The 144179-nt window shown below is 37.0% G+C and overlaps 1 protein-coding gene across 2 annotated transcripts; it reads left to right on the top strand.

Moving 5' to 3' along the window:
* The first annotated feature begins 26131 nt into the window (after positions 1–26131).
* SHPRH (SNF2 histone linker PHD RING helicase) lies at positions 26132–143638 on the top strand. 2 transcript variants are annotated; one of them, XM_044002820.1, is made up of 30 exons: positions 26132–26380; positions 42501–43171; positions 47086–47215; positions 52439–52657; positions 54830–54908; positions 55637–55787; positions 59989–60094; positions 61119–61375; positions 62605–63285; positions 68927–69178; positions 70348–70426; positions 76743–76906; positions 77024–77280; positions 78693–78814; positions 84063–84151; positions 85333–85425; positions 86464–86571; positions 91588–91730; positions 94971–95144; positions 95496–95558; positions 96919–97144; positions 99882–100025; positions 100799–100900; positions 108364–108435; positions 111174–111362; positions 135780–135872; positions 136593–136679; positions 138676–138854; positions 140282–140362; positions 141675–143638. In XM_044002820.1, the coding sequence occupies exons 2-30, from the start codon at positions 42533–42535 to the stop codon at positions 141769–141771; spliced, it is 5076 nt and encodes a 1691-aa protein (XP_043858755.1). In that variant the 5' UTR covers positions 26132–26380; positions 42501–42532; the 3' UTR covers positions 141772–143638. The 2 variants fall into 2 exon arrangements, with proteins under 2 accessions (XP_043858755.1, XP_043858756.1); XM_044002821.1 differs by lacking the exons at positions 26132–26380; positions 47086–47215 and having other exon boundaries at positions 43091–43171.
* Positions 143639–144179: the final 541 nt, after the last annotated feature.

Raw genomic sequence — 144179 nt, 5'->3', positions numbered from 1 at the left:
ATCACATTACTAATTCTCTGTCTACACTCCTTACTTCACCAAACTAAGGCAAGTTTCCAAACTCTATGAACCACAGGATCCCTAAGGCTCCCTCCAGATGCTCTTGAGTAAGTCCAGAGAAAAGCTTGGCAATAATGTTCATTTTCATACCTCTCCAGCCTCAGGGGTAAAGTCAATCCTTCCTGGAATCTTCTATTTCTGACTCTTATAGTATTTCTAGATTTCAGCAAAGCATTTTACAAAGTTTCCCTTAATTTCTTTGTGAATAAGACAGAAATTAGCTAGAATGTAGTAGTTCAGTGAATTCAAAACTTTTGGAATAACAGAGCCCAAAGAATATTCATTAATAGTACAATATCTACTTGAAGGGTAGTGTGCTTCAGGCATCTGGACCAATTTTTTTTAATCCAAGACTTATTGGAATGCACAGTTGCATGTTTATCAAATTTGCAGAGAACACAAAGCAGAGAGCAAGGGATAGTTAACATATTGGGTAATGATGATTCAAAAGGATCTTAACAAGCTAAAAAGGAAGACAAATATGAAATTTATGAAATTTTATATATGATTTTATTAACATGTAAATATATTGTTTATAAATACAATGTTATGTTATATGTTATGCATATTACATTATTTTATTTTATATTGTTTTATATATATGTATGTAAAACCATACTATACATACTTCTATTTATCAGTTCTTCCTCTAGAGGCAGAGAGAATCTTTCTTCATTGGTCCTTTGTAGTTAACTTGGGTATTTATAAAACTCAAAATTACTTAGTTGTTCAAAGTTATTCTTAAAACAATATTGCTGTCACCGTATACAATGTTCTCTTGGTTTTGATCATTTTGCTCTTCATTACTTCATACAAGTCTTTCCATGTTTTTTTCTCTAAAATCAATGAGCTCATAATTTCTTATAGCACAGTAGTATTCCATCACGAACATATATCACAATTTGTTTAGCCATTTCCCAATTGATGGGCATCCCCAAAATTTCCAGGTCTTTGCCATCACAAAGAGAACTGGTTGACAATTTTAAGCATCATTAAGAGAAGCATAAGATCCAGAATGAGAGAGGAGATAGTCCTATTGTGTTCTGTACATGTTTGGTCAGAACATGTTTAGAGTATTGAATTCAGTTCTAATAGACACATTTTAGGAAGGACACGAATAAGCTGTAGCATGCCCAAAAGAAAGTAATTCTGGGGAACAGGAAACCCTGCCATATGAGGACTAGGTGAAAGAACTGGAAATCTTTAGCTCAGAGAAGAGTGAGTGGGAACATGCTGTATGTCTTCCAGTATCTGTCATGTGGAACAGGGAATAGAGTTGTTCTGTTTGGCTTCCAAAAGGTGGAAGCAGAAGCAATATTTGGAAAGTGTAATGATTTAGACATTAGGTAAGGAAAGATTTCCTAACAAACAGAACTGTCCTCAAGTAGAATAGGCTGCTTTAGGAAAGAGTAGGTTCCTCATTACTGAGGAGGATGAAATTCAAATTAATTCAGAGGTTAGATGACAACTTGTCAGCTATATTGGGGAAGTTATAGAAGGCTAATATTTAAACTTTTTTTTTGTTTCAATGGACTAATCTTTACCCCAAACTATATCCGTGTCTACATAAATATACATTAATACATACATGTTTATGTAGATATACATGTGAGAGAGAATGTATGTGTGAGTGTAATTTATAAGGATTAGAGACTTGAAAAAAAGGGCACAGGGACCTGGCTCTATCATCCATGCAACAGCGTTATAGAGAACTTCCACCAAGATCACCTAATCTAATTATGGCCTAGAATTACAGTGAGGTACTCCAAGGAAAGGGATAATGCCTGAAACCATAACAGCATTAATTTAGGAGAGAAAAATCAGAGGTAAGGCTGGCAGTCCATTACCGTACAAAGACCCCAATTTGGTGAAAAGGTTTCATAAGACAAATTTCATCTGTTAGATGCATACCATTCCACTTCCTAGGAATATTCATTCCAGTTCTTTGTTGACTTGTCACATTTTAAACTGCTAAGTAGAACCCCTCTATGTAACTCCCACCTAAATCTCAGTTTGACTACCCCATGAATTCCAGTCTGACTCTATATTCCACTGTTTACCCCACCAGGTCATAATTTGCATCCTGCCTTCCTTTTCCCCAACAAGATTCTTTCTCTCAAGCCCTATTAAATGGTCTTTAATCACTAGAACACTTTAAACTCACCCCTTTCAGAGAGGGAAGAAAATGGACACCAAGCCATTTGTCTCATATCCATAATACTTGCTTATGTGTCTCATATAAGCAATATGAGAGTGGAGGAATGAGAGACTAATTGCAAGATGTGCTGGTAAATGCTTAACAACCAGTTCTCCCCCACCAATCCCCCCAAAATGCACATGACACACTTTCTTAAGTCTAGACAATCAGCAAAGTAATAAATCAAGCCCTAATTTGTAGCATTTGCTGATTTCCAAGATATAAATGCTCATTCTGAAAATTTAACAATTGATCATCTTGGGAGTCAGTAAACCAGCTATAGTACACCACTGATTAGGACAAATCAACAATAGACATAGAATTCTGATTTTAATGATTCATTAATCACAAGGCTTCATTAATACTTATTACTAATGCCCTATTTTCACATAAAGCCATGCTCAGTCTTTACCTCACCTCCCTGGTAAGCATTAATTTATTACAATCAATACAAGAAACTAACAATTATATTTTATCTGAGGCAGGATTCTAAAAGGTAGAAGTGAGAAAGGAATGCATTTTGCATATGAAGAAAAGTCCGCACAAAGGCATAGAAACTGGAGATGGAATATCATGTGTGAGGAACAGCAGGCAGTCCAGTTTGACCAGACCAATACATGAAGAAGATGCAGTAAGTCAAAAGGTAAGTTGGAGCCAGATTATGGTGGGCTTTAAAGGCCAAACAGAGCAGTATGTATTTGGTTCTAGAGCCAATAGGGAATCACCAGAGTCTTTTGAGCAGGTCAGGGTCAACTCTATGCTTTATCAGTTTGGCAGCCCTGTCAAGGATGGCTTGGAGGGTCCTCTTCCCTTTTGACCATCAGGGTCCCATGACCTCTGACACAGGTACATATGAGAGAAGAGGGGATGACTCAGAAGGCATAAGCAAGCAGATAGTGGTCACTAATGTTGTAACACAGATTCATCACCACCAAACCCTTCAGGTTATGCTTTGGTTTTTTTACAACTATGGTTATAGGCAGCTTGGCAGAGCATTTTGGGACATAAGTAGGAAAGTCACAGAGCAACATCTGACCACAGTTGGTGTTTGAATTGATCTAGCCTGAAGGGTCATCTTTCTCACTCTTTCCATTTTCAAGGATAACCAACTGTACAACAGCACCATAATGGGCCAGTGTATAAAACTTGGGAAGAAGCCCTAGTTCTTATTTTTATCTCCTTCAAGCAGCATCAGCATGGGAAAGGGCATGGTCAACCCCTTTTAAGGAAAACTGAGATGGTGTGGAGGCCAGAGAAGAGAAGTGAAACTATGACACAATGTAAAGCCCCATCCAGAATGAGGGACACTGTGTTCAAGAAGAGAATTGGAGAGTAAAAAAGGAAGAGGTCCACATCAGCCACAGTGGCTAAAACATGCCACAAGAGAAAAAATTAGTCTGTAATCAGCATTCTATTCTGAATAACAAGAGTAAGAGATAAAGACCTGAGAAAACTTGGATGAACTTTTGACTCTTCTCTATATCTCAAGTGTAAATTTTCTGGGAACCCAGTTAAGGAGTCCCTACCCCTGAGGACCTTTTAATAATTCATAAACAATATGGAGAAATAGGCTTTTTTACCTAGAAAAGGAAATGCAGAACATTTGATGAAGATTGGAGCCTGAGAATCTGCCAAGCCAAGCTCACAATTAATAATAGCTAGCATTGGGGCAGCTAGGTGGCACAGTGGATAAAGCACCAGCCCTGGATTCAGGAGGACCTGAGTTCAGATCTGGCCTCAGACACTTTATACTTACTAGCTGTGTGACCCTGGCCAAGTCACTTAACCCTCATTGCCCCTCTAATAATAGTAATAATAATAATAATTAGTTATCATTTATATAGTGCCTACTATGTGACAGGTATTGTACTAAGAACTTAAATTTGTTATCTCATTTGATACTCACAACAGCCTAGGGAGGTGGGTGCTATTATTATCCCTATCTTACATATGAAGAAACTCAGGCAAACAGAGCTGAAATGACTTGCCCAGCGTCACATAGCTAGCATGTGCCTGATACTGGATTTGAACTCAGATCTTCCTAATTCCAGGCCCAACACTCTATTTACTGGACCATCTAGCTACAATTGATTTTCTCATTGTTAGTAACCAGGCAATCTTTCCCATCCACTCTACAAACTACAAAAGAAGCTACTTACTTTCCATTTCATCCTTGCCAAGCTTGCACTGCTCAGAGTAGCAATAAAGTTACAGAAACATGTATTACCTAATCCCTCTCTGTCTAGTTTCTTTGTCCTCTCAAGGATCTTTTGTATGTGAGTTGGCATGAGGGATTACTCAAATGCTATGGCCTGAACTTTCTGAAATGGCAAAACAAAACTGCTTTACTCCCTTGGGAAGGCTGGCATAGTTCAATTCTGACCTATCTACAACAGGATTGCAAGGGCTCTTCTGAAAAACTGCATTTCTCTGAACTCCTTGGTTACATACATAGTCCATAAAGTCACCCTATCTAAATTATGATTGCCTTACAGTGACTTTGTGTTAGCAGGTCAGGAGGGCCTCCCTGTTTCTAGGTTCCCTCCTGTCCTCCCCTTTCAGGTTACCTGCATTTCTCCTATGTATACTTTCTATGTACCTAGACATTTACATGCTGTTTCTTGTAGTAGAATGTACATCCTCGGAGAGCAAGAATTGGTTTTTGCCTTTCTTAGTATCTTAGGCACTTAGCCTACTCTGACACATAGTAAGTGTTTAATAGATGCTTATCGATTGGTTGATTGACTGGCAACAGATCAAATGAGAATCCCCTAGCCATGACTGAACGAGCATTATAATTGTCTGCCTTCTCAGGTCAACTGATCTGTGGTCGTGATCATGGGAACACATTGGTATAAAGGAAGCAAAATAGCATGGGAAAAGTTGGAATCAGAAAAATGAGTTTCCAAACCTAGCTCATACTTTTGCACATGATCTTGGTTAAATCACTAAATCTCTCTGAAACTTAGTTCCTCATCTATAAAAAAAAAATCAAAAGAATAATATTGGCATTAGCTACCTCACAGAACTGTAGTATCAAACAAGATAACATGGAAAGTTCTTTGTAACCATAAAGAGTGAGAAGCATACACGTTACTATTGTTTAGACAGCAAGGACAGTCATTTTGATGACTACAACTAGTTTTTGTTTCATTTCTCATTTTCAATATGATAAAATGAAATTACATGAAGATAATTTTATATCAGGGATGCTTTGGATTTTTTTATCCTCTCAGAGAGCCAGTATGTATTGGATGGACTTGAACCCAGATCTCCCAGACTTGGAAACCAGCTGTCTATCCATGTGGCCACAAAAGGATGAGAATGGCTGTACTGTAAAATGCTTAACTCCTGGTTCATCACAGGGGCAACTCAACACATTTGCTTCAGGTGCACAGTCATTCTTTTCTTATGTAAATTGCTTAACTCCAGCTATCTTTTCCCAACCATTCATGCTGCTCAAAACCCAAGCCCTAGTAGCTAAAACTCCTTAGTACCTGAACCTGTCATGTTGTCATCACTTACGCCCATTTGCCAGAGCCAGAATAAACATAGCGTAAAGCTCAGCCCCAGATGCCAATAACCCAAAGGGACACATTTCCTGACCCAGTGACCTGCCCCTCAGCTCTTACCTGGCTCCTAAACTGCCATCCTCCAAGGTCCTGTCACCATTAAGCCCCTCTGTTCAGCTGCCTTTCCACCCCACAAAGGAAGAGCTAGGTAAATTATCTTCCTGATCCCCCTCTTCCAACTGCGTCTGCCTGACCTGGGGACCTGATCCTTCTGGGATGCCAGGAATCAGCTTGAGGGGCTACATGGTAAGTAAACTTAGCATCATCCTCCATAAATCCCTATCCTCTTCTGCTTTTATTTTTTCCCCTCTCAGTCCATCCTCTAATGAAGTGCAGTGGAAAGATCATTGGCTTAACAGATCTGAGTTCAAATAGTGCCTCTGCCTCTTACTAGTTGTAACTTTAGGCAAGTGATTTCATCTTTATGTCTGCTTTATCCATAATTTTCCAACCAGGCCCTCTTGTAACTAACATCATTTGAATATTAAAATCCACGTTTAAAAGAAAGTATACAAGAATGGAATCTATGACCTTGGTCTAATGAGCAGTTTGCTTTAACTAAATGATCTAAGCAGCCGTAAATGTATAATATAAAGAAGAAATAGATCCTATCTTCAAGGATGCTGGAGAAATTGTTGTTAAGAAGTTTTATGTCAGTTAGCTTACATTTGCCATGGAACGAGACCAAATCATTTTGTCTTTCTTACCCATCTAATAGGACTGACAAACTCAGTATAGTTACTAGTAGACAGACAGGTGTCTCACAGTTGGATTTTGCAATAGAGCCAAGAAGCAAATGTGAACTGTGTTTACTAAAATATATTTTGGTCACTGTTCCTCTAAGGTTCATTATACCATGGGATAAATTCTAAAAGATGATACAGATAACCTAGACACATTAAAAACATGACTGAAAACACCATATGAAATTCAAATGGCATGATATTATTTCTATGTTATAAATTAAATTTCCAGTGTAAGAGAATGTCATCTGCTTAGGGTTTTCATACTCATTTAGTCTTTAAATGGTATTGTTATCATTCTCTCTAGAGTACTGAATCAATGAAGAAGAGCAAAGACAAAATGATATACTACACATTTCTTAATATTTCTATAAGTCATCAGCCATATTCAATAGTATTGAGTTCAGTTTGCTGGTCCAAATGAACATTGTTAACAAACCTGTCAGATTGAAATTGTTTGGGGTTTTTTTTTTGCAGGCAATGGGGGTTAAATGACTTGCCCAGGGTCACACAGCTAGTAAGTGTCAAGTGTCTGAGGCCAGATTTGAACTCAGGTACTCCTGAATCCAGGGCCGGTGCTTTAACCACTGCGCCATCAGATTGCAATTCTTTATGTAGTAGCATAGGTCTACATTTTGAGTTCTAAAACAAAAATTGCCAAAAGATACCATTATCTTTTGCTAATTGAAAAAAGAAACAGTTATGTCACTGAGAAAGTCCTCATTTGTAGAATGACCTCTAAGGCCCCTCCCAGCTCAAAATCTATGATCCTGTGATCCTTTGTGCCACTTCCCTCACTCATAATCCCCACCCATATACCTACATTACAACCAATCCCCACCCATACACCTATACACCTACATTACAACCTAAAGATAGTTAATGTAGATACTATGTATGCCTTGCAGGAGGAAAAAAACATGGGCAAGAGTTACACTGAATGTGTAGGAAAGGATGGGTATAAATGAAGGGTAACTCCTAGATTTATGACAACACAGATCCATTTGAGAGAGAGACAGAGATCTTCAGCAAAATCCTCCTCCGACATTTCATCATGGCATGGAGATGACTCTGAGTTCTAGATGGCTAGACCAGCAAATTTGTAGATTATGTAAGGTCCTTATAAATTTTAAAGGTCTTGTGGTAGTACCTACAAATGGATTGTGAGTCCATCATCTAAGGACCAATATGGCTAAGCATGGTGAGGCTCATGACCAGAAGGCTGGCCAGCAGGTGCTGATGCTTTTGGACACAGCAGGTTGTGAAACTGTCCAGGGAGCGTGTGGAGGTATTGAGGACTGTAGTGTAAAGGTAATGGTACAAATGAAATTTTGATTCTTAGCAAGCAACAGAGAAAAAGACAATGGTGAGCAGTGGTTTTTTTCCAGTGTACTTTTCAACTTTTCCTTTAACAAGCTCATTGCTTTTAGCAAGCCAAAAAGTTCAGTTGAACTGGGTCTTATATGTGGATGCTATGTTTTATTCAGTCTTGACATTCTTCCATGTCAATAGATCTGTGATATTAGCAGTATATATACTCACTTCACTAGTGTAGACAGCAATTCACCTGTTTAATTATTTGCTTTCTAATTTTCCCTGAAATTAAAATCCAATTCACTCACCTATAGCTTACAGACTCTTCTCTTCCTATTTTGGAAAAATCAGTAAAACATTTGCCTTTCTCCAATCTTGTGGTATTTCTTTCATTTTCCATGATCTTTCAAATATCACGGAAAGTGGCTCAGCAATCACATCTGACGATTCTTTCCATACTTGAAGCATTGGGCCAGCTAACTTTCATTCATCAAGGGCATCTACGTGCTCTCTTTCTATCTCCTTGGGTACCAACTCCCTGTGAACCATTTTCCAGTGCAAAGGTCACTATCTTTGTCAGAAAAATAGAAGCAAAATTAAAGTTGAGTAGCTATACCTTGTTTGTATTGTCATTTATCATCCTCTCTCTGTTCTTTATCTTTTTCCCAATGTAGATTTTTTTAAATCTGTACCTTTTTTGTTCTTTACTTTCCTTGTTAGTCTCAGGTTACTCAGCTTCAGCACTCCTGATGGGAATTGTACAAGGTTATTTCATGCTCTCTCTGTCTACCTTTTTTTCTCTCTACATATACATGCAAATATCTACACGCACATATTTATATTTACATATACATATATACTTATATATAAGGATTGTCATCTACCCTTATTGTTGTCTTCTGTACATATTTTTTAAACATCTAAACTGGTTTAAATCTAAGTGAGTTCCTTGTGCATTTATAGCAACCTCTTCAGACAATTTCCAGCTTTCTTTGTATTACTATTGCTTCTGTGTATTTAGAATTTCAGTCTTGAAAATTTCCCATCCCTCTTGAGATAACTTCCTCTGTATAATATTAGTTTATGGGATACTACTTCTGATGAAGACATTGAAGTTTTATTTCCTAAAATATAAGGTACATCTCTTTTCTCTCTTCATCATTTCCCACAGGGTTCTATTATTTCCATTCCAGTTCTTTCCTATTAGAATCAGATACAGAATAGAATTTTTATTTGTTGCTTCCTTCACCTTTTAAAAAATTTGATTCAATTTTATTCAACAAGCATTTATTAAGTGCCTACTATATGACAGATAATGTGTTAGGCACAAAGACAAAATGAAAAAATGGGGGAAAAATTCTGCCCTCAAGGAACATCTGAATAATCAAAGTTTCCTATAATGTTCATACCTCTGTACCAGGCTTACAATCAGTTTTCTAAACACCTCGTTTAATTCCTCTTTCGGGCTAAGTGGTTGGTGGTATACTCCAAGTCTTCTTTCCTCCCATTGATCTTCACCCAAATGTTCTTTTCCACACTTTACCAATCAGACTCCTTGATTTCCTCAAATGAATATGTTTTGTTATTCAGTCATTTCAGTCATGTCTGACTCTTTATGACCCCATTTGGGACTTTCTTGGCAAAGATCTAGAGTGCTTTACCATTTCCTTCTCCAGCTCATTTTACAGATGATGAACTGAGGCAAACAGGGTTAAGTGACTTTCCAGGGTCACACAGCTAATAAGTGTCCAAGGCAGGATTTGAACCCAGGTTTTCCTGACTCCAGGCACAGTACTCCATCCATTGTATCATATAACCGCCCTTCAAATGAATATAACTTTTTAATATTCAATGCTACCTCTACTCTCCTGATGTTTACCTAACATGTTTCTCTTGAATAAAATATACCATAAAGACCTATATTGACTGTTTAATTCCACAAAATCCTTTTTGTGTACTTTGTTTTTTATTTAATATTTTATTTTCCCCAAGTACATGTAAAAACAATTTTAACAGTCTTTTTAAAATGTTTGAATTTCTAATTCTCTACCTACCTACCTACCCTCTCTTCTCATTGAGAAGGGAAACAATTTGATATAGGTTATACATGTACATTCATGCAAAATATATTTCTATATTAGTCATGTTATAAAAGAAAACACAGACCCCCCCACCAAAAAAAACAAGAAAAATAAAGTTTTTTTCAAAGCATGCTTTGATCTGCATTCAGACTCCATCACTTCTTTCTCTGGAGAAGGATAGGATTTTTCATCAGAAGTCCTTCAGAATCATCTTATCATTATAATGCTAAGAATAGCTAAGTCATTCACAGTTGCTGTTACTATGTATAGTGTTCTGGTTCTACTTATTTCATTTTGCATCAATTCATGTAAGTCTTTCCTTTTTTTCTCAGAGCATGCTGCTCATCATTTCTTTCCTTTTTTTTTTTTTTTTTTTTTTTTTTTGCGGGGCAATGAGGGTTAAGTGATTTGCCCAGGGTCACACAGCAAGTAAGTGTCAAATGTCTGAGGCCAGATTTGAACTCAGGTACTCCTGAATCCAGGGCCAGTATTCTATCCACTTTGCCACCTAGCTGCCCCCTCATCATTTCTTATAGCACAACAACATTCCATCACAATCATATAGCACAACTTGTTCAGCCATTTCCCAATTGATGGGCATCCCTTCAGTTTCCAATTCTTTGCCACCACAAAAAAGAGCTGCTATACATATTTTGTCATTTTCCTTTTTGTTTTTATCTCTTTGGGATACAGATCTAGTATTGGTCTTGCTGGGTCAAAAGGTATGCATGGTTTGGGGAATAGTTCCAAATCACGCTACAGAATGGTTGAATCAGTTCACAACTTCACCAACAATGAATTAGTGTTTCAATTTTCCCATATGCCTTCCAACATTTGCCATTTTCTTTTCTGTCATATTAGCCAATCTGATAGGTGTGGTGTGATTACCTCAGAGATGTTTTAATTTGTATTTCACTAATCATTAATGATTTAGAGCATTTTTATATGACTATAGAAAGTTTTGATTACTTTCTCTGAAAACTGTCTGTTCATATACTTTGGCCATTCATCAAATGGAGGAATGGCTCTTGTTTTTATAAATTTGACTTAGTTCTTTATATATTTGAGAAATGAGGCTTTTATCAGAGGAACTTGCTGTGAGAATTTTTTACCATTATGTTTACTGTGTATTTCCCTCTATCCTATTCCCCATCCCTGTTTATCCTATTCTCTCTCCTTTCACCCTATCCATCTTCAAAAGTGTCATGCTTCTATCACCTCCCTCACTTCTCCTCCTTCATGTATATCCAAGTGAGTGTGTATGTTATTTCTTCTTTAAGCCAATTCTGATGAGAGTAAGGTTCACATACTCCTTCCTCACTATCCCTCATATTCCCCTCCACTGTACGAGCTCTTTCATGCTTCTTTTATCTGAAATAGTTTACCCCATTCTACTTTTTTCCTTTTCCCTTCTCCTAGTGTATTCCTCTTTCTCATCTCATTTAATTTTGTTTAAATAGTCATCCCATCACATGCAACTTATACCCATGCCTTCTATGTATATGCCTTTTAATTGCCCTAATAATGATAAAAGTTCTGAGGAATTACAAGTAGGAATGTAAACAGTTTAATCTCATTCAATCCCTTACAGTTTCTCTTTCCTGTTTACATTCTTATGTTTTCATCTTGTATTTGAAAATAAAAATTTCTATTTAGCTCTTGTCTTTTCATCAAGAATGCTTAAAAGTTCTCTTTTTGTTGAATATCCATTTTTTTCTCCTGAAGGATTATATTCAGTTTTGCTGAGTAGGTGATTCTTGGTTGTAATCCTAGCTCATTTGCCCTCTGGAATGTTATATTTCAAGCTGTTGAAGTCTTTAATGAGAAGTTAATATATCTTGTGTTAGCTGATTGTGGCTCCATGATATTTGGATTGTTTCCTTCTGACTGCTTGCAATATTTTCTCCTTGATCTAGAGCTCTGGAATTTGGCTATAATATTCCTGGAAGTTTTCATTTTGGGATTTCTTTCAGGAAAAGATTGGCAGATTCTTTCAATTTCTATTTTACCCTCTGATTCTAGATGATAAGGGTAGTTTTCCTTCATAATTTCTTGAAAGATAATGTCTAGGCTCTTTTTTTGATCATGGCTTCCATGTAATCTAATAATTCTTAAACTATCTCTCAGGATGTATTTTCCAGGGCAATTGTTTTTCCAATGTGATATTTCATATTTCTTCTATTCTTTCATTCTTTTGGTATGATTGTATTATTTCTTGATGTCTCATGAATTGATTAGCTTCCACTTGCCCATTCTAATTTTTAAGGAATTATATTCCTCAGTGATTTTTGTGCATCTTTTTCCATTTGGCCAATTCTGCTTTTTAAGGCATTTTTCTGTTTAATGGATTTTTGTCCCTCTTTTACCATTTGGTCTATCCTGATTTTTAAGGTATTTTCTTCAGTATTTTTGTGTGCTTCTTTTACTAAACTGTTTACTCCTTTTTCATGATTTTCTTGCATCACTATCATATCTTTTCCTTATTTATCCTCTACCTCTCTTATTTGATTTTTTTAAATCCATTTTGAGATTTTTCCATTAGTTCTTTTTGGGCCTGAGACCAGTTCACATTTTTCTTTTAGGCTTTTGATGTAGCAGTTTTGATTTTGTTATCTTCTTCTGAGTTTGTGTGACCCAGATCTTTGTATGAGCAATGCAACATAATCCTGCCCCCCCCCCAGTACCAGCAAAGGGGCACCTATAATCTCCTTCTGACCAGTTGCCCAACCTATTGTCTGTGGGCTGAATCCTTGAGAAGCCTCTGATTCAGTCATCCCCACAGCCTATTGCTGTTTTGCTGGGGTGTAGCCTGAAGTGGACTATGCTGTTCTCTCACCCCATTGAGACAGACCTTTCCTGACAACCTTCTAAGTTGTTTTGGCCTAGAAAATTGTTCCACCCTGTCATTTTGTGGGTTCTGCCACTCCAGAATTTGTTTTGAGGCATTAAAATTGTTTGGGAATTTGGAAGATCTCAGGTAGTCCCTGCCTTTTCTCTGCCATCCTGGCTCTACCTTTCACCTATCAAGTTTTGATGATATCTACATCAACATTTTCTCCTTGTATTATGACATATAATTCTTCCTGCTTGTTGTCCAAGCTATGATATTTGTTTATGGACTCTTGACACTATGTTTGATGACTGGCTCCTTTACTACACATTTTTTTTCTGCTGTGAACTTCTAAGTGTCCCAGTTGCTATTCTTCCTTCATTGTAGCTACTCTCTTTGCAATCTAGCTTGGTAGATATGCATAGATTAATTTTTTTCCATTTCCTATCCTTTTAAGTTTAAAAAAATTTTTAACGAATTTGCAAGAAACCAGGCAATTACCTTCTTTCTAACCTTTGTTAAGTGCACTCCATCATTGGCCAGGAGTTTATCATCCCCATATTTTAAGCCATAAACCCACATTCCACTTTCAGATGTTATCTTGCTGACCAGCTGTTCATTTGCCAAATCCATTTTTCTTTTCTATGTATTTTGCTCTCAACAATCAAGAATGAGGAAAATACAAGTTGTGCCCCTATAGTCTTCAGTTTCTCGTACAATGCTTTATAATCATTGGCAATAGTTTCTAAGTTCCTTATGGAAGCATTATTTGGGCCCATATGAATCACCAGAAGTGAATAATAGTCATAGTTTTTACAAGTCTTAGGAAGTTCTCTGTTTTGTTTGGATACTTATTCCAAGAAGATAATATATCTATTATTGTTGTCAAGTTGACAAAAATCTGGTTCAATACCACCTAAGCAATCACCAACCACCAGTACTCTTGTCTTTTTCCTTTGATTCTTACTGAATGATCTCTCACCAATGTCTGTGGTTCTACTTTATCATTCCTTAGAGAAGCAACTGCTTCTTTATCACAGCATTCAGTTCCATTTCCTTCAGAAAGAAGCTCATATTTGCATTTCTTCTCCAAGTGTATAATTATCTTTTTCTTTCTCCTTCTACTCTTTGTGACATTCTTCCATTCTTCAGCCTCCTGACAGGAATACAGCTATTCCTTCAATATTGCAACTTTCCCCATTGCAGTTTTGATATACTGTGAGTTGGCATAAGAAATTAGAGAATTTGGGGGGAGTTTTGTGGAAGCCACAGATGACACGTAAAAGCCAGCAAACACAGAAAAAATTTAGAAATTCAGAAATGCTTAAAATTTATTTCTATTATTATTCTATATCAACCCAAATTTTATACTAAGGTACTATAAGCACCCCATAAAAGAAAAAGGAAAAATTCAGACTTCTCTGGTACAAAGGGAGGGACAAAATTTACATGGATTTTCCAGATTACAAGATGCCCCAAACACCCATGATGTGGAAGGGATAACTGTAGTTTCTCTTAGGTTACTTTGTCTTTTTTTTGTGGGGGGGGGGCAATGGGGGTTAAGTGAGTTGCCCAGGGTCACACAGCTAGTAAGTGTCAAGTGTCTGAGGCCGGATTTGAACTCAGGTACTCCTGAATCCAGGGCCAGTGCTTTATCCACTGTACCACCTAGCTGCCCTCTTAGGCTACTTTGAATCCTTCTTCCCTACCTCCCCGCAACCCCTTCTATTTTTTATTTTTTCTCTTTTAGGAAAACTCCACTGTCCTTGATTTCCTTGAGTGTTTGAGGACTTCCTCTAGTTCCTTCACCTTCTCTTCTAGGAGGGGGACCAGCTTACACTGAAACATAGCCAGGGTTCATTTCACTATAGTAGAAATACAACCATTCCACACTCAATGCAAGTTATTGCAAATTCTTCCTTCTTTCCATACTTACTGAAGTTCTTACCTCCTAGGCACCTCCTGAAGACATTTGCATTTTATTACCTCTTAATGACTTCTATGGTAGAAGTAATATCCTGACTTCTGACTCCACTAAAATTAGAATCATTTTTCCTTAAAAAGCTATTAAGACGGGGGCAGCTAGGTGGCGCAGTGGATAAAGCACCGGCCCTGGATTCAGGAGTACCTGAGTTCAAATCCAGCCTCAGACACTTGACACTTACTAGCTGTGTGACCCTGGGCAAGTCACTTAAACCCCACTGCCCTGCAAAAAAAGAAAGAAAGAAAGAAAGAAAGAAAGAAAGAAAGAAAGAAAGAAAGAAAGAAAGAAAGAAAGAAAGAAAGAAAAGAAAGAAAGCTATTAAGACCATCCTGATTTGGTTGGCTCAAGGAACTAAAGATTCAGACTGTTGACATCACTTCCTGGTGGACTGAGGACAAAAGCAGCCACAGGAAGCTCCAGGCAATTTTCAATGCTTAGGTAGTGGGAAAGGATGAGCAACTCAAGCAAGGAAGCTTCACTTTCAGTGGACTCAATGCCTAGCCTTATTGAATATCCTTCTACTGTGTCTAAGTAAATCTCTTTTTGTTAATTGTGAAGTGATCTACATGAGCCTCAATTTGTTTCAATATCCTACCCAAACCACTCCAGGGGACTAGCTTGAGTCAGACCCAGTCCAAACCAATCTCACAGCCAATACTCAACTTCTTCTCCTTTGTCTCACTGAAAGCTTAACTACCACATCTTTCCCTTTAGCCAGGACCTCTTATTTGTTTTACATATTTGATTGGTTATTTGTTTTGCACATTTCTTTTATGCATGTATTTTTTTTACATTCTGTTGTTGGTTATTTTTCTAATTTTTTTATTCATTAATTTATTTTTCTTACTGAACTTCCCTTGACAACTGCTTTCTCCTTTTCCTTCTTGAGTCTTCCTTGAGATGTCACTTCAAGCTCTTATTCCTTAATCTTCCTTAAACCTGTTTAAGGCTGTTCCTTTCCCCTTGAATCTTTTCTGGTAGAAATCAGATGCAGAATCTGGTCCCAGACATCATCTTTCAAATTTTCCTCAGATTTTCATAAATTTCTCTGACTTTCTCCTTCCTATATTCAATTTATGGTCATCTTCATAAGTCTAAACCCCAAAGAGCCTTCACAATTTTTTCTTATTCAACTTAAGTCTTCTTTCTCTTGCTCCACACAGAGAAGCAGTAAGTATCCTAAATTTCATTGCAAATCAATGACCACAACAAGGAAACAAACAAAAAGAGGCTAGAATCTACTTTGCCTACTAAACACTTGATTTTTCCAAGTGGCAAGATATGTCAATTGTTAGCAAGTTGCTTAATGGAATGCTTTTTTAAACCACAAAAGTTGTTATGTTCATATCTGAATATTGACTCTACCCCAAGAAGACACGTGGAAATAGTATAGTAGGAAGGATTGGAAAAGTAGTCCCATGAAGGCACTGGTAGAAACTTTCTGAAGACTGTATTGCTTTCCAATGTTTGAAAGTGGTAATATCGGGGCAGCTAGGTGGCGCAGTGGATAGAGCACCGGCCCTGGATTCAGGAGTACCTGAGTTCAAATCCAGCCTCAGACACTTGACACTTACTAGCTGTGTGACCCTGGGCAAGTCACTTAACCCCAATTGCCTCACTAAAAAAAAAAAAAAAAAAAAAAGAAAGTGGTAATATCCTAACCTAGATGATCATAGTCCTGACTGTTATACCACTTAGATTGTATGAGGACAAAGTTCATGCATGAATTGCCAGTTCTAGATTCAAACTTTGCCCAAAATTAAAACTATATTCAAAGAAACAAGCTTAGACCAACTATACAAGATCAGTCTATAATATCAAAATGAAAACTTGCCAGGTCCCATCACTCTTCACAATGAGATGAATGAAAGCCCAAGAGACAATTTCTGGGTAATGAATAATCAATGTATTAATTAGTCTAGCTGATAATCAATAAATTGATGGCCAATGGTTTCTCTTCATAACCAAAGATAAAAACATGAAGATGTCTGAATGCTTAAATACCTTTGGAAAAGGACGTAACCGTGACAGGTGATAATCAACCCCACTATTAATGGTCTAAAAGTCTTCAGCTCCTCCTGCTAAGAACATTACTTGATCTTGAGACTCGGGCCACCTTCAACACTCTGGACAAAGGAATTCATCTTTACCCAGACCACTATCATTGATTTTTCTCCTTCATGAGCTGAGTTCTCCTAGACTGCAATGGAGGGGTGCAAAGGCATGGACTCAAAGCTTTGGGACTGGAATGCACCTAGATTAGATTCTGTAGATCATTCTAAAAAGAAGTAGGTTCAGGGAAGTTGGGTGGCACAGTGGATAAAGCACTGGCCCTGCATTCAGGAGGACCTGAGTTCAAATCCGACCTCAGACACTTGACACTTACTAGCTGTGTGACCCTTGACAAGTCACTTAACCTTCATTGCCCTGTCACCCCCCCAAAAGTAGGTTCTTCTGGCCTGGTGGGGTCCCACTCGAGAATGAAGAGCATGTACCCAAAGGATTTAACCAATCTCATCTATCAGCCTTATCCTTCAGAGACTGGCTAAATGACCTACAAGTGCTTGTCCCCGAATGAGGAAATAGAAAAGGTTCAATCCTAATTTAATGATTAGTTATTAATATAATAGAAAAATAATAACTTCTCTCAGCAATAGATTAGGTTGGTCCTTGAAGAAGATAACCGAGTACTCAATGTTTTGTGCTGCTTTTTAATTCGGCTATATAGAGAAGAAACAAATGTTTACAAGGTCAAGATAAACTGAAATAAAAAGAGATATGTAAAACAAAGAATGTTTCTATATACCGTCCTGTCATGGGAAAGTAAGGGGTACTCTGAAAACTGAAGTGTGTGTGTGTGTGTGTGTGTGTGTGTGTGTGTGTGTGCTAAAAATTGAGGCAATATTTTTCCTCTATCATTTGCCCTTTCTCTTTTTGGTGCTGCTTTTATGAGAAAAGTTATTTAACAGAATATTTTTATTGTTGTTTCTTTCTCTGTTGTGATAAAAACACACTGTCTTGATACTGTTGCTTCTTTTTTGTCCTTTTCTCTCTCTGGTTTGTAGAAGAGTAAAAGGTACTCCCTAATCCCCTCATTTGGCTGAGCCCACCCCGTTTTTCTTAGAATATTTTCTCAGAACTGAGAGGCTAAAAAAAATCCTCTTCCTTTTTTTTTTTTGACCAACCAGAGACTTTAATGTACTCAAACAAGCACAGTCCAGTGTGAACATCTATTCAATCTTCTTAAGTGTACTTTCCCAATCAGTTATTCTTTCTTTTGTTTCTTTGGTAAGATTTACTACTAGAGATTTAAGTGGATTCATTTTTTTCTATTCTACTGATTATCTCTGCAGACCATAAATTCTACTTTCACAATTCTTGTTTCTCTTTTAAACTATTCAGGAACATCTCTCTGTGTTTCTAAGTTCTCTTGGGAACCCACAGGGATCTATACTTCATCAGGTATCTATTCATTTTCATTTGTCTTACAAAATTTATTCATAGAAGTCTGGACCCTTTTAGCTCATCTGGTGAAAATATTCCTTTCTGTTATTAATATTTTCCCTGTTGATTTACTTTGTTTATGCTTAAGATCTTTAATTGAGATGATTTTGTGTGTGTGTGTGTGTGTTTTCCTTCTGAGATCTTTGGTCATTTCAGGGGGTTTTCCCTTTATATTACCTTATTCTCACTTTCTGACTTTTCCCTCTTTGAAAAAGGTTTCCCTGGGACCTGGACCTCAAAGCTATCTCAGCCTTTGCCCACACTACGCAATTTCACATTTCACGGGCCACAATCTCTATTTCAGTGACAACTAGGGATATAGAACTGGCTTTGATTGGATGCTGGACCCCTTCCCTCAGGTTTAGTGGAATTTAAAGTCCTTCATATCCTGTCTCCTCCCAGCCCAACAAGCATGCCTTTTCAGAATTCTTACATCTGATGTCACCTCTCCTCATCACGGACTCTGTGACCCCATGACACTAGCCTTCTTGATAGTCCTTAAACAAAAAACTCCATCTCGCAATTCTGAGCATTTTTGCTGGCTATACCCCATTCCTGGAATGCTCTCATGCCTCATTTCTGCCTCCTTGATTCCCTGACTTCCTGCACGTCTCACCTAAAGTCTATCTTCTATGGGAAGCTTTTCCCAGTCCCTCTTAATTCTAATGTCTTCTCTCTGTTGATTTTTTCAAATTTATCCCATATATAACTTGATTTTACATAGTTGTTGCATGTTGCCCGCCCCACCTTAGACTTTGAGTTTTTTCAAAGCAAAGAATTTTTTTTCTTTACATCCCTAGCATATAGCACAGTGATTGACACATAGTAGACAATAAATATTTATTGACTAACTCTTATATGATCTAACTTGAGTTTGTCCCCACTTAAGGCATACTGGGACAGCTAGGTGGCACAGTGGATAGCATGCTAGGCCTGGACATAGGAAAACTCACCTTCATGAAGTAAAATCCAGCCTCAGACACTTACTAGCTGTGTGACCCTGGGCAAATCATTTCATCCTGTTTGCCTCAGTTTCTCAGCTGTAAAATGAGTTAGAAAAAGAAATGACAACTTACTCTGGTATCTTTGCTAAGAAAAACTCAACTGGGGTGTCACAAAGAATTGAACACAGCTAAAACAACCAAACAATAAAAGCCATTATGGTTAGTTAAATTATTTGAAAATAAATTTTTTAATAATAAAAATCTGCCTTCTCTCACTTCCATATTTTCCTCCCTTCCCCCATCATCAATTGAGAAAGAAAAACAATACTGATATAACAAATGTGCATAGGCAAGCAAAACAAATTCTAGCATTAGCCGTGTGCTAAATATATGTGTGTGTACATGTGTGTGTGTGTGACTGTGCTGAATCCATCACCTTGTGATAACATAATGGGTTTTCGCAGATATTCAAAGGCCCACCTGGAGATTAATCTAAACAGATTGAATTAAGTGAGAGTGATTGACTGCTGATTCACCTACTTCAAGTTAACTAGATTGTAATCACACCTGGCTAGCCCTTAAGAAGGTATTATTCTCCACAATTGATTCTCAGAAGCTAAGGACTTTGAACTTAACTTGAGACCAGCTTCATGTCCAGTGAACCAATGGATTTAGATGACACTAACCAATCCAGCTTGAAGCAGTGTGTAAGGACAACCCATGCTCTGGACCTATAAAAAGCTTCCACACTCAGTTTGAGGAGAGATCGTGGTTGAAGCAGATTCCTGGTAGAGGACTTGAGGAAGAACCAGACCAGACTGGAACTCTAGGCTAGATAGGCCTTTTCTTAACTTTCTGAACTCCACTGGAATACCTGGTATGCTTTAATAAATGCCAAAGAGTGGTGCTAAAGCTTCTAATTTAAGGCAACCACACATTTAGATTTTAAACAACACAACCTCTTAGTCCCATTCATTACTTTTTTTTTTTTACAGCTAGTAAGTGTCAAGTGTCTGAGGCCACATTTGAACTCAGGTCCTCCTGAATCCAGGATCCAGGGTCAGTACTTTATCCACTGCATGACCTAGCTGCCCCCAATTCATTACTTCTTAAAACACAACAGTATTCTATTGCCAAAATTTGTTCATCTATCCCCCAATTGATAGGTCTTCCCTTTGATTCTAGTTCTTTGCCACCACAAAAAGAGCTGCTAATAAATAGTTTTGTACATACTGCCTTTTTCCTCCATCTCTCATTTTTTTGAGGTATAGTCCTAGTAGTGGTATTCTCTAATCAAAGGGTATGCACAGTTTAATAATTTGGAAGATAAGGTTCAAATTTGCTTTCCAGAATGGCTGGACACAGCTCTAACAATAGTGCATTAATGTATCTACATTCCAATTGTCCCTCTAGCATTTGTATTTTTCTTTTTTTTTCTTCTTTTTTATTAATTTTGTCAATTTGATGGTTGTAAGGTGGAACTTCAGAAATAATTTAATCTGCATTTCTCTAATTATTAGTGATTTGAAGGATTTTTTTCCACATGATTATTGATAGCTTGGATTTTGTCCTCTGACAACTTCCTATTAATATTCTTTGATCATTTATTGATTGAGACATGGCTTTAATTCTTATAAAATTTAATAAGTTCCCTATATATCTTGGAAACAAAACATTTATAACAGACTATTGCAACAAAGATTTTTCCCAGTTACCTACTTTCCTTCTAATTTTAGCTGTATTTGGTTTTGTTTGTGCAGAACCTTTCTAATTTCATATGGTCAAAATCATCTATTTTATCTTTGGTAATCCTCTCTTATTTATTTGATAATGAACTCCCTCCACTAATCTTCTCCCCTTCTCCCATTGGTGAGTTTCTCCTGGAACTTTTATTTTAAAAGAGCGCCCAGACTAGTCATGATTCACTCTCTAGACTTGATACCATGTTTTAGTTGTCTTCTCTCTTCATCCCAGAAAACCCCTTGTCCCACTGGTGAGTTTCTTCTGCAAACTTCATTTTGAAGAAGAGCTCAGGCCAGCCATCCTTCATTCATTCTCTGAACTTTGCTATCACATGCTTCCATGGATACCTTCTCTCCCTCTCAACTTTTCGGCTCACCTTGATGTGTTATATTCACCCAACAAAATTTAACTTCCTTGAGGACAAGGACCATATTTCTTTTTAACTAATGTTTGTATTCCCAGAACTTAGTAAATTGTTTGCTAAATATTAACTACTTAATAAATGCTTTTTGATTTAGATTGACTTGACTTGAAATCTTTCCCTGGTCATAGCTCTGAAAGGTAATTTATTCATGTACCCATTTGGAGCTTCTCTTGGTATATTGTGTGAATGTTGGTCTATACCTAGTTTCTACCAGGATGATTTCTGATTTTCCTAACAGTTTTTGATCCCAGGATCTTTGAGTTTATCAAACATAAGGTTATTGTGATCATTTGCAGCTATATATTTAGTATTTATTCTGTTTCATGGATTGATTTCTCTATATCTTAAACTTCAGATGAGCTATAAATTCTATTTCCAATTCTTTCTTCCATACTTCCCATTTCTCTTCTAATTCTTTCCTCTAGCACTCATTTCATTTGTAATATTTTTAGCTCTTTAAAAACAAAACAAAAAAAGTTTTTACTAATTTCTTCCAGAATTTCTAGTTTAACAAATGTGTTGGTTTTGTTCACTGCCCTAATTGTTCTGATGCAGGCTACAGACTGGGCTCAGTACTGGATCTGATACCCTACTCTTCTCTCAGGACCAGAGCTGTATAGTTGCTATTTGCTTCTATTCTTGCTCTTTGCCTAGTACACAGCCTCAACCTATGACCACTCCTTGCCATGGAATATCACCTCTACATCTTGGTACCCTCCTCAGTCTGCACTGGATCTGTTATCCAGCTCTCGGTTATGAACAACAGAACTATCATTTGGTTCTTGTCCCTGCTCCCTACACAGCATCAGACCCCTCTGTTCAATCTATGATCTCTTCTTGTTCTAATACATAGATATAGGTCCTAGTTCAGCCCTGCTTCAGCTCCCTCAGCTTAAAGGCCCCATGCAGTACATTCCTTGGTAGTTTCCATTGCCAGTGCCCATATTTACCTGTCTCATACTGACCTGGGCTAGAAAAATCATTGTGATTTTTCTTGGATTTCCCATTCAGAACTGATCCTGGTACATTTTCTAGATCTTTATGGAGAAGTTGCAAGAGGAAGGTGAGCTGTACTGCTTCCTCCTATTCCTCCATCTTGGTTAATTAACTGATTAGTTAAATATTTATTCATGATTGGTCACACTAAAATATTTAATCTTTACTGGACCATTTTTCACACTATAAACTTGTTGATGTGAAGCATGTATTTCTTGCTGGTTCCTATTTGAAATACTACAAAAAATAGCTACCCATAATGACCTCCTTAAATCACTTTAGCCTGGATTGGAGATTTGGGACTATGCCAGGCACTTTGTTCTTCTAATCACTATAATACCAGACTACTATAGCACTGGTCATATTGATGTAACCCTGGGACTATTTCTGATTCATGGGCAAATTTGCTTTATACTACTCCGTAACCTGGAAAGGTTTGCTCCCATTCTAGCATTACTGTTTGGCTCTTATGATACCTTTTAGCTATGTATAGTCAGGAAATGTGGTGCCCAGAGATGACTAGAACCTGAACCATATATGCACCTGCCTTGTATCTTTCACTAGTGAGTGGCTTGATTCAATAAGTGGTGAGCTTTTGCTAGACTCAAAATCCAACTCTGGTGTGACATAGAGGATAATGCCTGTTACACTAATTAAGTGTCCAGTTCTTTCAAAAAAACCTCAAACAAACCCCCAAACTAACGTGGCCTTAGGTCTCATTAATAGAGGCAGAATATTCAGAACATGGGGATTATCTTAATATATTATTTTCTTCGTCCATATGCTGCCTGTAGAGATCTTTATATACAGTTTAGGAGCTCCAGATTCTATTTGAGTTTGACACTGCTTGTCTAGATCACCTCTATGGTTACTTCTAGCTGTGATTTTATAACTATTCATGTAATAGCCATAAGTACCTTTCCACAGATTTATGAGAAATTACTTTTTCCACTATGCCTACACATCCTGAACTCCACCAATGGAGGGAAGGGAATGTGTGTGCTAAGTCAAATCCCCTCCCCCCCCCAAATGGACAAGTCAGTGGTTGAGGCAGCTCTTTATATAACAACTCAGACTTATTAGTGCTTTGAGGTTTAAAAATTGGATTCTCGGGGCAGCTAGATGGCACAGTGGATAGAGCACCAGCCCTGGAGTCAGAAGTACCTGAGTTCAAATCCGGCCTCAGACACTTGACACTTAACTAGCTGTGTGACCATGGGCAAGTCACTTAACCCCAATTGCCTCACTAAAAAAAAAAAAAAAAATTGGATTCTCCATAACATTACTGTGAGGTAGATTGTGCAAACTTATTTCTTGTGTCTTAAGAAATCATGGTCCTGGATATACTTTGGATGATTTTCTCACTCTCTTGGTTCGTGGTCTCCATACAATAAATTTGGAAACTCTAAGCAGACTCTCACCTAGCCAAAAAAAAAAAAAAGTTGAGGAGAATCTAGAACTGAATTCAATGTTCTCACCAAGATCTACCTAAATTTCCAGTTAGTTGCAGTCCCAAATCTTTTCCCTTAGCCATCGCCTGCTGCAGCCAGCACAGTAATCCATCATGGCTTATTTTGTAGTTCTTCACATCAGGGACTCCAATGTGTGTTTCTTTCTTTGTCATAAATCATCTTTGGGGGGTGGGGGGCAATAAGGTTTGGGACTTGCCCGGGTTCACACAGCTAGTGTCAAGTGTTTGTGTCCGGATTTGAACTCAGGTCCTCCTGAGTTCAGGGCCACCTAGCTGCCTCCCCCTCCCCCACACACACACATTATCTTTTGACCAGGAAAGCTCAAAACCCTCTGAAAGACAAAATTTCTATGGTTTAGGTGTATTTGTCACTACATATTGGGAGATGAGGTGAAGCAATGTAAACGTTCAGTTTTTCCTCTCTAATAAGAGACACAATTCTCCCTGAAACAACTCTAATGAGCTTTACAGGCCCCTCAAGAAGTTTGCTACAAGAACAATCTTTTCTAACAACTAGAATTAACCAAAAGAGAAATGGGGATGTGTTGGTGACATCATCCTCAGTAGATTGTCTAACAAAGGTCAGAAGACCATGTGTTGAGGTCTTTTAGAGGCAGTTCTCAGTGAAGTATACACTGGTCTCTAATCTCCCAAGTTCCTTCTTGTCATGTGAGTCTATGAGTATTCATGCAATAGCTATGAATACCCTTCCTCAGATTTATGAGAAACTACCATCCCACCATGAGTTCTACCAATGGCCAATGGCGATGCAGGTTGGGGGGGGGGGTCTCTAAGGTTCCTTCCAGCACTAAATCTATGATCCTAAGATTCTATGAGAGGACCAGAGACTTTCCCTCACACATAGGTACTAACTTTGAATAAGTACCTATTTCCCCTCTCAGTACTTGTTTACTTCATCTGTAAAATACCCAAATCCTTGCAAATTAGCCAATTTCACAGAGCTATTGTTATAAAGGTAAATACTTTGTAAATTTTAAAACATTATAGAAATGGGATTGGTAATTATCATTTCTCAAGCCATTCTTTTTTTAAGTAATAAATATTTTTATTTATAGTTTTGAGTTCCAATTTTTATCCCTCCTTCCTTCCCTGCCCTACCCCCTCCCTTAGGAGATAAGCAATCAGATATGGATTATACAATACAATTATGTAAAACATTACCATATTAGCCATTTCATAGAAGAAAATGTGAAGAAAAGGGGAAAAAATGAAAGAAAGTGAAAAATAGCATGCTTCAAGGGGGCAGCTAGGTAGTGCAGTGTATAAAGCCCAGTCCTGGATTCAGGAGGACCTCAGACACCTGACACTTACTAGCTGCGTGACCCTGGGCAAGTCACTTAACCCTCATAGTCCCAAAAATAATAATAATAAATAGCATGCTTCAGTCTGTGTTCCATCAATATCAGTTCTTTCTTTGGAGCTGGATAGTGTTTCATCATTAGTCCTTTGAAATTGTCTTGGATCATTGTATTGTTGAGAATAGTCAAGTCATTCACAGTTCTTCATCAAACAATATTGCTGTTTCTGCACAGTGTTCTCTTGGTTCTGCTCATTTCACTATACATGTCTTTACAGCAAGCCATTCTTTCAAACGACTAGATCAGGGGAAATTTTTCCTTGCCCTACCTAGCTAATCTTAACAACAGCTAATCTATATATAGTACTCTGTGCCAGGAACTGTATTAAGCACTTTTACAATTATTATTTCAATTGATCCTCACAACAACCCTGGGGCATAGGTGCTACTATGACTCCCATTTTACAGATGAGGAAACAGGCAAAGAGGTTAAGTGACTTGGGCAAGACACAGCTAGTGTCTGAGGTCACATCTGAACTCAAGCCTTCCTGAATTCAGACTGGTGGTCACAGAGCTATTGAACCAAAATAAACACTTTATAAACTTTAAAACACTATATAAACGAGAATGGTTATTATTTCCAAAGACTTTCTTTTAAAAGACTAGATCAAGGGGAAACTTCCATCAGCATCTAACAATTGCTCCTGATAACGAAAGACGGACCAACATCTTTCTAACTCTGTGAGCTCCTAATATACACAAGTAGGGTCAGTCTCTGAGAAGCCCCGCCCCCTCACGGCTTTCCCCATCCCATCTTCCCTCCTGGGACCAACGTCATCTCGCGAGACTAGCGCTCTTTTCACCCCCGCCCCTTTACCCCTAGCTCCTCAGTTCGCCCTTGCGCAGAAGACCGAGGAGAAGCCGAGAGGGGGCGGGATACAGGAAGGTAGGCGGTCCAAGTGATGGAAGGTGGAGCCGCCGCGGGTTCTCCCTGACGCGAGCTCTCCGCGACCTCCCGACCCCACGCGCCCCGCGGAATTCCATGGGGCGCGAGCCCAGCGGCCCCGACAACCTACCCGGGCGGACTCAGAGATCGCCAGAGCCGCCAGTTCCTCCCCACAGCCCCGGTGCCGGAAGCGGCCCAGAGCGGCCGGGGAGCCTGGGAGAGAAGAGCAGCGCCGCGCCGCTGACACTTTTAGGTAGGGTACCTAGTGATGGCGGCCCGGGGGTCCAGGGGGAGGGGAAGCATCTCTCTCGGACCGAGAACGGCGAGGGCTGCTGGTGCCCGGAGCGGCCGCGAGGGCGCGGAGTGTGGGGTGGGTCGGGGAGGCCGGCGTCCTGCAGCCCCGCAGCTGCCCCTGCATCCATCACCCCCCTGCCTAAGCCTTTTTATCCCTGGTACCTTTTTTTCTTTAGATCTAGGTGGGGTTTGTGGGAGGAACTGCCTTGAAGGCTTTTCCGTGGGGGGCGGTGCAGGGGGGAGGCGGCGGAGAATGCTTTTGTTTTGCTTTTGCTTTTTAAACCACTCCTAGGAGAATACTGGGGCTTTAAAAAGCTTTAAAACCATTGTAAGCGATTGCATTGTTGTCAAAGAGCCTTGGCATATATTGCAATCCCTCTAGGAACTGTGAGTCTCTCCTATCTTGAGGACATACTGCTGCTTAGTCTGGACTGGAGTTTGACAGCCAAATGGCAATTATTCTGTGCTCTAGATAAAGGAGAGACTTGGGCCCCAAACACTCTTTCTTATCTGGAATCAGTTATTGGTGTCCAATTAAACTCATCTGAACTTTTGGGAATATTGCACTTTTTATATACTCCTTTGGAGTTGATGGATTTATTGAAGAGGAAAGAGTAATATGTGGGGGTTTTTTTAAACCCCTGTATTATTTACCTGATGGCTAATGTTATAGTTAAAGGATATACTACATATCAGAGTTGTGACCCCAGTACCATGGCACTTGCTGCGTTCAGCAAGATGGAAATGTTGGATTTGGTTACTTTTTTTCCCTATAGGTGCTGATTAACTTGGCTTGTTACTTTCACTGGAGGTGGTAAAAGCACCAGTATAGAATGGTGAAAGACTGGAGACTTTTTTTATGCTAATAATAATAAAAACTTTGCAGTATCAGTATAGATAACTTTGGTTACAGCCAGTGGAAGAATAAAAATAGCCAAAGTGGAAATAAAGTCGTTTAGTATTGTTTTAAATCAATGGTTGCTTCAGAAACCTCATTAAAGATCATATTTTTACATGTTACATCGAAATCTTAAATTTTAGGTGCAAGATCACTTTTCTTGGTTAATCCACTGTAATTAATACAAGCAACTGAAACATGATGTTTGTCAAACCTTTCCGAAGAATTACAAACTGCTTAGTACTTGTGCTTTTAAAAGTGATTTTTCTTCCCTCCTTTCTATTTTCTTTTGTGGGGGAAAAATGATTAACAAGTATTTTATCTTAATATAATGGCTTCCATTTAGTTTAGACTTTATTTTAGTCGTTAAAGGTGAGGTGTTTTTGAATGGAGTAGAAATAAAATACATTGTTTACACTGGCACCTCACAAATGACAATGAATTGTCACCCTATCTCAAAGGAGATTAGACCACAACTCAGAGTACTCTGCTTAGTACTCTACCTTCTATATAGTCCCTTCATCCCCCCAAAAAACTCAAAGGTCTTTTCTCTCATTTAATTTCCCAACATTTCTGAAAAGTAGAGCAAAAGTAAATATTCTTTTTTATATATGTATTGGTGTACGAGTGAATAAACAAATATTTAAATGATTGGGACAAGATTAAACAGTCAGGAAAACATATTTAGCTCATTCAGTAGTTTTGTTTTTCTGTGGATAAAGTGTTAAGTTCAGTTGATATCAGGGCTGAAGATTTACATTATTTCAAAAGAAAATCTGATGTTTCCTGACCTGAAGCTTAGATTCAAACCTCACCGTGGTTTGATTTTTCTGAGTTTCCTTCCTAAAAGTACTTCAATGGCATACATGTATTGTATTCTTTTAAGACTGACTAGTTAAAATATAATTATTTGAGAATCTGTCATTTTAAAATATATTTTGAGGCACACTGCAGCATCATATAAGTAGAATATGTAATCATTTCTCTAATCCAAAACAGATATTATGGAGGGATGAAAACTTAAATTGGTAGGATCTGTCCTTTCTATCCATGGGTTTTGTATTTGGTCTGAGGTATCTAAAAAACCTAATATGCCTCTTGGATCAGTTGTAGAATTGACTTCATGATTCAGGCCTACTTTCAGGTGATCTTCAGAATCTTCCTAAGACAATACAACCTTTCTTGAGCTAAATTGCCCAGCATTCAAACTCAGCATCACTCTGATGGGCTGGCCACTTTGTTCAAATGCCAAATGTATGTTTGCCCAGAAGACTATTTTACAGAGAACTCACATAAGGCAAGTGCTCACACAAAAGTCAGAAGTGATATAAGGACACTCTCAAGGTCTCTGTGAAAAACTTTGGAATCTATTGGGAGACACTAGCAAAGGACTACCCAGCATGGCATGCTCACATCAAAGAAGATGCTGTGCTCTCTGAGTAAAGCAGAATTGCAGTAAATCAAAAGAAATGTGAGATGTGCAAATTTAGAGACAACTCTACTCCAAGTGTTCATGTGAACTACTTGTACCCAACCTGTGGTAGAGCCTTCCAAGCTCATGTTGGTCTAATCAGCCACAGTTGCACACTGTACCATGAATCCAACATAGTGGTGTCTTTTGTTGTGTTCAAGAACAAAGGACAACAACCAGACAACCAGATATAAGATTTTCCAGGGAAAGCACCACCTGCTGGGAGAGGGGCTCTCAGGAAAGATGCTGTAGAAAGTGGTATTTGAATGGATCCTTGAAGAGAACTAGGCAGAAGAGGCAGAGGTAAGAGAGTATTCTTGCTTATTTTATTTTAGTCAGTAAGTCAACAAGCTTAAGTGCTTACTATGTTCCAGGTACTGTGCTATGTTCCAGGCACTTACTATGTTCCAGGCACTGGAGTACAGAAGAAGGCAAAAACATGGTTCTTGATTTTAAGGAACCAACCATATTTATATTCTAATGGAGGAGACAACATGCAAACATGTTGTTATATTTAAGATATAAATAGTGTAAATGAGAGGTAATCTAAGGGAATGGGATGGAGGTAGAGGAGGGGAATTGATCAGGAGAGCATTCCAGGTATGGGGTACCACAAGTGAAAAGGCAAGAGGTAAGGAGATAGAGTGCTATGTACAAGGGAAAGTGAGGAGAATAATGTCAACAACATCTCATTTTATATGGAGGGAAGTAAAGTGTAAAAAAGCCAGAAAGGTAGGAAGGATTCATATTGTGAAGGGCTATATAGGCCAAACAGGATTTGATACTTGATCAGGGTGGGAAGGAGGCAATCATAGGAAGCCTTGGAGTTTATTGATTAGGTCAGTCTTGCACTTTAGGAAGATTACTTTGACAGCTGAGTGTATAATGAAGGTGAAATCCAGACTGTATAAGATCTAGAAGAGAATGAGATGAGAGGAATTAGAGGCATCAATTGTAGGGCTTTCTCAAGGTGTTTACCTAAAAAAGGAAGGAGAGAAATAGAATGAAAGCTAACAGGGATGGTAGGATCAAGTGACGGTTTTTGTTGTTGTTGTTTTTGTTCTTTTATACAATAAAGGAGACATAGGCATGTTGTAAACAGCAGGGAAGCGGCCAGTACTTAAGGAGAAATTGAAGATGTTAGTGAGAGTTGTTGATTTGATGTTATGGCAGTAAGAGTGTTTGTGAAGGGGTTTGCCTTGCCAAGGATAAGGGCCATTTTATGTAGAAGCAAAGTGAAAAAGGAGATAGTAAGGGAAGATGCCAGTGATTTTTGAGATGAGGGGGTGAAAAAGAGGGAACTCATCAAGTGGTCTTAGTTTTTTCAATGAGAGTGTGAAGTTAGGTTCTCAGCTGAGAGGGTGGGGTAAGGGGTGTCACCGGAGGCTTGAGGAGGGATGAAAAGGTTTGGAATAGCTGCTGTGGTGTAGTGTTTTCATACGGGCTCCAAAGAAGGACTCCTAGTCCGGGCTATATTAAAGTTGTAGAAACACTGTGGATCATTGACGATTTCTGTACATTGATCTGTCATCTACCCTTTACTCAGTGAATGCTTGCAGACAACTTCTGAAAAGTTACTCAACTTTTTCTGATATGAAGGAGTTGGGAATCTTTAGGCTTGATAGGGGTTAAGGGGTGGGTGGGGGGTGGAATAACTGTCTTCAAATTTTTGAATGATTGTCATGTAGAAAAAGGTTCAGACTTGTTCAGTTTGACCCAAAAAAGCAGAAATAAAAACAAGAACTAATTTGCAAAGAAGCAAATATCAGCTCAACATAAGGAAAAACTTTCTAACAATTAGAACTATTCAGAAGTGGAATGAACTGTCTTAAATGGTAATGTGTTCTTCCTTGAAGATCCTCAAGTCTTGACTATAACCATTTGTCAGAAATATTGTAGGAAAAAAGAAAGTAAGACTTAACATTGCTTGATTACTGATTAAATAGGGAGATCAAGGTAAAGAGAGTCAAAACTAACTCCAGTGTCTTAAGCTAACATTTCTGAAAGAATGCTGCAGATCCTTCTTTTTGTTATATGCCCTTCACTTTTCACTGATGAGGTTTAAATGTAGATAAGTGCCCCCATATAAATGGTATATAATTTGAGGTTGCAGCTTAAAATACTTGCCTTTTGGTGACATTTTCATCCCCTTCTCTAATTTCTAGTAATTGCAAAATAATACTATATTAATTGTCATTCTTTCATATTTGAAAGTCTTTTTCCTGACTGCTATTTAAAATGGTTAAATTTACTACTACATGTATTGGAGTCTGAAGCACTGGGGTTTTTTTCTGACAGCAATATATAGTGATATATGTACGTATGAATATGTTATGTACCCTTTTCGCCCAATAGACTGTAAGATCTTGAAGTCAGTAAATATTTCAATTTTGCCTTTGTGTTCCTGAGTGGAGACATTTAATAAATGCTTGTTCATTATTTCCTGCATTATGGTATTCAGATTATTTTATTTGTCATGTTCTTCTGGGAGACCAATTAATCAATGAGTATTTCTCCCCCTTTTTTTAAATATAGGATGTCCCAAAAGTTTGAGTGCAGTTTTAAGTAAAACTTTAAAAACTGCATTAGGGGCAGCTAGGTGGTGCGATGGATAAAGCACCGGCCATGGATTCAGGAGGACCTGAGTTCAAATCCGGCCTAAGACACTAAACACTCACTAGCTGTGTGACGCTGGGCAAGTCACTTAACCCTCATTGCTCTGCCCCCAAAAAACAAAAACAAACTGTATTCAGACTTTTGGGATGCTCTGTACATTTTTGATATATTTTAAAATGTTTCAAATTTCCTAAATTTCTTCTCAATAACAGAGAACTGTCCCACATAACACAGAACATATTTTAATAGACCAAGGGTTTCCTCTTCATGGGAGATATAGTAGTCTTTGGGATGAGTACCTGTCCTGAATGGCTTCCAGGGGGACAGTGTGGGTCCCAGCTGGTTTTCTAGTCCCCTTTTTGTCAGGCTCTATCATTACGCTGCTTTAGCCCTTCACTCTAACACCTTTTTCTTTCAACCTGTATATTTCCTTTGTCCTTCATCTGTCTTTCATGTGCCTAGGCATAATCAAGAATCAGTCTCAATACCTCAGATATTGAAACTGCAGGGAGCTACACTCTCAGGCTCTACTCTCCCCCCCCACACACACACACACAGTCTCAGTCAAAATGTGCAGAGCCCTATGGCTTCCTCCTTTCCTTCTCTTTCATATGGCCACGCAGAATCTGTATATGGTCTTCTTTCAGAGTCTGGGTTGAGATGGGGTTTCGGTAGAGTCACTTTAGTTGCAAGGGATCCCTTTACTTGGGCAAGATCCTCCAGTCATAAGCCTTTGAGTTCGGTTCCACTTGTGGCAGCTGGAAAAGCGTCCTGGGGCAGGTGACCCCATAGTTGAATGAAAGCCAGAAATTCTTAGAGATATAGGCAAAGAGGTGTTGCAGTCTAGATATGGGGAAGAACCAATGCAAAGGTGTGGAGATGAGAGGAACAGCAAGTAGATCAATATGGTTGGATTATAGAGTGTGTGGAGGGAGAGCAATGTATAAAAAGTTTGGAAAAGACCGTGTTATGAAGAACTTTATATGCCAAACAATGGAGTTAACATTTTCTTAGAGGCAATATGAATCTCCTAGAGTTTTTTGAGTTGAGGAATAGACTTGTGCCTTAGGAAAATCACTATGGAAGCTAAGTAGAGAATAGATTAGAGGGTAAAGAGACTTGAGGCAGCAAGAGTAGTCAAAGGATAACACTGAGTTTAAGAACCTCAGTGACTAGAAGGATGATGGTACTCTCAAAAATAATAGGGAAATTAGGGAAAGGGTGCAGTTGGTGGAAAAGAATGCTGTTTGAGATGTGTTGTTTGATATTTCTACAGAACAGCCAATGTAAGATGTCCAACATGTAGTTGGTTATGTGGAATTGAAGTTTAGGGGAGAAATTAGGGCTGAATATATCAACTTGAGAATCATCTGCATAGGGATTATATTTGAATGTATGGAAGCTGATGAGATCACCAAGTGAGACAGTATAGAGGAAAAGAAGAAAGGGCACAGGACAGAGCCCTAGGAGATAACCCTTGATGAAGATCCAGCAAAGGAGACTGAAAAGAAATTGTCAGATATGTGTAGCAGAACCAGGAGTGAATAGTGTCATGAAAACCTAGAGAGGGAAGAGTATTCAAAATAGGATAATCAACAGTGTGAAAGGCTGTAGAGAGATCAAAGATTAACACTGTGAAAAGGCCATTAGATTTGTCATTTAAGAAATCACTGGTAACTTTAGAGAAAGCATTTTATGTTGAATGATGACTTCTGAAGCCAGATTGCAGAGGACTGAGAAACCAATTATAGGGAAAAGAAATGGTAGCGGTGTAAATGACTTTCTTAAGTTTAGCCAAGTAAGATCAAGCTAAGTTAGACTAGATAGCCCTTGAAGTCCCTTCTATCTTGACAGTAAGAGTCCTTGTGTAGTGTAAAGTGGGTAGCCACTGCACACTATGAATATTAATGACCATAACTTGAAAAAATAGAATGCATTCCATGAAAGAACATTTGAAAACCAATACATGAGGATTAAATTTAGGTTATTTGAGTGGCATTTGAAACTTTACATAAGTTACATGGTCAGATTGAAGATGTTCATTTAAAGGCTAATTGCTAGAGTTATTAAAAGTCTAAATTTAAGAGGCTAATTTACTAATTAGGAGATATCATATTTGGGAATTAGCAGAACTTTCCCAGAACAAGGAATATCTAGTGGAAATGGTGGCTAGAATCTAGTGAGAGTTTTTTAAGGATAAGGGAGAGTTAAGCATGTTTGCAGGTATCAGGGAAGGAATTCATAGGGAAAAATTTTTTTTAATAATGAGAGCGGAGTTGGCGATGGGAGTGGTTTTCTAAAGGTGACAGGAAGCTGTAGGACCAAGAGTACAAGTAGAGAAGGCTACTTCTCCATACATTGAAGTAAGCTCCTTCAGGTCAGGGATTTTGTTCACTTTTTCTATTGATCCCTGCTGTTTAGCACAGTGCCTAGCTATTGGCAGTTTGTCTCTTTGTGTTAGTATCTCCAGTTCTCCTTGTTTGTAACTCCTACTTTGTGGATTTGTATTTGAGCATCTGAGGCCATGGCTTTTATTACTAACTCCTTGCTTGAATTTTGTCTCTTATTCTTCTGAATTTGTACCTATTCTGTGATAGATATATGTAAGCAGTTTTCTCCCTCTCCCTTCCATGTTAGTTTAAAGCTCTTTTGATTAATTTGCAAGCCATTAGGCAAACATAGATACATACCTATATGACTCTCTTTCCAAATGTGTGTAGATAGATAGATAGATATAGATATATAAAGATATATGTGTGTATATAAAAAGATATATAGAGAGATGTTTATAAATAAAAATTTAGACATATTAGCTATAGACAGAAAACAAAAGCTATTTCTATAAAAAGGGAAGTAAACATCCACTCACAATGATGATAATTTTAGATCTTAAATATAATAACCATTTACTTAACAATAAGACAAAAGAAATAACACTACCACCACTGGCACTCACATATCAAACTAAATATTGTAATGATATATGCATTATAATCCATGTATAAACGTGGATTACTCTCCCACCTCTGCACCTAGTATCTTTGGGGAAGATTGAATATAGACCCACAACAACCTAGCCGTGAAGCATATGATGAAGAAAAACCAATATACTCAGGATAACTAGCTAGAGACTGCTGGCTTTGATTTCATTAGTCCATTCAAGAACACCTGCATTCTTGTTTGAAGTCTCTTCTCTGCTAACAGCTTGTCTACTAATCTTACTGTTCTTCTCTAGACAATTCTTTTCTTCTAGTCTCAAACTGATAAAGCCTTTACAAGCTCTTTCAGCTTATAGTTACCTTTAACTGAATATTAGAAAACTGTTATACTTGGTTATGGCTGAGAATTGCAAAGGTCATCAGGCTGACTCTCTCTGGCACATAAAGACAAACCCAGCTATTCACTCACCAGGATGTTGTGCTGCTGTGCAATCAAATGGTAGTAAACAGCTCACAGAAAAACAGTTCAAGTTGACTCTCAGATCAAGGCAAACAAGCCTAGCTTCTGCACTGTCTAGTTAAACCTCCTGGGGCAGCTAGGTGGTGCAGTGGATGAAGCACCGGCCCTGGATTCAGTAGGACCTGAGTTCAAATTCGGCCTCAGACACTTGACACTTACTAGCTGTGTGACCCTGGACAAGTCACTTAACCCCAATTGCCTTGCAAAAAACAAAACAAAACAAAACCTCCTGCATAACTCTTCCCTTTTCAGATTATTTATTGCAAACCAGAACAGGTAAGCAAAAAACAACAGGTCCTTACTTCTGAGAGGTATTTACCTCTTCTAAGCTCTCGGTGACATAGAAAGGAAATAACTGGAAGTTGACTGTCTTCAGCCAATCAGGAACTAAAAGCATAAGCCTCCTTGTTAGTTGACTGTTCTCCATGGTGGTTTCTTCAAACAGCTCCTACAGAATTATACTTTTTTGATCTTCTGCTGAGTCTTAGCACAATGCCAGGTTCTAGAGTCTCTTCACATCAGCTTTAGCTTTCTTTACCCTCAGTGGCTTGAATCAAAGTTTCCTGGAACTATAACTCAGCTTTAACATTTTTGCTTTTAATTTAGTTTTAATTTATGGAATAAAACAAGCATTTCCATAACATAGTACAATAAAAAAGATGATTGTACGTGGAACTGTTAATCTGCTATGTGCAACTTGCTATTCCATTCAAATATACAACAGTTATCATTTACATTCCTTTCTTTTCCTCCTCCTCCCCCACCATGGCCACCATTAGATACAAATAGGTGTGTGTATGTGTGTATGTATGTATTATCTGTGTGTGTAAAATTATTCTCTACATACTTGTATTTATCATTTCTTTCTCTGAATGTAGATAGTCTCTTCATATGTCCTTTATAGTTAATTTGGGTATTTGTAATAGAAAAAATAACTTATTCACTCAAAGTTGTTCTTAAAACAATATTGCTGTTAATACATACAGTGTTCTCTTGGTTCTCTTCATTTCATGCTTCATTATTTGGAGAGCAACCTGGAATTACGCGCAAAGAGTTATTAAACTACTTATACCCTTTGACCCAGAAATACCACTACTTGGTCTATTTCCAAAGATGATTAGGAAAAAAGGAAGAGAACTTATATGTTCTAAAATGTTTATAGTGGTGACAAAGAACTGAAAAATGCAGGGATGCCCTTTGGGCAATGGATGACGAGGTTATGGTATGTGATTGTGATAGAATACTACTGTGCTGTAAGAAATGATAACTTCAATGATTTTTAAAAAACATGGAAAGATTTGCACAAAATATTGAAGAGCAAAATGAACTGAACCTTTCACTTTTGAGGTGACATCTCATTAAATTTACCCTATGAAATCAATATTCCATATTTAACTGTCACTTGGTTTTCGAAATTGTGATGATTTCTAGTTTTTAAAATTTTACCAGCCTTAAAATAATTGCATGTAAAAGATCCAAGGGACCACAGTGTCCTGCAAATCTAGTTATTTTATTGGTTCTTAACATGGCCCAACATCTCATTTTGATTCCTTGTTGAAACTGTGCTTCTTCACAATCATATTTTTCCAGTTTTTAATAAATAATAGTTCTTTCTCTGCTCTTTTATGCAAACTGTTCATATACAAGTGAAGTGTCACCCTACATCATTTATAAGGTGACTTAAACCTTTATAGTTATGCCAGAATTAATTTTCTGGCCCAAATCCCCAAACATCCATATAAAAACTGTTTCTTTACATACATATTTTAGCAGTTTTTAATTAAACCAGAGTTTTCCTACTTCGGGCATCAAACTTTATATATGAAAGAAGCACTATTTTACATTCCTTGCCAATTGATTTAACATTGATTTTTGTCAAACGTTCTTCTTCTTCCTCCTTTAACAAGGAACTGCTTCATATAATAAAAAAGGAAAGTATCTGAAACATAGATCTGATCATATCACTCTTAAGATTTTAAAATCTTCAGTGGTTTCAAATTGCCTCCTGAATAAAATTCATATTCCTTTACCCTTGCATTCAAAACTTTCCCCAGTTACTCATCCTCCCCTTCTGGCCATATCTTATATTATTCTTCTCCACACTCCACATACACTATTCTTCTACCAAAATGGACTGCTCTCTGTTCCCTAAGCATTCCCTGCAATCTCCTTTTTCTTTGTTGTGTTTATTTTTAAATCTGGCCACCCTCCCCATCTGACTTCCCACTGGAACTCAGACTTTGCCCCTGGACTATGGGCTCTGATAAGTAAACTTTTGCCTCTTTATCAGAACCCCCCCCCCCTTCAGATGCCATAAGGCTTGCATCTTCCTCACCACCCCCACTTTTACCTCCTTTTTATTTGTTGTCTCCTCTCTTTAGACTGAGAATTGTCCTGCTTGGGGATATTTTTTGTCTCCAGCAGTTATAGTCGTCATTGTTATTGTTGTTTTTCCTTAATTTTTGAAGAGGACCAGTGACATCACTGGGCAATGTCTTGATTTCTGGATGAATTGGATTTAAGTGAAGTAGAGTTGCACGAAGCTGTCAGCCTCACTCTCTCTCCAGAATCATCCAAGGCAGGAGGAGGACTGTCGATTGCCCAGGATGCAATGGATGACCTTGACATCTTCTATGCCTGACTAAGCTTTAAGCACTCCACAGCTCCTGCTTCAGCTACCTTCATGGCCGTTAGAACAAATTGTTCTCTTCTGGCCATTCTGCTGGGGGAGATTTTTCACATGCTTGGGGTAGATACTCTACAAACTCACAGATGAGTTTGTGGCCTGTTGGTTACCCTCCACCTGGTTTAGCCTGTCTGCTGAAATGGTTTACCAGGGTATGGGCACTGTACATGCTACAGCTTCTAGAATTGAGAGTTGAGTGCCTGGTGGACACCAAAGGTGGATGAACAGTCCTGAAAAGGGCTCTGCAAGCCTTCAGGCCAGAGATGTTAGTCCTCCTTGAATACCTATATACCCAGCAGCTAGTACAGTGCTTGGCATATAACAGGCACTAATAATTGCTTTTTGATTCATTCATTTTGTTCTCTGTGCCTGTAAAATCTTCCCTCTCCCTAGACTGATTAAATTCAACCTTTAAAGTCCTATTCAGATGCCACCTTCTCTTTGTCAGTTAACTTACTTTTTTCCTCTGTGATCTCATGTTATACTTTGTTCAGATTCTGCCTCTTATACATATTGGCTGTGTGACCCTAGTCGAGTGATGATTTGCGTTAGTCTGGTAGTTCCTCATCAGTAGCATACTACTATAATGAAATTTCAGGTGTGGTTTAAAAGACAGAGACAGGGACAGAAAGAGAGTGTGAGAATATTATTAGAGAGCATGGATCCCAGCATCTGGAAGTTACCTCACAATTCATGGATTGCCTTCAAGTCATGTCAGTCAATGGACTTGAATGCTACTAGCCAATTAGCTCGGAGCTGTATGTGGATCACCCCTCTTTCTGTCCCGCAGAGAGCTTCCGCTCGAAGAGACTCAGGATTGGTCTCTTTCGTTCCAGAACAAGCTCGTGGTGGTAGAAGAAGCAGGGCAGGGTAGACAGATTTTCTCTCTCTCTCTCTCCCATGTAGATCTGGTTTAGGGCTTTTCCATTCTTTCAGAGATGTGTGCTCTCTCTTTATAAATTTTTGATATACTTTAATAAATGCTTAAAAGCCTAAACTGTTGCTGAATTTATAAGTATACCTTAGCTAGTTCTCTCCCCATATGGGGTGGGGTGGGGGTGCATATAAGGACACACACACATTAGTTTTGTTTTTTTTACTTTTTGTGGGGCAGTGAGGGTTAAGTGACTTGCCCAAGGTCACATAGCTAGTAAATGTCAAGTGTCTGAGGCTGGATTTGAACTCAGGTCCTCCTGAATCCAAGGCCAGTGCTTTATCCACTGCGCCACCTAAGCTGCCACACACATATTAGATTTTAAATCTTCACAAGAGACAGACATAGACAGACGGAAACACACCAACCCGTGTAGTCTTCTAAGGCACCTACCTGCTCCTTGCTTTATACTCTGAATTATCTGTGAATGTTTTATTCTCCGAGTTCATTGGATCATAGACTCAGAGCTAAAAGGATCCTTAGCTCTCATCTAATCTAATCTTTATTTTGTACAGATGAGCAGGCTGCAGGTGAGAGGGGTTGCCCAGATAGTAAGTGTCAGAGAAGCTTAGGTCATCTGACTCCAACACCAGGGCTCTCTCCACTGCACCTACCATACTGCTTTATTAGATTGTAAGTTAAAGGAGGAAAGATAAGTACCATCTTAATTAGGAATTTGTATGTCCCTGATACCTAATACTATGCCATGTGTGCAGTAGGTGTTAAAAGGGAAATTCCTTGTTTCAGCTTTTACCTTGATTAATTAGGCAAAATTCTGGAAAAAGAATTAGAAGAGTTTATTAAAAACACCATGTTGATGGGCAGATCACTGGAGATCAGCAAGGGTTTCAAGATGGAGCTTGCTTTTATTGCTAACATTCATAACGAAATAAAGACACTTCAGATAGGTCCATGCCAGTCAAATGGGATGAGCCACTGCATCTTCCCCAATTGCCTGTACATGATGTTTAACAGGTAGGAGATTATGCTAACAGGTAGGGTTATGTGATGGATAGCAGGTTATATAAAAGCTGCAGACTGGGTGATGCCTCCCCCAACACTGACTGACAAACAAGGCTGGGAAGAATGAGTTACAAGTCAGTATAACTTTCAATATAGGCATTGTAGGGTCAAATCTAGACACCAGAGTTTGAGGGAAACTTAAGAGGTTGAACAAATAGCCATCACCCAGAGTATGCATGCCTAAGCAGTCCACATGAGACTATGATTAAGGGAGTATAAAGGTTGTGGAAATGGCCTTTTATACACAGAAATAAAGAAACAAGGGATTGGATAGAGCACCGGCCCTGAAGTCAGAAGTACCTGAGTTCAAATCTGGCCCCAGACACTTGACACTTACTAGCTATGTGACCCTGGGCAAGTCACTTAACCTCAACTGCCTCAAAAAAAAAAAGAAGAAGAAGAAGAAGCAAGGGACTTTCCAGAGGTGGCTTCAGGCTATCTCATGGGTATCAGAAAGGCATACAATTTAAACATTCCATGGTTTTAAGGAGAAGTTGCCACATCTGTTAGTAAGAGCTTTGGCGCAGCTAGGTTGCGCAGTGGATAGAGCACCAGCCGTGGATTCAGGAGGACCTGAGTTCAAATCTAGCCTTAGACCCTTGACACTTCCTAGCTGTGTGACTCTGGGCAAGTCACTTAACCCCAATTGCCTCAACAAAAACAAACCCCCCCCCCAAAAAAGTAAGAGCTTTGGCTATTCAGAAGGGTGCAGGACTCTGAAGTAGATAAGGACCAGGGACAAGATGGAAGGATTTCACAAAATGGAGTCATTTTAGTTACTTTGATACCTATAGCACTTAAATGTTGGTTAATTTTTTTTTATCTCATTACTTCCTAATCGCTTCATTTCTTACCTAGTTATCCCTTCTAGCAAGAAGGTAAGTTTTGGGGTTTTTGTTTAGTTTTTATAAATTTAATGTTGAGTTAGGGGAAAATTTGGGATGCCTTTTTAAGACTGAAATGAAATATTTTGGGAACTGAAGTTTGGTAGTTTTTTGGTTTGTTTTTAAGTGATGGGAAAAGGAATGGCCCATTACCATAAACAAGCTTTTCATAAGTCTTTGAGAAAATTACCTTCTTTACAAGTTGTTCTTATTTGGTAAAGATTTTGTTATTTTAATCAAAAAGATTTGACTAAATTTATATATTAAAATACATTGAATGAAGAGATGATATCTTTTAAAAATGAAATTAAGGGGTGAGAGAATAATGCACTGGGAGAAGGGGAAAGGAAGAGGGAATGGGGTAAAGTATCTCACATAAAAGAAACAAGAAAAGGCTTACACAGTGGAGGGGAAGATGGGGGAGGTGCTGGGGAGTAAGTGAACCTTATTTTCATCAGAATTGGCTCAAAGAGGGTATAACATACACACTCAATTGGGTATAGAAATCTTTCTTACTTTGAGGCAGCTAGGTGGTACAGTGGATAAAGCACCAGCCCTGGATTCAGGAGGACCTGAGTTCAAATCAGGCCTCAAATACTTGATACTTACTAACCGTATGACCCTGGGCAAGTCACTTAACCCTCATTGCCCTGCAAAAACCAAAAAAAGAAGAAAAAAAGAAAAGAAATCTGTCTTGCACTGCAGGAAAGTAGATGGGAGGGGCAGTCAGAAGCAAAACACTTGAGAAGGGACAGGGTGAAAAGAGGTAGAGAATAGAGTAAATGTCATGGAGAGAGAATAGGATGGAGGGAAATACAATTAGCAATAATAACTAAAAAAATTTTGAAGCAAGTTTATCTGATAAAGGCCTCATTTCTCAAACATAGAGGAGTGAGTCAGATTTATTTATTACTCCCCAGTCGATAAATAATAAATGTTCAAAAGATATGAACAGTTTTCAGATGAAATAATCAAAGTTATCTATAGTCATATGAAAAAATGATCTGGCTCACTATTGCTTAGAAAGATGCAAGTCAAAACAATTTTGGAGTACTACCTTATACATACTATTGGATTGAATAATAGGACAGCAGAGGAAAATGACAAATGCTGTAGGGGATATGGGGAAAATGAGACATTGATGCACTGTTGGTAGAGTTGTACACTGATTCAAACATTCTGTAGAGCAATCTGGAACTGTGGACAAAGGGCTATAAAACCATGCATACTCTTTAACCTAATAATACCACTACTAGATCAGTAACCAAAAAGAGATAAAAAACAAAAAGTTAAAAGACCTATATGTACAAAAAATATGGCAACTCTTTTCTGGTGCAAAGAATTCAGAATTGAGAGGATGCCCATCAATTGAGGAATGGCTAAACAAATTGTGGGATGAGATTATGATGGAACACTATAGTACTATAAGAAATGATGAGCAATATGCTCTCAGAAAAACCTGGAAAGATTTACATGAGCTGATGCAAAGTGAAATGTACAGTATACAAATTAACAGCAATATTGCAAAATGATCAGCTGTGAATGACTTTGCTATTCTCAGCAATACAAGACAACTTTGAAGGATTTATGATGAAAAATGCAGTCCATCTCCAGAGAAAGAATTGATGGTGTCTGAATGCAGGTTGAAGCATAATTTTTTTAGTTTACTTTCCTTGAGGTTTTTTTTGTCTGTTTTGTTTCACAACCCGATATGGAAATGTTTTGCATAATTACACATGTATGACTTACATTGAATAGCTTGCCTTCTTGGGTGGGGGGAAGAAAGAAGAGGATTTGAAGCACAAAGTTTTTTAAATGAACATTAGAAAGTTGTTTTTGCATGTAATTAGGGAAAATGAAATTCTAAATAAATTTTTAAAATACATTGAAATCTTAAAAAGTATTTACTATATTTGTTACATTTTATATATTTTCTAGTAGTATTTCTGACTTTTAAAAAAAACCTCTTTCTTATATTCCAAAAGAGCCTATAGTGATTATGAGCTTGGATAACAAGTTGTTCTTGCCTTTTTTATCTGACAGCATAATCATAATCTAAATGTTTTGGTAGAACGAGACTACCATTAACTATTATGTTTGTTTTCTAGGTTTTGTGTTGCTCACCTAAGGAGGCTTCAGGATGAGCAGTCGGCGGAAGCGTGCCCCTCCAGTCAGGATGGATGAGGACAAGCAGCAACAACTCCGTTGGAATATGCACGAAGACCGAAAAAATGAAGTGATTATCCTTGATGATGATGATGATGAACCTATCCCAGGCCCAAGTTCCTCATCTATTCCTTTAATTGTTATAGATGATGATAGTCAAGAGGAAGAAGAAGAACACAACACCAAAAGAAGATGTTCAAAGTCAGTGAGTTCATTAACAGATGAAGAGGAAACTGCCTGTACTTTGCCGTCTTTATTTGTAAAATTAAATGTCGTCATTTCCCCTTATCACCCAACTAGTTCTTGGAAAGCATTTTTAGGTGAGCTTACTCTCCAGCTTCTTGCTGAGGAGGTTTTAATTGAAAGTTTTCATGAAAGAAAGTTTACTTTAATGACAGCAGATTCAAGTGATCAGTTGCAGATCTCTGTTCATCCGAACTGTAAAGAGGTGGAAGACCAACAAAAAGGACTTGAAGAACCTGACAGTGTTTCAGAAAAGAGTATTTTGGTGGAATCATCCTTCAGTAATGAGATGTTAGAAGATCTGAGGTGGCTGCAAAAGAAGAGAATAGTAGAACTTTACCACAGACCTGAAGGGATCCAAACCATTAAGGTGCTTATTAATGGTGGCTTACTTTAATTTATCTTAACTTAGCAATAAGTTTTTATGGGTCAAAAAAGGTTATGAAAATCTTGCATAAACTTCTGCATATTTCATAGCATGTTATTGCTGGAAAGGATCTTAGAGGTAATATCTAATCAAGATAAAGAAAAATGGATGAAGAAAGTGAAGCACACAAGGTTAAGAAACTTAATTACCTAAGGTCACACAGAGAAATAACAGGTCAATCAACATTTATTAAGTGACTACTATGTGGCAGGCACTGTCCTAAGCTCTGGAGATACAAAAAGAAGCCGAAGACAAGGAGCTCACACTCCAGCAGGGGAGAGAACAAGCAGACACATATGTACAAACAGGCTATGTATAATATAAATAGGAACTAATTAACAGAGGGAAGGCTTCCTGGACAATAGATGGGATTTTAGTTGGAACTTGAAGTAAACCAGAGAAGCCACAGGGGAAGTGAAGAGTAGGAGCATTCTGGGCAAAGAGAATGCAGAGCATTCAAGTCTAGAACGCAGTTCTCCTCATTTCTGATTCATTGTTCTTTCTTCTACCTTATCAAAATGTCTATACAAGCATTCACCTTCTTGAAATAGAATATAATATGTTTGGGATTTGGGGGGTAGTATTAAAGACTTATGGGATATCTTCACTAAGGTTCATATTCTCTTTGGGCTCTCCAAAACAAGAGGATTATAAAATTCCAAATAATTGTCACTAATCCTGGCCAGTGATACCTTGTTACTTCCTGTAAAGACAAGTCAAAGTCAAAACCCACTAAGTTCTTAACAAGAACAATGCACAGATATTTGGATAGATCTTATTTTTTTAAAATTAGAAAGTAGTAAAATGGTATCCACCATCCATTAATCATTATTTTGCCTCTAAAAGTAGAAGAATTTATTCCTGTAACAGGAGTTTGTCCTCTCTGGATTTGAATTTTTTAAATCTTTTTTTATGTGCTTTTAAAAGTAAAATTATTTTACTTAATGGTTTCTAAACATTTATAAGGAAAATTAGTGGTTTGTAAACACAATGATCCCTTTGGTTCTTGGCTTTGTCATTCATTTTACTGAGTTTAGTTTTTTTCCTCTGTGTCTAGTCTTCCTCATCTCTATAATAACTATATCAATTGCCTATTGTTATTACAGTGATGATCACATTCTACAACATTTTCCAGTATACAAGCACTTTGCCCACAACAACCGTGTAAGATAGATAGCACAAGTATTATCTCCATTTACAGCAGACAGATTTGAGCCTGAAAGATTATTTAACTTGCCCAAGATCATATGACTGTTGAGTATTAGAACAATACTTAAAACCTTAACTCCTCTGTTCTACTCTGCAGCCTCTTATAACTGTTGTACCGGATTTGCAAGAGTATTTTCACCTTCATATATTTCTCCACATGTACTTTGAGAAGAAAATTAAGAAAGATGTTTTCCTTGCATTAATTACCATATCTCTTACCCCATTTTTTCTTTAATGGTCAGATAGCCTTGATTTAAAGAAGCAACGAACTGCTGTGCTTCTGGCTGGGATAGAGAGGAGAAGAATTAATCAGTACTTCTGCCTCCTTTTGTTGACTTTTTCATTTTTCTTTGTGAGACTTTCTGGCATAGTTAATCAAACAGTCACTTCAAAGTGAGCAGTCCGGATCACTTTTCAGGGAAAGGTGATAAACACAGTGATGAGGTTCTAGGTTAAAGCAGAGGCAGCAAATGAGATCAGTTACATTTAAAATAATTTTTTATTTATTTAAAGTTTTTAGTTCCAAATTCTATCCCTCTCTCATTTCCTCCCTCTTCCCTCCCTGAGGTGGTAAGCAATCACATATAGGTTATACATGTGCAATTATGTAAAACATTTTAAAAATATTTTTTTATTTAAAGTTTTGATAAGTTGTACTTCATGAGAGATCTTCTAATTTAACATTGAGTCATTACTCTGAGCTTTTGAGGTATAGCCATTCAATCAGCTATGAACCTATATAATTATTTTTAAATTTTATTTTTGTAGAGCAGTGAGGGTTAAGTGACTTGCCCAGGGTCACACATCTACTAAGTGTCAAGTGTCTGAGGCCAGATTTGAACTCAGGTCCTCCTGAATCCAGGGCCAGTGTTTTATCCACTGTGCCACCTAGCTGTCCAGTTACATGAAAAATAAAGAGAAGTAGGGAGAAATTCTCTATTTCAGGTTGGGTAGATTACCAGCAGAAAATAAAATGCCCAACAGCTTTAAAAAGTAGCATCTAATGATGCTTCTCACTGCTTCTAACCCAGTCTAGATAGATTTCTGAATGGTAAGTCAATTAGCTTTCTAATATGATGATCTAACATCCATCTTTCTTTGGTCATGAAGGGTTGTTGACATCCCAGTGTACTAACATTCTGTAATAAATGTTGTCTCAGTCATGTCCAACTCTTTGTGCCCCCTCCCCCTTCCCCCTTTGGGGTTTTCTTGGCAAAGATAACTGAAGTAGTTTGCTGTTTCTTTCTCCAGTTCATTTTACACCTGAGGAAGTGAGGCAAACGGTTAAGTGACTTGCTCAAGGTCACACAGCTAGTAAGTGTCTGAAACCAGATTTGAAGTCAGGAAGATGAGTCTTCCAGACTCCAGGCCCAGCACTTTATCCACTGTGCCACCTAGCTGCCCCTCTGTAATAAATAATAACATTGAAATGAGACCATCATAGCCTCTTCTTTTAATTTCCTATTCATTTTTTGTGTATTCCTCCTGGAATTCTCAAAAACATAAAATAGTAGCCTTGATTCAAAATTGAGGAATTGCTGAAAGAAAAAAGTTAGAAAATTTAGATTATAGGGGACAGCTAGGTGGTGCAGTGGGTAGAGCACCAGCCCTGGAATCAGGAGGACCTGAGTTCAAATCTGGTCTCAGACACTTGACACTTACTAGCTGTGTGACCCTGGGTAAGTCACTTAACCCCAATTGCCTCTCCAAAAAAAAAAAAAAAGAAGAAGAAAAGAAAATTTAGATTATAATTTATCACTAATTTCTGTGTAATTCTGGATGAGTTATGCTTATTTAGTAATTGGTGTAAGAGCTTTGTTGTTGTATTGAGAGTTTTAAAGATTAATGAAAAGTTCCAAGGACCAGAGTAGATATTCACATGTTTTCCTATCACCCCATATTTCCCATGTTAGTGGGAAAATATCTACATGCATATACATTGATATTTACTACTGTGAGAATTGGAATGACACCCCCTGCTGGGAGGGACATTGTGAGCTCTGGCCTGAAAAGAAACCATGTGACTTTGACATCTGGAAGTGATGTCTGCTGCCTGTGGGTCCTGTCAATCAGTGTTACCAGCCAATTAGCATGGAGCTCTGTGTGTGTGTGTGTGTGTGTGTGTGTGTGTGTGTGTGTGTGTGTGTGTGTGTGTGTGTGTGGATGGCCGTGTTTCCTGTTTCACAGGTAGCTTCTGGGAGAAGCCGCTAGGAGTGGGCCTCTCATTTCAGGACCTCAGCTTGGTGGGAGGACAGATGCTGGGCTCTCTTAGATAGTTAGATAAGGTTTGCTTTTTATCTCTCTCTCTCTCTCTCTCTTCACTAACTTCTAGTGCACTTTAATAAATATTTAAAAGTCTAAACTCTTGCTAAAGCTTCTAATTTAAGGCAACCACTCATTAGATTTTAGACATCACAGCTAGAATTTTAGGCCCTTACACTATAAAAAGACTATATTACATATTAGTATATAAACAATAGGCATTATATCTAACATAATTGTAAAAAGCAGTGTTGAGATATCCATTGAAAAATGATTTTTTAAAAAGGTCATGTTCACCTAATACTTTTTCTTTGGTTCCCTTAATATCCTTTTAAATATTGGTATATTCCAAACTTTTTATATTATTGGTGAATATATTTCTGTAGGTTGGAATATATCTCTTGGAAACTGGCTTAGCCAAGCCTGATTTTCTCAGTGATGGAAGTGGAAGAATAAAAAAGGCCAATCAGCTGATCCAGAAACTAATGGAAAAGTTTTACAACTTTATAATTCCAGGTAATTTCTGTCTAAAAGTCCTATATTTGAAATATTACTACTTGCCAGCATTTTAGTTTTGTAAGAACTATGTCAAGCAAAACTTTAGTAATAATAGTTTAATAACTAACTATATTGAATCACTTTAGGGAAAATTAATGATAGTAAATGACCCCATCGAAATAACTTACATTATGTTTGCTAGTAATATTTGCTTACTGGAAAGTAACTTGGAAATAGGAAGAAGGGTAAAGACTCATTTGTGACCTCTTGTTTAAATATAAGCTTTAGTTTAAAGCACTTTGGGGTAATAGGCTTTTATTAAATAAAGTCTATCTTTTATCTTAATTAACAAGCACTTATTAGATATCTGCTATGAGTGAGGCATTTTAATAAGTGCTGGAGGAATATATAGAACAAATGAAATTATCCTTACTCTCAAGGAGTTTGCATTTTTATTGGGGGAAATAATAGGTACATGCATACACACACACAAACCTAAAATACATACATACATACATACATACATACAAACATACATATTTGTATGTTTGTATGTATATGTTACACACACTAAATTTCAAATAAATACAAACTAGTTAGAGATGATACTACTAAGCAGTTGAGAGGGGTTTGGGGTTAGGAAAAGTGTTGTGTAAAATTTGGTTCTTGGGCTGTCTTTGGATTCTGTGAGCAGAGATGAGGAAAGTGCATTCCGTATAGGAAGGGATGGTGGTACAAAGGCATGGAGATGGGTGATGGAAAACCATGTATGAGGAATAAGGAGAAGACCAGTTTGGCTGGCCTGTAGAGAGAAGTTGGGCCTTTATGAAGGACTTTAAAAGCCAAGGTGGATTATGTCTGATCTTCAAGGCAATAGAGTCACTAGAGTTTATCTTTGAGGCAATAGAGAGTTATTGGTGTAGAGTGACATGGTCAAATCTATATTTAAAGAAGATCATGCTGGCAGCTTGGTAGAGGATGAATTGGGGTTGGGAGAAGAGACTTTGAGGCAAGAAGATCACATTGGAGGCTATTACACAATAGTCTCCTTAGCATTTATGTAGCACATTAAAGTTTGCAAAATATTTTACATATATTAACTCATTTGATCCTCACAACATTACTGTTATCCCCATTTTATAGATTATTATTATCTACATTTTACAGATGATGGAACTGAGGCAGACAGAAATTGAGTCACTTGCCCCGGGTCACATAACTAGTGAGTGTCTGAGGTGGGATTTGAAATACGGTCCTATTCTCTATTGACTGCACCACCTGGCTGCTAAGAGGTGATGATGGCCTGAACTACAGCACTGGCTCTCAGTAGAAAAGGGGTCTGCTATGAGGGGTTGTTATGAAAGTAGAAACGGCAAGATCTGGCAACTGACTAGATTTGTGGGATGAAGGGAGAGTCAGGAGTCAAGGTTAACAGTAACAAGACAAACCTGGTAGAGTGGAAGAATGGTGGTGCCTTTAACAGAAGTATAGAAGTTTGGTATAGGGGAGGTGATATAGGGCTGGATATACAGATCTGTGAATTATCTGCATATTTGATAATAATTAAACCAGAGGAAGTTGATGAAGTCACTGACTTAAGAGGGAAGGAAAAGGACTTAGGATAGGGGCTTGGAAGACACTCAGTTCAGGGTATCAATGATCCAGCAAAGGAAACAGAAAAGGAACAGCTATACAGATAGGAGAGCTAAGAGAAAATAGTGTCATGAAAATTCTGAGAAGAGAGAGTATCTAGAACAGGGTAGTCAATAGCATTAATTGAAGCAGAAAGGTTCAGAATGGTGACTGAAAGAAAACCATCAGATTTGTCCATTGAGATTATTAGTAACTTTTGAGACATTAGGTTAAGTTGAGTGACGAGGTTTAGAAGTCAGACGTAGAAGGTTGTAGAGTGAGTGAGAGAAAAGAAAGTGGTATTGATAAGTGATAACTTTTTCTAGGAATTTTTAAGTGAGGAGAGACATAAGATGACAACTTGAGGGAAGAGTAGAGCTTAGTAAAGAACAGATTTGGGTATGTTTGAAGGCAGCAGGGAAAGAACCAGTAGAGAATGAAGATTAGAGAGAGGGAAGGAGTTAATGAGCAACCTCCTGAGGATAATTAAGGAGAGTATTGGTCTAAGAAATTACTTAGGGATGGAGGGATTGGAGGTTTTCGGTGATAGATTAAATAGAGGTGAGGCATACAAGAGGAATGTAATGATAGCAAGCTTTGGTCAGGTAGGAATATCAGTTTTTGAACAAGGGAGTAGAATATCTGTGACAAATGGTAAATTCCCAGGTGTGACCACCCCGATCATGGCCGAGATCAAATGAAGATGTAGGACATGATATTTGAGAAAATTAGGGGCAGCTAGGTGGCACAGTGGATAGAGCACCAGCCCTGGAGTCAGTAGGACCTGAGTGAGTTCAAATCCAGCCACAGACACTTAACACTTACTAGCTGTGTGACCCTAGGCAAGTCACTTAACCCCAATTGCCCCCCCAACACACACACACACACACACACACACACACACACACACACACACACACAGAAAGAAAGAAAGAAAATTGAGGAATTAGAAGATTAGGTTCTTTGAGGAAGCATCAACATGAATGTCTCACAATATAAGGCTAGAAATTGGGGATGCAAGAAAAACAATGAGCTAAGTGCTGAACTCCTTGAGAAAGGAGGGATAATGGCCTAAGAGTCAGCAGATAACAATCACCATGATCTTTATAGGGTGAAAAATTTTAATAGTAAATTCAAAAAATGTTTCTGAGTGATGTTAGAGAAAGGGGAGTCTAGAAGTGGCAGTGAGAAGCAGATTTTTTTGGCTTCTCCTCCAGGACCAGTGTGTGCTGTGGGGATTGTTTTTATTTTTTTTTTAGTGAGGCAATTGGGGTTAAGTGACTTGCCCAGGGTCACACAGCTAGTAAGTGTCTGAGCCCGGATTTGAACTCAGGTACTCCTGATTCCAGGGCCGGTGCTCTATCCACTGCGCCATCTAGCTGCCCCAATGCTGTGGGGATTGAAAGGAAGGCTAGGAAGTGCTAGAGAGAAGATCCAGGGATGTAGTGTTGTTTGGTAGAAGTCCCGATTCACTGATAGCATATCTATGGAAAGAAAAAGAGAGGAAGAGGTCAAGAATGAAGGGAATGTGCTCATTATGGAATGGGAGTTCTTTAGGGCAAAATGAAAGGGTTGGGAAGAATTGGAGGAAGAGTATGGCATAGGTGTGGAAGGATTGAAGAGAATGGGAATGAGAGAACAAGATATGGAAGCTGACATAATTTACTTCCAGGTAGCTAATAATTAAGCAATACAGTACTAGGAGTAATAATATGTAATAGGAGTTTGCTAGCAATACATATAGTCGTCAGCAGCAGATGGATTGTCATGCTCACAGTCTCCACGGAGTGGTGCTGCAGTGCAGTGCCAAGAGACAGTAGACCTTGGTCATAGCCTGCTTCTCCTGGTGGAATTAGCTGTATTGTAGGGGTAGAGAGTGCAGGCTCTAAGACACTGTCTTGTAAGATTATAAATTAGACTTCCCTGTACTATATTTCCAATTTAGGGGAGGGCCAAGGAATAATCATTGATATAATACCTACTATGTACTGAACACTGTGCTAAGTGCTTCTTACAAATATTATTTCCTTATGACCATAGCCTGTACCTGGTTTAATTTAATCCAGTAGTTGATTTCCAAACCCAGTACTGTTGCCATGCCCTGTTTCTCCTGTCATTGCTGTACACTGTATACATTTACTTCTTTCAAAAAGAATTATTAATTTTTATTATCATTTATTGTCATTCTTTCCCACTGCTTCCCACTGAACAATATTTATTAAAAAGAAAAAGAAAACCCTCGTCCAAAAATGTATCTCATTCTTCATTTAAAAATCTATCACCTCTCTGACAGGAGATGGCTAGCATGTTTCATCTTTAGTCTTTTGGACCAGAGGTGTCAAATTGGTGTGTGCATTCTGAACCAGATTAAAACATATTTGGAAATATTTAGCAAAATGAATAAAAATACACTAAAATAATGATACTGTTAATTTGTGATTTTCTAAGTAATATGCCATCTGCAGGGATCCCTTTCTCTTGGGTTTGACACCCTTGGATCTGCATTTCTGGCTTTATCATTGCATTGATCAGAGTTCTAAAGACTTTCAAAATTGTTTTTCTTTGTAATCCTGTCATATAAATTGTTCTCCTAATTCTGTTCACTTCTCTCTAATTAAAAATCTTCTCCATTTCCTACGAGACTATCCACTTCATTTTTCAAATTTGCATTTGTCCAATTATTAGTGATTTGGAGCATTTTTCATATAGTTGTTGATAACTATGATTTCTTCCCTTAAAAAGTCCTATTATAATTTATCCATTTATCTATTACTGGGGAATGGCTATTAGTCTTCCAAATTTGAATAATTATCTTATAAATCTTGCCCAGGAAATCTTGATTCGAAAAACTTGTTGCAAAGATTTTTTTCCCTAATAATCTATTTCCATACTAATCTTAGCTGTATTTATTTTATTTATTCAAAACCTTTTTAATTTTACATAACCAAAATGGTCCACTTTATCTTCTTTCATATTTTCTATTGCTTGCTTTACTTCTCTTGCTAAGAGTTGAAATTCTGTGTTAATATTTCTGCCATAATCATAAAAGTTCCAAAATAAAATTTGTCCATAGCAAGAAAAGGTTGGGAACTGGGAAGATAATCATTTATGGTTAGTACCTTTTCCCCTCTATTAGTCTGTCAGCTCTATGAAAAAAAGGATAATTTTCCATCTAAATTTTCAAACTTCCCTGCACTTAGTATAATGCTTTGAATTTAGTATATGTGCTTAAAAATATTTGTTGAATTGAAATTACCTTATATGGGGTAATGGGAGAGAAATGCTATTTATATTCTAAGGTTGTGTAGTAAGATGTAATTATGGAAAATCTCATAAGGAGATAAATATGTCAGAGGGCAGCTAGGTGGCATAGTGGATAAAGCACCAGCCCTGGATTCAGGAGTACCTGAGTTCAAATCTGGCCTCAGACACTAGACACTTAATTAGCTGTGTGACCCTGGGCAAGTCACTTAACCCTCATTGCCCTGCCAAAAAAAAAAAAAAAGAGATAAATATGTCACAAGTATACTAACAGTACTATGAATTCTTGTTCCTGTCTTTTAAAAATGAATCAGATTTTAATAAATACTTGCTTTTCAATTTTCACAGATATTTTGGAGGAGGATGAAGAAGAGTCTGACAGTGAGCTGGAGAGACAGAACATTGAGGAATTATATGACTTTGTGAGACATACACACCAGCAAGAAGCTCATCACCTACAAGAAGATGTCCAGCACCCTGCACTGATTCCTGTACTGAGGCCATACCAAAGTGAGGCTGTTAACTGGATGCTGCTACGAGAAAATTTCAGAAACTCTCCTGCCAATGGCAAGTATAAGATACTTTAAGGTGAAGGCACAGAGCACTCTTAGAACTCTAAGAGGGGATGGGGCAGAGTGGGGCGGGGTGGTTGGGATGGTTGGGAGACAGTAGAGAACTGGTCACCAAGCAGGGTATCAAAAGGGAAAATATGAAACAGAAGGGGTTATGTACAAAATGTGTTTTTAAAGGAATTCCATGTATCCTTCATGTATGATTAGCGCTTATTTATAAAATTTATTAGTGATTCTTTTTCCTGTACCAAATTAAGATTGTCTAGATTCAGTTTAAGAAGAAAGAAATCTTTTTTTTTTCTAATTTTTTAAAGTTTTGAGTTCCAAATTCTATTCCTCCCTCCCTCCTTCCCCTCTTACCCTGAAGTACTAAGTAGTCAGATATAGGTTATACATGTGCAGTTATGTAAAACATTTCCATATTAATCATTTTGTATGAGAAGATTTGAATAAAAGGAAAAAAATGAAAGAAAGTGAACAATAGCATGCTTCATTCTATATTCAAACAATATCAATTCTTTCTCTGGAGGCATATTTCATCATTAGTCCTTTGGAATTGTCTTGGATCATTGTATTGCTGAGAATAGCTAAGTCATTCACAGTTTTTCATCGAACATTATTGCTGTTACTGTGTATAACGTTCTCCTGGTTCTGTTCACTTCACTATGCATTAATTCATATAAGTCTTTCCAGGTTTTTCTGAAATCATTCTTCTTATCATTTCTTATAGAATATTTATTCTATCACAATCATATATCACAGCTTATTTAGCCATTCCTCAATTGATGGGCATCCCCTCGATTTCTACCATAAAAAAATCTGAGAAACAAGAAATCTAATTGCTAGTGGTTAGTCATCACTAGTAGTTGCCTCTGGCAATGGCTTTCAAAAACTTGATGAGAGATGGTAAAAAGTAGTATGACTTCCTTCTAAAATGAAGGAGCTTGATTATATTATTCATCTCAAAGGGCCTTTCTGGCTCCAGATCCTATGTTTTAAACAATATTTTCTTGGTGAGGTGGATTAAAGGGAAGATATGATTGGTTTTGTATGTTATTGACCAATAAATACTCTTTAATTTCCTTGGCCTTGTTCTTTTGGGCAGTTCCCCATTCATTATTCATGGAGTACTTACTCTCAAAAAGGCAGTGAATTTCCAGAGATTGCTTACTTTTTCTTCCTTACCCTGTCTCATGCCTCCAGAGACCTTGCTCCTGCTTTTATGATCATCTTAATAAAGATTGGAATAAGATCATTTAGGGCATGATTTTGAGCAGAAAACATTGACTATTTCACTGCTCCTTTTATAGATTTCTTTAGGTTGATCAATAATTTATTAATTTCCCTTTTGCTTAGCATTTAACATTTTTGAGGGAATTAAATCTTTTTAGGAAATTTTCCCCATTCATTTCCATATTCTACAACTGACCTAGTTTTAATTTTGATATTTTAATTCAAAGATTATATGTACAGAGGAACACTGGCCAGTGTATCTGTTCACTGCCTTTTAGACCTTACTCCTAAGGCCCCTATTGTCATTGTCCTTTTTCTGCTCCCCTCCTAAAAAGTCCCTTTGTAGTCTGAATCTTGAATGCCTGTAAAGGACATTTCTTCTCATTTCCATTCCTTGAAATCCTTTTTCTTTAAGGGCCAGTGCAGGTGCCACCTCTTCCATGTAGCCTATCCCTTGATCCCCTTCCTCAGTAAAAGTGTTTTTTAGCTTCTTACATTTTTTTTGAGAACTTTGTTTAAATCTCCTCTTTGCTCCTATACCTTCTCATTTCTGTTATACTTTATTTGTATTCATATTGTATTTCTCCACTAGATTATAAAATCCTTGAAGTCAAGAGATTGAGTCAATTTAAATTTTGGAATATCTAGGTTGTAGCACAGTATAATGCACATTATAGACAATAAATATTTGTTAAATTGAGTTGAATTGAATTTTAAATATATTAGAAAATAAATCACACATGGAACCAGCCCCAAGATTGTCATGTGCTACTTGGCTATTGTGTTTTTTTCTTCAGATACATTTATTTTGCTTTTAGATCAGATTAGGGACAGTAATGGTCAGTGAATAGGTATATGTTTGTAGATCTTATTGAGGGAGAGAGAGAATGAATATGACTGAATGGAATGTTCTTATGGCTTTTTTATTCTTTAGAAAATACCTTGCATTTCTTATGGAGAGAGGTCATTACAACAGAAGGGATGAAATTCTACTATAATCCATTTACAGGCTGGTAAGGCAATTTTATATTCACAAATGTTTTCTTCCCTTTCCCAGAACCCATACTCCCATGTATATATATATATATATATCTCCATACTGAAAGCCTACAGAAAAGATTTGTTGAGAACCTCACTCTTTAAAGCATTGCCTAATGATAGAATACTTAGTGAAAATCATAGCAAAGGCTTTTACACAAAGAACAAATAAATAATAAATAGCACTTGTCCCTTTTCATTTAGTGAGTGCCAGTAACAGATTCAAAATACTATAAAAAATTAGAGTGAGCGTAATCTGAAGTTAAGTGTCACTTGTTTATTGTGGTTCGATTCCTTTTTTTCCTAATTAAAGTATCCCTCTGTTCTAAAAGATTTTTGGTAGTCACTGGAAAAATTTGATATTTAATAAATGACTGCTGTTTATCTTTTCTATTTAAAGATTATTTGGAAGGTCGTGGTAAAGAGATGGGCATGTTTTCTTATTTTAACCATTGGGAAGAAAAATGATAGTTACCAACACAATTCATTATTTCCTGTTGAAAGATTAGTTGATAGAACTCAGTTGCCTTTTTTGTTCGATTACCATGGTCTTTGTCTTTAGGTTTCTAAAACCTCAGTACTTTTACATTTTACAACGTAATACAGCCTCAGAATCTTGCGTTTTCTTTAGAGTAGCTGCCAATGTGATTTTTGTTTTCATGACTCTGACATATTTTTTTGTTTTGTTTGACCTTTCCTTTAGCATCATCCGGGAATTCCCAAATGCTGGGCCGCAGTGGCCTGGTGGCATCTTAGCAGATGAGATGGGTCTGGGGAAGACAGTGGAGGTTTTGGCTCTGATTCTTTCACACACTCGACAAGATGTCAAACAGGATGTTCTAACGCTGCCTGAGGTAGGATGACCATATAAAACTTAGGGAAGCAAAGGACTTATTATGTTCAAGAAAAGTGACATGTTCTGAATCCTTGTTTTGACACAAAAGTCACAGCTTTTAATATCCTGTGGAACTGAAGATAATTAACTTGGAAGGGTGTTCCGTCAAGGAAACATTTTGTTTCTTGAGGAACAACAGGGGGGACTGTAACGATTGGAATAACGCCACCTGCTGGATACTTACTGTAGAGGAGTTCTGCCCATGAAGGGAAGGTCTTTGAGGGCAAGACCAGGAGTCAGGAAGTGACGCGGGCTAGTGGGAGGAGGAAGGAAGAGACTGGCGCTCAGTCTCGCTCTCTTTCCTGGGGACCCTGGCGGAGAAGGGAGCTAAAAATGTGCTCTCCCTTTAATAGATAGAAATCTAGGCCTTTCTCTCTCTCTTTACCAAATTCTTGTTTTCCTTAATAAATGCTTAAAAGCCTAACTCTTGCTAAAGCTTATAATTTATTGGCGACCACTCATTAGATATTTTAGACAGACTAGCTAGAATTTTAGCCCTTAACAAGGGTTAAACCTTTTTATGACTTGCCATGGGCAGTGGCCAACTGAAATGCTCCCTCTTTCTTAGCTGCCTTAGGTTAGCAATAAAAACATCTTTGACTCCATATTGAAAGTGATCTGCTACCTGCAAAAATGTTACTACTTCTTTTATTATTTCCAGAAGCCTTCCTCAAATTACAACATAAATTACTTGAGAATCAATAAGGGCACTTAATGAAGTGATGACAAACCTGAGACATGGGAGTAACAGAGTCTGAGTTGCAAGGGACCTCAGAGGTCACGTAGTCTAACCCCCATGCCTGAACCTCTTTGATTTGTCTAGAATACCTTAGTAAAGGGGTAGCTGGGTGGTGCCGTGGATAAAGCACCGGCCCTGGATTCAGGAGGACCTGAGTTCAAATCCAGCCTCAGACATTTGATACGTTACTCATGTAATGATTGGAATGATGCCACCTACTGGAGACTGCTGTGGGAAAGCTCCACCATGAGGAAAATGCCTCAGAGGCATTGTGGCTTTTCCTTGGTGTCAGGAAATGACATTTATTCATGGGTGCTGTCTATCAAGGCTACCAGCCAGTCAACTTGAGGAGCCTCCTATTTTCTGGGAGGAGACAGGAAGGAGGAAAGGGAGCCTGCACGGAGAGCTCTCGAGCTTTTGGGTTCCTGACCTGATGGTGGTGGTGGCGGCAGAGGACTTCACAGGAAATTTGAGGAAAGATAGGAATGCCAGACTGTTGGAATTCTGTTCTCAATCTTTTTCTATTTTTCAATAAACCCTTAAAAACCTAAACTCGTTTTATCAGTGATTTTAGTCAGTTTCCCCCAAAACTGGGGGAACAGATTAGAATCCACATTTAGAATCTTAAATTACATACTAGCTATGTGACCCTGGGCAAGTCACTTAACCCTCATTGCCCCAGCAAAAAAAAAAAAAAAGAATACCTTAGTAAACAGTATGTTTAAGAATTGAATTTTTTAAAGTAGACTGTGTATTTTTAGGCCATTGCTCTCTACCACAATTGACTTTTCCTCAACCTCTGAAAAATTCAGATTTAGAATTTATGTGCAAAAGAAACCTAATTTGAGATTGGCAAACACAGAACTTTATGTCATGATATCTAAAATTTAAATTCCTTACTCTAGCATTTAGAACTTTTCACCATCTGCAATCCTACTTTTCAAAACTTATTTCATAAAATCTACACTTACAACAGAAGACAATTGGCTGTTTATGAAAGCTATCACATGTACCTGTAATACCTTTTCTATACTGTGGAAACCCTTCTCTTTCTTCAAGGCCCAGCCCAGGTACCAACTTCTCCTTGAAATCTTTTATGATCCCCATTAGTGGAAAGTAATTACTCTCATTTTAAATTTTTTTAATGTATTCCTTCTAGATTTCTTTTTTGCCTTTCTCACAGTCTACTTTGCATCATACTTATTTGTTTACATCTTAGTCCCTCATTAGATTATAAGCTAGCCTGTTAGAATAAGTAGAAAGAGTGTTGGACTTGGAGTCAGGAAAACCTGGGTTTGAATTCTGCCTTAGACACTAGCTATGTAGCCTTGAACAAGTCACTTAACCACTCTCAGCCTTATTTTGTTCATCTGTAAAATGTGGATAATAATAGCACCTACCTCACAGGGTTGTTGTGTGGCTCAAATGAGATAAGGTATGTAAAACACTTCGGAGGGTTATGTAAGTGGCAGTTGTTGTTGTTGTTATTATTATTATTATTATTATTAATTACTAACTCCTTGAAGGCAATAACTGTTTTTCATCATTGTATTCCTAGCACAATGCCTCTCTTATAGTAAGTGATTAGTATATGTTTGTTGAACTGAGTCTAGATAAAAAGCCTATAATCTACAGACTATCTAATGCCTTATACCAACCATATATTTTACAAATGTATTTCATGGATCATACAGGAACCCTGATCAGAGTGTGTGATTGACTTAGTCTACCCTCTCCTTACCAAATAAATAATTCAAGGCATATTGGTAGTGCCATCTTTGTACGTAAAGGGACATTTCTTTTAATTTCTTATAATTAAGTAGACATTGTTGATAACTGTTCATTAATTTATCGGAAAATAGTGGTCCATGACTAATAGTTAAAGTAAAAGGGACAAATTTTCTATAGTTTTATTAATTGCATTCCATTTCAGGATCACAATGCATGCCTATCCCCAGCCAAGCCTCATTTGAATATGTGTTCCTGATCATAGGTAGAAGTGAATGAGAAAATGTGAATGTATCGGTATGGTTCTATCACCCTGTTAGAAATGCAGTTAACAGCTCAAATAGTGTTACCCAGCTCAAGTGTTAGCAGCTCAAGTGTTGCTAGCAGCTTGCAGCTCAAAGAATCCAAGCAGGCAGCAGAGGGTGGGTGAAGGCATTTTTATTCATCTTAGAAGATGGGCACTCTTCTGAATGTGAAGAGAGTACACTGAACTGAAGTCCTGCACCTTGATTTATATCTACCAAGGATCCCTCTCAACCAATCACATTACAGTTTCCATTTACATACAGCATTACAAAAACAACCAATCACAGCATATAGTACCAACTTCCCATATATGGTAACTGTAAGGATCAATCAGATTGTATCAGTCAACTAATCAAACTGCCCCGTTAAAAACCAATCAGATTGTACCAGTCAACCAATCAGATTATGACACTAGGCCTTAACCTTATTCTGGGCAAGAATGTCCCCATTCCTCACTTGAACAGTGCTGTATTAATGTACATAACCATACAAAACTGGTCATGAAACAAAACTTAAGTCAGGGTTTGAACATCTGGGTTAAATAGGAATCACTTCAGGTGCCTCAAGGTTGACTCCCAGCTTAACTCAGCTCCCATAAAACACAGGCCCCTGGGGTCTAAGGCCCAGGGGCCACTGCTCCTCAAAGCCTTGTGTGCTGGGCAGCCCCCTGCTGGGAGGTTCAGGCAACAAAGTTGTGGGGCTTGAAACTAAACCTACTCTCTATCTTTAGGGGTCTGAGAAGAGTCCAAATATGGTCTTTACTCTCAACCCCTACTTAGAAAAACAATTCAAAAGAATAAAGCAGTAACCTTTTGTTGTTGGAAGAGAGGACATTTTTACTATTTTGTTTTAATTCATTGTCATACCATTATACACTTAATGGATAAAGTTGTATAGGGACAATCTTTGCACATTGCATTATATGAAATAAATCTTTGTATTCATATCATAGGATTAGATCTGGAAGGGACCTTGGAGATCATCTAGTCCGATCCCTCATTTTGCAGAGAATCAGAGAGGTTAAGAAGTAACTTGCCCCCAGGTCACATAAGGTAGTAAATGCCAAGGCCAGAAGGTGAACCCAGGTCCTCTGACTCTAAAAGCATTGCTTTCCCGTTATATCATGAAAATGTATGGATATTGAATATTTAAAATAAATACATATTATTAAAGAAGGTCGTAGCTAGATTCTAAATTTTGTATAAGATAAAAAATCTAGTTTTTGTATAAGCACATACATATCACTTCATTTCTTAGAATACTTCATACAGTCTATATCTCTTATAAGCTTAAAGCACATATCCAAATTTTAAAGCTTAATATTAAGCATTGTGTAATGATGAACCTGAAAATCCAATGGGTGACTGCTGAATATTGTTCATATCAGGGAAAACTGGTAAATTACTTCATACCTCCACAACCTGCTGAAGGAAGCAAAAAGAAGAAACCTAAGACAATGGAGTTTCAATCTAAGGAAAAAATACAGTACCCCAGTAAGTATTTGTATCTATATTTTAAAATACTTACGTTTCCAATATTTGTCATAATTCTTAGAAACCTTCCAATAGAAACACCTTATTGTTGATGATTTTCTTGTAGTCCTCAAGAACACTTGTAGTAATTCTTCAGATTCTATATAATTCTTAAGGTTGATTTGTATGTTCCTCTTCATCCAATTAACTTTTTGGCAAAGTTTACTATATTTTACTTTTTCTAGTTTTTAAGTTCATTTGGAAATTGTTTTGATCATATTAGAATACTGTGTATATTTCATATTTAAATGTAAGCTTATGTTGTGGTAACTAGTATTAAAAACATTTTTAGTTTATCATATGGGGAGTCATAGACTGCAAGATCACTAATTTAGCATGAGTATCATTTATGTCAGTAAATTTAGCATTATGATGATTAATTCCACACTGTTGACAGCTTAGTTTTCTTTATAAGTTCTGTATTTTAAGTGTTTATTATGTAATCAACAATCAACAAAACATCCAAATAAATAAAGTTTTTAAATCACATGTAAAACTAATAAACTTTAAACTTACTTACGTATTACTAAAATGAAGGAAGACTAATTAACTTTAATAAAATAATAAACTTACTTCTGTGCCCCTTCCTCTTTTTTCTCCTATATTCTTATCAGTTAGATTTTTTAAATAAAAGTTGTAGTCACTGTGTATGTTGTTCAGATTTTCTGTCTTTGCTATTTCAGTTCATATAAAAGTCAAGTTTCTTCATATTCTTCCTATTTGTCATTTTTGATAACCAAAACTTAATGATTCATTTGATTACCATAATTCATTACATTAATGTGCCACAATATATTTAGTCATTTCCTAATCATTGAATGTAGAGGTCATTTCCATTTTTCACAGTTACAGATAAAACTGCTAAAAATTTTGTATCCTTGTCAGTGAGCATTTCTTCAGTAAACCCATATTTTCCATGTTGACCCCTTTCCCTATACATTTTTTCACTTATTTTATTTCAATCACTGTGTTCTTATATATGTAGGTTTGCGTGTGATGATATTAGCAGCTGTGAAAGAAATGAATGTGAAGAAGGGAGCTTCCATCATTGCCATATTCAAGTATGTCAGCACCATATACAGATATGATGTACAGAGGAACCGGCGGCTTCTGAAGAAAAACCTGGAAAAATTAATAGCAGAACAAGTTGTGGAACAAGTCAAAGGTCATGGTTTGGCTGGATCTTTTAAACTGGGAAAGAATTATAAGGAACAGAAGACATCTGATAGAACTAAAAAACCGGTAAAATAATGAATTTAATTATTTAAGTGCCTATTCTATGCTAATTTGTTCAAGAAAGATACAGCATCTGGCTTTAGGAGCTTTTGTTTTGAAGGTGAAGATTTAGCTTATAAAATACTTATATATACTGTCCAATCCTGATTCCGATTTTCTGCTTTTTAATTAAGTGATTTGTGAATGTTTAATGAAATGGCCAGGGAGACCGTGTTTAAAATAATTTCTCTATTCTGATTATGATATTGTCATCAATTTTAAGACCTCATTCCCTAATTTTTAAATAGTAATAAATAATACCTCGACTTAATGCTTAATGCTTTTCTTAATTTTATGTTTTACATCAATATCTCATTTTTTCCATCATCATAGGACTTTTGACTTGTAACCCTGTCTTGTTTTCATTGGGCCATGAACATCAATTTGCTTTTAGGAAAAATCATCATTTAAGTATTTACAAATTGAAATAGATAATTTCATTATAAATAACTGTATATGTATTTGCAGGTTATAGTTTAATCATGGTATTTCAAATGAAAGAACTTTATCCTTTAAGAAGTAGAAAATCAAGAAGTTTTGATTCAGAGTGGTGGTTCTCATATATTTTAGGTCTTTGCTATGACAGTCCAAGAGACCTTGACCATCAATCTGTCCTTATTGTTCTTGTTTTCTGAATAAAAACTTCCTTCAGATAAGTGCATTATAAGCCACTGAACTCTCTGCCATGAAATTTGGGGTTTTAGAAGTAGAGAAAGCAAAGAAGAAAGATAGTAAAACTTGGTCAATTGAGAGGGGTAAAAGTATTGTGCCTATTGCTTTAAACTGTAATTGGAGTATTTCGGTCAATAAAGTTGCAAGGAGTTAAGAGCTTCCCTCAATTTCCATTCTTTCTTTCCTTCCCTCCCTCTTTCCCTCTTTCTTTTCTCCTTCCCTTACTCCCTCCCTCCCTCCCTTCCTTCCGTCATTCCTTCCTTCCACCTAAGATAACAGTACATCCTTAGTTTAATATTTTGGAAGACCTGAAGAACATTTGAAAATGTTTATGTGGCACAAAATATAAACTGTTCTACAATGATATTGTTCAGGAGTAAAGGTAACAATGTTAGAAAATTGAAATTTTATCTACTTAATCAAAAAATGACCATTTGCATTTTTCTACTTTATTTCAATTTTCTCTAGATTTAGAGTACCATTTTAAAAAAAAATCAAACTTCTCTTTATTAATTTTGCAATAGGCCACAAGGAGTCCTAGAAAGATTCAAAATAAACTTTCCGATGAAGAAAAAGATCAGTCAGAGAGCAAGGATACAGTTTCTGAAAATAAGGGAGAAAAATCCCTATCATTGGACATCACTGAGAAAGAGCATGATTATTGTGAGGTCAATAGATACCATGGCCGACTGAGGAAAAAACTTGACCGACACTCAAATGAAAAACTTCAGCCTAATGCTAAAGAATTAAATACTGCTGATTTGCAAAGACACTGTCCATCATCCAGTGATGCTCCAAGTACTCATACTACTGATTCTAAAAGTAAATTAAATTTAAATGAAGACAACATGAAGGACCAGGTATCTGAATCTCAAGACCATGTTGGTTGTAAGGTGCTACATGCCAATTCTATAAGTCCCTTCAATACTTCTGATTATCGCTTTGAGTGTATTTGTGGTGAACTTGGCCTAGTAGACTGTAAAGCCCGTGTTCAATGTCTAAAATGCCACCTGTGGCAACATGCAGAATGTGTGAACTACAAGGAGGAAAACTTGAAAATTAAACCTTTTTACTGCCCCCATTGCCTAGTTGCAATGAAACCAGTTTCCACGGGAGCAACTTTGATCATCTCTCCAAGTTCTATCTGTCACCAGTGGGTGGATGAAATCAACAGACATGTGAGGTCGTCTTCTCTTCAGGTTTTGGTAAGACAGTCTTGTATAAACAGGAAATACAGTTCTTGCTTTTTTCAGGTTTTTCTGAAAAATCGTTGAAGCCTACCATATGTTTTAACCCACCAAAAAGACTTTATAATTAGATAATTGTAGAGGAATCTTGAAACAGAAATTTTAAGACAAGTGTAAATAAATTCACTTAGAGTTTTATACTATTCTTTTTGAACAGTGGAAGTTCAAAAGGTAAAGCAGTTTACTGGAGAGATGCAAAAAGCCAAAAGATATAGATGTATAAATCTTTATTTACTCATTCATGACTTCAGAAAGGATATGGCTTACGATCTTTAGGAAACTTTAGTATTAATGTAATAAACTAATGGAAAATCCTAAGTACAAAGTGTGATAATTAATATTTACCCATAAATGGAAATACAGCATGATTAGGCATAGGATATTGTGTATCTTTTGAATATTGGTAAAAGGGGAAAAGTTGAATACTTTGGAAAATAAACATGTATACATATGCTATGACAACTGTCATCAAGCATATATTTTAAAAGATATTTTAAATAAACAAGGAAATCTAAAATCAAACTTTTTAAAAGTCTACTGTGGAATAGAGAATCTATTTACAGTAGGTATGGGAATAAAAATGTGCCACCCAAAGCCGGAATTTAAGTAATATGTTCCCAGTTAGTGAATTGATTGTAATTGAGAAGTAACTAAAAACAACTTTTGAGTTTTCCAACCTAAAAACCACTGCAAAACTGAAAAATAAGTAGTCTTTGCTTCTCAGCGTTATGAGTAATTAATATTTCAATATTGTGGTGGACTTGGAGGCAAAAGGACCTGGGTTCCACTCCCACCTCTCACTTTTGCTAGTTGTGTAATAATTGCTAGCAATTGACTTAATGTTTCTGAACCTCAGATTCTTTTTCTGTACAATGGGGATAATATCTAAGTATTTACTTCACAGAATTGTTGTGACAATTCAATAAAATAACATAAGGTATACAAAACACTTTTAAAATGTAGTATTATTTTAGGTATTTTATATTTAATAAAGTAAATGTCCATGAACTCTTAACACTAAGATGATGAATTCATATTTGGTTTGATTTTGTATGGTCATATAAAATACCCATTAAGTAATGACTTTTACTCTCTCTATTTTCCTCCCTTCTAACTCCTTCACTCTCTTGAGTTACTTGATTAGAGCTCAAAGAGCTTGTAACTTAAAATCATATAGTCATCATTAAGATGTTTTAAATTATTGTGTCTGTTATGAATTTTTTTTCTGGTTTTCTCTCATTCTTAGCTATCACTTCTTTTTGCTGTCAGTGTATTTGTTATCTTTCAGTTGCGTCCAACTCTTCATGACCTCATTTGGGGTCCTGAAGTGGTTTCATTTTACAGATGAGGAACTGATGCAAACAGGGTTAAGTGACATACCTAGAATCACACAGCTAGTAAGTGTCTGAGGCTGATTGTGAACTCAGGAAGATGAATCTTTTTGACTTTAGGCCTGGCACTCTATTGTACTACCTATCTGTCCTGTATTTGTCACAGCAGTCTTTTTTATTCACTTATGCTCTAATCTAGGCTTAGAAAATTTATTAGAGTTGGGTATAAAATTAAAAGAAGTCTCAAATGAATAACCAAAGAGCATGAAATTAAGTGCATGGACTTTATAAAATTTATTTTACTGCTTAAAGCCTTTTCTTAAAAAACTTCTTTCCTGTTTCTCAGCTGTGTTCTAGGTAAATAAGATTCCATGATAGCTCACTTCCACAGAGAATTACTTGTTTTTGTTTATACTTCAGTTTTTGAAACTCATGATAAAAGATAATTCTGTTAAGGTATATGCCATACACCTCATGTCTCAGTTTTTCCTACCTTATTCCCTAGAGTTTACTGATTATTTCCTTTGAGATTGCTCAAATAATTGAAATACATGTCAATATTGTTGGGTTCATAATTTTCCCCTCAGAAGATTTCTGACCACATAGTTGTATTCTTAAAAATCTAATGAATCACCAAGAATGTTGTCATTTAACTATAATGATATCTTAATTACATTTTTTTGATAGATATTTATTGGTTAGATTAAGTAAAACCAACTTACCTACAAGGCCAAAATATAGGCATGCTAGTTAGATGTATAAAGATACATGTTAAATAGACAGATGGAATTTTCATCAGCTTATTAGAGTAATACAAACATAAATATTACATAAGGTCTTTGCTTTCCAAAGCTTTTTTATTTGAGTTCTTAGCAAGAAAATGAAAGGAAAGATATTAAGGTTTCTGTTTAAAATATCACATTTAATACATTCAAGTTGTGTCATAGGAAAATACGCTGTATTCCAGATATTTCATTGTTAGAGATACTATTAAGGAGAAGTCCTGATGTAGCTAGAGTACTGGGCTTCAGAGATGCATGTGTGAGTCTAGCCCCCATTTCTATCAGTTACTAGAAATAGATGAATTACTCCAATTCTGCTTTTCATCATTTGTAAAATGAGAATCATGATGCTTGTAGCTATATGTAATAAAATGTAAATCAAGCTGTTATTAATGTAGACACTTAATAGTTTTATTCACAAATACAAGGTTAAAATTGCCTTTAGTATATAGCTCATGAATGCTTGTTTAGACGGACCTGTGATCTCATCAAAATCAGTGTATTCTACCAGTGCAAACCTCATAGTTTCTCATCAGTTCTGCCAGGCCTTCCCATCCTGTGCAGTTCTTATTTTTACCCTTAAGGAAATCTTCTAGGATCCACCCAATTCACTCGAAGACCTTCTGCTGTTTAGTGCTGTTGTGGTTTTTAAATATCTCAAGGAAACCATAGTAACATTTGGCATCTTTGTGAACTTTTTCTCAAAACCAGCCTACCTCCTTTGCCAGTAAGCTAGGTTTGTTTTGGGGGTTGTTTTGTAAAATTTTAAATCTATTTTAGACTTAAATACAAAATGAGAAAAGAAAAAAAAATTCCCATTTACACAGCAGAACTTAAGGGAGAATTCAATATAAAACAATAAATTTCAATTTCAAAAAAACCTATATAATAAATGCTCCACATTGTTCTCAAAGTTGCTCAGTTTTTCTTTGCTTTCTTGTTGGTTTTCTTTTGTTCTCTGCTGTGTACTTTTTACTTTATCTTTTTTTCTTCTCTTTCCCCCCACCCTAAAGAAGGCTACAATTAAGCGTAGATATGTGTGGATATGTGTATACGCACGTAGATATCTATAAAATTACACATATATACACATACACATATATATAATACCATACCATACTTTTTTCTACCTGTCATCTGTTTCACTAAAGGTGGATAGCATCTTCTTTCATAAATCCAAGTTTTTCCAAGTTAACCAGCTCATCATTTCCTTTGCCACAGTAATATTCCAACCCAATCACATCCTTTCTGAGAGATTATCTATAAAAAATTTTTTCCCAATTTTCCCCAATAATCAAAATTATCCATTTTATACTATAACAATGCTCTCACCATGGTTTAAGGTCTGATACTGCTGAATCTACTTCCTTCACATCTTTTTTCCTCATTTCTTTGTAGTTCCTGCCTTTTTGTTCTTCCAAATGAACTTTGTTATTATTTTTTCTAACTCAATAAAATATTTGTTTTAGTAATTTAAATTGGATGATGTTGAATCAGTAGATTAGTTACTATGTAAAACTGTCATTTTAAAAATTATATTGGCTTTACCTACCCATGAATAATAAATATTATTTCAATTATTTGGATCTGACAGTCATGTTTTTAATGGCATCTTTTTTTGCCCCTTCTTAGTGACTAGGTATTGTTATTAATAGCAACCATGTATCTTTCTATCGCCCTTTGGATAACTTGCAATTTTTATTTTTCTGAGATTAAAAACCAACAAAGAAAGAAAAGAGATACCTTTCTTAGAAAGCCTGTTCAATGCAAATTATTCATACCGCTTGATAGAAACTCATAATTGGAAGGTACCTCATCAGATATCTAGACAAATCTATTCCTAAACAAGAGCCCTCTACAGCAAACCTGCTATCTAGCTTGTGCCTGAATGTCTATTCTAATGTCTAACCTATCTAAAAGGAGAATGGGCTGCTCGGGAGGTAGTGAGTTCCCCTCATTGAATAGACATTCTGGCACAAGCTTCAATTCACTACTTTACCACTTCATTCCATCATTCCTAGTTCTTCCCCATATGACCAAGCAGTATAAATCCATTCCCTCTGGCATATAACTCCCTCCTTTCCTATTAGTCTTCTCCAGACTAGACACCCCCAGTTCCTTCAACTTATCCTCCAATAGGATGCAAGAGTTTTGAGAACAGGAACTGTTTAATTCTTGGTTGTGTATTTCTAGTCACCCATTGAGTGCTTGGCGTGTAGTGAGCATTTAATAAATAATTTGTCGATCGACTGAATAAGTAAATTGGTGGTTCTTCTCCATTATGATTTCCCTCTGGATATCCTTCAGTTTGTCCTTGCCTTTCCTAAAGTGTGGCTCCCAAGACCTGGACAAAGTAGTTAACCCGTGCATAGGTTAACTGCAGTGGGACTTAGCCACCCTAGTCTCAGAACCTGTGCCTCTCTTAATGATGCCAAAGATTCGACCGGCTTTTGCGGCAGCGGAGAAAGTACTTGTAAACTGTAAATTGCTTTTCCAGTTCTAAGCTGCAAAAGCATATTATTACTGCTCTCCCTTGTGATGGCAGGGCGATGTTGACATTCTGGAGTCATTGGAGGAAAACGTTAAAGGCCAGTTAGATAACACTTTTTAGAATGTACCTATTTTCGGGAGCAGCTAGGTGGTGCAGTAGATAAAGCACCGATCCTGGATTCAGGAAGACCTGAGTTTGAGTCCGGCCTCAGACACTTGACAATTACTAGCTGTGTGACCCTGGGCAAGTCACTTAATCCTCATTGCCCCGCCAAAAAATAAAAAATAATAAAACACAGAATGTACCCATTTTCTTGGCACCAACTTTGAGGAAATGTGGAGAAAACAGGGAGACCCCAAAAGAAAGCAATAAAAATAATTAAAGGGCAATAGGAAATTGTAATTGTAAAGCTAAAAGGTTTATTCAGTTTGAAAATACGAATGTGGATTGTGATAATAACAATTAAGTTATATGAAGTTAGATGAGGTATCAGCTAGTATCCATATCCTTGAAGAAGAGCCAGAGGAAATAAAGGAGTTTCACTTTTCCTGGGACTCTATAAAAAAACGTTGACTTTGGAGCAGTTCTTGTATAGGAGAGATTGTACTCTCTAGCATTAATTATACAACTGCTACCTGTCTGACTAGGGCAAGTCATATAATCACTATGTATTTCTCTTTCCTTATATAGAAAATAAGAGACTTGTACTTAATGACTTCAGAGGCCTTACAGCTCTAGAACTATCTTTTGATCCTCATAATAGTACTATTAGGTATAGTGGCATAATTGGAACTCAAATCCAATGCTTTAAAGTTCAGTACTCTTTCTATTTGACTCTCAATGCTCATGCCCTTACTGCATTTTAATACAGGATATAATCTCATTATAGGTATAATGAACCAAGAGAATGTGTGGCTCTTATTAGCTGAAAGTTTAAAGATTTTCCATTTCTTATCTATAAATCTTTCTATTTCTTTGTCTGCGTTATTATCTAGGTATATCAAGGGGTAAAGAAACATGGCTTCTTACAGCCTCATATGTTGGCAGAGCAGGATGTAGTTATCACCACCTATGATGTCCTTCGGTCAGAATTGAATTATGTAGATATCCCCCACAGCAACAGTGAGGATGGGCGTCGCTTCCGGAATCAGAAGCGGTATATGGCCATACCAAGTCCCCTGGTAGCAGTGGAATGGTGGAGGATATGTCTGGATGAAGCTCAGATGGTTGAGTGTACCACAGCAAAGGTGAGAAGTAGTCATGGAAAAGCTTTAGGTCTGCAGAATGGTGGGGAAGGGAGATTCCTTATTATCTCTCTGACTAGCATTTAATTTCCTAGAAGATGAAATTCCTTCTCAAAATATAGTGTGCTTACAGGTACACCAACCCAGAATGTCTCTTTAGTCAGAAGTTTGTAGATATAAATTTTCTCTTTGTTCATATCTTAGGCTATGTGAATATACCCGACTGAAATGTATTTATTTTTTTTTTAATTTTATTTTATTTAGTTATTTATTTTGTGGGGCAATGAGGGTTAAGTGACTTGCCCAGGGTCACATAGCTAGTAAGTGTCAAGTCTCTGAGGCCAGATTTTAACTCAGGTCCTCCTGAATCCAGGGCCAGTGCTTTATCCACTGTGCCACTTAGCTGCCCCCGAAATTTTTTATTTGTCAGTTTTTGCTTGCCAATCTAAAGACTTGAATCACTTTGTATAAGATAAAGTTCAGAGTGGAAAAAAAACTGGTTGGGGTTTTTTGTTCTTTTTTTTTTTTTTTGCAGACAATGAAGGTTAAGTAACTTGTCCAGGGTCACACAGCTAGTAAGTGTCAAGTGTCTGAGGTCGGATTTGAACTCAGGTCCTCCTGAATCCAGGGCCGGTGCTTTATCCAAAAAGAAAAATCAAACCTCATAACCAAAAAACTTTTTAGGAATATTCACAATCATGTCTGCCTATTGTAGAAGCTCATTTGGTAGAATTGAATAGCATGGGCTCAAGATGACTGTTAATTGGCAATTCCAGGGAGACCAAATGAAGCCATAATTGTCACTTGGGAGGACACTAGTCTGATTTAACCCACTAAAATGACAAGAAAGAGAGGGAGAGAATGAGATGTAGCTATAAATACATATGTGTGTATAAGCACACATACATATATGATTACTTCAACCTGTTTATTTAACCTCCCAGAATTTTATGACTATAGTATAACCTGAACTGGATTCGTGATTGTGAAGCTGCTAGGTGATTATACATTGAAAAAAATATATAAATTTATCTATAGTTTCAGTTAAATATAATAGCAATATACATCTAACTTGGAGTACAAACATTCATGGGTTTTTCTCTGAGTACATTTACTCTTGATGCTTACTTTTTTCACACAATTTATTTATTATTTCTGTTCCCTTTCATTAGGCTGCTGAAATGGCTCTGCGCTTGAGTGGAATCAATCGCTGGTGTGTCAGTGGTACTCCAGTACAGAGAGGATTAGAAGGTGAAGTTTAATTTGCTTATGTGTTGTGTTTTCTTCTTTTTGTATTAGTGTGCATATTAGTTTGAGAGGATTAACTTTTTTGTGGAAGATTTGAATTATATATTACAAAAGTACTTTTTCATATTTTCAACTTCTTATTCATACATGAATATAAAGGTTGGGGTTTTTTAAAATAAGTTCAAGGATGAATTTTCCTTTTGATTATGAGAACAGAATATTATTCCTCCATGTAGTTCTATAAATAGTAATTGTGATAAACCATTTAATAATGCAATCTTCCATAGATTTTCATTACCCAAAGCTGGTTCCCATCTTGCTATTGGAGCATAATTGGAACTTAAGAGTTCCAAAGTCTTAAGTAGTAAACAAATACCTAGAAGTGAACCTGTAAAAAAAAAAAAGTAAAATCAGGTATATATAGATATAGATGTGGCTATACATGTATATACACACACACACACACACACACACACACATATATATATATATATATATATATATATAGCCATAAAAAATTTTTTTAAATAAAATTATTTTGCTATTATTTCAACATTAAAGTATCCTCATTCTGTGAAAATAAATTGCAGCCATAAAAAACAGCTTTAATTAGAAATACTTTTAGTACCTAACATATGTAAAACTTCTAAAAATAACTTTGGAATATATTCAAAGTTGAGTAATATCTTACTCTAGGAAGTAGTAAAGAATGGAACTATTTTACTAGCTCCTAGAAGGTGGTAGAATAGGAATAGGAACTTGAATAGGGGCTAGCCCTGTGATTTCATTGAATGATGGTAGGGGAATTACAGCTGGCCCAGGCCCCTCCACAAAATGAAGTGGGTCCACTCAGAAGAAAGTGGATCTTTCAGAAGTATGTTCCATATTGAGAAAGCCGAAGACATGGTTGGATGCTCTAGAGCAACAAGGGGGCCCCATACACTGAGGGAAGTTCTAGGATGAAACAGCATGGTTTGGAAGTCTAGGAGCCAGGAACAGGGTTGGGAGGCTTATAATGTTGAAAGTACCAAGCAAGTATAGCTTCAAATCCCAGAAATATTTATTAAAGTCTTTGAACTCTGGTCTTTCTGACTAAAGGCCCAGTACTCTATCTACTGTACCACCCACCTGCAGAATATGACAGAGGATGAATACAAAAGCATATCACAATCCCATAAAAGTATCTGGAGTAAAAAAAAAAAGTATGTGGAGTGCTCAAGTTCAGCATGATCTGAGGCTGGTCCTAAAGACAAACAAAAATGGTTTTGTTCTATCTATATTGGGGAAAAGAAGAGACTTCAAGAAGGGATAAGACTCAGGGTAGTTGAAACAGTTATAACCACAAAAGAGAGAATGCAGATGTGCGTAGCTATTATTCAGCATCACATGATCCTATAAAAATATTTTCAGAAGTGTTAAAATTCATCTGACTTTACCTCCCTTCCTGACTTTTCATCAGCAGATGATTTGATAAGCATGCCTTTTATGTCTTCATCTGAGTTAGTGATTTAAAAATGTCTGCGTGGGCATAAAATAGGCAAAAGAGTCCTCTAATATGCAACTAACTTCCATATAATTTCATATATTCCTTTAAAAAGTTCTTATTACATACCTGCTGGGTGAAGAGCTTTCTGCTAGGCACCAATGGAGAAATAACGTATTCCTGATCCATACCCTTGTTGAGTTTACAGTCTAGGATGGTGATAGGCAAACAGAAAGAATATAATAGACAATATTATATTTAAGTGCTTTGGAGAACTGCATAACAAATTACTATCTGATGTCCTATATGATTGTTTTGAAATGGTTACATGAATAAGGTGGCATTTGAATTAAACTTTAAAAGATAGGTAGAATTATTAAACAGCCTAAAAGTGGGAAAGGGTATTGTAAGCATAGAAGGCAGTTAGAACAAAGGCATGGAAGTAGAACAACACTGTGTAGGGGTGGGGGATAAGGGGAATTATGGGAGAGAGTAGTCCTGTTTGTTTGAAGAAGTAATATGAGATGTGAGGCTTAAAAGGTAGTTTGTAATTCCAGATTGTAGAAGTTGGCATAGATTAGTTAGCATTCCTTGGGTTCTTTGTTCAAATACTCTACCTAACTGGTTATTGTTCACCCTAAGTTGATTCATATTATAAATTGGGAAATTATGAGGTACAATGTCAGGTGCCCAACTGAAATCAAGGTATTCCCCATCCATAACATTCATCTGATCAACCATCTAGTGACATTATCAAAATAGGAAATGAGATTCGTTTGATGTGGTTTGTTTATAATGAACCCATGGTGGTACCTTTTTGTATAACCACTTCCTTGCATAAGTGTTCAAAAAGTATCTGTTTAATCTTTGAGAAGCAAAACATTTGAGCATGCACACGATGACCACTTGTTCAACACAATCATAGGCAGTTTATAAAGTAGGAAATTAAGGAAATGTTGGCACTGGAGGAGATGCAGAGATGAAGATGATAAAGTTTTCGTCCTAAGGCAAAGCTTCTTAAACTGTGGGTTGTAACCCCATCTGGGATCACATAACTGAATGTGAGGGTCACAAAAAATTTGGCAACAGTAAAACATTATGTATACCTATTTTATATACCTTTATACCCAGGGTGGCACAAAAATTTCTCAGACAAAAGGGGGTCACAAGTAGAAAAACTAAGAAGCCCTGTACTTAAGGAGTTTGATAAGATATGTATGCAAAAATGTACTACACATTTGAAAATATCTAAGTACGTATGTAGATCTGGGTATCATTTGCCTAGAGATGATAGTTAAATCAGTGAGGGCTGATGAGGTCATGAAGTGAGAGTGTAAAGGAAAAAGAAGAGAGAGCCCAGAATCTTGGGGGAAGTCTCATATAGTCTCATAATAGGCATGATCTGGAATAAGATCTAGCAAAGGACACTAAGAAGGAGCAGTCAGACAAGAAGAAGGAGAGCCATGAGAAAGCAATGTCACAAAAACCTAGAAAGGAGAGAGTATCCAGAAAAAGAGGGTGATCAACAACGTCAAGAAATTTTAGAGAAGGATTAGGATTGAGGAAATGCCATTATATTTGTCAATTAAAGATCACTGTTAACTGGCAGAAAGAGTGACAGACCAATGATGAAGTCAGATGACATACTGTAGCGGTTTTAAAAGTGAATAAGAAGAGAGGAAGTGGATGTAGTGTAGATGGTTTTATCAAGGTATTTAGTCAAGAAGAGGAGGAGAGATGATATAGGATGATCATTATAGAATCAAAAAAATGATTTTACACTAGATGACCTCTAAGGAGCCTTTCATCTCCAAGTCAGTGATTCTTACATAAAGTGAATAGCCGCTACGCGTGTAATTGTATTAAAATAAAATTGTGAATATTTATTACTATAATTTGAAAACATTGAATGTATTCATAAAATAGAATTTGAAAACCATGAGGATCCATTTTAGACATAGCTTTCACCTTATTGCAAAGAAAAAGAGACATAATTTATATGGACAACTTGAAGGTATTTAAAGGCTAATGCCAATGTTTTTAAAAGCCTAAATTTAAGAAACTGTTCACTAATCATGAAATGTCAAAATTGCAAATATTTGAAATAACTAAAGTTTTGGCAGGATACAATGCAATTTTATATTTTAGAAATAATTTATTGTTTATTAAATTATTTTTCAAACTTTGCTTTATATAATACTGAGTTTAGATATTTCAACCAATGTTTGGGTCATAAGTCACAATCTTTATATGAGAAAATTATTATGGAAATTTAATTTTAGACTCGATTTTTAGTTTTCCTTAATTCCCATGTAATTAGATTTTTAAGAGCATCTTAGAGATTTATTTCCATATAATCTTAATAAATGAATTATTTTAATCTGAATGTAGAGCCTTTGATGATATAACTATCTTGGTCTTCAGTGTTTTGAAAATCCCCTACAAAGACACCTTCAGTTTAGAGAGGATCATTGATTATTCTTTATGCCAGTCATGTCAAACTCATTGAAATGGAGCTGAATTGGACTTAGAAAACCACAAATTAACATTATCTAAATTGTTTTATATTTTTATTCATTTTATTAAACATTTCCCAATTACACTTTAATCTGCTTGGACCGCACTTGGAGGTTGAGACTTCCACCATAAGTCACGTGACATAAAAACTGAAATGATATGTAGATGGAAAGGTTCGTAAAAGTTTTAGCTCAGGTTTACTTATGGCAGAATATCAAAATAGAAATAGATGTTAGACCATGTGACATTTAGCCATTGCCCAATTGATGGGTATTCTTTTGATTTCTAATTCATAGCCACCACAGAAAGAGCTGCTATAAATATTTTTGTACAAATAGGTCCTTTTCTCTTTTGGGGTATGTCTTTGGGATATAAATCTAGCAGTGGTATTACTGGATCAAAAGGTATGCACAGTTTTTTAGCCCTTTCACCGTAGTTTCAAATTGCTCTTCAGAATGGTTGGATCAGTTTACGGCTCCACCAACAATGGGTTAGTGTCCCAGTTTTCCCACATCCCCTCAAACATCCAACATTTTCCTTTTTTGTCATATTAGCAAATTTGATAGGTGTGAAGTGATACCTCAGAGTTGTTTTAAATTTTAATTTCTCTGATCAATAGTGATTTAGAGCATTTTTTCATATGACTATAGATAGCATTGATTTCTTTGTCTGAAAACTGCCTGCTCACATCCTTTTACCATTTAAATTAGGGAATGAGTTGTATTTTTATAAGTTTGACTCAGTTTTCTATATATTTGATAAATGAGGTTTTTATCAGAGATAGTTATTGCAAAAATTCTTTCCAGGTTTTCTGCTTTCCTTATAATTTTGGTTGCATTGGTTTTGTATGTTCAAAAGCTTTTAAATTTTATATAATCAAAATTTTCTGTTTTACAATTTGTAATGCTCTCTCTATCTTTTTTGTTCCTAATGTCTTCCCCATCCAAAGATCTGATAGATAAATTATTTCATGCTCTCTTAATTTGCTTTTGGCATCACCCTTTATGTATAAATCATGCACCTGTTTTGACCTTACTTTGGTATATGGTGTGAGATGGTATATACCTAGTTTCTGCCATACTGTTTTCTAGTTTTCCCAGCAATTTTTGTCAAATAATGAGGTTTTGCTCCATAAGCTTGGATCTTTGGATTTCTCATATACTAGAGTACTATAATGATTGACTATACTGTAATTTGTACCTATTCTATTCCACTGATCCACTACTCTTATTTCTTAGCCAATACCAAATTGTTTTGATGGTAACTACTTTATAATATAGTTTGAGATCTGGTACTGTTTGACCATCTTCTTTCACATTTTTTTCATGGATTCCCTTGATATTCTTGAGCTTTTGTTCTTCCAGATGGATTTGGTTATTATTTTTTCTAGATCTATAAAATAATTTTTGATAGTTTGATTGGTATGGCCCTAAATAATAGATTAATTTAGGTAGGATTGTCATTTTTATTATATTGGCTTGGCCTGCCTATGAGCAATTAATATTTTTCCAATTGGTTAGGTCTGACTCCTTGAAGAACACTTGGAAACTACAAGTAAGGCAGAAACGCTTCCTTCCTTCATCCTCAGGCTGTGTGCTCAGTAATGTGGCCTGCATGAATTCATGTTGATATTCACTTGGCTTTAGCTTTTTCTGAGTTTTTTAGAATATCACCTTTAGAATAACTTAAGTCTTACATGTTTCAGACCTCATAATCTTAACTATCACTAGATTTCTTTGGTACTGGTAAGGAAATTAAAACCAGTACCAGCTACCAACAATTCTTTTAATAGTTTTTGGCTTGAATTTTAAAAATCAGAAGCAGAATATTTTGTGAACCATCCTTATCCCTCCATTTACTTGGCCTTTTCTGATCTAGCAGACATTGTGTTGTGTATATAGTTTTTGTTTGTGTTAATTTCAGACCACCCATTCATTCAACAAGTAGATTCTCACATCTCTAGCAAGAGTGCCTCTTGACTTTATATCTTAGGATCATTTTAGCCTTAGATTAAATAGGTGTTGAATTTATCTTTTTGCTGTGGTCCCAGGATCTTTAGGATGATAAATGGAAATTATCATATTTATATATATATATATGTATTTATGTATGTATATGTGTGTGTGTATATATATATATATAAAACCACATACCATATTAAACTTGTACTCTTGTAGTATAAGCTCCTTAAGGCCCTGTCTAATATGCATTTTAATTCTTTGAAAAGTGTTTTGCCTTGTATAAAACTTCGATTGAAAGTAGTACTTCTAAAGAATAACAAAGAAACAGAGATGACCTTGTTTTTTCCATTCTTTTTAGATCTCTATGGGTTAGTGCTATTCCTTGGTGTTGATCCATACTGGGTCAAACACTGGTGGGATCAACTCCTGTATCGTCCTTACTGCAGAAAAAATCCTCAACCCCTCTATGACCTTATTGCCAAGATAATGTGGAGGTCTGCAAAGAAGGATGTAATTGATCAAGTTAGTAAAATTTTTTTAGTTTTCTTTTAAGAATGTTTTTTAAAAAAAACAAAACAGTATCCTTGTGGAGAAAGAATGAATGTTCCATGTAATATCTTGTTTGCTTTTCATTCTCAGATCCAGATTCCCCCACAAACAGAAGATATTCACTGGCTTCACTTTTCTCCAGTGGAAAGACATTTCTATCACCGTCAGCATGAGGTGTGTTGTCAGGATGCCTTGGCAAAGCTTAGAAAGATATCTGATTGGGCTCTGAAACTCAGTAGCCTGGACAGGAGGACCGTCACATCTATTCTCTACCCACTGTTGAGACTCAGACAAGCTTGCTGCCACCCACAGGCTGTTCGAGGAGAATTCTTGCCACTACAAAAAAGGTTTTGCTTATAATTCCTTTATCCTGTTAGTGATAATACTTAAGTAACATTGACTCATTAAAGTGATCACTCTGGGGGAAAACATACAGTACAGACTTCCTTACTCACCCGTAGCCCCAAATCCTCATACTACCAAGGTAGAAAATGATTAGACTACTCTACTGCAAGTCTGTTTATTGAGATATTTTTTTACTTTATCTAGACTATAAATTAGATTTTAGATTGTACTCTTTTCTGTCTTGCTGCATGGGCAAATTACTCAACTATCTGTGCATTAGTTTCCATATCTGTAAAATAGACTGTTGTAAAGATGAAATGAGAATTCATTTACAATCATTTTACATGTATAAAGTACTATATGTATTATAGGTATTAGGTGTTATTATCATTATTGATTTTTATATATTTGAACTCCTCAAAGCAATTCATGGGGGGTTTTTTCTTTGTTTGGTTTGGTTGGGTTTTTTGGTGTGAGGTTAAGTGACTTGCCCAAGGTCACACAGCTAGTAAGTGTCAAGTGTCTGAGGCCGGATTTGAACTCAGGTATTCCTGAATCCAGGGCCAGTGCTTTATCTACTGCACCACCTAGCTGCTCTACAATTCATGTTTATAATCAGTCATATAAGTTGTACAGTTAAACTCAATTACAGGCCATAGGCTTGATTGTTACAATTAGTAGTTTTAGGAAAATACCAACCCAAAGAAATTTCATCCTTTCATCCTTTGAATTTTTAAAAATTAAAAAAAAATTTTTTTTAATTTCTCCAAATGTACTGCCTTAGTAGCTTTTGTCTTTAATGCCCTTAAAATTTCAGAACTTAAAAGCAAGAGGAAAATTGACTGTAAGCCATGTAGACCTCTCTTCATAGCAATATTTCAGTATTCAAAATGACTAATGATTTGTGCAAAATGAGATATATGGGGTGTCCCAAAAGACTTAGTGCAGTTTCAAGCTGTTGAAGTTTTAACAGTTTTAAAATTTTTAACTTTTAGGACATCTAGTATTTTGATTTCTAGTATTTTGAAAAACTGAAAGCTTCCCAAATCAGAATAAAATGTCATTAGGAAACAACAAAATTAATAAAAATATAATAAAACATAAATTATATTAATATGTGGTTTTCTAAGTCAGTATTCATCATGTGATGATCCCCATTCATTTATATTTGAATTTGACACCATTGCTGTAAACTGTTCAGTCCTTTCCTATGTTGAAGTCTACTATCCTATAAATGTAGCATTTGATTTAGAATGCAGATCTATTTTCCTTTAATTTAACTTTACATTTTTAATAATAAAATTACCTGAACCAAAGCAAAGATTGTTTAAGAGGTAGGGTGGGAAGATGGAGAAAAAGAAAACTTAGCATTAATTTCAAAATCTAAGTTTGACCAACCTGCTCTTTCTTTCAGTACCATGACCATGGAAGAGTTGCTGACTTCACTGCAAAAGAAATGTCGAACTGAATGTGAAGAAGCACATCGGCAACTGGTTTGTGCTCTTAATGGCTTAGCTGGCATCCATATCATTAAAGGTAGAAGCAGATTGCTTTGTTACCTCTGATTCCCTTTAAAAAAGTTCTGAAGGAGATAAAGTGGAGCTTGCTACTTTGATAAGTTATAAATGAATTATTATAGATATCTCCTTTTGCAGCCTATTCAAAATCAATAGTAATCTTTTATTATAGCTGACACTGTCAGGCCTTATGCTGTTTAGCCTATGAAATATTGTTAAACTGCAAAATAATTAGGGAATTGACCCTTTAATATTGGCATAATAGTTTTTGTCATTGGTAAAGAATTACCAGAAGACAACAAATAAAAATGCCTTCTAATTGAACAGTTCTACCATTTTTACTCAATTTTACAGTAACCTTAGCATGAACTCTTTCTTTCTTTCCCTCTAGTTCACCCATTTATCTTCTTCTTTTTTTTTTTTTTTTTTTTTGGTGAGGCAATTGGGGTTAAGTGACTTGCCCAGGGTCACACAGCTAGTAAGTGTTAAGTGTCTGAGGCCGGATTTGAACTCAGGTACTCCTGACTCCAGAGCTGGTGCTCTATCCACTGCGCCACCTAGCTGCCCTCCATTTATCTTCTTTAGCTACTTTCTCTAGCTTTTTCATGAGATTTAGATTAGATTTTAAGTTAATGCTGTTTTCCTTTTCTTATTCTCTATCTCCTCAATCCCTCTTAGTCTTTGCTTTGGTTTAGGTAATTTTATGATTAAAAATGTAAAGTTAAATCAAAGGAAAATGTAGTCATTAAAGAAAATCATGTGAAATAGTACTTGACTAGACAACAATCTAAACAGTTTTAGGAAAGGTGCTATGTAAGTAAGATATACACGTCAAAAATATCCTATGCCATTCATTACTTCCAAGCAGTTTTTGGTTTATCTTTAGGCACCAGTCATAAGTGCAATAAGGATTATGCAGAAAACTTAACTATTCCCCAGTTTTTATAGGCAGACTCCAAGATAGGTTATATAGGCTATATGCAGCAGGCTATATCCAGCTAACAAATAATGTAGATTTATGATTTGAGCCCTGAAGTGCTAGAGAAGAAACTCTTAAAGAGGCATAAATTCATTGGCCTTGTTAAAGAAACTGTTACAGTCTCCTATAACCATCACTGACAGTAGCACCTCTCTACTATATTACAAACTGAGTATTACAGAATCTTTGAATTGGGAGGAACTTCAGAGTCAATCTAGGCCCCACACACACCTAAGGAAGACCTCCCACACACACATACCTGAGAAATAGTCATCTTTTGTTTATAGATCTCTAAGGAGAAGCCTACTCCCTACCAAGGCAACCCATTCCACCTTCAGATAGCTCTCATTATTGTGAATCAACATGTATGGACAATTATTATTGTCACTCTTTTAATGGAACTAAGAAGGGGATGCTTTCCTTCCCTATCTTAAAATCTCATACATAAAATCAACCCAGGTATCTCAGAGACCCCAAAATAGGTTTACAGAAATCAAAACAGAAAGTGCCTACTCATTGCTTTGTTAAGTTTATGGAAGCTTAAAGTTGAAGGAGACCTTAGAAGTCATCAAGAACTCCTGCAGATGACCACTCTTTTCATACAATGGGTTGATCAGGATTTTATTCTTTAGAAATGATAGGTGGAAATGTTGTTGTTTAGCCATTTTTAGTAGTATCTGACTCTTTGTGACCCCATTTGGGATGTTTTTGGAAAAGATACTGGAGAGGTTTGCCATTTCCTTCTCCAGCTCATTTTACAGTTGAGGAAATTGAGGCAAACAGGGTTAAGTGACTTGCCCAGGGTCATATAGCTAGTAAGTGTCTGCAGCCAGATTTGAACTCAGGTCTTTCTCACTCCAGGCCCAGCATTCATATTCTACCTTGAGTTTATGATCTGAAATGAAAGTCAACACCATATAACTATTTAGTGGAGATGTCATCACAAACATATGAGGAAGTAGTTAGGACTTTCCTAACAAATTTTTAAAGTATTTTTTTTCTTTAAATTTAGAATTAGTTAAAATGAGCACAAGCTTCTGTTACATTGAGTATCATTTTCTGTCAGACTCAAAACAAAAAGTTGTATAATTGAGATAGAAGAGGGAACTTGGAAATAATATTGCAGTAGTTCTGTACTTCAAAGATCTGTCATTCCATTGCTGCAGGTAACTCCCTCAACTAGTTCAGATTACAACCCCTTTATAATTTTATCAGTCTTTGAAAGCTACAGTAGCCAAAAAGTTTATCATTTTTCAACCTCAGAACCTGATTAGGTTACCCTCATACAATAAATATATGCCTATACTCCAAACTTTTCCAGCTTGGTAGGACCTAGCATTCCTTGTGATCTTACACAGCCTTTGAGAAACCAGGCTTAGTTTCCTATATCATTTAGGCATCAGAGTAGAAATACAGTAGAAGAATAACACCCGCAGCTCAAGATTTATAAGATGCAATCCTCACAGTAATTTGCACCGATGGTGCAAATATTATTATCTCCATTTTATAGATGAGGAAATTAGGTTCCTTGAAGTTAAGACTTGCCCATGATAACACAGCAGATAAAGGTTTGAGATGGACTATAAACCCACATCTGACTCTATGGCTGATGCTCTTCTCTAACTGCCTGTCCTGAACAAGTATGAAAACAAGTAGAATGCAAAATATGCCTTGAAATGTTTTTGCCTTCATGACATAATAATCACAAGTAATACAGTGTTGTGGTTGTGAAGTCTCTGACAGTGGGTATCAAAATTCATGGTGCAAAAGTATCTTAGAGTAGTAATTTCTCCCTTGTAAATTTAAGAAATTTACACTTCCTGGATTTTGGGTGTGTGTGTGTGAAAGAGAGAGAGAGAGAGAGAGAGAGAGAGAGAGAGAGAGAGAGAGAGAGAGAGAGAGAGAGAGAGAGAGAGAGAGAGAGAGAGATGTGATCAGTACTTAAACAGCTAAGTGTCCTTCCTCTCTTTTCCTTTTAACCCCATTGAGAAAGTAAAAAATAAGCCTATAATTGGAAGAAAAAGTAGATCATCTGATATTACTCTAAAGTATTCTGGCAAATGGCAAGATCAGCATGCTCCCTAACTCCTGCTGCATGGCCAATAACATGCTTTCAGCATTTTCTTTTCCAGTTATTTTTCAGTTTACTAGTACTTTTGTGTGGGTTAGAGTTATAGTCGGCTATTGATATCAAGAGAAAATCACCACAGAATTCTTATCAGTTAAAAGTTGTCTTTTCTAAATTCCATTTGTTTGAAAATGAAATGGTAAATGAAACAAGTTTAATAGGGATTTGATGCTATTTGTCTAATAGAGTTAATTTACTAGAAAAGCACATACACATAATCACATGCCTTTTATAAAGAAACTTGTAGGTCATTTTTCTCTTGTAACTAATATTTAATGGAACTATAAAATGAATTTGAACCCTTACATTAGTCTGTTTATATGAAATGTGAATGTACATATACAAATGTAATACATGTATGTACTTACTCCTTCATTAAATTGTTTTGTTCTAGTTTTGAATAGTCTGTTTTTTACAGATATTAATAGAAAGAATGAACTCTGCAGTGTCAAGTAGAATGAGTTTATTTGGAAATTTAGTGCCATCAAGTGGCTAGAAATAGGCAGTATTCCTAATTGGAACATTTTTCCATATTTTTATTTTCTTGCATAAATAAAGCATGTTTAACAGTGTATTTATTATAATGAAAAAAATCAAGTTAACTCCTTTTTCATTATGCTGCAATCACTGTTCTTTCTTTAAGAATATAAAAAAGTATATGAGTTTGTTGGAAATAATTTAAGGTAGTCTGTAGTTATATTTGGAATTGCTGCTTAACTAAAGACTCCCCATGTACAATAAATGATGGTGTAGGTGCTTGTAGAATCCATGTGCCATTTGAAGAACCTTCATCAGAAATCTGGACAAATTTAAACAAGGATAACTGATTATGTAACTACATCTTGAAGTAACGTAATTATTTGGGTGTTTGTGCCTAAATTATCAAAGGCTATCCATGTTTGTTTGTTTGTTTTAATTATTAGCCAGAAGACCTGCATCCCCAAATTGAATAAAAACTGGATGACTAACATGTTTTGAAATAGTATTCCATTACATGGGGAAAAGTCCTGAATAGTTAACTGTTGGAACTAGAGTGTTTAAAAGTATTTAAAAGGACATTTAAAAAACCTGCCCAACTGTTTATATTAATAAGACTTTTAGAACTCCGTGAATTCTGTTTTGTAAAAATCACGTCATGATGATGTTTACAAAACACATGCTATTTCAGCTGTGTTTTCAACTTTGTGTTTTGAACTTATTTCCAAAAGCGACAAACAACTGAGATTTCTCACTCAGATCACCAAATTAGCCTCAATTTACCTTAGAAATGATATGTTGACATCAATTTGAGATGAAACACCTGTTCATACTGAGAGAGAGAAAAAGAAATCATCTTTAACTATTTGTGAGTTCTGTTGGCAGAAATGATAAAGCCTTAAGTTACTAAGCTTTAATTAATGATAAAGTACTTTAGTATTTAAAATAATTCTTAAACAGAAATTATTTTTCTTCCACATTTGCATTCTTTGGTAAGAGGATATTGTGGGCAGCTAGGTGGCACAGTGGATAAAGCACTGGTCTTGAATTCAGGGGGACCTGAGTTCAAATATGGCCTCAGACACTTGACATTTACTAACTGTATGACCCTGGGCAAGTCATTTAACCCTCATTGCCTCGCCCTGCCCCCCCCCCAAAAGGATATTGCAAAAATCTGCTAAAATGTCTAACATATAACTAAAAGTTAAAACTGATTTACTAGAGCCTACCATTAATTTCAAGTATATCACAAGTTTTCCCTCCATCATTTCAGCTTTTAATAAAATTGACTTTTGTTAAAATTAATTCCAGGTTATCCTTGTATTTTTTTTTTAATTTTTATGTGATTAAAAGCTATGTTACAAATTTGGCGGGGGGAACTTGTTTAGCTTTTCTTACCAGTATCATCTTTTTTTTGTATTTCCTTAAAATTAATAAAAGATCTTTCATTTTCTTACTTTTAAAATAAAACACACAACAAATAAATTAAATCTTCAAGTGTGAGGATTCATGTTTTAATTTAAGATTCAACTAAATGATCTCTGAAATCCTTCCTAACTCCAGGAGTCTGTGAAGTTTCTTTTCCTGAACATTAAATTAAAACACAAATATTTAAGAGATAACAAGAAAATTTTTAGTTTAAAAATATGTCTTCTTGGCTTTAAATGAACTTTAATTCTTCAGATGAGTATGCCCAAGCAGTGGACCTGTATAGAGAAGTATTACGTTCATCTGAGGAACACAAAGACAAACTCAAAACTGATTCATTACAAGTGAGTAAATATTTAACAATTTTGTTTGAATATTTTTCTTTCTTTTTTTTTAATAAGGATTCCTGAATGTTTGAGATTACTTGTGAATACCAGTAAATGTTACTAGAGAGCAACAGTACATTTCAGTTGGAAGTTCTTTGGAAAAAAAAAAACAAAAAAACACTCACCTAAGTATATCTTAATACTTTGGTTTCAATAATAATAATAGCTAACATTGTTTTACAAAGTATTTTGCACACATTCTTATTTCATTGTCACAATGACCCTCTGATTTAGGTAGTATAAGCTTTATTAGCCCCATTTTATGGATGAGGAAAGAGAGATTGAGTGATTTGCCAAAAGTTGTCCAGCTAGTAAGCCTTGGCAGTGATACCATTTCATACCCATTTCTTCTTACTACTAATCGTATGTATGTTCTTCTGCATCCTAGAATCTGACATAACTTAGGAAAATACTGCCTGATGTTCTTGTAAACTTTCACATCACTTTGGACGATGGGTGAATGGTACCAATTTGTGACCTCTTAGTTCATTTGCTCCAACTATGGCACTGAGCATGGTGCCTGGAACATAGTAGGCGCTTAATAAATGTTTATTTACCAGTTGACTGAGGACAGTGTCAGAGAAAGGCCATTAGAAACTTCACTCCATTCTACTCCATTCACAGATTGCAACTCCCATCTTTGGCCAGCTGTCTTTCATTCCAGTGATTACAAGAGGGATTAATAAAATCTATAACCACTATTAGGAAAACAAGTGAAAACCTGTTCCCTATGTATGCAAAACAAAGTTATTGAACAGCAAAAGAAAAGAAAAGAAAAAGAAAATCTTTCCATCTGATTTTGACCTTTCTTATTTTGAAATACATCTCCCTCATTTTTCCATCACATTTTTGTTGCTATTATAAGATTGGATAAATGATGATTGAAGTTACAAGTGAAAGCATTATTAAACAGATAGTCACCTAGATTTGATAGAAGTTTGATTTTTTTGAAGACCTTTTATGAAACAGAATTCAGTATTTCAGAGGGTTGACATTCAAATTCTATTCATACAAAAGGTTTCTTCTTTATGCAGCCTAATGTGCTCAGTATACGATGACAAAAGTTTTCCCAGAATAAGCTGCTGCTCACTTGTTTGGTGAATGGGATATCCAAGTTATTGCTTTTTTTGTATTTTTAGAGACTTCATTCTACACACAACCTGATGGAATTATTACTAGCCAAGCACCCAGGAATACCTCCTACCTTGAGAGATGGCAAACTTGAGGAAGAGGTAATTATCATTATTCACTTGGGAAGAGTAGATTTTTCAGATTTTATGCTTTCTGCGATTGATATTTTTAAGTGCATGCAACATTTTGGAATGAGTGTGACCATAGTTAGCCAGCTACCTTTACTGCTTTTAACCTTCCTGGGATTGAATTAGATGAAGAAGAATGTCAGCACCTGTAATTATATTTTTCTCTTGAGCTACTTGCTATTTCTTCTACTGACTTTTGGTAGCCAATTACATAGTTTGGAAATAAACAGTAAATAAAGGCATTTTAAAGGCATAGCTGTAAAAGACTTGGTTTAGGGAGAAAGGTTTTTTGGGTTTTTTTCATATTCTAAAATGTTTACTCTACCAGATAAATTTAACCACAAACCAGGGCAAGAAACATTGTAAAGGACTTCCATCATATCTTCCATGCTTATCATTTTCCCTTTTGTCTCTATCCCCCATCCCCAGTATCTTTTATAACCTGCAACAACCGGTGCTTCCTCCTTTCCTTCCCCCCAAGCTACTCCAGGCTTGTAAGAACCCTTGTTGGTAATACAGGCTACTCATTTGTCCCTGAAGAAAGCTGAAATGTTTCTTTCCAACTATAAATCTATGATCCTAGCCTAACTGATCACATTATAGGATTTCTTTTTTCAAGCACCCTTAACAGTTATTCAGATTCTCTTTAAACATTTCCAGTGACAGGGAGCCCACTATTTATTGTGATAGCTTAGTCTATTGTTGGATAGCTTTAATGTTCAACAAATAGCCATATTGCAAATGTTGGGTTTGACAAGATGAATACAAATAGAGGACAAGTAGAAGAGTAAAGATGCTTGATATATAAAGGTAATTGGCCATTTTATTTTCCTTTTGCTAATCCCAACTGTATTTGTAGTGCCACATACATTCAAATAATACATGTGTACACACTAGAATACATGTTTAAGCTAAGTAGCTAATTAGTATCAGTCATAGAAATGTTCTTAAAATGTCCTACACAATTGCTTTGAATCACTTGAATAAAGGTCTTTTTATTTTTAATTTCAGGCTGAACAACTTAGACAGCATTACATGAGTAAATCCAATGCAGAAGTTGCAGAAGCCCATCAAGCTTTACAGCCAGTTTTGCAGACCATCCGGGAGCTTCAAAGGAAGGCAAGCTGTGGTTATTGATTTGTCATAGTTTGACTTGGCCATCTGTAATCATGATTGGTTTTTAGATTGTTCTGTAGTTTTTATACTATTAAGATTGAAAAAAAATAAGCCATTGTGGGATATGGTATAAGCCTACCAGAAAACACATTAGTTCAAAGCAAATAAATAACGATAATATTGGGAGGGTGGGGAATGGATTTTCTATTCAAGTTCTACAGTTCTCAAGAGATTGAAAGAGTATGAATTGTATTGTTTGGGTTCCAGTCATCAGGGAGAAGGAAGAGTACCCTCAAAGGACCTCATACCCGAAAGAGTAAAGACCTGTGATGGGGTGATGGAGATGGGGGAGCGGACAGACAAAATCTAGACCTTGGAAACCCTGTTACTGGAATGAATTGCTCAGATGTTACAAATCCAAGATTAATGGGAAACTCTTGTTCAGTGGGCTGGGAAGTACTTTCAGCTTTTGGGTGTATCTAATGAATTATAATGGGTAATTTGTGGGGGGAAAAAAGATTTTTCTGTATTTTTTAGTCAGAAGATCTGCCCAAGTTTGAATTCTAGCTCTGCTACTTACCAGGAATGACAATACTTTTTGCTATTTTGTGGGATGTTTATGTAGCAAGGGCCTTAAAAATTATCAAATGTTTTATGAATATCACTTCAAGTGTGATGTCACCACTTCATCTGCCATATTGTGAATTGACATAATGAGTTGTGAGATTGTGTATATTTGAGTTTACTAAGAGTGTGAATCCCCAACATTTTGATGCATTTTTAACCTGAGACTTAGTGATTTCCAAAAAGATGTTTTAGGGTTGACAGAACAGTAATGTTATACCCTTTGGAGGGAAACAAGAACATCTTGCCCTTTTCAAGATTTCCATTTTGTAAAATAAGTATAACTGGAAGTCCCAGATAAACAAATAACTGCTTTTTATTCTTGAAATAAAAAGTCACTTCTCTCCCCATATCTCTTCATCAAACATTTTGCATTTTTGTGAATGTCTCCATGAGGTTATCTTAGATGATGTTTTGTTTAAAATCTAGTTATGCCACTGGTAATTAGGTGATTAGAAATATTGCCCTTTTTTTCAAGTAGCAGTTTTTTTTAATAGAATTTTCTTTTCCAAAATATATGTAAGCATAAATTTTAACATCAGTTTTTTAAAACTTTGTGTTCCAACTTCTCTTCCTCCCTCCATTCCCACCCCCCACCCAACAAGAACTCAAGCAATTCAAAATAAGTTATACATGAGTAGTCATGGAAAACATTCCCATATTAGCTAGTTGTGAGAGGAAACAGTCAAAAAAACCCAAAACTTCAAATTAAGGAATTGTCAAAGAGGAAAAGAAAAAAAAAAGAAAAAAATTTTTTAAATGTGCTTCCATCTGTTTTCAGATACTATCAGTTCTTTCTCTGCAGATGGGCTGCAATCTTCATAAGTCCTTCAGGGTTATATTGGATCATTGCCTTGCTGAAAGTAACCACATGCTTCCCAGCAGATCATCTTACACTATGGCTGTTATTTTGTATAAAGGACATTTCACTCTGCTTCAGTTCATGTGGGTCTTTCCAGGTTTTTCTGATAGTATCCTGTTCATCATAACCTGTATATAGTACCTTAAGCTTGACAGAGAATTTTCTTCATAAAAGCCCAGAAAAGTAGGTACCATACGTTTTGCCATTATAATCAATCATCATAACTATTTCCCTCCATCCCACTCCCTTCCCATGACATTTACTCTATCTTCTTTTTACCTATTCCTCTTCAGAGGTGTTTTACTTCTGACTATCCTCTTCCCCACTCTTCACTCCCTTTTTTCACCCTTCCTTCCTTATCCTTCTCTCCTCCTACTTTCCTGCAGGGTTAAATAGATTACTCCTCCCAATTGGGTATGAATGTTATTCCCTCCATGAGCCCACTTCGATGAGATCAAGATCCCTGAGCTAATTCTGTGTTCTAGATTTTTCTTCCTCCCTCCCTCCTCGACCCTCCCTATGAGATCAAGCAATTCAGTATGTCATACTTGTGCAGTAATGCAGAACATTTTCATCTTCCTTGAAAGTGTTTTGCTTTTTACAGCTCTCTCCCTCAATCTGCCCTTCCCTCCTTCCCTTCCTCCCCCCCATCTCCTTCCCCTCCCTCAGGGCAAAAATATATTACTATACCTACTTGAGTATGTATGTTAGTCCTTCTTTGAGTCAATTCTGACAATATTAAGGTTCACTCACTCCCCAACTCCTTCCCCCTCTTCTCCTCCTCTCCATAAGCTTTTTTCTTGTTTCCTTCATGTGAACTACCTCTCCCCAGACCATCTCTCCACTTCTCCCTCCCCCAGTCTATTCCTCCTACACCTCAACCCTATTTTAAAGATGTCATCATGGGTTAGTTAGGTGGCATAGTGGACCCAGGAGGCCCCAAGCCCAAATCCAGCAGCAGACATAAGAGACCCCACCTTGTGCCCCACAAAGAACAAAACAAATGCTTTACAGATATCATCCCTTCATATTCAGTTCAGACCTGTGTCTTCTGTGAATTCCTTACTGAGATAGTTCTTATGAGTTTGAAGAATTATCTTCCCATGTAGGAATGTAAACAGTTTTATCTTTTAATATCCCTCATTAAGTCTTTTTCCTGTTTACCTTTTTATGCTTCTCCAGGGTCTTGTATTTGAAAGTCAAATTTTCTATTCAGTTCAGGTCTTTTCATCACAAATGCCTGAAAGACCTCTTTCTCATTGAAATCCCATTTTTGGCTCTGAAAGATTATACACAGTTTTGCTGGGTACGTGATTTTTGGCTGTAGTCCCAGTTCCTTTGCCCTCTGGAATATCATATTCCATGCCCTCCGGTCCTTTAATGTAGAAGCTGCTAGATCTTGCTTTATCTTTATTGGAGCTCCACAGTATTTGAATTCCTTTTTTCTAGCTGCTTGCAGTATTTTCTCCTTGACCTGGGAGTTCTGGAATTTGGCTATAATATTCCTGGAGGTTTTCCTTTTGGGATCTCTTTCAGGAGGTGATCGGTGGATTCTTTTGATTTCTGTTTTAGTTTCTGCTTCTAGAATATCAGGGCAATTTTCCCTCACAATCTCTTGGAGGATGGTGTCTAAGCTTTTGTTTTGGTCATGGTTTTCAGATAGTCCAATGACTTTCAAATTATCTCTCCTAGATTTATTTTCTAGGTCAGCTGTTTTTCCAAGAAGATATTTCACATTGCCCTCTATTTTTTCATTCAGTTGGATTTGCTTTACTGTGTCTTGGTTTCTCATAAGGTCACTAGCTTCCATTTGTTCAGTCCTAATTCTTAGGCAGTTATTTTCATTAGACAGTTTTTTAATCTCCTTTTCCATTTGGCTTTTCAAACTGTTGGCTTTTTTCTCATGACTCTCCTGCATCGCTCTCATTTCTCTTTCCATTCTTTTCTCCCTTTCTCTACTTCTTCTTTCTAGTTCTCCTACTTTCTCTTCAAAGTCCCTTTTGAGAGTTTCCATGGCCTGAGACCAGTTCATATTTTTCTTGGAAGCTTTGGATGTTGGAGCTTTGACCCTTTCATTATCTTCTTCTGAGGTTGTATTGTGGTCTACCTAACCCCCAAAGAAGTTTTCGATGGTCTTCTGCTTTCTCTGCCTACTCATCCTGGCTTACTATTTCTTGGCTTTTAACTCCTTCTTAAAGTGTGGCACTGCTTCCAGGACACACTGTTCGAGGTACAGTGTGGCCCAGGCGATGGTTGCGCTTCTTCTCAGCCTGCCTGGCCTCGCTTTCCTTTGGTTTTAAACTCTCCACTGGGGTTGGGGGGGGTGGGGTCTGCTTCTCAGCTCCGCTCCTGTTCCCAGCTTCAGAGGGTCCTAGGTGTTTTGGTTTGGAGGTGGGGGAAGGTTTTAATCTCACCTGGCCTGTTCTCTGGTCCGGAGATAATCTCAAGCCTACTTACTAAACAGCCAACCAGCAAAGCTTTCTGTGGTGTGGTTCTTGGCTTCCATGAGCCTGCTCCCCTGCTCCCCTCCCCCACCTGGGCCTCCCACCATTCAGGATTTCTTCCTGGTTTGCCGCTGGGGTGGGATAGTCGAATCCTTTTCCCCAGTCCACTGGTACCCCTGCACTTACCCCGCCTCAGCCAGCCATTTAACCCGGCGGCACACTCAGTTCCAGAAGACGCTGATTCAGAGGCTCTGGGCTAAATTCCTCAGGCGGGTGTCTGGTGTGTCAGCTCGATTGTGGAGTTAGGCTTTATTTGTGGCCCAGTATGGCCTCCTGAAATCTATCTATAGCTGGAGAAAACTCTCAGCCCGTATTTTTGTGTGTTTTTCTGCCCCTGAGGGTTCTTTTATTGCTATTTTTGGGGGTGATTACATCAGGAGCTCTGTGCATTTAATGTCTTTCCTCCGCCATCTTGGCTCCGCCCCAAATATTGCCTTTCTTATAGGTAGAGAAAAGAACTATAGATTGCCAGAATCAAATTTGTATTCCAGAATCAAGTGAGTTAACCTCTGTTTGCCTCAGTTTCCCTAACTATAAAATGGGGATAATAGCACCTACTTCAGGGTTTTTGTGAAGATAAAATTAGATAGTATCTATAAAGCACTTAACAAACCTTAGAAATGTTAGCTATTATCCTTATTTACATTGTCATTTGATCCTTACAATAACTGTGTAGATACTGTCCATATTATTAGTCTCCCCATTTTACAGATGAGGTAACTAAAGCTGAGGTCAAGTATCTTGCCCAGGTCACACAGCAAAAATCAGAAGTGGGGTGTGAATCCAGGTCTTTGGACTCCAGGTCTATCATGTGCTCCGTTCTGCTATGCTGCCTCATAGTGCATTTATCTTTGTTTTTGGTTTGGTTTTGTTGCCTGTAGGCAGAAAAGCTCTTTGAGGGCAGGAACTATCTTATCCTTTCATTGTAACTCTCGAATTACTTAGCATAGTGTATGTTTTATTTATAGACATGCAATAAATATTAATTTGATGATTGATATTTCTGGTTTGGTTTTTTTTCCCCCACAGATACATTCAGGCTCACCTTGGTGGCTAGATGTGATCCAATCAGCAATTCAATATGCTATCGATGAGGAGCTTGTTCAGCGTGTGCAGAATGAAATAACTAGCAACTACAAGCAACAAACTAGTAAACTTTCCATGGCAGAAAAGTAAGAAATGTAGCACAGGAAAAAACAAATAGGAAAAAAACAACTAAATATAAGTGTTTCATTGTAATATCTTTGAGATCAGACTTATCTTATTAATTTCTGTATTGCTCATGGCACTTCAGAGAGTACTCTCTCTCTGAGAGGCCGTGTGACATGGTGAAGAGCTGTTCACTAATTGTGAAAGATTTTCAAGTCTCATTTTGGACTCGTACTGACTGACAGGGTGACTGTGGGAAAATCACTTGACCTCTCAGTCCCCCAGCAAACCTTCTGAGGCTCTAAATTGAAGAGTAACTATCCATATTCAGAGTTCCTTAAATCACTGAAATTATAGATGTGTTCCCAAAAAAGGAATGTGGATACGAACTGGACATATGGTTTCATTGGTATAGGAAGCCTCCCGGTAGGTGCCTTAGACCAGTGCAGGTTGATATGTTCTCTGCAGTTTGTAGGCTTAGAGAGTTTGCCTAGGTCACTGAGAGGTTTTCTGACTTGACAGATTTAAACAGAGAATTTCTGTCAGAGGCAACATTTGAACCCAGGTCTTCTTGGCTTCAAGGCTAGCCTCTCTGTCTACAGCTCCATTCTGCCTCAAAAAAGTGCCTCTTTTGTCCCAGGAAAAGTTTTGTTTTGTTATGTTTCTTTTATGTCTGTTGTAATCAAGCAAGACTGTCCTTGAACCATATTTTGGGAACCTCCTCCCCTGTCCTACTCCATCCTGCTGTCAGTGGTCTACTCCCTTCTGGTGATGGGCACACTTCCCATGTCATTCACTTTTCATGACTGCCAAAGTTCCCTGCTATTAGGAAGGAAGAAAATAAGCATTTATTAAGTGCCTACTATATGCCAGGCAAGATGTTAAGCACTTTACAAATATTACCTCATTTGATAACCACAACAGCTCTGATAATGAGTTCCCTCTCTCAGATAACATGACCTCATTTTAACACAGAAGCCTTCAGTGCCTTCACTTAAAAGTATGAGCAATTAGTAAACCAGATACTATGAGAGACATAATGGAAAAAGACATTTTAATGTGTTATAATTTTCCATGTCACTCCCTCCAGACATCAAACATAAAGTCTCTTTCACCTCTAAATCAGTGAACTATAATCATGTTCTGAAGGGCTCTAAATGCCAAAGTGAGGAGTATATTTTTGCTGGAGGATAAAAAGCCACTGAAGATTCAAAGTTGTTTGCCTTATTATTGCACTACTTTTCAAAGCCATGGGTGTGTTTTTTCCTATTTGTTTTTTCCTATTTGAAGTTGATTACCACTCATCTTTGTTAAATAAACTTTTCTGCCTTTTATTATAGTATCAAAGTTAGAAAAGGGCATGCACTTAGATATTAGTGAAGTTATTTTTTTTTCTTTTTCTTTTTTTCTTTTTTTTTGCGGGGCAATGGGGGTTAAGTGACTTGCCCATGGTCACACAGCTCTAGTAAGTGTCAAGTGTCTGAGGCTGCGCCACCTAGCCACCCCCAAGTTATTATTTTTTTTAATATTGTTTTTTTTTTTTTGGCAGGGCAATGAGGGTCAAGCGACTTGCCCAGGGTCACACAGCTAGTCTCAAGTGTCTGAGGCCGGACTTGAACTCAGGTCCTTCTGAATCCAGGCCCAGTGCTTTATCCACTGCGCCACCTAGCTGCCTCCTGAAGTTATTTTTTGAGTATGATTTTGTTCATATGGTTCAGCTTTGACAGTCAGAAAGCTTTTGTTAAGTTCTCACAGCGTGCCAAGCACTGCACTAAGAAATAGGGATACAAAGAAAGGGGGAAAATCAATCCCTGGCCACAAGAAGCATACATTCTAACGGAGAAGAGACAAAAAATAAATAATTAGGCACATAGAAGATATATAGAGTAGATGAAGTTACTCTAAAGGGGGAAGGCCTTAGCAGCTGCAAGGAACCAGCTTCCTGCTGAAGCTGGGATTTGAGCTAAGGCTTGAAGAAAGCCAGAGAATCTAAGCAGCAAAGTGGAGGGGGAAGGACAGTCCTGCTGGGGAGATAGGCAGGAATAGCAAAGACATAAAGATGGGAAATGAAGTGTTGTCTTGGAGTAGTTACAGGAGGTCCAGCTTTGCTAGATCTACAGTACTTATATTTCATTATTTCTCTCTCCATGCCAAGTTTGGTACCTATAAGCCCCGCCAAAAGCATCTTATTTTTTCTTTCTCCTTCCTAACTTTCTGGGTTTTCTTCCTCTCTCATTATAGCACCTATTGTTCGCCTACTTTTTTTTATGTTTGTATTCCCCTTTATCTTTTATCTTTGTGAAAAATTTTACTTCTTTCCTCTTTCAACCTTTTCAACTTCTACATAAGTTCCCAGCAGTTTCCTCCCTCTCCTACCTCTTAAAAAAGAGGAACAGGGGGGCAGCTAGGTGGCGCGGTGGATAGAGCACCAGCCCTGGATTCAGGAGGACTTGAGTTCAAATCCAGCCTCAGACACTTAACACTTACTAGCTGTGTGACCCTGGGCAAGTCCTTTAACCCCAATTGCCTCACTTAAAAAAAAAAAAAGAGGAACAAGAAGGTTGCGTAGAAGTAGGAAAACTAATGGAGGTCAGAGGTGTCAAACACAACTCTCCAGAATGCAGGAGATTAAAATGTAACTGGAAAAAACTCAATGAAATAAAAATATATAAACATAGATAATGTTATAATGTCGTTTTCTAAGTTAAGATGGGGCCCATAGGGATCTTTATGTGCAGTTTCTTGGCTCAGTATTTATTAGAGCTTGACAGCACTCTTGTAGGTCATTACTTTTTGATAAGAGTGTTGCCCTCTCATAAAAGGTGTGGGAGGAATGCATCAGAGAACAGAATATTTTACTTCTCCGGTAGATCTTAAGCTTCTTGAGGCTGAGAACTGGTTTTTGTTTCAGCTTTGTATCCCTTATGCCTACCACATAATCTGAACTTGTGATTTTTTGTTGAATTAAATTGAAGATTGTGTGCTTTTTTAGGATGGGACTGTGTCATCTAGTACTTTTGTGTCCTCTTTAGCAACTAGCATATTTTTATGTATGGAAGCATTCCATAAATACTTGATGAAAGGTATAAATGAATAGATAAATACTTTCTGAATGTTAGGCATTCAGAAAGGCTTCGTACTACAGGGTTGCTGGGTGAAGTTTCACAGCATCTCTGATGCCCCCATAATACTTTATTTGGCAACCATTGCCTTAACCACCCTGACCTGCTTTATGTTTTGTTGTTGTTGTTGTTGGCAATCAGGTTCCGGGACTGCAGAGGTCTTCAGTACTTGCTCACAACTCAAATGGAAGAGCTAAAGAAATTCCAAAAACTAGTGAGAGAGGCTGTGAAGAATCTGGAGGGACCTCCATCCCGTGATGTCATTGAAGCTGCCACAATCTGCCACCTTCGACCTGTCAGACTGCCCCTCAACAAGTAGGTAAAAGAAGAAAGCTTGTATTGAGGTGTCATGCCCTTATCAGCTTAGATTTGTTTCCTTAGAATAAATAATGACTAAAGTAGTGGAGCTTTTTCATTTAGTTTCAGAAGAAAAAAGTAAACTTCATATTGATATAACTTTTTTTTAAGCAAGCTTTAAACACTTTCCACTTTCATCCTGCAATTTGCATTCATTTTTTCCCCACAAAATAGTTGAAAATTTAATATGTGCATATGTTTTTCCTAAAATGAACAAATGGGTTACAAAATACTCAACACTCTCCTCTAAATTACCCTATTGCTGGTTACAGCTGAAAATGTTTTTCTTGGTGATCTCTTCTTTTCCAGCTGTGTCTTTTGTAAAGCTGATGAATTGTTCACGGAGTATGAGTCGAAGCTATTTTCTCACACGTAAGTTCCCTGATTGCTTATATCCCATTGGGAAAACGAAACATCTTATGGGGTATAGTGTTCTGAGTCTGAGATTATATTTTCTTCATAATGATCATGCTTCCAAGTTTTCTACTGGAAAATTAACCATTGGAAAAAAGGGATTAACAACAGTATTTATAAGTTATACAGTTTTTCCCCCAGAGTAGCTGTGTGTACATACATACAATATTGTGTATATGTATGAATATATAGATACACACATACATATACACACACATTTTTTTAAAAGCTTTAACTCTTTTATAGACAAGGTAAGGATACCCAATAAAAGAGTTTTAATGTATAGTTTTCTTTTTACTTTTAAGTGGTGTGGATTAAACTTGCAGGGCAATCCCAGCAACAAATCATCTGTGATTTAAACATTTTTTCACCAGCTGTGGGGGTAGGGGTAAAATGAAGTCAGGTGCTTGTTTTCCCAAGGAGGCAGCTGAAGAAAGAGGGGATTCCCCAACCTGAGGATGCTTCTTTTTTTTTGTTTTGTTTTTTTATTTTTTGGGTGGGGGGAGGAGGGGAGCAATGAGGATTAAGTGACTTACCAAGGGTCATACAGTTAGTGTCAAGTGTCTGAGGCTGGATTTGAACTCAGGTCCTCCTGAATCCAGACCTGGTGCTTTATCCTCTGAGCGACCTAGCTGCTCCCACCCAAGGATGCTTCTTAAGAACCCCACCAGGCAATCTGTAGGTGATAATAGTTAATCCTGAAGCAAATAACAACCACCACCACCATAATAATAATAATTATTATTATAATAACTGGCATTTAGGTGGAGCAGTGGATAGAGTGCTGGGACTGAAGTCAGGGAAATCTGAATTCAAATGTGGCCTCAGACATTTTTTGTGACCTTGAGCAAGTCACTTAAGTTCTGTTTGCCTCAATTTCCTCAACTATAAAGTGGGAATAATAATAGCACCTACCTCTCAGGATTGTTGTGAGGATCAAATGAGATAACACAGGCAAACCACTTAGCACAGTCCCTGGCACTTAGTGTTAGGTACATGCTAGCTATCATTAGTACCATCATCATCATTATTAACAGTTTCCTCCGTATACCTTATTTCCCCTCTTCCTTCCTGTGCTCCTCTTCCCCTTTACACAAACTCCAATAAGTTTCAAAATCGCTATAGTTCCCAGAGATCAACAGAGAGGTTTCCATAGCTACAATGGCTAATGCAGCAGACCAAATCTGGATGATTTTGGTTTTTTCCTATCCCTCCCCCTAACCATTGCTCACTCACATTGTTTCTCCACCAAAAGCAGAGTGTGGGCAAATTCAACAGGTATCATGATGAGAACTGGTTTTCCCTTTTATATTTCAAGGGTAAAAGGCCAAACTGCAATTTTTGAGGAGATGATAGAGGATGAAGAAGGCCTGGTGGATGATCGGCTACCTACTACAAGCCGAGGACTGTGGGCAACAAGTGAGACGGAGCGCTCTTTGAAAGCAATCCTGTCTTTTGCCAAAACACACCGACTGGACCTCAGACTCATTGAAGAAGGGAATACTTCAATGGAACTCTTTGAAGCCTGGAAGAAGGAATACAAGGTAGAATAGGAAAACTTTCTATTTGAACTCTGCAGTGAATGATCAAGAGGCAGAACATCAGAGCAAATAGAGAGCTGGCCTCAAAGCCAACCTTTGTTCTAGGTTTAAGCCTTGCCTCTGTGACCCTAAACAAGTCACTTATCCTCTTAGCACTCTAAACAGCTCTAAAATCCTTAATTGCAGAGAAAGTGCCCACACACATTGTTGTCAAGGGCGTTTCCTCACTTGAGAGTTCCCTGTGCTAATGAAAATCACAGGTTCAGTTCCCATCTCTCTCCTTTATTGAATGACTATGAACAAATTATTCATGAAATAATTATGTAAATATTAAGCTATTCATTTAGCATTCAAACTTGAAGCTAGTAAAAATCCTTGCAAAAAGTTAGTCCCACCTCTGATACATTCTCCCCTTTGGCTTGGACTGTTATTACTTTGATACATTCATGGGTCATTTACATCTTTTGAGCTTAGAAGCCCTCCATACCTTCTCGTCCTGTATGTTTCTTGTCTTTTCAAAAATTCTCATTTCCATTCAGTACACGGGAAGCCATTCTCTCTTATGACAGTAGGTAATATCCACATGTCATTGTACCACTCAGGCTGTCCATCTGTTTTTGCTTCATAGACATCTCCAGCTGTGATGTTTACACTCCACTTGGGCTAATATCTCTACTCACTTCCCATTTGAGATTAGGACTTTGTCCCTGGAGCCACCCTGAGCTTTGTGAGGCCTGCTTTGCCCTTAACTTTCTCAGCTCCAGGCCTCCAGCTACACTTCCTGGACATCTCCAGGACTCTGCCCTTCTACCCACTTTCATTTATATTCCTTTAGTAGTTGTCTTCCATCTTCATACTGAAAAGTCCCTGAGAGCAAGGACTACTTCCATCTTTTATTTCTTTCCCTAATACATAGTAAGCACTGAATAAATGACAGCTCTAGTTACCTAGCTGCATATCTACCTGTCTATCTAATTTTCATCAGGTCACCTCCTTTTCCAGGCATACATATCTGTTTTAATGTCTTTTTGCCACTCTTAGTACAATTCTATGAAATTGGAGAAGAGAAGGATATTCTGTAAGTCTCAAATCACACACCACCTTCCCCAAGAAACTTGGGCCATTTCTCCCCAATTGAAAAAAAAACCTCCCACCTTTATACTGATATGGCACTTTGGTATAAACTTTTGTATGGAGCTTCTCTCTCTCTCTCTCTCTCTCTCTCTCTCTCTCTCTCTCTCTCTCACCTTTCTAGTATAAACACCTATGTATTTATCTTATATCTCCTATAAGACTGTAGAATCTCTATGGTCAGAAACCATTTATTTATCTTTCATTCCCCAGCAACAGCACTTGTTCTTTTGGTATTTATACACTCTACTGTAATGGACTTCTCGTCACTGCCCTGGTTTTTCTGATCAGATGGGTTGGAGATAAGAGGAGAAACAATGCATTTCATGTCTAATCATAGACTCACTCCTTTGACAACTTTTTGGAAAGCTGAAGGCTTATTTGGAAAAAAGCAAACAGTTTACTTGCTTTTCAGAATCCAACAAAATTTCCCTTAACCACAGAAGACAATGAAAGTAGTTAAATTACGTGGTATCCCGATGAAGCAGTTGCATAGAGTTTCATATACAAATGGTAAATTTGGATAGAAATAAGCATTCTGAGCAGATAATTGCAGTTAAGTCAGTCAGTCAGAAGATATTGTGGGTTATGTAAAAATGCATGTGACATAAGAAATTATAGTGATGATTCTGTTATAAAAGAGCTTTGTACAATTTATATAATATTGATTCAGAGACTTCTGGGATTTGAAGTAGAAATAACCTGTGAGATTATTTAGTTCAATCCTATTATTTTACAAATGGAGAAACTGAAGGCCAGAGAAGTTGTTACAGGGTCACAAAGGAATTAGTCAATCTAAGGTATTTTTAAAACTCTTGTCAACAATTCTGTGAGGCAGAGGTGAGGAAAGAATACTAGGAAATACATGAATAATAAGATATGGGCCCAACCTTCCAGGTGCTTCTAATATAGTTATGTTGAAAAGTACCATAGGGCTCTCTAAACTAGCCCCTTAATTTGAAACATGAGGTGAAGTGAATTTGATTCTGCCCAGCTGGTCACACAACTGGTTAGTGTAGAGCCCAGAACCAAAGCCCAGATTGTCTAATCTCTAGGCCAGCACTTTCCTACCATATGTTGTGTTAGTGCTATAGGTGAGGGAGCACTAGCTCTGAATCTGGGGACCTGGAATCAAGCCCCTTCCCTCATGCAGTGATCATAATTTGTGGTGTGTTTTCCCTGCTAAATGGCCTTGAAGGGGAAGTGGGAGCTCAAGGGAACTGTAGTAAGAACTTGATATCACATATTTAGCTTATTAAAAAGGGTGTTAGCCCAGACTTCCCACATTATTCATCTGAATTACCTCGGAGTTTGGTTTCTCTTTCCTTTCTTACTCATCTGTATTGTGTTGAAATTGTAAGTTTCCAAATTAGATAACTAAAATGGTGTGGTTAGCAAAATAAATGAGCCATCTTTTATAGGTGCTTAGCAACATCTCCTGAATGTTACGTGGCCAGAGAACTGTATGAGCCTTTTCTCTTATTATGTAGCATTAAATTTCCCTAAAGATCTCAATGAAGATTTTTTATGAATTATCCCACATTAGGGCTCAGTGCACAACTTTTATTCTAATTTTTCTTCTCTTATTCTAATTTTTCTTCTCTTACAGTTGCTTCATGAATATTGGATGGTTCTGAGGGATCACGTGTCTGCTATTGATGAACTTGCAATGGCTACAGAACGTCTAAGAGTTCGGCATCCTGATGAACCAAAGCCCAATCCTCCTGTTCTGCACATAATTGAACCCCATGAAGTAGGTTGCCAGTGAGTCAGACCCAGACAGCATAGCTCAAAAGACTGTACATCACACCAGAGACCTGGAGGTTATGTAGTATAAGCAATGAGTCAATCCACAAGTCTAAGTGAGCATACCTATGTTTAGATGTGCAGACCTCTGTATCTTACAGGATTATAGCTACACATTTCAGATAGATAATTCCTTACAAGAGATGTCTCACTGGCCCTGGATTCAGGAGTACCTGAGTTCAAATCTGGCCTCAGACACTTGACACTTACTAGCTGTGTGACCCGGGGCAAGTCACTTAACCCCCATTGCCCCGCAAAAAAAAAAAAAGAAAAACAAACAAACAAGAGATGTCTCAGAAAACATGTCCTATTAGCATTTTAGCCTTCTGCCCCATTATCTCTCATACTTTCAAGGCTAGGAAAGTCTTCTACTTAAATTTCATATTTTATTATTTTAGCTCTTTACCAGAAGAGAACAACTGATATCTGTTTCATTGTAAATCCCTTTACAATAGGTTGAAATATAGGTTATTTTTAATTGACTTCCAGATCTTTCCTTTTGCATGCTAAATATAAATTCTTTTACATTTTCTTCATAGGTTCCTTTTCTTAAACATTTCAGCCATTTTTGTTTGTTCTCAGTGCTTACAAATTTTACTTTTATGAATGTAGAACTAAATATTCCTACCAAACTTAGCTCCAAGTGTAATAATGTGTGTTTTAAATAGGATTTCACTGTTTTTATTAGAATGTAGAAACAAGCTTTTTTCTTTTTTTTAGGTTGAACAAAATCGAGTAAAACTGTTGAATGACAAGGCAGTTGCCAAATCCCAGCTTCAGAAGAAACTTGGCCAACTTCTCTACCTTACTAATTTGGAAAAGGTTGTAATACCACCATTTATACATGTTGTATTGTCATGGTGCCCTCTAGTGGAAGTCAAGCAATACTACATTTAATAACAGTGCTAGTCTACATTATTTACATTGTAAAGATATATAGAGTGCCCCAGTTAACACTCCAAGATTATACATTTCAGTGAAGGTGAAGATCTGCATTGGTCAAGGAGTTCCTTGCTGGGAGCTCCCTACACAGATTAAATCATAGTTCTACTTTTAAAGAAAAAGTTAACTCTGTTGTTAATATTTTCCAAAGGGATATAAAAAGAGTTTATCTATCTTCCTTAGGAAATCTAGAGACAGACACATAGAGCAAGGAGTATATCACTGTATATGAGTTTACAGGTGTATGGGAGTGCCATTCACACTGTAGTGGCTTGAGTATCTTCCCAATACCTGGACTGCTTCAGTTACTACACCTCTTCCTCACACTATAAGGTCTAGATTCTCAGAGAGTGACCACGAACTACTACATTACATTGAAACTCTCTTAGGATCCGAGGGGTAACACTGTGTGGGGGAATACATTCTCCCTTTTCTCCATTTCAGCTCTTAAACATTGTTTAATGAACTTTCTTTATACAAAACCAGCCATTCACAAAAATGACACTTTTAGATATTAATTATAAGCATTCAACAGTACAGCAAAAGAAATAATAATATAATCAGAAGTCTAGTCATACATTAAAGTAATTCAAGGAATAGTAATTACATCACAACCCACACATAAATTTGGGTCATACTTTCCCACTAAAGCATTTAGTATTTCTGGGAGAGTACACATACACTTATAGAAATGCACTATGGGAACAGACATAAGATCATTGTCTTCAGAGTAACAACTCTGGTACTATAAACTTCAGTGTCCTCTTTCTATCTCAGGAACCATCTGCATAAATTCCTTGGTGAATATGATATCTCTATGAAACAGATGCTTCCCCTGCCAAACTAACTAAGTTTTTTAGGCATGACATCTCAGCCTAGTGAATATGCTGAGTAATTTTTATGATTCTCTGCTTTTCAGGTATTTCTCTGATCAGCTGAACTTCTTTCTCAGGAGTAGCTGTAGTATCCATCATTTCCAGCTTCAGACTTAATAATACTGTTCTGGGGATCAGCTAGGTGGCGCAGTGGATAAAGCACCAGCCCTGAATTCAGGAGGACCTGAGTTCAAATCCAGCCTCAGACACTTGACACTTACTAGCTGTGTGACCCTGGGCAAGTCACTTAACCCTCACTGCCCACAAAAAAAAAATACAGTTCTGAAATCTGTCCTTTACTTCCCTCTCCTTGGCCCCATCTTAGCTTATAGTTAATAACTGAAACCTCATCTTCTGTCTATAACCAAGTAAGTTATATTTATCTCTGAGTCAGAGAATTTTGGTAGCCTTATCTCCAGTACACTACAGCTTTTCACATTCAAAATGATCAAATGCTTGTTTCAGAATTTTGAGTTAGGGTAGACTTAACAGCAACAAACACTAATAAATGAAAGAGCATTACCTTAAAGGAAGAGTACTTTATATCAGAGACAATGTGAGAGGACTGGGAATAACATCCTCTACAATCCTTTCCAGCTCTTAGCCAGTAAGCCTATGGTCCTAATACTGTAGTATAAAACTATACCGAAAAGTGGAAGTTTACCTATCTCTGTGCTTTAGGAATTCTATGCTTAAACTCTTAAAATATCATAGTAGATAGCATAATATATTATAGATTTCTTTTACCAAGAGAGTAAGACTGAACTAGAAATGTTTCCTGAATTTAGAAAGTTTCAAAATTGAATAGTACTTCATATTATCCACACATAGATTAATGGAACATCTCTTTAGGATACAATGAAGGGGAGAGGTTTTTGGTTGATATAAGTAATTGCTTCCTAGTACAGATTATTTTAGAAACTAAAAAGAACAAAAATATAGTAAATTCGATCCCAAATCGTAGACAAGAACTGGTATAGGAAATGTATTTTGTTCAACCATTTAAGGTACTATTTACTATACTCAAGTGTTCTCAAGGTAAAAAAGAATAGTAATTCCATTTAACTGTGATTCAGTTTTGTTTGTTTGTTTTTGCAGGCAATGGGGGTTAAGTGACTTGCTCAGGGTCACACAGCTAGTAAGTGTCAAGTGTCTGAGACCGGATTTGAACTCAGGTACTCCTGAATCCAGGGCCAGTGCTTTAACCACTGCACCATCTAACTGCCCCCTATTCAGTTTTTTTTAAATATAGCTTTGGCAAAATTTAGAGAGTGGGAAAAATTAAATGACTAATTAAATAACCATTAGGAATCTGGGGCATTATTTTAAAGCACCAGCTTTAAAGTGGCCTAGAAAAAATGTATGCTGTAGATTTTTTAAATGGGTGCTAAAAAAAAATCCATGCATGTCTAAATACCTAAATAAAAAGATAGGAGGCAACTAGGTGGCACAGTGGATACAGCACCAGGCCTGGAGTCAGGAGTACCCGAGTTCAAATCCAGCCTCAGACACTTGACACTTACTAGCTGTGTGACCCTGGGCAAGTCACTTAACCCCCATTTCCCCACCCAATAATGATAATAATAATAAAAGGTAACTATAGGAAAGGTAGGTAATTCCTCCAAAAAAAACAAAAAAACAAAATATAAGAGGACATGTGTGAAGTAAGGGGGCAAAAAAAACAAAAAAGGAATTGAAATTACAACTTTCCAAGAACTGCAATCTTCATGGTACAAAATGTATGGCCTGAGAGGAACAGGAAATTGTATTTTGATGCAGACTATGAAATTGGATGCTGGACAAGAAATAATTGACAGACTAGATAAGAAAAAACCATTGAGACCATTTAAACCTGAAATAATTTAAGTATTCAGAAGTAGTTTGAAATTTAAATTGTGAAATTTCTGGCCAAGATTTTTAAACTTAATTTAAATGGACACTGTGCTAGGAATCTAGTGGATTGCCATTGTGATTCCATTCCATACAGAGAAATTTAGAGTGGATATTGGGAACTATAGACAAACGAGAATCACTTCTTATCTAGGAAAGCTGATGGAATCCATAAGAAAGGGTAGGATCACTAGATAGTTTAAACAATTTTCTTAAGAGGAAAATATGCCTGAATAATCTGTTAGATTTCTTGAAAATGTAAGTAATCATTTGGATAACAGAAACCTGAATAGTTGTAATTTATTTAGATTTTAGGTTTTCAAAAAAATTGCGTACTCAAAAAAAGAAGTGAGCCATATGGGAGCACTGTTTTGTCAATAGAACCTGGATATAATGGGTAGGAATAATTGAATCTATGCTTGTATTATGAAGGGCTTCTGAGCTATCAATTATGACCCATGAAAATGAGCTGGAAATCCTCATAGACTTTCCTGAAATCATCAGCTCAGTGTGCTGCTCTAAGCTAACCAAAAGTGAGACATAAGCAGCAAAGCATTTGAAAAATAAGGCATTATCTTACCTTGTACAAAACTTGTACCTGAAACACTGCATAGTACTCAAGGCACTTCATTCTAGAATGGAGAATATCCAAGGAATTACAAAATAAGATGATCAAAAATAGCAAGTTTAAGAGGACTTTGTAATCTACATGTTGTTTCCTCCTGATAGAATATAAGCTCTTTGAGGGCAGGGACTTGTTTGTTTTTGTCTTTGTATCTCTAGCTCCTAGCACAGTGCCTAACTTGTAGTCAGCACATAATAAATGCTTCATAAATAAATTGATAGACTGAGAGTGGAAACATAACCAGAGTATAAAATTATACATAGCATGCACAAGATGAACACATATATTTACCACTTTTTCAAAAGATTGACCATTTGTCAAAACCCCTGTACACCTTAGTAAAAAAAATAGATACAAAGCACTTAGCATAGTGCCTGCCACATAGTAGGTGTCAATAAATGCTATTGCTTTCCCTTTCCCCACAACCCTAACACCCAATTACCTGGATGTATTTCATGTGATGGTCAAGCTTTGCATTCACTCTGCCTCTAGAATAATGAGACATTCATATAATTTTGACTAAGTAGTGTGAATTGTTACCTAGTAATGTCATAATTGTATTACCATATGTCAGTTATGTGCTCTCTTTAAAGACATAGCTAAATTGTTGGATACTAACAGTTGATTGGATAAGCTTTGGGTACAACTCAGATTGTTAGATACAATGACTTTTCACAAATATGAGAATATTTGTCACTGTAGAACTGCCGTAGCAATTCACTATAATACATCAAACGGTTTTCTTAAAACCTTTTCCAGAATGTACTTTGTTAAATAGCCCACAAATTTTCATTTTTGTTAACAGGGTTATTGGAGAACCTTGAAAATAACTGAACCTTTTTACACCAATAGCTTTTCTGCTTTTTTATTTATACAACTTGAAAACTGATTTTTACCCTAATTGATTTTTTTGTAAAAGTTGGCTCTGACTTTGTGGGTGTGTATGGGGAAAATTACAACTTGGAAAAGGTTGTATGTAATATGAATTTATCCTTGACTTGAAATTTCACATGAACCATACTTGCTTTCACATCTGTCTTTTTTTTTTAATCCCATACATTTAGATCATCATGAATTTAAACAGATCTCTATAAAGCCTACAACTAAGAATCTTCACACCTGTTACAGTACAGATTGTGCCCAGGACAATTGGCACAAAAGGCATACCTTCACTTGGCCCAGGGTGGGTCTATGGAGTTGTTCTCAGTTTGAGAAGACAGAATTTTGAGGGGAAAAAAGTCCCAAGGATGGGAGGAAGCAGAGACATACCCAGAGTGATGTGGCTTTCTAACAAGGGCTTAGGGACTAGACCTCTCCCCCTGCCTTTACCCACTCATATGCTCCTGCCCACCTCCTACCTTTCTCCCAGGGCAAGCCATGTTTAGAAGCAGAGGAGTACTCATGGGCCTAGGGAAACATTCCTCTCTACCCCCAGTCACCAAAGGAGTCCAAAATCCCCCTTTCCCCTTATAAGTCGATCCACCACACTTTGAACTTTGCCCCTTCTTTGCTCAGGGGACTTGGGAAAGCTTGAGAAGAAAGGGAGGGCAAAACTTGGACAGAGACAGGCAGAGAGGTGTGGCCATTTAGATAAGGGGTACAGAAGCATTGTTTCTTTCCCTCTACCCAAGGGATCCTCCTCTCCAGAGACTGATTGTGGTGGGAGGAAAGAGAGGGTCCTTCTGGACTGTCATGGTCCTCCAGTTGCCCCTTCTGTGCAGGAATCAAGACATGCTACAAGGTGCCTTGCTGTTGGCACTGAGGGTGCAGGCTCACTGGCCAAGAAGTGGGCTTCTCTCCACTCCTACATTGGGCCATACCTTGGGTCCCACTCATCTTGGGGCCTAAGAAACCCAGGAATGTAATTAAACTGCTCCCCGCCTGGGAACTGAAACCCTACTCTACTCTCACAGGCTCTGCCTGTTGGTCTGCTTCCACCACAACAACAGGTGTCTCCTCTAACTTTCCATCCCTGTCCTCCTGCCTTTTTCCTTTCATTTGTCAGGAGACCAGTTGTTGCAATCTGGCTATGGGCCTTGTCCTTTGTTCAACACAGTCAGTTTCTTTTTGCATGGTATATAGATGCATGGATTTGTATAGATCATTCTATCAAGGCTTGTTTCTAAAGATTAGCTTTCTGTATAAGGTTAGTTGTGAATCACTTGAAAATGTTTATAGATATCTATCAAGAGCAAGAAGCAGACATTTTAATGATTTAAAAGAACAGACAAAATATTAGTGTGTTTAAATATAGTACTTATGGATTTACTTATTAAGGCACTTTTGGTTTCCCAGTTGGTAGCAATGAATTTCCACTGATTAAGCTTCTCTATAAAATTATTATAGTTGGTGTTATCAGTTCTGTTGTCTCCTGAATCATTAAGATCAGAGATCCATATTGGTATTTCAGTAAGGTTTAGGAAATATTTTCCCTAAAAAGTAAAATTGGTTAAAAAAAAAAGTAAAAAGTTATTCTAAAAATAGCTCATAATTTCTAGGTAAATGATTGTATTTCCTTATCTAGATTACTATCCTTTTCATTCAATCCCTAAAGGGCTAGGTGATTATTTAATTTAATTTTTCATTAGGAAATTGATTTAAGTTAAATCCTACCCTCGGGGACTGTACCCTTGCACTGAACTATTTAATAGATATTTTGAATAGTTAATATTATTATCAGTTCTAATTTGCAGGTCTTCTCTTCCACATTAGCAAGTTCTTTTCCTCCCTTCTACTAAAAGATTCTGCTTAGAAGCTAGTAGTAATCAGAATACAAAATGTACAACCAAACTGTTTTCTGAATTTATTTTTAAGTTTTCAACTTATGACCTAAGTATAGATGCAAAATAAGTAGAAAAGCCTCCTTCATAGTCACAGTGTTCCTTTGGCTAAAAAAAAAAACTCATTATTTTCACACATTAACTGGTAAGTAGTTAAAGGGAAACAGCATTCCTTTGCACTGAAATCCACACTGGAATGGAATTTTGAAAAATTAGTGTCCTTGTCATATTTTGCCCAAAGATGTATTCCCTGGTGTATTCTTAAAAGTTTTTAAAGTACTGACTTTGAAACAGAGCACTAATGTTCCATTTATAAACACTTTGTTGTCTTAGTGATAACAGAATTTGTCAGTTACCTGAATCTATCAGATTATACCAGGGAAATCACCATTTCCATAATCTTGTCAGTTCAGGTCATCAGATATTTATGAAGTGTCTGCAAGATGCTCTAGGTACTGGCGATTTATACGTGTGTATTGCATATACATGTGTATATGTATATATTTTATACACATACATATATATTACACAAGTCCCGCTCTCCAAGTGTGTACATTCCAATGACTAAAAGATAGCAGGTACATAAATATATGAGACAAAGGAGAGAACCAGGTAAAAGATCCTGAGAAATTTAAGAAGGAAGAGATCATTTTCCACTTTTACCCTGAAAGCAGAGGGTGTCAAGAGATGATTTTATTGAAGAAATGGCATCAAAGTTAGGCTTTAAAAGAAGGAATATATCTGCAGATTAGCAGTTGAAAAAAGTGGAATCTAAAGGCATTAAAGAGGACATGGAGAATAGTTCACATTGCCCAGAATGTAGAGTAAATTAAAGGGAGTGGTATGAGCTTTCTACTTCACGCTCTAGGCATTGGGCAGCCTAACTGAAATGATCATCATAATACATTATCATAGAATTACCACATTAGAAATATTACTTGAGTAGGAGTGTGGAAGACATTGGAGGTGAGATTGGTTAGAGGCAGGAAGACCATACTTGTAAGTAATTTTTGGAATAGTGAAGGCAACAAGAGATGGGAACCAAATAATTGGTTTTGCATTATCCTTTAATGTGAGCCCTAAGATTATTTGTCTTATTTTAGCTGCATGAATAGTCCTGAAAACATTTGGTGGATTTTTATATTTTTCTTTTTCTTTAATAATATTTTATAGTCTCAAGATAAGACCACAGGAGGAGTAAATCCAGAACCTTGTCCAATCTGTGCTCGGCAACTGGGGAAACAGGTAAAATAATAGTGCGTTACATTTATATAGCACTCTACAACTTATACACATTAGCTTATTTGAACTTCACAGTAATCCCCAGAGGTAGATAGGGCAAAGATTATTATCCCTATTTTTAGAGACGATAAACAGAGGCTCTTGGAGGTGAAGCAACTTTCCCAGGGTTCCATCGGTAAGTAAGTGCCACTGTAAAGACATGGGGCAGAATTCCTATTTAGAGTGCTGCCTTCTCCACTACCAGTTGTTACCAGTGCTCAGGATGGTTCAGTGAATGCTTTGAGATTTGAGGGCTGTGGATTATACAAAAGAGAATAAAAACAAAAGCAGAAAATGTTTTCAGTGTACGTCTTAGTTTCCGTCTATGATTATATACAGTCTTAGAAAAATGTATATGTTATTAAAACTAAGAATCATCTAGTCCAACCTCTTTGTTTTACAGAGGAGAATATGAAGGCCCAGAGAAATTTAATGTTGTGCTCAAGGTCATCTAACTAATTAGAGGAAGGGCTAGTATCAGAACCCAGGTTTTAGGATTCTGATAGCTGTGTTCTGTCTACCATTAGCAGGTCAGACATTACTTCTAGAGTGGTGCATCTTATTTAAATCAAGTTTTGATAATGTGTAATTATACTCCTTGCTTTATTGCAAGGATTTAATTTGAAATGTGAATAAGCCTGACTTGAATTTATGTTTGACTTGGTTGGCTGGCAGTTGTTTAGAAATAGAGTACAAAGAATGTGTTTATTTGGCATTACAAAGGTATACATGCCTAGCTCTTTTAAATGCTATGAGTTCCATTTTTTAATCAGATCAAAAACATAACTTCTTCCTCATGGTGAATTAGAGTTCTTTTTAGAAGTATATTGTACCAGGGCAGCTAGGTGGTGCAGTGGATAAAGCACCAGCCCTGGATTCAGTAGGACCTGAGTTCAAATTTGGCGTCAGACACTTGACACTTACTAGCTGTGTGACCCTGGGCAAGTCACTTAACCCTCATTGCCCTGCAAAAAAAAGAAGAAGAAGAAGTATATCATACCAGTCAACAAGTGTCAGTAACCCTTCTTTTGTGCATGTTAGTTCACAGAAGCTTGTAGGATGAAGGTAGTATGATTCCTCTGTAGGAAAGCAACAGAATGGATAAACCCTTGCCACATATAGTGTTGTAGGAGGAATCTTGAAGAGTAGAAACAGTGGAAAGAGCACTCACTGGCTTTGGGGGACAGGACTTGAATTCAAATACTGCTTTTGTTACCTACTAATTGTATGGCATTGAGTAAGTTACTTAACCTCATTGAGCCTGTTTCCAAAATCATCAGTCTTTTCTCTATCCCTGTATAGCACATGAAACATTACAAAGCATCCTCATCTTACAGCTGAGGACAAATAATTTGCCCATGGTGACATGGCTAATTGGAGTCAGAGATAGAACTCAAACCCATGTACCTGCTGACTGCAGAACCAGTGCCCTTCATATTATGCCATACCTCCTCTCACCATATGTGTGTGGTTCCATCATGAAGTCTATACAGAACAAAAAAAAAAAACGGATAATTGATGATCTCTGATCTTTGGGAACTCATTGCAGGCAAACTTGTATATATCAATATGTGCAGTTATACAAATATTGAACAAAAGCATTGAAATATTTTTAGTATTAAAAACAAGTGCATTCATATTTTTCATGGCTTTTAGTAAAAAGATAAATGTGAATTCCATGATCAATGTGGTAAATCAGGAAAAGGTGTCCCTTAGTTTCCAGGCTTTGTAGAAAAGGTAAAATTTCTGGCATTTTTTTGGACAATGAAAGGATGCTTTGACTACAGAGAATGTGAGAGCATTACTCAGAAAGTTAAGCAGGAAGATGGAGGTGCACAGTTGTTAAAGGTAGTTATCGAGCTTCTGCCTGAATACTTAGTCAGGTAAGCACTTACCGATCTCCTGTTCTATGCTAAATGCTGGGAATACAAAGATGGGCACAAGACAATCTCTCCTCTCAAGGAGCTCAGTCTAATGGGGGAGATGACATGTAAACTGTGTACATACAAGAGATATACAAAGTATATTGGAGATAACCAATAGCAGGAAGGCACTAATATTAAGGGGATCAGCAAAACCTTATAGAAGAAGTGATTTTAGCTGGAACTTGAAGAAAGACAGAAAGTAAAAATGAGGAGTGTCAGAGTTCCAGGCATGAGGGACAGCCTGTGAAAGTGCTAGGAGTTGGTGGTGGGGATGGAGGGAGGAAGAGGAAGAGAATTTGGAACACAAAATTTTTTAAATGGACATTAAAATTGTTTTTACATGTAATTGGGGGAAGAATAAAATTCTAAAAAAAAATGCTAGGAGTGTAGAGATGGAATGTCTTGTGAAAAGAAAAGCAAGGAAGTCGATGTCACTGGATCACAAAGTATGTGGAAGGGGGTAAGGTGTAAGAAGACCAGAAAAGTAGGAAGGGGTCAGGTAATAAAGGGCTTTGAACACCAAAGAAAGAATTTTATATTTGATCCTGCTGATGATAGAGATAGGTTCTTTAAAAAAAAAGAAAGAAACGAAGAAAAATAATCATATGTTATATTTCTGGCTTGCATTTAAAGAATATTAGGATTATACATTATTGAAGAGATAGAATTATAACTTTCAAACTCTTTCCTACCTATAACAAAAATTTGAATGTTTTCACATTTTTGGAATAATTGATAGCAACCCACTGAGGTGTTGGTCTCTGTTTTTCCTTTTAGTGGGCAGTACTGACCTGTGGGCACTGTTTTTGTAATGAATGTGTTGCCATTATCATCGAGCAGTACAGCGTGGGCACCCGCAGAAGCTCAATTAAGTGTGCCATCTGCCGACAGACGACTTCACATAAAGAAATTTCCTATGTCTTCACTGCAGAGACTGCAAACCAAGAAGAGGATATTCCTGTGAAGGTAACAATAATTCAAGGGCCTGTTAAAGCACAATTTGGAACAAAATGATTGGAGCAACTGTGTCTGCCAAATGACAGGAGTCATCAGAAAAGATTTGGACCAGGAGGCTACAGGCATTAACAGTTATTCAAGGCACAATTTCTACATGTAGCCATTCTCTGCCAGACAGCCCTGAAGGCATTAGCTTTGTTGTCCACATTCTCATTTTGGAGAAGACCAGAGGCAGTGTCCTTGTCCTTGTTTGGAGAGCAGCAGACACAAAAAACACTCCTGTAACTTGAGGCAGAAAAAGGAGCATTGTTAAAGAATTCTGTTTTCTTGTCAGCTTCTTGGCCTCTGTAAATAGATAAAATTTGTGGTTAAATGAGAGTCTGTTTATAGAAAATTTTTCTCCTTTTTCCCCATTTGACCTGGGCAACAGAGAACAAGGATATTTCTTACGGCTTTGTAGCAAAGCTGAATTTAAAATGTAGGCATTAAATGAGTGACTATTGCCACAAGAGGGAGGCAATGAGCTATTGGATCAGAGATTTACTGTCAGAAGGAACATTAAAGATGATCTAGCCGTCCTCATTTTGTAGATGAAAAGACTTAAACCCATAGGTTAAATAACTTATCCAAGGTCACACGGTAGTATGTAGGAGAGACAGGATTTGAATCCAAGTCTTTTGACTACAAATCCTATTCTCTTTCCAGTCAATCAATATACAAAACCAGAAACTGTTCTAGGGATACATATAAAAAAATGAAACAATACCTGCTAGCTAGGAATTCTACAGGGGAAGACAACAAATACATGTAAATGTATGTACAGGATAAATATAAAGAGAATAAATACTAAGCTGTTAAATTCCAGGTATTTACGGAGGGGAAGTCCCAGCAGTTGGGAGGCTCAGGAAAGGCTTCATGTTGGAAGCAGTACTTGCACCACATCTTGAAGGAGGGATTCTGCAAGGTTGAAGTAAGAAAGGAAAGGTGGTGTGTGTGTGTGTGTGTGTGTGTGTGTGTGTGTGTGTGTGTGTGTGTGAGAGAGAGAGAGAGAGAGAGAGAGAGAGAGAGAGAGAGAGAGAGAGAGAGAGAATAAGTAAAACAGAGGTTGGTGCCAGATTGTAAAGGTTTAAAAACCTAAACAAAGGAATTTGTATTTTATCCTATACTGTGTTACTGTGAAGTCGGGAGGGAAAATCTGGAGAACGAGGAAGAAGGAATTTGAGAGGTATTAGCACTGGCCTTGGGTCATAGAGAGTAATAATTTCCGTTAGTACTCCTTTGGGGAGTTGTTAGCATTTGATGCTACAGCAGCTAGATGGTACAGTGAATTCATCTTCCTGATTTCAAATCCTGCCTCAGATCCTTACTAGCTGTGTGACCCTGGGGTCAAATTAATTGTGTGACTTCACTTAATCCTGTTTGCCTCCATTTCCTCATCTGTAAAATGAGCTGGAGAAGGAAATGGCAAACCACTCCAGTTATCTTTGCCAAGAAAACGCCAAAGAGTCATGCTTTCTGGCTTTTTTTAAAAGATATGCATTTTGGGGGCAGCTAGATGGCGTAGTGGATAAAGCACCGGCCCTGGATTCAGGAGTATCTGAGTTCAAATCCGGCCTCAGACACTTGACACTTACTAGCTGTGTGACCTTGGGCAAGTCACTTAACCCCCATTGCCCCACAAAATTAAAAAAAAACAACAACAACAACAAAAAAAAAAGATATGCATTTTTTTCTTAATGGAGTATAGTCAGTTGCTCTTATTATAAGTTTAGACAGGTGATGCCGGTTGCAAGAGGTAAAAATATAATTGAAACTGAAAAATTAATCATTTTATATGCAAGAGGTAAAAAATAAAATTGGAACTGAAATAATCGTTTCACAGTGGCTATTTTTTTAGTAATCTCTAGTAAAACCTGAATATTTTATTGGCATTATAGCTCCTGTGCTTGCTATAAATCTGCCATGTCTTTTTTTCCCTTAGTTACTATTTACATTTAAATTAATTTAAATGCAAAAAATATCATAACAGTATTTCATTTCCTCAAGATCTCATCCTAATTATTTGTTCATTCTATTGTAGTTCATGTGTACTGGTTCTACTTGTTTTCCACTTTGTACTATTTCATAGAGTTCCTTCTACATTTCTTTGTATTCCTTATACTTGTCTGTCTTAATGCTATAGCCTTTTTTTACATTGATGTACTACTCTTTGTTCAACCATTCCCCTATTGCTAGATATTAAGTTGCTTCCAGTTTTTTGCAGTTACGATTAATGCTGCCAGGAAAATCTTTTAACAGCTTTTATAAAATCTTTGATAATATTGTCAGGGCATATTCCCAGTAATGGAATTATTAGGTCAAAGGGTATGATTACATTACTGCTCCTAAGTAACACTTAAGGCATTTTTTGGTGGTACTGTTATTAGTCCTAATCATATATAATACTTGATTTTCTCCTCCCTTCACTTCCTGCTTTTTATTAAGTACCTAGTTTGCTCAAGTAACTATGCTAGGCAGTAGGGATACAAGAATTAGAAACAGTATTGTACCTAACATCAAGGGACTTTCAGTCTAATAATGCAGTTACAGTATGTACATAAGTAAATATGATAGAGGGTAGAATGTGATAAGAGGAATGGAAAATTCCAGAGAAGTATAATAATACTTGAGAAGGGGAAACTCACTTTCAGTGGACAGAGATCACAGACAGCTACACAGAGGAGATAGGATATGAGTTAAGTTACATAGAAAGAGGAACGGTTATTTTGTTTTGTTTATGACTGGGTCTCCCTATCTTGCCCAAGCCAGAAGTATAGTAGCTTCTCACAGGCCCAATCCCACTCCTGATTAGCATAGGACCTCTGACCTATACCATTTCCAACTGGGGCTGGTTTACTACTCCCCAGGCCAGTCTAATGGAATGGGGGTTCACCATATTGGTGCCAGATTCAGTGCAGCCACCAGATTAGTTTAGCCCACCACATCTGAGAACTACTGAACTCAACCAACCCATCAGTGGTGCTAGGAATTACAGGCACTTGCCATCACACTGAGCTAAAAAAAGGAATATTTTAAAACGTAGCTGTGGAGAGAATGTGTTTGAGACACGGGAAGTGGCCTGCACAGCCATCCTGGCAATAAAATACAGGGCAAATTTGTGGATTAGCTAGTAGTCCAGTTTGGCTGCAACAGAATATTTGAAGGATCATGGTATTTAGAGCTGGAAGGACTCATTAGAAGTTGTTTAACCCAATCCTCCCATTTTACATCTTAAAAAAATGAGGCCAAGTTGCACAGATAATAAGTAGCAGAGCTGAGGAGTTAATGTGAAGCATGGCTGGAAAAGTAGGTTGATTCGGGGTGACAGAATGTAAACTACTTAAGGACAGGACTCCTTATTTTTTACTTTGCACTCCCAGTGCCTGCTACAGTGGCTGGTACATAATAGGCATTTAATAAATATTTGTCGAGCTATTAATTATTCAACGCCCGACCTACCAAACTAAGATTTTGTATTTTATCCTACAGGGAATAGAGAACCACTGATACTTTTTGATCAGGGAAGAGACATGGTCAGACTTGTGCATTAGGAAGAATAATTTGTCAGTTGTACCGAGGATGAATTGGAGAGACTAGAAGTAGACAGACCAGTTAGAAAGTCTATTGCAGTAGTCCAGGTAAGACATAACTAAATTCAACTCAGTGAACATGATATAGTGCTTACTCTGTGTCAGGCACTGTGGTGAGTGCAAGGAATATAAAGGCTTACATGCAATAGGCTTTGTCCTCAAGGGACTTATATTCTACTGGATATGGTTTTCTGGGTTGGGGGGGGCGGGGTGGTGAGGCAATTGGGGTTAAGTGACTTGCCCAGGGTCACACAGATAGTAAGTGTCAATGTTCTGAGGCCGGATTTGAACTCAGGTACTCCTGACTCCAGGGCGGGTGCTCTATCCACTGTGCCACCCAGCTGCCCCCCTCTACTGGATATGTTAAAGATGTGGGTTGTGTAGGTGTGAGTGGAGAGAAAGGAGATTCAAGAGATTTTATGGAAGTGGAATCAATATGACTAAGTAACTGATTCATTGTAAAGAAGAAGGATTTTAAGATTTCTAGCTGGTATATCTGGGAAGGTGGCAGTATAGTGAACAGAAATTGGAAGGAGGTAGGAAAGATGTTTACCTTGGGATATGCTGAATTAGATCTACCAATAGGACAGCCAATTTAGTTGTCATCTACGTAAGGTAAGGAGAAGGGAATAAGCATTTATTTAATTTTCTCCCCAATTACATGTAAAAACAATTTTAGCATTCTTTTTCAAATTTTAAATTTCTGGTGCTTAGGGCTAAGAAAGTTGCTATCCCCTGGCTTAAGACATTTTACCAAAGCCTAAAATAAAATCTAAATTATTAATACAAATGAGAACTGGCTATCAGATTTCATGCAGTGAGATCTGGAAAGTGATTAGCATAGCCATCAATGAATAAATAGCACGGCCTTTATGAGCCTGAATCATTGATCTCAAACTGAGAACACCTGTTCATTTGGTCAAAGCCTTTTCAAAAACTTGAGATGAGGGGCAGCTAGGTGGTACAGTGGGTAGAGCACCGGCCCTGGAGTCAGGAGTACCTGAGTTCAAATCTGGCCTCAGACCCTTAACACTTACTAGCTGTGTGACCCTGAGCAAGTCACTTAACCCCAATTGCCTCACTTAAAAAAAAAAAAACAGCTTGAGATGGAGGTCAGAAACAGTTGTGTTTTGATGCCATGCTGGGGGCAGGGGTCAGTAGTGTCCATTGTGTGTGCATGTGTGTGTTCTCTAGCTTTTTCCTTTATTGCTATTAAAAAACGTGAGAAATAACCGAAAGCATTTGATAGGATTGTAGGATTACAATTTGCTTGTGTAATAGGTACCCTCTCAGGTGATAGTTGCGTAATTGTTCTTATCTTGACGGCAGACAAGTGACCCACTATGACATCTATTATGAAGCAAAAGGCTTTATCCCTTCCTCACTTCTTCAGCCCACCTCAGACTACTTCCTACCACATTGGTCTCTGCCTCCTCTGCCATTCTCACTTGCTGCTTCCTGTCACTATCTCCATGTGTTCTCATTGGTGCTGCTTACTGCTTCCTCTGCCTACTCTTCTGAGGCTCCCACCACCTTTTCTGCTGATTCTCAGGAAGTGCTCCACCTAGTGGCCACCTCTCCTATTTTTATGGCTGAAGATATGACTTAAGTAAACCCACTGTTATATGAGTACAGTATTTGATCATTTAATATGTTAAGTTTTTTAAAAATCAAGAATTGTTACAACATTCCATTTCCGGATGCAGGATTTTTCCCCTTAAAGAATGTTGTCCACCAAGCCTTATATTTTAGAAACACAGCCTTAAAGAATTTAAAACATGGAGATATTTATATTGTCCGTACTGCATATTATTCCAGGGTTTCATGAGGCCCACCTCAGAAACTTAACAGTATAAATAATTTCAAATAGTGTCCTCCAGAATGTAGTTGATTTATGGATTATAAAGTAGTTTAGTGTTATAAAAGAATATTTTTAAAGAATACTAGAGGGGCAGCTAGGTGGCGCAGTAGATAGAGTACCGGCCCTGGAATCAGGAGGACCTGAGTTCAAGTCCAGCCTCAGACACTTGACACTTACTAGCTGTATGACCCTGGGCAAGTCACTTAACCCCATTTGCCTCAGCCCCCAAAAAAACAAACAGAACAAAAAAAAAGAATACTAGAGCATATCATCACATTATTTGCAGAGTCTTTTTTTTCCTCATTGCCTATTTTAATTCCTTTGATTTCTTTTTCTTCTCTTATTGCTATAGCTAACATTTCTAGTACTATACTGAATAATAGTGGTAATAATTGGTATCCTTGCTTTCACCCCTCATCTTCTTGGGATTGCATCTGGCTTATTCCCATTACAAATAATGCTTGGTAATGGTTTTAGATAGATATTGCTTATTACTTTAAGAAACACTCCCTTTATTCTTATGCTTTCTATTGTTTTTTGGTTTTGTTTTTTTTTGCAGGGCAGTGAGGGTTAAGTGACTTACCCAGGGTCACACAGCTAGTAAGTGTCAAGTGCTTGAGGCTAGATTTGAACTCAGGTCCTCCTGAATTCAGTGCCTGTGCTTTATCCACCTCTCTATTGTTTTTAATAGGAATGGGTGCTATGTTTTGTCAAAAGCTTTTTCACAGTCTGTTGAGATAATCATATGATTTCTGTTGGGTTTATTATTGATATGGTCAATTATGTTGATAGTTTTCCTAATATTGAACCAACCTTGCATTCCTGATATAAATCCCACCTGGCCATAGTGTGTAATCCTTGTGATATATTGCTGTAATTGCCTTACTAGTATTTTGTTCAAATTTTGGGGGATTGATATTCATATTTTCTTTCTCTGGTTTAGGTATCAGCACCATATTTGTGTCATAAAGAGTTTTTGGTAGGACTCCACCTATTTTTCCAAATAGTTTATATAGTATTAGAATTAATTGTTCTTTAAATGTTTGGTAGAATTCACTTGTGAATCCATCTGGCCCTGGGGAGTTCATTAATAGCTTATTCAATTTCTTTTTCTAAGATGGGGTTATTTAGTCATTCTATTTCCTGATCTGTAATTCTGGGTAATTTATATTACTATAAATATTCATCAATTTCACTCAGATTGTCAGATTTATTGACATATAATTGGGCAAAATATTTTCTAATGACTGCTTTAATTTCTTCTTCATTAGTGGTGATTTCATCCTTTTCATTTTTGATAGTAGATATTTGGTTTTCTTCTTTCTTTAAAAGAATATGAGACTTTAAGTTGTTTAGTTATTTGGAATCCAGAGATACTCTACTGCATTAACAACCCCATTACCTGACCTGAGAAGTCAGTTTTCAGTTGGATTTGCAAATCTGTTCTTTATGATTGCATTTAAGTAAGTGAAACATGAAAACCATTTCTGAATTAATTTACTTTAACAATACATATGGCAGTTTTTTCAGTATTTCTAAATGACCCTTGGAAGTCAGTAGTCATTTCATAAAGCAAACAAAATTCCCCAGCAAGTTCTGACAGACAACAGGCATTTTGGATTCTGAGGAGGCCCTCTTTGGCAGGACACACACCCCACGTGGTGTGCTCTCTGTGTCCTAAATCTGGCTGCATTTCATACAGAGGATTTCTTGCCAAAGAGAGCCCTGACCCCATAGTGGGGAAGGACCTCTGGTATAAATGACTCCTTGCCCTTAGGGAAATACTGCACGGATGTAGACATTCACCCACAATGAATCAAATTTCTTTCCAGCTTCTTAATCCTTTGCAATTTCTGCAGTGTGATATAAAAATATTCTACTCTTCATCTTGTAGGAAAAATACTTTTCACTTAAAATCCCCAAGAAACTTTCTATGGGTTTCTATGTGGCTTTCATTTTATCATTTTTAAAAGTTGATTAAGGCTCATTCATTGAAACCACTGCTAAATATGATTTTAAAATTTTAAGTGGATTGGAAAAATTCTAACTTTTCAAATAGGCATAAAGTAGATTGACAAACTAAATAAACGACACTACTAAACAAATTTAGATCTAATTGTCTAAAATATTTTAGAGGCCCAAAGAAAACAATGCACATGAACATTGTTAGCAGATGAAATCTTAGGCAGAATGTGTGCCACACAAATATAAACATCATAGAATGTTTTATATTCACCATGCAGTTTCCATTCTGTTCAATTCAGTTTTAGTATCCTGTTACAATTAGTCTAGATCCACAATAACTTGTTTACCTAGTGGTAAACCCATTGTACTGAAAGGGCTTTAAACTTAAATTCGCTTTATGAAATGTTTGTTTACCCTTAAATGCTTTTGTTGTTGTTACTGTCGAATTAATCAAGTGCCCATTTGTGTACAGAGCACTGTGCTAGGTGCCAGAAGAGTACCTGTCCTTATAGACCTTTCCTTTTTCTCTTGAGAGAACCACCTAAGTTTACAACCATGGAGTCATCCCTAACTTCTGATTCTCTCTAGCCCCACTTTTCCAGTAGAGACTGAATTTAAATCCTGCCTCAGGCAGTCACCATAAACAAGTCACCTCTGTGAACATCAATTTCCTCATTTGTAAAATTGGGCTGATAGTAGCCCTAATTCCCAGGGTTGTTGTGAGAACAAAATGAGATAACATTTATAAAGTGCTTTGCAAATGTTAAAGCCTCTAGTTATTGTTTGCTGTTATTTTATCATCATTAGTATTAGGGACAAGAGGGATAAGTATTTATATAACACCTTCTCTGGGCCAGGGACTGTGCTAAGTTCTTTACAAATATTATCTCATTTGATCCTCACAATGACCTTGCCAGTGAGGTGCTATTATTATCCCCATTTTACAGATATGGAAATTAAGACAGAGGTTAAGTGACTTATTCAGGGTCCCACAGCTAGTGTCTAAAGCTGGATTTGAACTCAGGTCTTTCTTCAGGTATATCTCTATCTACTATGTCACCAGCTGCCTTATTGTTATTATTCAGTCAGTTGCAAAATTATGTCAATTATACTTCCACATCATCTCTCATATGTACCCCTTTCTTTTCACTTAGACAGTGCCCTAGTTCAGGCCTTTATCACCTCTCACACAGACTATTGAAACAGATTCCTTACTGTTCTCCTTACCCCAGTCTTTTTCCTATCTATTCCATTCTGTATACAGCTGGTAAAGTGATATTCCTAAAATATAAGAATGACCATGTCATTCTACTCTGTGGCTCCCTATTGCTTCTGGGGTTAAATTTATAGTCTTCTTGTATTTAAAGTCCTTTGCCACCTACCTGACTCCAGCCTACCTCTCCATAATATATTACACACCTTCACTCACAGTGATCCAGCCAAACTGACCTTGTAGTTGTTTCTTACACACAATGTTCTCTCTTCCTCCATCTCCTGGAATTCCTAGTTTCCTCCAAATATCAAATGCTGCCTCCCACAGTAGGCATTTTCTGATCCATCCAGCTGATGGTGCCTTCTTCCTTCCTCATTCCCCCCCCCCAATAAAATAGCATGCTGTATATTCTTTGTATATGTATACATGGGCTGTTTTTCTTTGTAGCCTCCCTCCCTAACATAGTGCATGGCACATAGTAGGCATTTCAGAAATACATACTGATTGAAGTATCTAGTAGGAGGTAAGCCAATAAATGCAGAGAGCTCTGATAGAAAGTTAACATCATTAGTGTGGAGCAGAGTGCTATTTGGGGTGTAAGGACAGTGTTACTAATAAAGGGCAGGGAGTTGCATGTGTTTACAGATAGTGCCCAGAAGTGCCTTTAACTTGAAGAAAATGTCAAAGCTTTCTGCAATTGCTCACTTCACTTTTTTGAAATAATTATGCAAAATAATAGAAAAAATTATGAAACAGTTTATTACAGCCTGAGGCAGCTGTGATCTTTCATACAGAGTTAGATGAGTAATTATTAAGCAGTAATACCAAGTAGCAACTTGTAAATACTCATAGTACCCAACACTGGCCTCAAGCATGTACTTGGACCAGTATTCACCCATCCCCACCAAGCTCACATGCAGCATGACTGCACTAAATTTGATCTGACTGTCACTGTTAGCACCACCAACATAGATAGGCTGTTCAGCATGTGGAGAACAGGTGCAGACAGAAATAAAACAATGCATGCCAACACTTCCCAGCTGAAACTGTTTTGTAGGCCTAAAATTGTATAACAGCAAAGGGCCATTGAAGGAATTAGTTTCACTTCAAAAGAATTGAACACAGAGGAGAAAGAAAAGGATTTTTGTTGTGGCATAAAATAGAAGATAAAAAATAAATAAATAAATGAACTGAAGAGACTGTCTAGAAATAGTCATGGTAGCCCAGAGAAAAGTGTGTTAAGCATCAACCCAAATATTCCTAGGCCTCCCAATTGGAAATCTAACCCATCTTCCCTAACTGCCTCCTCTGCTGAAGCATTGGTGAATAAGGACATTTAGTTTGTTTGTCAAGATTGTTTTCACTAGGAAATGAAAGTGTCATTTGCTCATCAGTGATTCACTTGTGATGGAGTTGACACTAACAGGCATTGTCAGAACCCTTGAGAGGCTGCATATCCCTCATGTCACTGTTATGTTACTCCAGGCTGTGGCTAATGAGCAGACAAAGCAGCCTCATCTCTTATGAGAAAGACAGTTTGCCTTCTGCTAGATTATTGGAGGGAAAGGCCAGGGCCACTCTAATCAGAATCATCTCTGAAAACAATTTCTTTCAAGGGCCTGTGGATGACAGCAGCAGGAGCCACACAATGTAATAGAAAGCATTGGGTTTGTTGTCAGAAGAGAGCTCTGTTCAAATCCTTCCTCTGACATACCCCAGCTAGTGTAACCCTGGGAAGTCATGTACCCTCTGTAAGCCAGAAGCTTCCTCATCTGTTAAATGGGCTAATCTTACATCTTTCTGTAGTACCTCTATCACACCTGTTGTGGAGGTTGATTTATTTCACATGTATAATTGATATCGTATTGCTTGTCTCCTCAGTAGATGAGGGAGGGTTGGGAGGAAAGGAGAGAATGTAGAACTCAAATTTTTTTTTAAAAATGCTAAAAATAAATAATTTTCTTAAAAAAGAAAATGAAGGTCAGGGGCAGCTAAGTGGCACAGTGGATAGAGCACTGGCCCTGAAGTCAGGAGGATCTGAGTTCAAATGCAGCCTCAGACTCTTAACACTTACTAGCTGTGTGACTCTGGGCAAGTCACTTAACACCAATTGCCTCACCCTCCCCCCAAAAAAATAAGTTAAAAAAAAAATAGAAAATGAAGGTCGAGTGAGGTAGTATCTATAAAAGGATTTGAAAAATGCCAGCTATTATCATTGTTAAGGAGGGTGGGAACCAAGAAAAATTATGCATAGTACTGGCACCAATGTCTTTTGCAATAGCTTTTTAAAAATTAAAATTTTAGGGTTTAAACTTTGGGCAAAATTAGTAAGAGCTATAGTAATAATTGAAGCCTTGTTTTTAATAATAAAACCATCACCTTTTCATGATATTAATAATGCCTAAAGATTTTTTCAATCATGACTTATAATTAGGTCAGGGTTTCTTTGAATCAATACAGGGTATCCCAGAAGTCTTAGTGCAGTTTTAAGCATTAATAACTTCAGAAGCATAAATATTACAAATTTGCCTCTCAAATTGAAAGGTTAATTCTTTGGTTTTAGATAGATTCTTATTAAAATTCAATCTGTTACAACTATCTTGTGTTACATATCACTAACAGATTTTCATATTTTGTAAAAACTTTCATCATCTACTGCTCAATGACAAAAAGGATTGCATTTGTAATCCTAGCTTTAATATCATCCAAAAGGGGCAGCTAGGTGTCACAGTGGATAAAGCACTGGCCTTGGATTCAGAAGGACTTGAATTCAAATCCAGCCTCAGACACTTGACACTTACTAGCTATGTGACCCTGGGCAAGTCACTTAACCCTCATTGCCTAGCAAAAAAATAAAATTAAATTAAAATATCATCCAAAAAGTGAGGTTTTAATACATATACAACAGTTTGGATATGGCCACACACACACGCAAAAAAAAGTCTAATGGCGATAGATCGGGTGAGTAAGGTGGTCAGAGAACGCCTCTACCAGTCCACTGGTCTGAGATAGTGACTGTTATGCACACCATGCCTAATCACAATGCTCCCCATTGTGTTTAAATTAAAATTTTTAATTTGTTACTAGAATTCACTGAACAAGTATTTTAAAAAATTAAATTTTCAAATGATATTTTTTGTAAGTTTATTGCTTTTATGCTTCTGAAGTTATTTTAGCTTAAAACTGCACTAAGATTTATGGATATCCTCTATATAGCTGTGGCTTAAGCTCATGCCAGAGAATGGGTTATTTAATTACACTGACTAATGTAGAGTATTTTAGCAGGATTGATCACCACTTTTGATGTAACATATTAACCATCAAACCTTTTCAGATAAATTCGGCCATGTTAATCCCCTCTGAGAAGTAATAGGATGTTGTTGAAAGAGCCCTCTGCGTTTAGTGTTGGAAGATCCAGGTTGGATTCCAGCTCTTCCTACTACTAACCATATATGACATCGGGCAAGTCCCTGTACTTCTGTGCATCTCAGTTTCCTCACCTATAAAATCAGACATTGGACAAGTTGACCTCTGAGGCTCTTCTACATGTGAAAATCTCTGATTCTAAAGAAAGCCTGATTGGTTTAATGATTTATTAGATGATTTCTGTCCTATCCCTAGGTCAGGCCCTTACATCCTCTAACCTGGAGTCTGTGTCTTAGTTGAACCACCACCTTACCCTCTCCAAACCGTCCTTCACACAGTTGCGGAAGCACTCTTAACCAAGGCATAAGTCTGCCTGTGATATAGCTTTGCTCATGAAGCACCAGAACTCATTGTCTCTAATAGAAGACAGACTCCTTCACTTGAGCATTTGAATCCCCTCCCCATCTTGCTTCATCTTCCCCTTCTAGATTCACTGTACTTTACTACCCTGCTCCAGCCCAAACTGGCCTACTTACTGTTTCCTACAAGTCTTTGCATAGGAAAGTGGGCCCTACTCACCTCTATCTCAAAACTCCTTTTTTCTCTGTTTTTGCTGTCTCCCTCCTAAAATGATCATGTATTTGCTTTTCTGCTTACATGTTGAATCCCTCCAGTAGAAAACAAGTCGTTTGAGTACAGTGAATATTTTCCATTTTATCTTTATATTCCCATGGCCTAATACAGTTCTTGCACATAATAGTCATTTAATAAATGTGTGTTGTATTGTTTGGATTGGATTGAATTACTTACTGTATCAGTGAAATGAGAGAAAATGACTTTAAAGACAACTGGTGGTTTACAAATCTTGCCCTCCTTTCATAAAACCAACATATAATATTCCTACTTATCTGCTTCAGTTTTGTGGGTATCTGATGTTTGTCTATGGCTATCCATAGTGATGGAAGTAGGCTACTATCATTTCTTCCCTATTTATGAGTTTAATTCTAGAGCAACATAAAATGCAGAATTAGATACATTTTACCAGACTTCACATTAGGGGAGAAATGCATGCTGAGTTTATAAGACCTCCATTGAATATCAGCAAGTAACCATGGAAACCTTTTGTAAAATAATTTTTTATGGTGCAGATGTGTAAAGCATATCTTTTCTGCTTGGTGCCTCTTTATTGAATTTTGTAGTGATTCATTTTCTTTTCAACAGAAGCATAATAAATTTTCAAGGATTTTTTTAAAAAGAACAGAAATATAATTAGTTACTAGGACTTTATTTGAATTTCCTCCTCTTCAGCAGGACCCCAGTGTCTCTACTTCTAATGCACAGCCCTTGAGAATACAGGGGATCTCTTCCACATCACAGTGTTATAGGACCTAATCCTATCCATCAGAATAGGAGTCTAGTGGAAGTGACCTTTATTTCTTGAGGGTTGTCCTGGTTGAGTATCAGGCAGGTTGGGCTGAATTATAAGGGTCCAGAGGAGAGGCCTTTCGTCTCCTGAGCAGTTTAGCTAAGTTTGGAGAGACTTATCACTGTTTTGGCTTCAGGATGACCAATTCTTTTGGCCACAGCAGCTCTCAGAGACCATCTACTGAGTTTGCTTCAGTGAAATGAAAGATCCTTGGAATATTTTTAAGTGGATATTTTTAAATTGTGTTTTATTGCTATCTTTTATCTCTGTATTGTAGTAATTTCTTACTTATCTACCACCCCTATCCCCAGTGAGCACCCACTTGTGAGAAAGGAAAACAAGCAAAAACATCCAATATAGAAACCTTGTCTGAAAATGTAGATGCTATTCTATCCAGTAATCCCTTTCCTCTGTGCCGTGGGAGAAATGTTTTGTTCTCTTATTTTTTCCCCATTAATCAGAATTCAGCTTCCTTTTTATTTACATTTTTATAGTTATTTTAATATTGTTATTTTGGTTTTTCATATTTTTCTCTATATCAGTTCATATAAATCTTTTCATATTTCTCTGAATTTCTTAAATTTGTCAATTTCTAATTGCAATTAGAATGAATATCCCATTATATAAAATATACCTTAAAGACTTATAGCCCCTTAAAATGTTAAAACTGGAAAAGACCTTAGAGATCATCTAGTCTAATCCACTCATTACTTGGAGGAAGAGGGGTTTCTACTAGTGCCTTTTTTTTCCCCTCTGGGCAGTGGGGGTTAAGTGACTTGCCCAGGGTCACACAGCTAGTGTCAAGTGTCTGAGGCCGGATTTGAACTCAGGTCCTCCTGAATCCAGGGCCAGTGCTCTATCCACTGTACCACCTAACTGCCCCTATGCCTTTTATTTTTACATCACATTCATTTCCAAATAAACATCTCTGCTACTCAGCAAGCATACAATTTTCTTAAAAGTTTAGAAAAAAAAACCCACACACAGCAAAATAAAAAATAAAGGGGGTGGGGGGAGAGCAGCTAGGTGGTGCAGTGGGTAAAGCACCAGGCCTGGATTCAAGAGTACCTGAGTTCAAATCCAGCCTCAGACACTTGATACTTAACTAGCTGTGTGACCCTGGGCAAGTCACTTAACCCTCATTGCCCTGCCAAAAAAAAAAAAATTCAGCAAAGCCAGCTGATACCACGTCTTGATGCATATTCAGCATTACTTACCCATTATCTACCACCTCACTAACAAATAGAGGGAGGTGCATTTTCTCATTTTTTTCCCAGGGTTTGGTCATTATGACTACACATACAATTCATAGTTAGGATATTCAGTTTCAGTTTTTGTGATTTTCATTTACAGTGTTGTAGTCTTTGTATGTCTGTTGTTTTCCTGGTCCTGATTGATTCACTGTATCACTTGATAAAAGTCTTTCCATGTTTCTCTGACCTTGTATTCAGCATAATTATATTCCATTGCACTCATATACCACATGAGAAAGCTGAAGCCAGTGAAATGACTTGCCCTAAAAATGGCAATCTTGAATACATTCTTATCAACCTGTTTAACATAAATCCCTCCTCCATTCTTGTGTATATTTCAGACAGTGAGAATTACAAGTGTTATACCATCTGTCTAAAAAGGTAGATTTTCACATTAATAATACAGACCCCTTATCTTAAACTATTGCTAAGAGACATATGTTTTAAGGCCTGGGATATATGGTAAATAGCAATACTTTTTTTTTTTTTAATAAAAACCAACAGCAAATTATTCTGATTTCTTAAGCTTAGGAATGTCTCTATTTTCCTAGGCTTTCAACTTGAGCCTCTTCTCTTTTTATAAAATTAATTTTGAAAAAGAAAAAAAAATTAATTTTGCTAGTATTAACTCTCATTCCCACTTCCCAGTTGAACAATTAAAAAAATAAAACCTTCATAAAAATATTCATAGATCAGGAAAATAAATTCCCACTTTGACCACAAGTTCATCATCTCTCAAGTGGAAGGTGAGTGGTATGTTTCAGGTTCATTCCTCTGAACTCATTTATCATTGGTTTGATTGGAATTCTAAAGTCTTTCAGAATTATTTTTTTCTATAATGTTATCGTCATTGTATAAATGTCCTCTTTGTTCTATTTCCTTCACTCTGTCTCGGTCCATTAAGATCTTCCCAATTTCCTCTGAAACTTGCCCCTTTTTTATTTCTTTTGATGCAATAATATTTCTCATTACATTCATGTACCATAATTTATTTAGATGCCCCCCAATAGGTGGACACCCTTTTAGTTTCCATTTTTTAGTTACCATGAAATGAACTGCTATAAATATTTGTGTACACATAGCTACTTTCCCTCTTTCTTTCAACTCTAAGATGTAAGCCTAGTAGTGGTATAGCTGGGTCACAGGGGATGCACAATTTGGTAATTGGACATAGTTCCAAATTGCTTTCCAGAATGGCTAGAACAATTCACAGCTCCACTAGTAGTGCACCAATGTACTGTTTTCCCAGGATCCCTTCAACATTTGTCTTTTTTTCTTTTCTCATCTTAGCCAATCTGATGGGTATGAAGTGGAACCTCAGAGCTGCTTTATTTTGCATTTCTCTCATTATTAATAATTTGGAGTATTTCTTCATATAATTGTGGAGAACTTAAATTTCTTCCTTTCAAAACTACTTGTTCATATCCTTGGGTCATTTATCAATTGGGGAATAGATCTTAGTCTTGAATCTGTTCCTTGTATATTGTATATATGAGACTTTTATCAGAGAAACTTGCTGCAAAGATTTTTTTATCCCCACTTGAACTTCCTCTTTAAGCAGTAATTTTACTAGTTCAGGAGGGGCAACAGCTTTTCAATCTCAGAAAAATTTCATATAAGTTTCTTCTTTTCCCCTCATTGTCCCATATCTTTTTGTCTTAAACAGATGATGTTTCCCTCTGCCTTTCTCTTTCTCCCTCTCTCCCATTTACTCATGCAATAGCTGGATGAGAAACTGGCACTGTTGCTAATGATGCCCAAGTTTGTACCATAGAGCTCAGAATTGAGCTCTACTTCATGCCAGATATAGCTTGCCAGGCAAATTAGTGTTCTGACCCCTGTTGCTGTTTATATCAGGGTTGATTTTATTTTAAAATAAATTTTGTTTATGCACTGTGAGGCCTTGGAGTAAAAGTTGTACTTTTTAAAGTCTTGTTTAAGTCATGGAGGTGATTTCATTCTGTTCACTTGAATTAACAATTAGTTAATTATGTAATTGCCTAGGTTAATCTGGTTTGATATTATGATTCCTCATCTGACCTACAGGAAAGCATCCTGGGAATTGTGAGTGTAGGAGGCAGTCTTCTTGTTGGACTGTTTTGTCTTTCTAAATGGATATATGCTTTCAAAATGGTTTGGGTGGTTCCACCTGATCATGGACTTCCATTCAGAAGATTCCACTAAAATAAAGGGGGGAGGGGGAGAAGAGCTCAAACTATGTGCAAGAGTCATTGCCAGAAAAATATCTAACATTTCCTTCTGTGCATTATCCTTAATGTGGGGAAAACATTATTGCTGTTGCTAGAGATGCTTTCTTGGTATATAAAGTCATAGATTTAGAGCTGCATTGGGACACTAGAGTTCATCTAGTCCAACCCCCTCATTTTGTAGGAATAAACCAAAGCCAAGAGATATTAAATGACTTGCCCAAAGTCAGTGTTCCTAAAAAGATCAGTGAATGATTGGCAGCCCTTTTCCAAGCATAATTTGCAAGTTATTCTGAAGAAATATGAGCAGCAGGTTAAGGGCAATGTTTAATTTGTCTTTTTGTTCTCCTTAGCGTCTATCTCAGTTCTTTGCACATAGGAATTACCCTGTAAATGGTTATTGAATGAATGAGCAAATAAGAACTTTTTAGGCTTAAGAAAGTGCTATATTTACTGCCTATATAGATCAGTCTTGAAGCCTAATCGAATAGATTCCCCATTCTGGCTGTTTATGTCTTATTCCATCTGTGCCTTGCCTTCTCCAGTTTGCCCTTCTTCCTATCAAGGAGGGGAATGGAAGTCAGCAATCAGCAAAACCCTCAATCCCTTTTACCATCCAAACTGGAACCTTAGTTTAACAGCATCAAAGTGTTTTATTATTCTAATTAATCATGTTTTTTTATCTATTTGACACTTATCACAGAGAGACAAAACAGTAGCTTTCCTTCCTGTTAATGATTTTTATTTGGTTTTTGGTTTTTTTGCTGGGCAATTGGGGTTAAGTGACTTGCCCAGGGTCACATAGCCAGTAAGTGTCAAATGTCTGAGGTCGGATTTGAACTCAGGTCCTCCTGACTCCAGGGCTCGTGCTTTATCCACTGCGCCACCTAGCTGTCCCCTGTTAATGTTCTATTAACAATAGTAACGTCACATAGTCTGACATTCTGTCCAAATAAAAATAGCTTCCAGAGATTAGAACTGGAAAAGGCCTAGACGTCATCTAGCTCCTCACTTATGCGTCTGTAGAAGCACTCTCCTCATAACCTGTGATGGTAGTTTGTAGGAAATTAAAAGTCAGAAAGGTGGTATGGTTTGCCTAAGGCTTCAAAGCTAGCTAGTGTTAAAGCCAAGGTGGGAACTTCTAACCCAATCAGTCTGTCGACAAGCTTTTATTAAGTGCTGACTGTGTGTCCCCTCAGTGATCTTTCTTCTACACTGCTGCTACCTGCTAAACTCTTGCCTCCAACTGTATGTTCTAAGGATTTTACTATAATGCCTTCATATTGTACAGGAGATTCATTCCAAATGAAATTTAACTTGGTGATGAAAATAAATTTGGTTAGGTGTCCCCATTATAGGAGATGAGAGGCTTCATGACATTTCCAATCTTCTATTAAGATGTTGATGACCTCCAGACTAAACTCTAAAAAATAGCTTCTTTTGTTAGTCTTTTGTGTTAATGGATCTCTTCTGTTCTTTCCAAAAGCTTTTGCTTCCTTCTCAGAAGTCTGAGGCTTTTAAGTACTTTGTCTTCTCAAAAGGGAAAGGGTTGTAGGCTTGTAGTTTTGGGGCACCTATTTTGTTTCATTAGCAGTGGTGATTCAGTCTCAGCAAAGGTCCTCATGGAAAGTATTTATATTTGTTTTGGGTATAAAATGAAAGGAAAATTCCTGTTATTTTTAAGTTTGCAAAACTGCAGCGCTATTAGTCAAATTCCATATCTTCACTGGAGAAGCAGCAAAATCAAGTGACACTGGCTTGTTTTCCTACAAGTCTTGAGCTCAAATGATAGCACTGTAACACAGCCTACTTTCAACCCAGTTATTTCTATCTCCCTCACTGGTATTTTAATATGGATGAAACTCTAAAAAGTACAAACCCATAAGGAAGGAGTGATGGGGTGCTTTTACTCCAAAAGAAGTAGCAGCACTGCATCAGGTGGTAGTCAGTTTTATTATACAGTTATCTGAAATAGCAGGAAAGATCCAAGTGCTTTGCCAACACCTAAGTTAACTCTTCTTAAATTTCTCAGATCAGGAAAGAAGCAAGAATGTAAACAGAAGACAGAGTCATTTACATTAAGCCCAAACCTTCTCTTCCCAATATTCACCATTAGGTTGTGGTCTAGCAGCTGTGAGATACTGTCCTGCACCAAATTATCACTCCTTCCATATTTAGGCTTACTAAACTTATCCTATCATTCTCCCATTTGGTGCCTTTACCATTCCCATTACCTAGAATGCCCTCCTCCCCTACCAGTTTCTACCTTTTAAGGCTGTTTGAGTGATATTTATTCCTTGTAGCCCTCTAAGACTCCTTAGAGATAATCTCTCAGCTGAACTCCCATTGTATTCATTTCAGTAATCATTTATTAAGTGCTTTTTGTGTGCTAAACACTGGAACACAAAGATTAAAAATGGAATAGTTCCTTCTTTTAAGGATGATACAATATGATTGGGGGCAAGAGGAGTTGTGATTTACACCAAAAATAGTATGATAAAATATATAATGTGATTTACAGGAGAAATCAAGGATCTAAGGAAAATTTGGGCAAAGATCACTATGAGCTAGGAAGAATTGGGAAAGGCTCTAGGTGGTATCTGATCTGAATTTAAGGAAGAGGAGGATTTCAATAGGTAAAGTGATGGAGTGCCTTCCATACATGGATGAGACAGTCTGTGTGAATGAACCCAACTTAGTGGTTTGGAACAAGATCAGAGAACAGCTAGATATTGAATTTGGTTGGATTGTAAAGCGCTTGAAAGGGATTTCTGTAAAATAAGGCTAGAAGGGTCAGCTGTAACCAGACTATGAAATGCCATTAAAGATTTCTGATTAAGGAAAGACCTGCTCAGACCTATGCATTAGGATAATTATTTTGACAGGATAGATGGATTAGGTAAAGGATAGATTGGTGAGAGAAAAATGTGAAGCATAGAGATCAATTATCTGTTTAGATAATTCAGGTGTGGGGACTGAGGTGAGCCTGAAATAAGGAGACAAATATGAGAAATCAATTGGAAGTAAAATCAGTAGGACATGGCATCCCGGATTCTTACGCTAATTGGATGCAAAAATGAAGGCAAAGGCAAAGATGACTACCCTCTATTATCGCTGTTTGGGAGCTTGTCTGTAAGCATTCACATTTATATCCCCCATGGTACCTGGGCAGCTAGGTGGCACAGTGCATAGAGTCCTGGGCCTAGAGGCAGAAAGACCTTAATACACCTTTAGACACTTAATAACAGATGAGCCTGGGCAAGCCAAGTAACCTCTGCCTACCTTGGTTTCCTCAACTGTTAAATGGGGATCATAATAGCACCTACCACATAGGATTATGGTGAGAGTCAAAGTGTTGGGTGATTAGCTATACAGTTTTACCAATAATGACAGGCATTATCTGATTGATCCAGTGTATTCTAAGAAAGTTTGAGGAAAGCAAAGCATCACTGACTCAAGAGCTGAGGAAAGGCTTCCCATAGGAGATGGCACATGAGCCACCCCTTGAAGGAAAGATGTTGTATTTTACAACATCGAGTTAAGGAGGCAGAGTAACAGCCATTGCAGAAGCGTGCAGGTGGGAGATCAGATGCAGCGTTTGTGGCACAGATGTAATCCTTTGTTCTCAGACTGCTCCTGTGTATCTTTCCCAAGGATGTGGCAGAGTTGATGTGGATCAATAGTGCTTGTTCTGAAAAAGTTCTGGGGGCTTCAGTGGCCTTCAAGCTCAGAATAAATCAGCAATGTGATATGGCAGCCAAAAAGTTACTGCAGTCTTGGGCTGCCTTAAGAGACCTGGCTTCCAGGAATGAGGAGGTGGCAGTCCTAGTGTACCCCGCTCCCCTCCGACCTTAGCTGTAGTGTCATGTTCAGCTCTAGATACCGTATCTTGGTAAGCACACTTGGAGATTGTCTGGAGGAAGGTTACCAGGATGCAAAAGGACCTTGGGGCCATATCCTGTGAGGATTGGTTGAAGGAAATGGGCACGTTTGTCCTGAACAAGAGAAAACTTCAGGTTGGTGTGTTAGCTAGCTTAATGTGATTGAAGGGCTGTCCCATGGAAGAGGGGCTAGGTTTGTTCCACTTGGCCCCAGAGGGCAGAACCAGGAGCAGAGGAAGTTACAAAGAGATACACTTAGGCTTGATGTCTGGAAAAATTTCCCAACTAGAGCTTTCTAAAAGTAGAATGGGCTGCCTCAAGAGGTGACGAGTTCTCCCTCTGCTTGGAGGCATTAAGGCAGAGACTAGATGACTAGTGGTTAGCTTAGGTTATGATGGATATCTTTTGTGTATGGATTGGCCCAGATTGCTGCTGAGATCTCTTCCAACTCAAATTCCATGACTGATATGTGTTAAAGGTTCAGAACATGTAATTATTGAATCGCTTCAAACCAGACTCTTTGTGAGTTATAAGCAGCACATGTAACATTAAAGGTTACAACCTTAATTTGTTTTTTATTGCTATAGCATTGGAGCATAGATGAGAGGGGGGAGGAGTGTCATAGAACCTTGTAAACAAAATGTTGTTATTTGACTAGAAATGTATAGACGATGGTTATTAAAAATCATCTCTTATGATTTAAGGAAAGAAATCTATGTCTTTTCACTGGCAGCAGTTTAAAATGCCATCATCATAAATAAATAGGCTTGGGACAGAAAAAAAAAATCCAAAATGTTCTCTCTCCATGTGGGAACCATGGGACCACTCCAAACATTGCTCCATAGATAGAATAGAATGTGAAAATTTTAATTGCACAATTTCCCTTCCTAATATGATCCTAATTCACTCATTCTCCTTTTGCCTAGCACAGCTACTTTAGAGATTACTGGAAATGTTTTCAAAGGTAGCCCAAAGTAAACATGCTCACATTACAGAAATCTCACCCAGATAAGGGTCATCTACTGACCACGAGCCCTCCCTCATTTTCCAGGTTCCAGATCCCCAAGCCACTTTTTCACCATCTGTAAGAAGCAGGGATTAAATCCTGCCAGCCTTAGCTTCTTGGGGCTCTTGGCCAGGCAGGGTTTTCACATTCTAGAGCTCCTTGTAACTGACTCTTCAAAGCCTGGAGAGGCAAGTGAGCTGAGGCCAGGTAGTTCAGTATTTTGGCAAGTTGTGTTGTGTTGTGTTTTGTTTTGTTTTGTTTTGTTTTTTAACCTATCTGGAGGTGGACAGAATGCTTTCTTTTTAAATTCATAGAGCTATCACCTTAATATAGAATGTAGTTTATAGCAAATGAAACATGGTTTTGGAATTGATATTGTCTTCCTTGAAAATATAGAGTGCCCTGGTAGGAAGTTTGGGTGTATCTTTGTAAATGTTATCTTTAATATTGAATTGTACCAGATGAATGAGAGAGAGGAGTGAATAGAAGAAAAAAACATGTTAATCCTGAGACATTTGTAAGTGTCAAGTGTCTGAGGCCGGATTTCAACTCTGGTCCTCCTGAATCCAGGGCCGGTGCTTTATTCACTGTGTTCATCTAGCTGCCCCTTGGGGCTTTTTTTTTTTTAATTACTTTCCCTATGGTACAAATTGCCCTTATTTTTTACCCTCTTTATTTATACCATATTGTTTTTTGACAAGTGAAAGTTGTTTTGCTTTGCCCTTTTTCCCTTTTTAAAAATTTTTGTACGCACGAACCCTGTACTGTCACTTTAATTTAAGGAGCATTTCTTAATTGCTTTGTTCAAGGCACAGGACAAAAAGAGAAAGTATGATGTCCTCATGGGGTTTACATTATACTACATACAAACACAGGGAAGTACAACAGAATTTCCAGTGGGAGAGAGCTCTGACAAGTGGGGGATCAGGAGAGGATTCAGGAGAGGACAGCACCTGCACTGGATCTCCAGGAAGATGAGGGCTCTGCAAGGCTGAGAGGAGTCAGGAACAGCTAACAAGCTAATTAAATTGGAATGCACTCTGTGAAAAAGACCAGTGTCTGGGAGGCTAGGCTGGAGCCAAAGTGTGTGTGGCCTGAAGGATTGGTGATGTGTCCCAAATGCAGTAGGGAGCCTTTGAAGGTGCTTGATCAGAAAAATAGCATGGCCAGACCTGTGGTTTAAGATTATTTTAGCTCCTGTGTAGTTGGATTGAAAATTATCTAAGCAAAAGATAAGAAAGATCTGACTGAAGTCAGGAGCAGTGTGAGTAAAGAAAAGAGGACAGCCATAAAGAAATAATGTGGAAGGGAAACAAGAAGTCTTCGAAATTTATTGGATATGCTTTGGGAATTTTTTTTTCAACTTAAGATAATTACGGCCCTCTGTCATATAATCTAGTTCATTCTAAAGATATTTCTTACATCAAAAAATAAATAAATAAATAAATAAATAAAGCATGTGGAGGAAGACATAAATTTATTCCTCAGTATAGTCTGCAAAATGCTTTTATCAAGAGGCAATTCCTGTCTGTTAAAGGCCAGACATTTTGATGTGATGGACAGAATGATAAAATGTGGTTTTGGTTTTTGCACTTTTGTTTTTGGAAGTGTAGTTATATAGCACTGTATAAGAAGACTGAAGAATGTAACATTTCATTGCCTTTTTGATCTATGTCAACAACTATCCTCATGTCTCTGTTGAGGAATTCAAGTTAATATGATTAAGAATATAAAATAGCAGACCCCAGTGGGAAAAAAAAGAGAGAGAGAGAGAAGCTCTGGGCTTAAAATTTATAAAACTGCCACAAAACTCTAGTTTTAGAGCCAGAAATGACCTTGCAGGTCCTTTAGTTCAGTTCAACCCCTTCAGTTTATAAATAAAATAGCTTAGACCCAGAGTAGTAATGTGGCTTGCCAGAATCAGACAGCTCATAAGTGATTGAGGCTGGATTCAAACCCTGGTCTGCCCAATTCCAGGTAAGGCATTCTCTCCACTATGCAGTTCTATAAGTTACAATAAGCACATTAACTTCCATTTACCTATATTCTAAACCTTTATCTAGACATTTCCCTCAACTTCATAACCTGTTCTTGACTTGTCCCATCTCTCTGCCTTTGCTCCTACCATTCTTCACCAATAGAGTAGATTCTCTCTCTCCCTTTACTGTAATTCATCTGTTGAAGATTTCCCATTTTTTTAAAGCCCACCTTAGTTGCCTCTTCTTCCAAGTCTTCCTTTATACTCTTTCCATCTTCTACTTCCCAGGTTAAGAGTGATCATTCACTCATATTTTTCATAGTCCTTTACTGGGTCCTCTTCTTTCTTGCTTTGCACTTGTCTTACTTTCCCTTTATGTCTGTTTTTCCCCCTCTCATTATTAGATCGTAAGATGCTTGAGAGTAGTGCCTATGTCCTATCTAACTTTGTAACTCTAGCCCCTTAGACAGTGCTCTCTGCACACAATATTTACTTAATGACTATTTCTAATTGAGTTGGATTAGATTGAATATGCTCTAGCTACTACTGATACAATTAAATGCTGTACTCCCTGTTGGTTATTCTTTCTCTGTCTTTGGATTGGTTTTGTTTATGATATATTTTCTCATTTATGTTCAAAGGGCAGCCATTCCACAAAAGTAGAAGCTGTGGTCCGAACTCTAAAGAGAATCCAGTTTAAAAACCCAGGTGCCAAGTCACTCGTCTTCTCAACGGTATAATCAATATTTCCTTTTTTCAATACTGATTTGGTTGTTTTCTCTTTGTTATAAAGTATTGATAATGCTCTCTAACCTACTTGCAGCTGACAGACCCGTTAGCTAAATGTTAATGACTATTAAATGGGTCAATCAAACAAATTCTCCATGACGGTATGATGGCAATTATAATCTGATGCCACATCAGAGGGCCAGTCACAGAATCTCTGAGTGCAAAGGGATTTTTAAGGGGCTCTCTAGTCTACAACTATAAATGTACACCCAGAAACATGATATGATTTTTATTTCATTGTTTTAAGTTTGGCACATTTTAATACTGTACAGACTGGAACCTTCAGACATAATACACTGCCTACCTACTCTTTCATATACTAGACTGATGGATTTCAGTTTGGGGGGGGGGGGGGGAAGAGAGTAGCAGAAGCTGATGTGGTAAAGAAAGTCCTGAATAAGGATACTGGGTTTCATCCTATTTCTGAAACAAGTTATTTCATTTCAATCTCTTTATTTTTAATTCTCAAAGATAGTTGCAGCTAATCAGTTATACAGTACTATTGTCTTGTGTGCTTTAAACCTCAACTTCTTTTTTCCAATATATAACCAGGTCATGTGCACATATGACATTTTTAGGTATCCTGAAGTTAGGATAACACTGCTCTCGATTTATTTCCAAATTCTAAGAACTATGTGGTTTTTGTTTTATTTTGTGTGTTCCAGTGGCAAGATGTGCTGGACATTATTTCAAAAGCTCTGTATGATAACAACATGGTGTTTGCACAAATCAATGGAATTCACAGATTTCAGGTATGCCAACAAAACTTTGTATGTATAAATAAGTTATTGAGAGGGGACTCTAGAGTTACCAATTGAAACTACTCTTATCCAGTCTACTCATAACTTAGATTTCTTAATTGCCAAACTGTATATGGATTATCACTTTAAAATTAAAGTCAAGTTACATCAGTCTCTTCACTCACACCTACTATTACCTAATTATCAAGATAAAACAATATCATCTTTTATCTGCTTCTCATTTTCAAAGGTCTTCAACATATCAGAACTTGAGTCATAGGTTCATAGGCTTCTAGATGAAAGAGATCATCAAGTCCAGTGATTCCCAACATGTGGAATTCTAACCCATGGTTTGCTGCAAGGTCCCTGAATCTATACATGTTCACCAAGTATTGTCATAGTGATCTTTATTTAGCTCCAGCAAAATATGTAAGATGAATATGGGTTTTAATGCATTTAGATATGGTTAATAAAATACAAATTCATTTTAAAGTGTTATTAAATCTGTATAAGCTTTTTGTCATTATGCAGTTTATTTGTTGTAGGGTCATAATTTTTTTGTTGTTAAAAAGAGTTCCTCAAATATTTTAAAAGGTTGGGGATAACTGATCCATATTTTAGAGATGAGAAAATTGAACTCAGGACTGTCAAGTTACCTATCTAAAGCGACCCCCTCTTATCTTTCAATTCAGTGTTATGGAGGACTTTGTACCTGTAACTGTCAGTCAACAAGCATTTATCAAGTACCTACTATGTGCCAGGTACTTTGCCAAGCTCTGGGAATAATAATATAAGCAAAAGGAAACAGTCTCTACCATCAAGGAGTTTACATTCTGATTGACAGAAGACAACACATAAAAGGGCGCTAAAAAGTACTGAGTGAGGGAAGCTGGGATAAGAGGGGTACAGTGGCACAGTTCAGAGAGCCAGAAGCAGATCTAAGAGGGTAATGAAATATAGCCAGCCTGTCCATGTCCCCACAATGGAGTCTAGAGGAGGAAACTGGGATGGTGGAGGAATGTGCCAGAATGAGAAGGTCCCAGGAGCTGAGGAAGGTTCCAGGTGAGAATGCAGCAGAGTCATGCTGGATATCTGGAGACTCAACATCCCACTAACTCTCTGTATCTCCAGCTGCATTTGAGGCTTCTCTACCTGAATGTCCCATCAAGACCTCAAATTTCCATCCAAAACTGAGTCTATGATGTTTGGAACCTCTTCCATGTATAAAACTGTGGTGTCAACTCTGACTCCTTCATATCTCACAGACATCCAGTCAGTTACCAAGTCCTGCCAAGCCCTCTTCAGCAATATCGCTGGCATTTATCTCCTCCCATTATCGCCATTTCTACCACCCTAGCATAGAGACTCTAATGGCTGTCTGACTGGATTGCCGCAGCAGCTTCCACTCTCTTCCGTCTTCATTCTCCCTGCACGCTGCTCTGAGGTTTTTCAGTCTTTATTCTCAATCTGCTTTTTATACATCAATCATCTTGCCACTTCTGCCCAAGAATCTTCTGTATCTCTCTTGCCTGGCCCACCTGGCCCCTCAAAGTCTCATGTCCCCTAGTCAAGAAGTACAGTAGAGGAGATATCTGCTCTTAAATTTTCTATTATCTATCATTAGCAATAAACCTTTCCCCTTAGAGCCCACCTAATATTTTGATTAACACCACCCTAATACATTTAGCAGACTGCCCCACAAACAGTAGTTACTTAATTTGTTTAATTTGGTATAAGCGAAGCCCCCTATGAAACATACATACATATATTTTATGTTTTTTGTGTGGCCAAGATGGTCTACAAGATACTTTTCTAAAACATTGAATTAATTTAAGTTTTGATTTTTTAAAAAAATATATATTTTTTAAAACAATGCATTTTAAATAGTTTATATTTTACAGAAGTTCATTATCTGGGTGCTACAGAGCATCCTGCTGATTTGGAAAATGAGCATCTCAGTTTTCCATGGTGACATTTAAAATACTTGTCTTTTTTTTTTTTCTTTCAGGAGAATCTCTCAGCATTTAAATATGATCCCAAGATCAATATTTTGCTGCTGCCCCTGCACACAGGTTCCAACGGTTTAAATATCATTGAAGCAACTCATGTTCTCCTGGTGGAACCTATATTGAATCCCGCACATGAACTTCAGGCTATTGGAAGAGTACATCGAATTGGACAAACAAAGTAAGACTGAAAACAAGGTCAAGCACTTTCACTTCAGACATTTAGAAAACTAAATAAATGATCCAACTCTTTCTCTAGATTTGTGCTGTACAGTTCTAGAGGGCAGTTGTTGCCTTGAAGCAAAGTTCATTTAGATATACATTTTAAAAGAACTTCCTAATATTTAGAACAGTCTCAACATGAAAATGGGCTGCCTTTTTCAGTAATGAGTTCCCCATCCCTGTTCAAGAAGAGGGTAGATTACCACTTGTTGGTAAATATTGTAGATGGAATCTGTGCACTGAGAAACAATTGTGATCATTTACCTTTGAGGCCCCTTTTAACTCTGTGTTAAAACAGTCTGGCAGCCTTTTAATTAGAAAGCCAAAAAGATTCTCCAGGGGTCTTTTAGTACTCCTTTTCCTATCTGTAGTGTGGACACTGTAGATACTTTCCCTGATTGATACTCATCTTCCTAATTTTTCAAATTATCCTCATCCTTTGGCCTCCAAAAAAGGTGGGGAAGTTGGTAAAGGAGAGTCAGTTTTGAAAAGAAGGGTGCTAAGCTTTAGACTAATGTACTATGTTTTTATACAAACCACTTCCTAGAGCAATCAACAGTAGTGTTCTGCCAAAAAAAAAAATTGTTCTCTAAGTGTTCCCCCTCTCTTTTCCACATTAACTTGAACTCTTTCTCTGGACATCTCTGTGATGGCAAATTGTTCTAAAACATTTATTTCTTTTCTTTTTTTTTTTTTTTTTGGTAGGGCAATGGGGGTTAAGTGACTTGCCCAGGGTCACACAGCTAGTACGTGTCAAGTGTCTGAGGTCAGATTTGAACTCAGGTACTCCTGAATCCAGGGCCGGTGCTCTTTCCACTGCGCCACCTAGCTGCCCCCGACATTTATTTCCTATATAAATAATACCAGTTTCTGTTTAGAAATTTTTGCTATTTTTTAAACTATTATGCATTTTAGTATTTTGCTTTGAGTTTAAAGAATTACATGCAATATTGATTCTTGGGCAGCTAGGTAGCACAGTGGATAAAACACTGGCCCTGGATTTAAGAGGACCTGAGTTCAAATCCAGCCTCAGACACTTGACACTTACTAGCTGTATGACCCTGGGCAAGTCACTTAACCCTCATTGCCCTGAAATTAATTGTTTTAATTAGCATGTTTATTGCATATTAATGTGAAACATGTTATAGTGTATAGAGAACAGGCCTTTACCCTGGAAAACCAAGATTCAAGTCCTGCACCTGTCACATATTAGCTGTGTGACCCTGGACAAGTCACACAATAATCCAAGTAACCCTAAAGTTATATGTTACAGAAAAGGTGTCAACCTACATTGATTGGTAGAGGGAATTTCCTCTCCTGGTAGTTCCACAGGTCCAGTCCTTAATTCCTATATCTATTACATTTTCATTTTTATTCATCTTATAGGCCTACCATTGTTCACAGATTCCTAATTAAAGCAACTATTGAAGAAAGAATGCAGGCAATGTTGAAAACCGCTGAGAGGAGGTAACAACAATCAATTAAGTTTAAAAAAGCAGTTTTGTCAAGCGTACGTGTGTGCATGTGTGCGTGTGCATGTGTATGTGTAAGAGAGAGAAGCACAAATTTGATTGATTTCATTAGAAGAATCATTTATAAATTGCAAAAGAATTCATCTTCATTAAACTTGGAATAAGAGCAGTTATTGTGTCTTATCTAATATCTTTTCCAAACTAAAAGCATATGTGCCTCCTAAAATAGAGTCTACATGCAATATTAACTATATTAAAATTCTTTAATGGAGGAAAAAGTTGGTTACACATTTGACCCATATACCTTCATCTTGTGAATTTTAAGCCAAAACATATAATAACAAATTGGAAATATATGTGTGTATTTATAGATTAATTAAAAGACATTAAAATTGTCAAATTATAAAGCAACCCTTGATTAATTTATAATTGAAAAACATTTCTGCCCCCTAAAATTGAAAGGCTTAAGCCTAGTATGGATAAATATGAATACTTCTTTTTTGTATGTCTAATAGTCATATACAAAAGGGAGAGTATGAGCATAGAATTCAGCTCTTAAGTTTATTGTTAATAGCAAAAGCATAAGAGTCTGGTGCTGCTGTACTATAGTAGTAAAACTTTTGATTTGGGAATCATAAAACTTCTTAACACTTGTACAGTATGTTTTTCCTCTTTATGGTCCTTAGCAAGCATTAACTAATACTTCACAACATCACTGTAAGATAGGTCTTATTGGAGGAAATCCAAGAAGTAAATTATTGCCTTAAAAGGGGTCATTCCTGCAGAGTTCCTCTGCTGAGCAGAACAATGATTTGAAGCCAGAAACTGTTTTCTTCTCTTAGAAGTCTAAAAGGAAAAGAGATTACCATATAAGTGAAATAAAAGATCACTTTAGGATTCGGATTTTACTTGGGTTGTTTTTGTAGTTGGTTTCTCATTACTAATTAACTGTGATTTATTTAAGTATCCTCAGGATAGAAAACTGTTAAAATTCTCAGAGCCAGATTAACTTTTGATAGCGAAGAAACAGTTGTATAGCCCAAGCCTCACCAGTGCCTTTTAAACTCCTCATAGAACAACATTTTCGTAAACGAGACTACAACTAATAAATAGAAAAGTATGTGCACTGCTTTTGAACAAACACAGTTCTCTTACCACCGGGTTTCTCTAGATATGCATTAGAGTATTGATAGCCAAAGTTTTAAAATGACTTTTTGCATTGTGTGCTATTTATTACATTAACAAAATTTCTTTCTCAAAGAAACTGACTTTGGCTAATTTCACTCTATTCTCTACAATTTCTACAGCCATACTAACTCATCATTGAAACAGTCGGAGGCTTCAGTCTTGACAGTGGCTGATCTTGCGGACCTATTTTCTGAAGAAACTGAAGAACTTGAATGAATCATACTTAATATACATTTGAACTCAGAAACCTTTATACATTCACAGCCTTTAAAAATAGATTTTAATACAAGTGAAGTTACGAGTCACATATTCCAGTAGATGTCACCAGCCCTATTCTTATGATAGATAAATGCTTCTTTGGGGGGATTTGAACAATTTTCTTGAGGTTGGTGAATCCTTTTCAATTCCAAAAAAACTGTAAAGTCCTCTGGTACTATGCATAAAATTAATTTTGGTCCCAAAGAATATAATCATATAATTTTGAAGGAGGGGGGCACCACTATACACTTTATTCTGATTAATTAGGATACGGGGAAAGCTACAAAACTAGTGAGCAAATTAATTTTTCTAGTTTTAAATTGACCAAGAGTGGAATCAGCAAAATTGTTCTTTTAGGCAGGAAAGGATTCTAGTATCTTTTTTATGCAATTCACTAATCTTCCTCTTCGTAATATTTTAAATTAGTGAATTATCTTAACTACTAGCATTTAAGTGGATTTAAAATATAACTTACATCGAAATTGCATAGTAATTTCACGTGAACAGAACCCTTTGCAATAAGTTGCTCATGTTGAGTTTTTCATATATATATATATTTGAAAAATCAAAACACTGAAATCCAAGTATTTTACACATTTTGACAACCCTTAAATAAGCCATGTTGTTCATGCAGACTTGTAAGAATTTAACTTTTATTATAAAATAAAAAGAGTACTTAGCTAAATTTTTAGCATGAGCAGTTCTGTTAAATCTCAACAACATTAAAACTGTATTTATTGTTTACTTTGAATGTTAGAAAACTTTCTAATTCATATTTTTCCAAATGTTAAGGTTTTTTAAATGTTGATGTAGTTATGTAAATATTACTAATTATAACTTTTTATGTTTTGTAGTTATGATTATAATCTTGATAATATACCCATAGTTTTTTTTAAACTGTACTAATGTATTATGTGTTATTTTGTTTTGATTTTTGCCCCCTCTGCATGATGTAACTGTGCTTTTTAATCCACTGAATATATTTTAATCTATTACAGTTTGCTCTTTTCTCCAATGAGACCCTCCAAAAATTTAGACTGGTATCTTCTGTTTTGGAACAAGAGAGTATCATGTTCAAGTAAGCAAATAATGAAAACATGATATTTCTTCTGTGAAGAATTACCTGGACAAGAGAGTTGAGTGCCTGCTTCCTAGTCATTTGGCACAATTAAAGTATTCAAGTTTTCATTGTTTTGTTCAAGCTCTCAGACATGTTTGTAATCCATTGGCATCATAGTGGTTAGACCAGTGTCTCGTTCCTTTTTTCTATTTACTACTCAGAAAACTAGAATTAGAGACACTGCTAGAGAGAGCAGCATATCTGATTAGAGGCTTGAGTGTTTGCTGTCATTCTGGGTTAATAAACAACTCTATTTGGCTCAACTGAAGAAAAACCATTTAAGCAGTCTTGGTGCCTATTCTTCAGTTGAAGTAAAATATGCATGGACTCTCTTAGCAGGTATCAGATCATGTCCATCGAAGGCATGAAGTCCAATGGATGTAATTTAATTATTAGCATGTTTAGGGTTTTTGTTTTATGGTCTTTAATATACTCTTCAGAGCTAAGTTTTTAGAGACATTATCTGGTATGCTTGAATTTTAGAGGAAAAAAATTGTTCTTCCTTGTATATGTAAGAAATCAAAAGTGAAACAAAGATATTTTGGTAGAGATAGAAATAATGGGAAATTTTTAATATTCTGAGTTATGGAACTCACATTCAGTCTTCTAAAACTCTTATATACCCCAACCAAAGTACTAAGATGAGTTCTCTCCCTCAGCATAGATTTTAGAATAAAGTCCTACCTAAGTGTATCAGTTCTTTAGTTTGTTCTAGACAATTCAAGACTCCTTCTGAAGCTTCCAGACTCTTTTTGTAAACTGCTTTCCCTCAACCCCCTTTTGTAGGCATCCACTACCATGCTTATACATAGCTCTTGTAACATAACAGTATACTAGTGAAGGGAAATTAGGTCAACTCAGTCTTTTGCAGAAATTAAATTTGCTTCAGTCATTGTCAGTAGTATTGTCATACTTAGGGGAATGAAAAAAGTCCAAATTAGAAGCAAATGAAGATTTTTAGATGTATAATAAGCATATTTTGCCTAACTCAGAAGCATCTTCCTACTATAGGACCAATTTACTTTTTTGTCCTTACCATAACTTTTAAAGTTCCAACTTTTCATCTGAGTGCAGCAGAAAAATCTGTGTATTTAGCTGTAGAGCATTTGTGAGAGCATTTCCTTGCTTTCAGATTGTATTAATAGTGCCAGACCCAGACCTAATACCAGTGACTTAGATTTGAGATATATATTATCACAGAAGCTTAAAGCTCCCAATATTTATCAAAATATGTAATGCCTTATTT

This window comes from Dromiciops gliroides, chromosome 4 (assembly GCF_019393635.1).
Source record: "Dromiciops gliroides isolate mDroGli1 chromosome 4, mDroGli1.pri, whole genome shotgun sequence".
In the NCBI taxonomy this organism is placed as follows: Eukaryota; Metazoa; Chordata; class Mammalia; order Microbiotheria; family Microbiotheriidae; genus Dromiciops; species Dromiciops gliroides.
The sequence above is the reverse complement of the archived record's forward strand: the minus strand, read 5'-3'. Positions and strand labels throughout refer to the sequence as shown.

What these genes read in the sequence shown, in the direction of transcription:
- SHPRH (XM_044002820.1), top strand. Translation starts at nt 42,533, where the DNA reads ATGAGCAGTCGGCGGAAGCGTGCCCCTCCAGTCAGGATGGATGAGGAC. An exon ending in TCCGGGAGCTTCAAAGGAAG is followed by an intron (nt 86,572 to 91,587) that starts GCAAGCTGTGGT and finishes TTTCCCCCACAG; the next exon opens with ATACATTCAGGCTCACCTTG. An exon ending in CTCGGCAACTGGGGAAACAG is followed by an intron (nt 108,436 to 111,173) that starts GTAAAATAATAG and finishes TTTTCCTTTTAG; the next exon opens with TGGGCAGTACTGACCTGTGG.